Source organism: Opisthocomus hoazin, chromosome 33 (genome assembly GCF_030867145.1).
Source record: "Opisthocomus hoazin isolate bOpiHoa1 chromosome 33, bOpiHoa1.hap1, whole genome shotgun sequence".
NCBI classification, from domain to species: Eukaryota; Metazoa; Chordata; class Aves; order Opisthocomiformes; family Opisthocomidae; genus Opisthocomus; species Opisthocomus hoazin.
Window position 1 is genome coordinate 447,417 of NC_134446.1, and position 142,199 is coordinate 589,615.

The following is a 142,199-nucleotide window of genomic DNA, read 5'->3' on the forward strand; positions in this document are numbered from 1 at the left end:
CCACCTCAGATACGTTTGAAGTTGGAGGGTGCAAGACAAGCAAGCAGTCCCAGTCTCTGTGCCTCTGTGCGAGCAGTGCCATGGGCACATGAGACTGAGCAACAGCTTTCCGGGCTAGCTCTTTCTGGCTGCGAGCTATCTGCAGATGTTCGCATGTTCAGAGCAGGGCTGCTGGGGCCCCCCATCCAGAAATCCCAAAGATACTTTTGAACTTGGAGGTGGCAAGACAAGCAAGCACCCCCAGTCTTTCTGTCTCTGTGCGAGCAGTGCTACGGGCAGATGAGGCTGAGCAACAGCTTTCCAGGCTAGCTCTTTCTGCCTGCGAGGTCTCTGCAGACGTTCGCAGTTTCGGAGCAGAGCTGCCGGAGGCCCCCTACACGGACCACCAAATCTCCGTTTGAAGTTTGAGGTGCCAAGACAAGCAAGCAATCCCAGTCTCTGTGCCTATGTGCGAGCAGTGCCATGGGCAGATGAGGCTGAGCAACAGCTTTCCAGGCTAGCTTTTTCTGACTGCGAGCTATCTGCAGACGTTCGCATTTTGGGAGCAGGGCTGCTGTAGGCGCCAGCATGGACCACCAAATCTACGTTTGAAGTTTGAGGTGCCAAGACAAGCAAGCAACCCCAGTCTCTGTGCCACTGTGCGAGCAGTGCCATGGGCAGATGAGGCTGAGCAACAGCTTTCCAGGCTAGCTCTTTCTGCCTGCGAGCTATATGCAAATGTTTGAATTTTCAGAGCAGGGCTGTTACAGGACCCCTGCATGGACCACCTAAGATACGTTTGAAGTTTGAGGTGGCAAGACAAGCAAGCAGCCCCAGTCTCTGTGCCTCTGTGCGAGCAGTGCCATAGGCAGATGAGGCTAAGCAACAGCTTTCCAGGCTAGCTCTTTCTGCTTGCGAGCTATCTGCAGACGTTCGCATTTTCAGAGCAGGGCTGCCGGACGCCCCTTTAATGGACCCCCACTGCTACGTTTGAAGTTTGAGGTGGCAAGACAAGCAAGCAGCCCCAGTCTCTGTGCCTCTGTGTGAGCAGTGCCATGGGCAGATGAGGCTGAGTAACATCTTTCCAGTCTAGCTCTTTCTGGCTGCGATCTATCTGCAGATGTTTGAATTTTCAGAGCAGGGCTGTTAGAGGACCCCTGCATGGACCACATAAGATAAGTTTGAAGTTGGACGTGGCAAGACAAGCAAGCAGCCCCAGTCTCTGTGCCTCTGTGCGAGCAGTGCCATGGGCAGATGAGGCTGAGCAACAGTTTTCCAGGCTAGCTCTTTCTGGCTGCGAGCTATCTGCAGACGTTCGCATTTTGGGATCAGGGCTGTTGTAGGCGCCAGCATGGACCACCTAAGATACTTTTGAAGTTTGAGGTGGCAAGACAAGCAAGCAGCCCCAGTCTCTGTGCCTCTGTGCGAGCAGTGCCATGGGCAGATGAGGCTGAGCAACAGTTTTCCAGGCTAGCTCTTTCTGGCTGCGATCTATCTGCAGACGTTCGCATTTTGGGATCAGGGCTGCTGTAGGCGCCAGCACGGACCACCTAAGATACGTTTGAAGTTGGAGGGTGCAAGACAAGCAAGCAGCCCCAGTCTCTGTGCCTCTGTGCGAGCAGTGCCATGGGCACATGAGGCTGAGCAACAGCTTTCCAGGCTAGCTCTTTCTGCCTGCGAGCTATCTGCAGACGTTCGCATTTTGGGAGCAGGGCTGCTGTAGGAGCCAGCACGGTCCACCTAAGATACGTTTGAAGTTTGAGGGGGCAAAACAAGCAAGCAGCCCCAGTCTCTGTGCCTCTGTGCGAGCAGTGCCATGGGCACATGAGGCTGAGCAACAGCTTTCCAGGCTAGCACTTTCTGCCTGCGAGCTATCTGCACACGTTCGCATTTTCAGAGCAGGGCTTCTGGGGCCCCCATCAAGAAATTCCAAAGATACTTTTGAACTTGTAGGTGGCAAGACAAGCAAGCAACCCCAGTCTTTCTGTCTCTGTGCGAGCAGTGCTACGGGCAGATGAGGCTGAGCAACAGCTTTCCAGGCTAGCTCTTTCTGCCTGCGAGCTATCTGCAGACGTTCGCATTTTCAGAGCAGGGCTGCTGGGGCCCCCCATCAACAACTCCCAAAGATACTTTTGAACTTGGAGGAGGCAAGACAAGCAAGCACCCCCAGTGTTTCTGTCTCTGTGCGAGCATTGCTACGGGCAGATGAGGCTGAGCAACAGCTTTCCAGGCTAGCTCTTTCTGCCTGCGAGGTCTCTGCAGACGTTCGCATTTTGGGAGCAGGGCTGCCGGAGGCCCCCCACACGGACCACCAAATCTACGTTTGAAGTTTGAGGTGCCAAGACAAGCAAGCAATCCCAGTCTCTGTGCCTCTGTGCGAGCAGTGCCATGGGCAGATGAGGCTGAGCAACAGCTTTCCAGGCTAGCTTTTTCTGACTGCGAGCTATCTGCAGACGTTCGCATTTTGGGAGCAGGGCTGCTGTAGGCGCCAGCATGGACCACCAAATCTACGTTTGAAGTTTGAGGTGCCAAGACAAGCAAGCAACCCCAGTCTCTGTGCATCTGTGCGAGCAGTGCCATGGGCAGATGAGGCTGAGCAACAGTTTTCCATGCTAGCTCTTTCTGGCTGCGAGCTATCTGCAGATGTTTGAATTTTCAGAGCAGAGCTGTTAGAGGACCCCTGCATGGATCACATAAGCTAAGTTTGAAGTTGGACGTGGCAAGACAAGCAAGCAGCCCCAGTCTCTGTGCCTCTGTGCGAGCAGTGCCATGGGCAGATGAGGCTGAGCAACAGTTTTCCAGGATAGCTCTTTATGGCTGCGAGCTATCTGCAGACGTTCGCATTTTGGGATCAGGGCTGCTGTAGGCGCCAGCACGGACCACCTAAGATACGTTTGAAGTTGGAGGGTGCAAGACAAGCAAGCAGCCCCAGTCTCTGTGCCTCTGTGCGAGCAGTGCCATGGGCAGATGAGGCTGAGCAACAGCTTTCCAGGATAGCTTTTTCTGGCTGCGGTCTATATGCAGACGTTCGCATTTTCAGAGCAGGGCTGCTGGATGCGCCCGGCACGGACCACCTCAGATACGTTTGAAGTTTGAGGGGGCAAGACAAGCAAGCAGCCTCAGTCTCTGTGCCTCTGTGCGAGCAGTGCCATGGGCACATGAGGCTGAGCAACAGCTTTCCAGGCTAGCTCTTTCTGCCTGCGAGCTATCTGCAGACGTTGGCATTTTCAGAGCTGGGCTGATAGAGGCTCCCTGCATGGACCACCTAATATACGTTTGAAGTTTGAGGTGGCAAGACAAGCAAGCAGCCCCAGTCTCTGTGCCTCTGTGCGAGCAGAGCCATGGGCAGATGAGGCTTAGCAACAGCTTTCCAGGCTAGCTCTTTCTGGCTGCGAGCTATCTGCAGACGTTCGCATTTTCAGAGCAGGGCTGACGGACGTCCCTTGAACAGAAAGCCAAAGCTACGTTTCAAGTTTGAGGTGGCAAGACAAGCAAGCAGCCCCAGTCTCTGTGCCTCTGTGCGACCAGTGCCATCAGTAGATGAGGCTGAGCAACAGCTTTCCAGGCTAGCTCTTTCTGCCTGCGAGCTATCTGCAGACGTTCGAATTTTCAGAGCAGGGCTGCCGGACGCCCCTTGAACGGACCCCCTCAGCTACGTTTGAAGTTTGAGGTGGCAAGACAAGCAAGCAACCCCAGTCTCTGTGCCTCTGTGTGAGCAGTGCCATGGGCAGAGGAGGCTGAGCAACAGATTTCCGGGCTAGCTCTTTCTGGCTGCGAGCTATCTGCAGACGTTCGCATTTTGGGAGCAGGGCTGCTGTAGGCGCCAGCACGGACCACCTAAGATACGTTTGAAGTTTGAGGGGGCAAAACAAGCAAGCAACCCCAGTCTCTGTGCCTCTGTGCGAGCAGTGCCATGGGCAGATGAGGCTAGCTCTTTCTGCCTGCGAGCTATCTGCAGACGTTCGAATTTCGGAGCAGGGCTGCCGTAGGCCCCCTTCACAAAACCCGAAATTTAGGTTTGAAGTTTGAGGTGGCAAGACAAGCAAGCAGCCCCAGTCTCTGTGCCTCTGTGCGAGCAGTGCCATGGGCACATGAGGCTGAGCAACAGCTTTCCACTCTAGCTCTTTCTGCCTGCGAGCTATCTGCAGACGTTCGCATTTTGGGAGCAGGTCTGCTGGATGCGCACGGCACGGACCACCTCAGATACGTTTGAATTTTGAGGTGGCAAGACAAGCAAGCAGCCCCAGTCTCTGTGCCTCTGTGCGAGCAGTGCCATGGGCAGTTGAGGCTGAGCAACAGCTTTCCGTGCTAGCGCTTTCTGGCTGCGATCTATCTGCAGACGTTCGCATTTTGGGAGCAGGGCTGCCGGACGCCCCTTGAACGGACCCCCAAAACTACGTTTGAAGTTTGAGATGGCAAGACAAAAAAGCAGTCCCAGTCTCTGTGCCTCTGTGCGAGCAGTGCCATGGGCAGATGAGGCTGAGCAACAGCTTTCCACGCTAGCTCTTTCTGCCTGGAAGCTATCTGCAGATGTTTGAATTTTCAGAGCAGGGCTGTTAGAGGACCCCTGCATGGACCACCTAATATACGTTTGAAGTTTGAGGGGGCAGACAAGAGAGCAGTCCCAGTCTCTGTGCCTCTGTGCGAGCAGTGCCATGGGCAGATGAGGCTGAGCAACAGCTTTCCAGGATAGCTCTTTCTGCCTGCGAGCTATCTGCAGACGTTCGCATTTTAAGAGCAGGGCTGCTGGATGCGCCCGACACGGACCACCTAATATACGTTTGTAGTTTGAGGTGGCAAGACAAGCAAGCAGCCCCAGTCTCTGTGCCTCTGTGCAAGCAGTGCCATGGGCAGATGAGGCTAGCTCTTTCTGCCTGCGAGCTATCTGCAGACGTTCGAATTTCGGAGCAGGGCTGCCGTAAGCCCCCTTCACGGACCCCGAAATTTAGGTTTGAAGTTTGAGGTGGCAAGACAAGCAAGCAGCCCCAGTCTCTGTGCCTCTGTGCGAGCAGTGCCATGGACAGATGAGGCTGAGCAATAGCTTTCCAGGCTAGCTCTTTCTGGCGGCGAGCTATCTGCAGACGTTCGCATTTTCAGAGCAGCGCTGCCGGGGGCCCCCCATCAAGAAATCCCAAAGATACTTTTGAACTTGGAGGAGGCAAGACAAGCAAGCACCCCCAGTCTTTCTGTCTCTGTGCGAGCAGTGCTACGGGCAGATGAGGCTGAGCAACAGCTTTCCAGGCTAGCTCTTTCTGCCTGCGAGCTATCTGCAGACGTTCGCATTTTGGGAGCAGGGCTGCCGGAGGCCCCCTACACGGACCACCAAATCTACGTTTGAAGTTTGAGGTGCCAAGACAAGCAAGCAACCCCAGTCTCTGTGCCTCTGTGCGAGCAGTGCCATGGGCAGATGAGGCTGAGCAACAGCTTTCCAGGCTAGTTTTTCTGCCTGCGAGCTATCTGCAGACGTTCGCATTTTGGGAGCAGGGCTGCTGTAGGCGCCAGCACGGACCACCAAATCTACGTTTGAAGTTTGAGGTGCCAAGACAAGCAAGCAGCCCCAGTCTCTGTGCCTCTGTGCGAGCAGTGCCATGGGCAGATGAGGCTAGCTCTTCCTGCCTGCGAGCTATCTGCAGACGTTCGAATTTCGTAGCAGGGCTGCCGTAGGCCCCCTTCATAAACCCCCAAATTTAGCTTTCAAGTTTGAGGTGGCAAGACAAGTGAGCAGCCCCAGTCTCTGTGCCTCTGTGCGAGCAGTGCCAAGGGCACATGAGGCTGAGCAACAGCTTTCCAGGCTAGCTTTTTCTTTCTGCGGTCTATATGCAGACGTTCGCATTTTCAGAGCAGGGCTGCTGGATGTGCCCAGCACGGACCACCTCAGATACGTATGAAGTTGGAGGGTACAAGACAAGCAAGCAGCCCCAGTCTCTGTGCCTCTGTGCGAGCAGTGCCATGGGCAGATGAGGCTGAGCAACAGCTTTCCAGGCTAGCTCTTTCTGCCTGCGAGCTATCTGTAGACTTTGGCATTTTCAGAGCAGGGCTGCTAGAGGCCCCCTGCATGGACCACTTAATATACGTTTGAAGTTTGAAGTGGCAAGACAAGCAAGCAGCCCCAGTCTCTGTGCCTCTGTGCGAGCAGTGCCATGGGCAGTTGAGACTGAGCAACAGCTTTCCGGGCTAGCGCTTTCTGACTGCGAGCCATCTGCAGACGTTCGCATTTTGGGAGCAGGGCTGCCGGACGCCCCCTTCACAAACCCCGACATTTAGGTTTGAAGTTTGAGGTGGCAAGACAAGCAAGCAGCCCCAGTCTCTGTGCCTCTGTGCGAGCAGTGCCATGGGCAGATGAGGCTGAGCAACAGCTCTCCAGGATAGCTGTTTCTGGCTGCCAGCTATCTGCAGACCTTCGCCTTTTCACAGTCTGGCTGCCAGAGGAGCCCAGCACAGAACCCAAAGCTACGTTTGAAGTTTGAGGTGGCAAGACAAGCAAGCACATCCAGTATCTGTGCCTCTGTGCGAGCAGTGCCATGGCCAGATGAGGCTGAGCAACAGCTTTCCAGGCTAGCTGTTTCTGGCTGCCAGCTATCTGCACACGTTCTCATTTTCGCAACAGGGCTCACAAAGGCGCCTGGCACGGACCACCTAATCTAAGTGTGAAGTTTGATGTGGTAAGACAAGCAAGCAGCCCCAGTCTCTGTGCCTCTGTGCGAGCAGTGCCATAGGCAGATGAGGCTGAGCAACAGCTTTCCAGGCTAGCTCTTTCTGGCTGCCAGCTATCTGCAGACGTTCGCATTTTCAGAGCAGGGCTGCCGGAGGAGCCTGACACGGACCCCATAAGATACGTTTGAAGTTTGAGGTGGCAAGACAAGCAAGCAGCCCCAGTCTCTGTGCCTCTGTGCGAGCAGTGCCATGGGCAGATGAGGCTGAGCAACAGCTTTCCAGGATAGCTCTTTCTGGCTGCCAGCTATCTGCAGGCGTTCGCATTTTATCAACAAGGCTAACGGAAGCGCCTGGCACGGACCACCTAAGATACGTTTCAAGTCTGAGGGGGTAAGACAAGCAAGCAGCCCCAGTCTCTGTGCCTCTGTGCGAGCAGTGCCATGGGCACATGAGGCTGAGCAACAGCTTTCCAGGCTAGCTCTTTGTGCCTGCGAGCTATCTGCAGACGTTCTCATTTTCGCAACAGGGCTCACGGAGGCGCCTGGCACGGACCACCTAAGCTAAGTGTGAAGTTTGATGTGGCAAGACAAGCAAGCAGCCCCAGTCTCTGTGCCTCTGTGTGAGCAGTGCCATGGGCAGATGAGGCTGAGCAACAGCTTTCCAGGCTAGCTGTTTCTGGCTGCGAGCTATCTGCAGACGTTCGCATTTTCGGAGCAGGGCTGCCGGACGCCCCCTGGAAGGACCCCTCAATGATACGTTTGAATTTGAAGGGGGTAAGACAAGCAAGCAGCTCCAGTCTCTGTGCCTCTGTGCGAGCAGTGCCATGGGCAGATGAGGCTGGGCAACAGCTTTCCAGGATAGCTCTTTCTGCCTGAGAGCTATCTGCAGACGTTCGCATTTTCAAAGCAGGGCTGTTTGAGGCGCCCGGCACGGACCACCTAAGAAACGTTTGAAGTTTGAGGGGGCAAGACAAGCAAGCAGCCCCAGTCTCTGTGCCTCTGTGCGAGCAGTGCCATGGGCAGATGAGGCTGAGCAAGAGCTTTCCAGGCTGGCTCTTTCTGGCTGTAATCTATCTGGAGACATTCGCATTTTCAGAGTAGCGCTGTCGGAGGCCCCTGCACGGACACCAAACCTACGTTTGAAGTTTGAGGGGACAAGACAAGCAAGAAGCCCCAGAATCTGTGCCTCTGTGCGAGCAGTGCCATGGGCAGATGAGGCTGAGCAACAGCTTTCCAGGATAGCTCTTTCCGGCTGCGAGCCTTCTGCAGACGTTCGCATTTCAGAGCAGGGCTGCCGGAGGTGCCCGGCACGGACCACCTAATCTATCTTTTAAGTTTGAGATGGCAAGACAAGCAAGCATCCCCAGTCTCTGTGCCTCTGTACGAGCAGTGCCATGGGCAGATGAGGCTGAGGAACAGCTTCCCAGGGTAGCTGTTTCTGCCTGCAAGCTGTATGCACACGTTCGCATTTTCGGAGCAGGGCTCGCACGGGCCCTCTGCAGGGACCCACAAAGATACACTTGTAGTTTGAGGGGACAAGACAAGCAAGCAGTCCCAGTCTCTGTGCCTCTGTGCGAGCAGTGCCATGGGCAGATGAGGCTGAGCAACAGCTTTCCAAGCTAGCTCTTTCTGGCTGCGAGCTATCTGCAGACTTTGGCATTTTCAGAGCAGGGCTGCTAGAGGCCCCCTGCATGGACCACTTAATATACGTTTGAAGTTTGAGGTGGCAAGACAAGCAAGCAGCCCCAGTCTCTGTGCCTCTGTGCGAGCAGTGCCATGGGCAGTTGAGGCTGAGCAACAGCTTTCCGGGCTAGCGCTTTCTGACTGTGAGCCATCTGCAGACGTTCGCATTTTGGGAGCAGGGCTGCCGGACGCCCCTTGAACGGACTCCCAAAGCTACGTTTGAAGTTTGAGATGGCAAGACAAGCAAGCAGCCCCAGTCTCTGTGCCTCTTTGCGAGCAGTGCCATGGGCAGATGAGGCTGAGCAACAGCTTTCCGGGCTAGCTCTTTCTGCCTGTGATCTATCTGCAGACGTTCTCATTTTGGGAGCAGGGCTGCTGTAGGCGCCAGCACGGACCACCTAAGATACGTTTGAAGTTTGAGGGGGCAAAACAAGCAAGCAACCCCAGTCTCTGTGCCTCTGTGTGAGCAGTGCCATGGGCAGATGAGGCTAGCTCTTTCTGCCTGCGAGCTACCTGCAGACGTTCGAATTTCGGAGCAGGGCTGCCGTAGGCCCCCTTCACAAACCCCGACATTTAGGTTTGAAGTTTGAGGTGGCAAGACAAGCAAGCACACCCAGTCTCTGTGCCTCTGTGCGAGCAGTGCCATGGCCAGATGAGGCTGAGCAACAGCTTTCCAGGCTAGCTCTTTCTGGCTGCCAGCTATCTGCAGGCGTTCGCATTTTATCAACAGGGCTCACGGAGGCGCCTGGCACGGACCACCTAAGATACGTTTCAAGTCTGAGGGGGTAAGACAAGCAAGCAGCCCCAGTCTCTGTGCCTCTGTGCGAGCAGTGCCATGGGCAGATGAGGCTGAGCAACAGCTTTCCAGGCTAGCTCTTTCTGGCTGCGAGCTATCTGCAGACGTTCTCATTTTCGCAACAGGGCTCACGGAGGCGCCTGGCACGGACCACCTAAGCTAAGTGTGAAGTTTGATGTGGCAAGACAAGCAAGGAGCCCCAGTCTCTGTGCCTCTGTGTGAGCAGTGCCATGGGCAGATGAGGCTGAGCAACAGCTTTCCAGGCTAGCTGTTTCTGGCTGCGAGCTATCTGCAGACGTTCGCATTTTCGGAGCAGGGCTGCCGGACGCCCCCTGGAAGGACCCCTCAATGATACGTTTGAATTTGAAGGGGGTAAGACAAGCAAGCAGCTCCAGTCTCTGTGCCTCTGTGCGAGCAGTGCCATGGGCAGATGAGGCTGGGCAACAGCTTTCCAGGATAGCTCTTTCTGCCTGAGAGCTATCTGCAGACGTTCGCATTTTCAAAGCATAGCTGCTGGAGGCGCCCAGCACGGACCACCTAAGAAACGTTTGAAGTTTGAGGGGGCAAGACAAGCAAGAAGCCCCAGTCTCTGTGCCTCTGTGCGAGCAGTGCCATGGGCAGATGAGGCTGAGCAAGAGCTTTCCAGGCTGGCTCTTTCTGGCTGTAATCTATCTGGAGACATTCGCATTTTCAGAGTAGCGCTGTCGGAGGCCCCTGCACGGACACCAAACCTACGTTTGAAGTTTGAGGGGACAAGACAAGCAAGAAGCCCCAGAATCTGTGCCTCTGTGCGAGCAGTGCCATTGGCAAATGAGGCTGAGCAACATCTTTCCAGTCTAGCTCTTTCTGGCTGCGAGCTATCTGCAGACGTTCGCATTTTCGGAGCAGGGCTGTTGGAGGCGTCCGGTACGGACCACCTAAGCTATGTTTTATGTTTGAGGTGGCAAGACAAGCAAGCAGCCACAGTCTCTGTTCCTCTGTGCGAGCAGTGCCATGGGCATATGAGGATGAGCAACAGCTTCCCAGGCTAGCTCTTTCTGCCTGCGAGCTATATGCACACGTTCGCATTTTCACAGCAGGGCTGCTGGAGGCCACTGCGCGGACCCCCAAAGTTACGTTTGAAGTTTGAGGTGGCAAGACAAGCAAGCAGCCACAGTCTCTGTGCCTCTGTGCGAGCAGTGCCATGGGCAGATGAGGCTGAGCAACAGCTTTCCAGGATAGCTCTTTACGGCTGCGAGCCTTCTGCAGACGTTCGCATTTCAGAGCAGGGCTGCCGGAGGTGCCCGGCACGGACCACCTAATCTATCTTTTAAGTTTGAGATGGCAAGACAAGCAAGCATCCCCAGTCTCTGTGCCTCTGTACGAGCAGTGCCATGGGCAGATGAGGCTGAGCAACAGCTTCCCAGGGTAGCTGTTTCTGCCTGCAAGCTGTATGCACACGTTCGCATTTTCGGAGCAGGGCTTGCACGGGCCCCCTGCAGGGACCCACAAAGATACACTTGTAGTTTGAGGGGACAAGACAAGCAAGCAGCCCCAGTCTCTGTGCCTCTGTGCGAGCAGTACCATGGGCAGATGAGGCTGAGCAACAGCTTTCCGGGCTAGCGCTTTCTGACTGCGAGCCATCTGCAGACGTTCGCATTTTGGGAGCAGGGCTGCCGGACGCCCCTTGAACGGACTCCCAAAGCTACGTTTGAAGTTTGAGATGGCAAGACAAGCAAGCAGCCCCAGTCTCTGTGCCTCTTTGCGAGCAGTGCCATGGGCAGATGAGGCTGAGCAACAGCTTTCCAGGCTAGCTCTTTCTGCCTGCGAGCTATCTGCAGACGTTCGCATTTTGGGAGCAGGGCTACTGTAGGCGCCAGCACGGACCCCCTCAGATACGTTTGAAGTTTGAAGTGGCAAGACAAGCAAGCAGCCCCAGTCTCTGTGCCTCTGTGCGAGCAGTGCCATGGGCAGATGAGGCTGAGCAACAGCTTTCCAGGATAGCTGTTTCTGGCTGCCAGCTATCTGCAGACCTTCGCCTTTTCACAGTCTGGCTGCCAGAGGAGCCCAGCACAGAACCCAAAGCTACGTTTGAAGTTTGAGGTGGCAAGACAAGCAAGCAGCCCCAGTCTCTGTGCCTCTGTGCGAGCAGTGCCATGGGCAGATGAGGCTGAGCAACAGCTTTCCAGCCTAGCTCTTTCTGGCTGCGAGCTATCTGCACACGTTCTCATTTTCGCAACAGGGCTCACAAAGGCGCCTGGCACGGACCACCTAATCTAAGTGTGAAGTTTGATGTGGCAAGACAAGCAAGCAGCCCCAGTCTCTGTGCCTCTGTGCGAGCAGTGCCATAGGCAGATGAGGCTGAGCAACAGCTTTCCAGGCTAGCTGTTTCTGGCTGCCAGCTATCTGCAGACGTTCGCATTTTCAGAGCAGGGCTGCCGGAGGAGCCTGACACGGACCCCATAAGATACGTTTGAAGTTTGAGGTGGCAAGACAAGCAAGCATCCCCAGTCTCTGTGCCTCTGTGCGAGCAGTGCCATGGGCAGATGAGACTGAGCAACAGCTTTCCAGGATAGCTCTTTCTGGCTGCGAGATATCTGCAGACATTCGCATTTTCACAGTCTGGCTGCCGGAGGTGCCCAGCACAGAACCAAAAGCTACGTTTGAAGTTTGAGGGGGCAAGACAAGCAAGCAGCCCCTGTCTCTGTGCCTCTGTGCGAGTAGTGCCATGGGCAGATGAGGCAGAGCAAGAGCTTTCCAGGCTAGCTCTTTCTGGCTGCGAGCTATGTGCAGACGTTCGCGTTTTCAGAGCAGGGCTGCCAGACGCGCCCGGCACGGACCCCCTCAGCTACGTTTGAAGATTGAGGGGTCAAGACAAGCAAGCAGCCCCAGTCTCTGTGCCTCTGTGCGAGCAGTGCCATGGGCAGATGAGGCTGAGCAACAGCTTTCCAGGATAGCTCTTTCTGGCTGCCAGCTATCTGCAGGCGTTCGCATTTTATCAACAAGGCTAACGGAAGCGCCTGGCACAGACCACCTAAGATACGTTTCAAGTCTGAGGGGGTAAGACAAGCAAGCAGCCCCAGTCTCTGTGCCTCTGTGCGAGCAGTGCCATGGGCAGATGAGGCTGAGCAACAGCTTTCCAGGCTAGCTCTTTCTGGCTGCGAGCTATCTGCAGACGTTCTCATTTTCGCAACAGGGCTCACGGAGGCGCCTGGCACGGACCACCTAAGCTAAGTGTGAAGTTTGATGTGGCAAGACAAGCAAGGAGCCCCAGTCTCTGTGCCTCTGTGTGAGCAGTGCCATGGGCAGATGAGGCTGAGCAACAGCTTTCCAGGCTAGCTGTTTCTGGCTGCGAGCTATCTGCAGACGTTCGCATTTTCGGAGCAGGGCTGCCGGACGCCCCCTGGAAGGACCCCTCAATGATACGTTTGAATTTGAAGGGGGTAAGACAAGCAAGCAGCTCCAGTCTCTCTGCCTCTGTGCGAGCAGTGCCATGGGCAGATGAGGCTGGGCAACAGCTTTCCAGGATAGCTCTTTCTGCCTGAGAGCTATCTGCAGACGTTCGCATTTTCAAAGCAGGGCTGCTGGAGGCGCCCAGCACGGACCACCTAAGAAACGTTTGAAGTTTGAGGGGGCAAGACAAGCAAGAAGCCCCAGTCTCTGTGCCTCTGTGCGAGCAGTGCCATGGGCAGATGAGGCTGAGCAAGAGCTTTCCAGGCTGGCTCTTTCTGGCTGTAATCTATCTGGAGACATTCGCATTTTCAGAGTAGCGCTGTCGGAGGCCCCTGCACGGACACCAAACCTACGTTTGAAGTTTGAGGGGACAAGACAAGCAAGAAGCCCCAGAATCTGTGCCTCTGTGCGAGCAGTGCCATTGGCAAATGAGGCTGAGCAACATCTTTCCAGGCTAGCTCTTTCTGCCTGCGAGCTATCTGCAGACGTTCGCATTTTCGGAGCAGGGCTGTTGGAGGCGTCCGGTACGGACCACCTAAGCTATGTTTTATGTTTGAGGTGGCAAGACAAGCAAGCAGCCACAGTCTCTGTTCCTCTGTGCGAGCAGTGCCATGGGCATATGAGGATGAGCAACAGCTTCCCAGGCTAGCTCTTTCTGCCTGCGAGCTATATGCACACGTTCGCATTTTCACAGCAGGGCTGCTGGAGGCCACTGCGCGGACCCCCAAAGTTACGTTTGAAGTTTGAGGTGGCAAGACAAGCAAGCAGCCACAGTCTCTGTGCCTCTGTGCGAGCAGTGCCATGGGCAGATGAGGCTGAGCAACAGCTTTCCAGGATAGCTCTTTACGGCTGCGAGCCTTCTGCAGACGTTCGCATTTCAGAGCAGGGCTGCCGGAGGTGCCCGGCACGGACCACCTAATCTATCTTTTAAGTTTGAGATGGCAAGACAAGCAAGCATCCCCAGTCTCTGTGCCTCTGTACGAGCAGTGCCATGGGCAGATGAGGCTGAGCAACAGCTTCCCAGGGTAGCTGTTTCTGCCTGCAAGCTGTATGCACACGTTCGCATTTTCGGAGCAGGGCTTGCACGGGCCCCCTGCAGGGACCCACAAAGATACACTTGTAGTTTGAGGGGACAAGACAAGCAAGCAGCCCCAGTCTCTGTGCCTCTGTGCGAGCAGTACCATGGGCAGATGAGGCTGAGCAACAGCTTTCCGGGCTAGCGCTTTCTGACTGCGAGCCATCTGCAGACGTTCGCATTTTGGGAGCAGGGCTGCCGGACGCCCCTTGAACGGACTCCCAAAGCTACGTTTGAAGTTTGAGATGGCAAGACAAGCAAGCAGCCCCAGTCTCTGTGCCTCTTTGCGAGCAGTGCCATGGGCAGATGAGGCTGAGCAACAGCTTTCCAGGCTAGCTCTTTCTGCCTGCGAGCTATCTGCAGACGTTCGCATTTTGGGAGCAGGGCTACTGTAGGCGCCAGCACGGACCCCCTCAGATACGTTTGAAGTTTGAAGTGGCAAGACAAGCAAGCAGCCCCAGTCTCTGTGCCTCTGTGCGAGCAGTGCCATGGCCAGATGAGGCTGAGCAACAGCTTTCCAGGATAGCTGTTTCTGGCTGCCAGCTATCTGCAGACCTTCGCCTTTTCACAGTCTGGCTGCCAGAGGAGCCCAGCACAGAACCCAAAGCTACGTTTGAAGTTTGAGGTGGCAAGACAAGCAAGCACACCCAGTCTCTGTGCCTCTGTGCGAGCAGTGCCATGGGCAGATGAGGCTGAGCAACAGCTTTCCGGGCTAGCTCTTTCTGGCTGCGAGCTATCTGCCGATGTTCGCATGTTCAGAGCAGGGCTGCAGGGGCCCCTCATTAAGAAATCCCAAATATACCTTTGAACTTGGAGGTGGCAAGACAAGCAAGCACCCCCAGTCTTTCTGTCTCTGTGCGAGCAGTGCTACGGGCAGATGAGGCTGAGCAACAGCTTTCCAGGCTAGCTCTTTCTGGCGGCCTGCTATCTGCAGACGTTCGCATTTTCGGAGCACGGCTTCCGGAGGCCCCCTACACGGACCACGAAATCTACTTTTGAAGTTTGAGGTGCCAAGACAAGCAAGCAGCCCCAGTCTCTGTGCCTCTGTGCGAGCAGTGCCATGGGCAGATGAGGCTGAGCAACAGTTTTCCAGGCTAGCGCTTTCTGCCTGCGAGCTATCTGCAGACGTTCGCATTTTCGGAGCAGGGCTGCGGTAGGCGCCAGCATGGACCACCTAATATACGTTTAAGTCTGAGGGGGCAAAACAAGCAAGCAGCCCCAGTCTCTGTGCCTCTGTGCGAGCAGTGCCATGGGCAGATGAGGCTGAGCAACCGCTTTCCTGGCTAGCTTTTTCTGACTGCGATCTATCTGCAGACGTTCGCATTTTGGGAGCAGGGCTTCCGTAGGCCCCCTACACGGACCACCAAAGCTACGTTTGAAGTTTGAGGTGCCAAGACAAGCAAGCAACCCCAGTCTCTGTGCCTCTGTGTGAGCAGTGCCATGGGCAGATGAGGCTGAGTAACATATTTCCACTCTAGCACTTTCTGCCTGCGAGCTATCTGCAGATGTTTGAATATTCAGAGCAGGGTTGTTAGAGGACCCCTTCATGAACCACATAAGCTAAGTTTGAAGTTGGACGTGGCAAGAAAAGCAAGCAGCCCCAGTCTCTGTGCCTCTGTGCGAGCAGTGCCATGGGCAGATGAGGCTGAGCAACAGTTTTCCAGGCTAGCTCTTTCTGGCTGCGAGCTATCTGCAGACGTTCGCATTTTGGGATCAGGGCTGCTGTAGGCGCCAGCACGGACCACCTAAGATACGTTTGAAGTTTGAGGGGGCAAAACAAGCAAGCAGCCCCAGTCTCTGTGCCTCTGTGTGAGCAGTGCCATAGACAGATGAGACTGAGCAACAGCTTTCCAGGCTAGCTCTTTCTGCCTGCGAGCTATATGCAGACGTTCGCATTTTCAGAGCAGGGCTGCCGGACGCCCCTTGAACGGACCCCCTCAGCTACGTTTGAAGTTTGAGGTGGCAAGACAAGCAAGCAGCCCCAGTCTCTGTGCCTCTGTGCGAGCAGTGCCATGGGCACATGAGGCTGAGTAACAGCTTTCCACTCTAGCACTTTCTGCCTGCGAGCTATCTACGGATGTTTGAATTTTCAGAGCAGGGCTGCTAGAGGCCCCCTGCATGGACCACCTAAGCTACGTTTGAAGTTTGAGGTGGCAAGACAAGTAAGCAGCCCCAGTCTCTGTGCCTCTGTGCGAGCAGTGCCATGGGCACATGAGACTGAGCAACAGCTTTCCGGGCTAGCTCTTTCTGGCTGCGAGCTATCTGCAGACGATCGCATGTTCAGAGCAGGGCTGCTGGGGCCCCCCATTAAGAAATCCCAAATATACCTTTGAACTTGGAGGTGGCAAGACAAGCAAGCACCCCCAGTCTTTCCGTCTCTGTGCGAGCAGTGCTACGGGCAGATGAGGCTGAGCAACAGCTTTCCAGGCTAGCTCTTTCTGTCTGCCTGCTATCTGCAGACGTTCGCATTTTGGGAGCAGGGCTGCTTTAGGTGCCAGCACGGACTACCTAAGATACGTTTGAAGTTTGAGGGGGCAAAACAAGCAAGCAGCCCCAGTCTCTGTGCCTCTGTGCGAGCAGTGCCATGGGCAGATGAGGCTGAGCAACAGCTTTCCGGGCTAGCTCTTTCTGCCTGTGATCTATCTGCAGACGTTCTCATTTTGGGAGCAGGGCTGCTGTAGGCGCCAGCACGGACCACCTAAGATACGTTTGAAGTTTGAGGGGGCAAAACAAGCAAGCAACCCCAGTCTCTGTGCCTCTGTGTGAGCAGTGCCATGGGCAGATGAGGCTAGCTCTTTCTGCCTGCGAGCTACCTGCAGACGTTCGAATTTCGGAGCAGGGCTGCCGTAGGCCCCCTTCACAAACCCCGACATTTAGGTTTGAAGTTTGAGGTGGCAAGACAAGCAAGCACACCCAGTCTCTGTGCCTCTGTGCGAGCAGTGCCATGGCCAGATGAGGCTGAGCAACAGCTTTCCAGGCTAGCTCTTTCTGGCTGCCAGCTATCTGCAGGCGTTCGCATTTTATCAACAGGGCTCACGGAGGCGCCTGGCACGGACCACCTAAGATACGTTTCAAGTCTGAGGGGGTAAGACAAGCAAGCAGCCCCAGTCTCTGTGCCTCTGTGCGAGCAGTGCCATGGGCAGATGAGGCTGAGCAACAGCTTTCCAGGCTAGCTCTTTCTGGCTGCGAGCTATCTGCAGACGTTCTCATTTTCGCAACAGGGCTCACGGAGGCGCCTGGCACGGACCACCTAAGCTAAGTGTGAAGTTTGATGTGGCAAGACAAGCAAGGAGCCCCAGTCTCTGTGCCTCTGTGTGAGCAGTGCCATGGGCAGATGAGGCTGAGCAACAGCTTTCCAGGCTAGCTGTTTCTGGCTGCGAGCTATCTGCAGACGTTCGCATTTTCGGAGCAGGGCTGCCGGACGCCCCCTGGAAGGACCCCTCAATGATACGTTTGAATTTGAAGGGGGTAAGACAAGCAAGCAGCTCCAGTCTCTGTGCCTCTGTGCGAGCAGTGCCATGGGCAGATGAGGCTGGGCAACAGCTTTCCAGGATAGCTCTTTCTGCCTGAGAGCTATCTGCAGACGTTCGCATTTTCAAAGCATAGCTGCTGGAGGCGCCCAGCACGGACCACCTAAGAAACGTTTGAAGTTTGAGGGGGCAAGACAAGCAAGAAGCCCCAGTCTCTGTGCCTCTGTGCGAGCAGTGCCATGGGCAGATGAGGCTGAGCAAGAGCTTTCCAGGCTGGCTCTTTCTGGCTGTAATCTATCTGGAGACATTCGCATTTTCAGAGTAGCGCTGTCGGAGGCCCCTGCACGGACACCAAACCTACGTTTGAAGTTTGAGGGGACAAGACAAGCAAGAAGCCCCAGAATCTGTGCCTCTGTGCGAGCAGTGCCATTGGCAAATGAGGCTGAGCAACATCTTTCCAGGCTAGCTCTTTCTGGCTGCGAGCTATCTGCAGACGTTCGCATTTTCGGAGCAGGGCTGTTGGAGGCGTCCGGTACGGACCACCTAAGCTATGTTTTATGTTTGAGGTGGCAAGACAAGCAAGCAGCCACAGTCTCTGTTCCTCTGTGCGAGCAGTGCCATGGGCATATGAGGATGAGCAACAGCTTCCCAGGCTAGCTCTTTCTGCCTGCGAGCTACATGCACACGTTCGCATTTTCACAGCAGGGCTGCTGGAGGCCACTGCGCGGACCCCCAAAGTTACGTTTGAAGTTTGAGGTGGCAAGACAAGCAAGCAGCCACAGTCTCTGTGCCTCTGTGCGAGCAGTGCCATGGGCAGATGAGGCTGAGCAACAGCTTTCCAGGATAGCTCTTTACGGCTGCGAGCCTTCTGCAGACGTTCGCATTTCAGAGCAGGGCTGCCGGAGGTGCCCGGCACGGACCACCTAATCTATCTTTTAAGTTTGAGATGGCAAGACAAGCAAGCATCCCCAGTCTCTGTGCCTCTGTACGAGCAGTGCCATGGGCAGATGAGGCTGAGCAACAGCTTCCCAGGGTAGCTGTTTCTGCCTGCAAGCTGTATGCACACGTTCGCATTTTCGGAGCAGGGCTTGCACGGGCCCCCTGCAGGGACCCACAAAGATACACTTGTAGTTTGAGGGGACAAGACAAGCAAGCAGCCCCAGTCTCTGTGCCTCTGTGCGAGCAGTACCATGGGCAGATGAGGCTGAGCAACAGCTTTCCGGGCTAGCGCTTTCTGACTGCGAGCCATCTGCAGACGTTCGCATTTTGGGAGCAGGGCTGCCGGACGCCCCTTGAACGGACTCCCAAAGCTACGTTTGAAGTTTGAGATGGCAAGACAAGCAAGCAGCCCCAGTCTCTGTGCCTCTTTGCGAGCAGTGCCATGGGCAGATGAGGCTGAGCAACAGCTTTCCAGGCTAGCTCTTTCTGCCTGCGAGCTATCTGCAGACGTTCGCATTTTGGGAGCAGGGCTACTGTAGGCGCCAGCACGGACCCCCTCAGATACGTTTGAAGTTTGAAGTGGCAAGACAAGCAAGCAGCCCCAGTCTCTGTGCCTCTGTGCGAGCAGTGCCATGGGCAGATGAGGCTGAGCAACAGCTTTCCAGGATAGCTGTTTCTGGCTGCCAGCTATCTGCAGACCTTCGCCTTTTCACAGTCTGGCTGCCAGAGGAGCCCAGCACAGAACCCAAAGCTACGTTTGAAGTTTGAGGTGGCAAGACAAGCAAGCAGCCCCAGTCTCTGTGCCTCTGTGCGAGCAGTGCCATGGGCAGATGAGGCTGAGCAACAGCTTTCCAGCCTAGCTCTTTCTGGCTGCGAGCTATCTGCACACGTTCTCATTTTCGCAACAGGGCTCACAAAGGCGCCTGGCACGGACCACCTAATCTAAGTGTGAAGTTTGATGTGGCAAGACAAGCAAGCAGCCCCAGTCTCTGTGCCTCTGTGCGAGCAGTGCCATAGGCAGATGAGGCTGAGCAACAGCTTTCCAGGCTAGCTGTTTCTGGCTGCCAGCTATCTGCAGACGTTCGCATTTTCAGAGCAGGGCTGCCGGAGGAGCCTGACACGGACCCCATAAGATACGTTTGAAGTTTGAGGTGGCAAGACAAGCAAGCATCCCCAGTCTCTGTGCCTCTGTGCGAGCAGTGCCATGGGCAGATGAGACTGAGCAACAGCTTTCCAGGATAGCTCTTTCTGGCTGCGAGATATCTGCAGACATTCGCATTTTCACAGTCTGGCTGCCGGAGGTGCCCAGCACAGAACCAAAAGCTACGTTTGAAGTTTGAGGGGGCAAGACAAGCAAGCAGCCCCTGTCTCTGTGCCTCTGTGCGAGTAGTGCCATGGGCAGATGAGGCAGAGCAAGAGCTTTCCAGGCTAGCTCTTTCTGGCTGCGAGCTATGTGCAGACGTTCGCGTTTTCAGAGCAGGGCTGCCAGACGCGCCCGGCACGGACCCCCTCAGCTACGTTTGAAGATTGAGGGGTCAAGACAAGCAAGCAGCCCCAGTCTCTGTGCCTCTGTGCGAGCAGTGCCATGGGCAGATGAGGCTGAGCAACAGCTTTCCAGGATAGCTCTTTCTGGCTGCCAGCTATCTGCAGGCGTTCGCATTTTATCAACAAGGCTAACGGAAGCGCCTGGCACAGACCACCTAAGATACGTTTCAAGTCTGAGGGGGTAAGACAAGCAAGCAGCCCCAGTCTCTGTGCCTCTGTGCGAGCAGTGCCATGGGCAGATGAGGCTGAGCAACAGCTTTCCAGGCTAGCTCTTTCTGGCTGCGAGCTATCTGCAGACGTTCTCATTTTCGCAACAGGGCTCACGGAGGCGCCTGGCACGGACCACCTAAGCTAAGTGTGAAGTTTGATGTGGCAAGACAAGCAAGGAGCCCCAGTCTCTGTGCCTCTGTGTGAGCAGTGCCATGGGCAGATGAGGCTGAGCAACAGCTTTCCAGGCTAGCTGTTTCTGGCTGCGAGCTATCTGCAGACGTTCGCATTTTCGGAGCAGGGCTGCCGGACGCCCCCTGGAAGGACCCCTCAATGATACGTTTGAATTTGAAGGGGGTAAGACAAGCAAGCAGCTCCAGTCTCTCTGCCTCTGTGCGAGCAGTGCCATGGGCAGATGAGGCTGGGCAACAGCTTTCCAGGATAGCTCTTTCTGCCTGAGAGCTATCTGCAGACGTTCGCATTTTCAAAGCAGGGCTGCTGGAGGCGCCCAGCACGGACCACCTAAGAAACGTTTGAAGTTTGAGGGGGCAAGACAAGCAAGAAGCCCCAGTCTCTGTGCCTCTGTGCGAGCAGTGCCATGGGCAGATGAGGCTGAGCAAGAGCTTTCCAGGCTGGCTCTTTCTGGCTGTAATCTATCTGGAGACATTCGCATTTTCAGAGTAGCGCTGTCGGAGGCCCCTGCACGGACACCAAACCTACGTTTGAAGTTTGAGGGGACAAGACAAGCAAGAAGCCCCAGAATCTGTGCCTCTGTGCGAGCAGTGCCATTGGCAAATGAGGCTGAGCAACATCTTTCCAGGCTAGCTCTTTCTGCCTGCGAGCTATCTGCAGACGTTCGCATTTTCGGAGCAGGGCTGTTGGAGGCGTCCGGTACGGACCACCTAAGCTATGTTTTATGTTTGAGGTGGCAAGACAAGCAAGCAGCCACAGTCTCTGTTCCTCTGTGCGAGCAGTGCCATGGGCATATGAGGATGAGCAACAGCTTCCCAGGCTAGCTCTTTCTGCCTGCGAGCTATATGCACACGTTCGCATTTTCACAGCAGGGCTGCTGGAGGCCACTGCGCGGACCCCCAAAGTTACGTTTGAAGTTTGAGGTGGCAAGACAAGCAAGCAGCCACAGTCTCTGTGCCTCTGTGCGAGCAGTGCCATGGGCAGATGAGGCTGAGCAACAGCTTTCCAGGATAGCTCTTTACGGCTGCGAGCCTTCTGCAGACGTTCGCATTTCAGAGCAGGGCTGCCGGAGGTGCCCGGCACGGACCACCTAATCTATCTTTTAAGTTTGAGATGGCAAGACAAGCAAGCATCCCCAGTCTCTGTGCCTCTGTACGAGCAGTGCCATGGGCAGATGAGGCTGAGCAACAGCTTCCCAGGGTAGCTGTTTCTGCCTGCAAGCTGTATGCACACGTTCGCATTTTCGGAGCAGGGCTTGCACGGGCCCCCTGCAGGGACCCACAAAGATACACTTGTAGTTTGAGGGGACAAGACAAGCAAGCAGCCCCAGTCTCTGTGCCTCTGTGCGAGCAGTACCATGGGCAGATGAGGCTGAGCAACAGCTTTCCGGGCTAGCGCTTTCTGACTGCGAGCCATCTGCAGACGTTCGCATTTTGGGAGCAGGGCTGCCGGACGCCCCTTGAACGGACTCCCAAAGCTACGTTTCAAGTTTGAGATGGCAAGACAAGCAAGCAGCCCCAGTCTCTGTGCCTCTTTGCGAGCAGTGCCATGGGCAGATGAGGCTGAGCAACAGCTTTCCAGGCTAGCTCTTTCTGCCTGCGAGCTATCTGCAGACGTTCGCATTTTGGGAGCAGGGCTACTGTAGGCGCCAGCACGGACCCCCTCAGATACGTTTGAAGTTTGAAGTGGCAAGACAAGCAAGCAGCCCCAGTCTCTGTGCCTCTGTGCGAGCAGTGCCATGGCCAGATGAGGCTGAGCAACAGCTTTCCAGGATAGCTGTTTCTGGCTGCCAGCTATCTGCAGACCTTCGCCTTTTCACAGTCTGGCTGCCAGAGGAGCCCAGCACAGAACCCAAAGCTACGTTTGAAGTTTGAGGTGGCAAGACAAGCAAGCACACCCAGTCTCTGTGCCTCTGTGCGAGCAGTGCCATGGGCAGATGAGGCTGAGCAACAGCTTTCCGGGCTAGCTCTTTCTGGCTGCGAGCTATCTGCCGATGTTCGCATGTTCAGAGCAGGGCTGCAGGGGCCCCTCATTAAGAAATCCCAAATATACCTTTGAACTTGGAGGTGGCAAGACAAGCAAGCACCCCCAGTCTTTCTGTCTCTGTGCGAGCAGTGCTACGGGCAGATGAGGCTGAGCAACAGCTTTCCAGGCTAGCTCTTTCTGGCGGCCTGCTATCTGCAGACGTTCGCATTTTCGGAGCACGGCTTCCGGAGGCCCCCTACACGGACCACGAAATCTACTTTTGAAGTTTGAGGTGCCAAGACAAGCAAGCAGCCCCAGTCTCTGTGCCTCTGTGCGAGCAGTGCCATGGGCAGATGAGGCTGAGCAACAGTTTTCCAGGCTAGCGCTTTCTGCCTGCGAGCTATCTGCAGACGTTCGCATTTTCGGAGCAGGGCTGCGGTAGGCGCCAGCATGGACCACCTAATATACGTTTAAGTCTGAGGGGGCAAAACAAGCAAGCAGCCCCAGTCTCTGTGCCTCTGTGCGAGCAGTGCCATGGGCAGATGAGGCTGAGCAACCGCTTTCCTGGCTAGCTTTTTCTGACTGCGATCTATCTGCAGACGTTCGCATTTTGGGAGCAGGGCTTCCGTAGGCCCCCTACACGGACCACCAAAGCTACGTTTGAAGTTTGAGGTGCCAAGACAAGCAAGCAACCCCAGTCTCTGTGCCTCTGTGTGAGCAGTGCCATGGGCAGATGAGGCTGAGTAACATATTTCCACTCTAGCACTTTCTGCCTGCGAGCTATCTGCAGATGTTTGAATATTCAGAGCAGGGTTGTTAGAGGACCCCTTCATGAACCACATAAGCTAAGTTTGAAGTTGGACGTGGCAAGAAAAGCAAGCAGCCCCAGTCTCTGTGCCTCTGTGCGAGCAGTGCCATGGGCAGATGAGGCTGAGCAACAGTTTTCCAGGCTAGCTCTTTCTGGCTGCGAGCTATCTGCAGACGTTCGCATTTTGGGATCAGGGCTGCTGTAGGCGCCAGCACGGACCACCTAAGATACGTTTGAAGTTTGAGGGGGCAAAACAAGCAAGCAGCCCCAGTCTCTGTGCCTCTGTGTGAGCAGTGCCATAGACAGATGAGACTGAGCAACAGCTTTCCAGGCTAGCTCTTTCTGCCTGCGAGCTATATGCAGACGTTCGCATTTTCAGAGCAGGGCTGCCGGACGCCCCTTGAACGGACCCCCTCAGCTACGTTTGAAGTTTGAGGTGGCAAGACAAGCAAGCAGCCCCAGTCTCTGTGCCTCTGTGCGAGCAGTGCCATGGGCACATGAGGCTGAGTAACAGCTTTCCACTCTAGCACTTTCTGCCTGCGAGCTATCTACGGATGTTTGAATTTTCAGAGCAGGGCTGCTAGAGGCCCCCTGCATGGACCACCTAAGCTACGTTTGAAGTTTGAGGTGGCAAGACAAGTAAGCAGCCCCAGTCTCTGTGCCTCTGTGCGAGCAGTGCCATGGGCACATGAGACTGAGCAACAGCTTTCCGGGCTAGCTCTTTCTGGCTGCGAGCTATCTGCAGACGATCGCATGTTCAGAGCAGGGCTGCTGGGGCCCCCCATTAAGAAATCCCAAATATACCTTTGAACTTGGAGGTGGCAAGACAAGCAAGCACCCCCAGTCTTTCCGTCTCTGTGCGAGCAGTGCTACGGGCAGATGAGGCTGAGCAACAGCTTTCCAGGCTAGCTCTTTCTGTCTGCCTGCTATCTGCAGACGTTCGCATTTTGGGAGCAGGGCTGCTGTAGGTGCCAGCACGGACTACCTAAGATACGTTTGAAGTTTGAGGGGGCAAAACAAGCAAGCAGCCCCAGTCTCTGTGCCTCTGTGCGAGCAGTGCCATGGGCAGATGAGGCTAGCTCTTTCTGCCTGCGAGCTATCTGCAGATGTTCGAATTTCGGAGCAGGGCTGCTGTAGGCCCCCTTCACGGACCCCGAAATTTAGGTTTGAAGTTTGAGGTGGCAAGAAAAGCAAGCAGACCCAGTCTCTGTGCCTCTGTGCGAGCAGTGCCATGGGCAGATGAGGCTGAGCAACAGCTTTCCAGGCTAGCTCTTTCTGCCTGCGAGCTATCTGCAGACGTTCGCATTTTCAGAGCAGGGCTGCCAGATTCGCCCGGCACGGACCACCTCAGATACATTTGAATTTTGAGGTGGCAAGACAAGCAAGCAGCCCCAGTCTCTGTGCCTCTCTGCGAGCAGTGCCATGGGCAGATGAGGCTGAGCAACAGCTTTCCAGGCTAGCTCTTTCTGGCTGCGAGCTATCTGCAGACGTTGGCATTTTCAGAGCAGTTCTGCCGGTGGCCCCCTTCGTGGACCACCTAAGCTACGTTTGAAGTTTGAGGTGGCAAGACAAGCAAGCAGTCCCAGTCTCTGTGCCTCTGTGCGAGCAGTGCCATAGGCAGATGAGGCTGAGCAACAGCGTTCCAGGCTAGCTCTTTCTGCCTGCGAGCTATCTGCAGACGTTTGCATATTCAGAGCAGGGCTGCCGGAAGCCCCTTGAACGGACCCCCACAGCTACGTTTGAAGTTTGAGGTGGCAAGACAAGCAAGTAGCCCCAGTCTCTGTGCCTCTGTGCGAGCAGTGCCATCGGTAGATGAGGCTGAGCAACAGCTTTCCAGGCTAGCTCTTTCTGCCTGCGAGCTATCTGCAGACGTTCGCATTTTGGGAGCAGGGCTGCTGTAGGCGCCAGCACGAACCACCTAAGATACGTTTGAAGTTTGAGGGGGCAAAACAAGCAAGCAACCCAGTCTCTGTGCCTCTGTGCGAGCAGTGCCATGGGCAGTTGAGGCTGAGCAACAGCTTTCCAGGCTAGATCTTTCTGGCTGCGAGCTATCTGCAGACGTTCGCATTTTCAGAGCAGGGCTGCCGGACGCCCCTTGAACAGAAATCCAAAGCTACGTTTGAAGTTTGAGGTGGCAAGACAAGCAAGCAGCCCCAGTCTCTGTGCCTCTGTGCGAGCAGTGCCATGGGCACATGAGGCTGAGTAACAGCTTTCCACTCTAGCACTTTCTGCCTGCGAGCTATCTGCAGATGTTTGAATTTTCAGAGCAGGGCTGCTAGAGGCCCCCTGCATGGACCACCTAAGCTACGTTTGAAGTTTGAGGTGGCAAGACAAGCAAGCAGCCCCAGTCTCTGTGCCTCTGTGCGAGCAATGCCATGGGCAGATGAGGCTGAGCAACAGCTTTCCGGGCTAGCTCTTTCTGGCTGCGAGCTATCTGCAGACGATCGCATGTTCAGAGCAGGGCTGCAGGGGCCCCCCATTAAGAAATCCCAAATATACCTTTGAACTTGGAGGTGGCAAGACAAGCAAGCACCCCCAGTCTTTCCGTCTCTGTGCGAGCAGTGCTACGGGCAGATGAGGCTGAGCAACAGCTTTCCAGGCTAGCTCTTTCTCTCTGCCTGCTATCTGCAGACGTTCGCATTTTGGAAGCAGGGCTGCTGTAGGCGCCAGCACGGACTACCTAAGATACGTTTGAAGTTTGAGGGGGCAAAACAAGCAAGCAGCCCCAGTCTCTGTGCCTTTGTGCGAGCAGTGCCATGGGCAGATGAGGCTGAGCAACAGCTTTCCAGGCTAGCTCATTCTGGCTGCGAGCTATCTGCAGATGTTCGAATTTCGGAGCAGGGCTGCTGTAGGCCCCCTTCACGGACTCCGAAATATAGGTTTGAAGTTTGAGGTGGCAAGAAAAGCAAGCAGACCCAGTCTCTGTGCCTCTGTGCGAGCAGTGCCATGGGCACATGAGGCTGAGCAACAGCTTTCCAGGCTAGCTCTTTCTGCCTGCGAGCTATCTGCAGACGTTCGCATTTTCAGAGCAGGGCTGCCAGATGCGCCCGGCACGGACCACCTCAGATACATTTGAATTTTGAGGTGGCAAGACAAGCAAGCAGCCCCAGTCTCTGTGCCTCTGTGCGAGCAGTGCCATGGGCAGATGAGGCTGAGCAACAGCTTTCCAGGCTAGCTCTTTCTGGCTGCGAGCTATCTGCAGACGTTGGCATTTTCAGAGCAGTTCTGCCGGAGGCCCCCTTCGTGGACCACCTAAGCTAAGTTTGAAGTTTGAGGGGGCAAGACAAGCAAGCAGCCCCAGTCTCTGTGTCTCTGTGCGAGCAGTGCCATAGGCAGATGAGGCTGAGCAACAGCTTTCCAGGATAGCTCTTTCTGCCTGCGAGCTATCTGCAGACGTTTGCATATTCAGAGCAGGGCTGCCGGAAGCCTCTTGAACGGACCCCCACAGCTACTTTTGAAGTTTGAGGGGGCAAGACAAGCAAGCAGCCCCAGTCTCTGTGCCTCTGTGCGAGCAGTGCCATGGGCACATGAGGCTGAGCAACAGCTTTCCAGGCTAGCTCTTTCTGCCTGCGAGCTATCTGCAGACGTTCGAATTTCGGAGCAGGGCTGCGTAGGCCCCTTTCACAAACCCCGACATTTAGGTTTGAAGTTTCAGGTGGCAAGACAAGCAAGCAGCCCCAGTCTCTGTGCCTCTGTGCGAGCAGTGTCATGGGCAGATGAGGCTGAGCAACAGCTTTCCGGGCTAGCTCTTTCTGCCTGCGAGCTATCTGCAGACGTTCGCATTTTGGGAGCAGGGCTACTGTAGGCGCCAGCACGGACCCCCTCAGATACGTTTGAAGTTTGAAGTGGCAAGACAAGCAAGCAGCCCCAGTCTCTGTGCCTCTGTGCGAGCAGTGCCATGGGCAGATGAGGCTGAGCAACAGCTTTCCAGGATAGCTGTTTCTGGCTGCCAGCTATCTGCAGACCTTCGCCTTTTCACAGTCTGGCTGCCAGAGGAGCCCAGCACAGAACCCAAAGCTACGTTTGAAGTTTGAGGTGGCAAGACAAGCAAGCAGCCCCAGTCTCTGTGCCTCTGTGCGAGCAGTGCCATGGGCAGATGAGGCTGAGCAACAGCTTTCCAGGCTAGCTCTTTCTGGCTGCCAGCTATCTGCAGGCGTTCGCATTTTATCAACAGGGCTAACGGAGGCGCCCGTCACGGACCACCTAAGAAACGTTTGAATTTTGAGGGGGCAAGACAAGCAAGCAGCCCCTGTCTCTGTGCCTCTGTGCGAGCAGTGCCATGGGCAGATGAGGCTGAGCAACAGCTTTCCAGCCTAGCTCTTTCTGGCTGCGAGCTATCTGCACACGTTCTCGTTTTCGCAACAGGGCTCACAAAGGCGCCTGGCACGGACCACCTAATCTAAGTGTGAAGTTTGATGTGGCAAGACAAGCAAGCAGCCCCAGTCTCTGTGCCTCTGTGCGAGCAGTGCCATAGGCAGATGAGGCTGAGCAACAGCTTTCCAGGCTAGCTGTTTCTGGCTGCCAGCTATCTGCAGACGTTCGCATTTTCAGAGCAGGGCTGCCAGACGCGCCCGGCACGGACCCCCTCAGATACGTTTGAAGATTGAGGGGTCAAGACAAGCAAGCAGCCCCAGTCTCTGTGCCTCTGTGCGAGCAGTGCCATGGGCAGATGAGGCTGAGCAACAGCTTTCCAGGATAGCTCTTTCTGGCTGCCAGCTATCTGCAGGCGTTCGCGTTTTCAGAGCAGGGCTGCCAGACGCGCCCGGCACGGACCCCCTCAGCTACGTTTGAAGATTGAGGGGTCAAGACAAGCAAGCAGCCCCAGTCTCTGTGCCTCTGTGCGAGCAGTGCCATGGGCAGATGAGGCTGAGCAACAGCTTTCCAGGCTAGCTGTTTCTGGCTGCGAGCTATCTGCAGACGTTCGCATTTTCAAAGCAGGGCTGCTGGAGGCGCCCAGCACGGACCACCTAAGAAACGTTTGAAGTTTGAGGGGGCAAGACAAGCAAGAAGCCCCAGTCTCTGTGCCTCTGTGCGAGCAGTGCCATGGGCAAATGAGGCTGAGCAACATCTTTCCAGGCTAGGTCTTTCTGCCTGCGAGCTATCTGCAGACGTTCGCATTTTCGAAGCAGGGCTGTTGGAGGCGTCCGGTACGGACCACCTAAGCTATGTTTTATGTTTGAGGTGGCAAGACAAGCAAGCAGCCCCAGTCTCTGTTCCTCTGTGCGAGCAGTGCCATGGGCATATGAGGCTGAGCAACAGCTTCCCAGGCTAGCTCTTTCTGCCTGCGAGCTATATGCACACGTTCGCATTTTCACAGCAGGGCTGCTGGAGGCCACTGCGCGGACCCCCAAAGTTACGTTTGAAGTTTGAGGTGGCAAGACAAGCAAGCAGCCACAGTCTCTGTGCCTCTGTGCGAGCAGTGCCATGGGCAGATGAGGCTGAGCAACAGCTTTCCAGGATAGCTCTTTCCGGCTGCGAGCCTTCTGCAGACGTTCGCATTTCAGAGCAGGGCTGCCGGAGGTGCCCGGCACGGACCACCTAATCTATCTTTTAAGTTTGAGATGGCAAGACAAGCAAGCAGCCCCAGTCTCTGTGCCTCTGTGCGAGCAGTACCATGGGCAGATGAGGCTGAGCAACAACTTTCCAGGCTAGCTCTTTCTGGCTGCCAGCTATCTGCAGACGTTCGCATTTTCGGAGCACACCTGCATGAGGCCCCGGGCACGTACCCCAAAGATATGTTTGAAGTTTGAGGTGGCAAGACAAGCAAGCAGCCCCAGTCTCTGTGCCTCTGTGTGAGCAGTGCCATGGGCAGATGGGGCTGAGCAACAGCTTTCCAGGGTAGCTCTTTCTGGCTGCCAGCTATCTGCAGACTTTCGCATTTTCAGAGCAGGGCTACTAGAGGCCCCCTGCATGGACCACCTAATATACGTTTGAAGTTTGAGGTGGCAAGAGAAGCAAGCAGCCCCAGTCTCTGTGCCTCTGTGCGAGCAGTGCCATGGCCAGTTGAGGCTGAGCAACAGCTTTCCGGGCTAGCGCTTTCTGACTGCGAGCCATCTGCAGACGTTCGCATTTTGGGAGCAGGGCTGCCGGACGCCCCTTGAACGGACTCCCAAAGCTACGTTTGAAGTTTGAGATGGCAAGACAAGCAAGCAGCCCCAGTCTCTGTGCCTCTTTGCGAGCAGTGCCATGGGCAGATGAGGCTGAGCAACAGCTTTCCGGGCTAGCTCTTTCTGCCTGCGAGCTATCTGCAGACGTTCGCATTTTGGGAGCAGGGCTACTGTAGGCGCCAGCACGGACCCCCTCAGATACGTTTGATGTTTGAAGTGGCAAGACAAGCAAGCAGCCCCAGTCTCTGTGCCTCTGTGCGAGCAGTGCCATGGCCAGATGAGGCTGAGCAACAGCTTTCCAGGATAGCTGTTTCTGGCTGCCAGCTATCTGCAGACCTTCGCCTTTTCACAGTCTGGCTGCCAGAGGAGCCCAGCACAGAACCCAAAGCTACGTTTGAAGTTTGAGGTTGCAAGACAAGCAAGCACACCCAGTCTCTGTGCCTCTGTGCGAGCAGTGCCATGGCCAGATGAGGCTGAGCAACAGCTTTCCAGGCTAGCTCTTTCTGGCTGCGAGCTATCTGCAGGCGTTCGCATTTTATCAACAGGGTTAACGGAGGCGCCCGTCACGGACCACCTAAGAAACGTTTGAAGTTTGAGGGGGCAAGACAAGCAAGCAGCCCCTGTCTCTGTGCCTCTGTGCGATCAGTGCCATGGGCAGATGAGGCTGAGCAAAAGCTTTCCAGCCTAGCTCTTTCTGGCTGCGAGCTATCTGCACACGTTCTCATTTTCGCAACAGGGCTCACAAAGGCGCCTGGCACGAACCACCTAATTTAAGTGTGAAGTTTTATGTGGCAAGACAAGCAAGCAGCCCCAGTCTCTGTGCCTCTGTGCGAGCAGTGCCATAGGCAGATGAGGCTGAGCAACAGCTTTCCAGGCTAGCTGTTTCTGGCTGCCAGCTATCTGCAGACGTTCGCATTTTCAGAGCAGGGCTGCCGGAGGAGCCTGACACGGACCCCATAAGATACGTTTGAAGTTTGAGGGGGCAAGACAAGCAAGCAGCCCCAGTCTCTGTGCCTCTGTGCGAGCAGTGCCATGGGCAGATGAGGCTGAGCAACAACTTTCCAGGATAGCTCTTTCTGGCTGCGAGATATCTGCAGACATTCGCATTTTCACAGTCTGGCTGCCGGAGGTGCCCAGCACAGAACCAAAAGCTACGTTTGAAGTTTGAGGGGGCAAGACAAGCAAGCAGCCCCAGTCTCTGTGCCTCTGTGCGAGTAGTGCCATGGGCAGATGAGGCAGAGCAAGAGCTTTCCAGGCTAGCTCTTTCTGGCTGCGAGCTATCTGCAGACGTTCGCGTTTTCAGAGCAGGGCTGCCAGACGCGCCCGGCACGGACCCCCTCAGCTACGTTTGAAGATTGAGGGGTCAAGACAAGCAAGCAGCCCCAGTCTCTGTGCCTCTGTGCGAGCAGTGCCATGGGCAGATGAGGCTGAGCAACAGCTTTCCGGATAGCTCTTTCTGGCTGCCATCTATCTGCAGGCGTTCGCATTTTATCAACAAGGCTAACGGAAGCGCCTGGCACGGACCACCTAAGATACGTTTCAAGTCTGAGGGGGTAAGACAAGCAAGCAGCCCCAGTCTCTGTGCCTCTGTGCGAGCAGTGCCATGGGCAGATGAGGCTGAGCAACAGCTTTCCAGGCTAGCTCTTTCTGGCTGCGATCTATCTGCAGACGTTCTCATTTTCGCAACAGGGCTCACGGAGGCGCCTGGCACGGACCACCTAAGCTAAGTGTGAAGTTTGATGTGGCAAGACAAGCAAGCAGCCCCAGTCTCTGTGCCTCTGTGTGAGCAGTGCCATGGGCAGATGAGGCTGAGCAACAGCTTTCCAGGCTAGCTGTTTCTGGCTGCGAGCTATCTGCAGACGTTCGCATTTTCGGAGCAGGGCTGCCGGACGCCCCCTGGAAGGACCCCTCAATGATACGTTTGAATTTGAAGGGGGTAAGACAAGCAAGCAGCTCCAGTCTCTGTGCCTCTGTGCGAGAAGTGCCATGGGCAGATGAGGCTGGGCAACAGCTTTCCAGGATAGCTCTTTCTGCCTGAGAGCTATCTGCAGACGTTCGCATTTTCAAATCAGGGCTGCTGGAGGCGCCCAGCACGGACCACCTAAGAAACGTTTGAAGTTTGAGGGGGCAAGACAAGCAAGCAGCCCCAGTCTCTGTGCCTCTGTGCGAGCAGTGCCATGGGCAGATGAGGCTGAGCAAGAGCTTTCCAGGCTGGCTCTTTCTGGCTGTAATCTATCTGGAGACATTCGCATTTTCAGAGTAGAGCTGTCGGAGGCCCCTGCACGGACACCAAACCTACGTTTGAAGTTTGAGGGGACAAGACAAGCAAGAAGCCCCAGAATCTGTGCCTCTGTGCGAGCAGTGCCATGGGCAAATGAGGCTGAGCAACATCTTTCCAGGCTAGCTCTTTCTGCCTGCGAGCTATCTGCAGACGTTCGCATTTTCGGAGCAGGGCTGTTGGAGGCGTCCGGTACGGACCACCTAAGCTATGTTTTATGTTTGAGGTGGCAAGACAAGCAAGCAGCCCCAGTCTCTGTTCCTCTGTGTGAGCAGTGCCATGGGCATATGAGGCTGAGCAACAGCTTCCCAGGCTAGCTCTTTCTGCCTGCGAGCTATATGCACACGTTCGCATTTTCACAGCAGGGCTGCTGGAGGCCACTGCGCGGACCCCCAAAGTTACGTTTGAAGTTTGAGGTGGCAAGACAAGCAAGCAGCCACAGTCTCTGTGCCTCTGTGCGAGCAGTGCCATGGGCAGATGACGCTGAGCAACAGCTTTCCAGGATAGCTCTTTCCGGCTGCGAGCCTTCTGCAGACGTTCGCATTTCAGAGCAGGGCTGCCGGAGGTGCCCGGCACGGACCACCTAATCTATCTTTTAAGTTTGAGATGGCAAGACAAGCAAGCATCCCCAGTCTCTGTGCCTCTGTACGAGCAGTGCCATGGGCAGATGAGGCTGAGCAACAGCTTCCCAGGGTAGCTGTTTCTGCCTGCAAGCTGTATGCACACGTTCGCATTTTCGGAGCAGGGCTCGCACAGGCCCCCTGCAGGGACCCACAAAGATACACTTGAAGTTTGAGGGGACAAGACAAGCAAGCAGCCCCAGTCTCTGTGCCTCTGTGCGAGCAGTACCATGGGCAGATGAGGCTGAGCAACAACTTTCCAGGCTAGCTCTTTCTGGCTGCCAGCTATCTGCAGACGTTCGCATTTTCGGAGCACACCTGCATGAGGCCCCGGGCACGTACCCAAAAAATATGTTTGAAGTTTGCGGTGGCAAGACAAGCAAGCAGCCCCAGTCTCTCTGCCTCTGTGTGAGCAGTGCCATGGGCAGATGGGGCTGAGCAACAGCTTTCCAGGGTAGCTCTTTCTGGCTGCCAGCTATCTGCAGACTTTCGCATTTTCAGAGCAGGGCTAATAGAGGCGCCCGGCACGGACCACCAAAGATACATCTGAAGTTTGAGGGGGCAAGACAAGCAAGCAGCCCCAGTCTCTGTGCCTCTGTGTGAGCAGTGCCATGGGCAGATGAGGCTGAGCAACAGCTTTCCAGGATAGCTTTTTCTGGCTGCGATCTATCTGCAGACGTTCGCATTTTCGGAGCAGGGCTGCCGGACGCCCCCTGCAAGGACACCGCAATGATACGTTTGAATTTGAAGGGGTTAAGACAAGCAAGCAGCTCCCGTATCTGTGCCTCTGTGCGAGCAGTGCCATGGGCACATGAGGCTGAGAAAAAGCTTTCCAGGCTAGCTCTGTCTGGCTGCATGCTATCTGCAGACGTTCGCATTTTCGGAGCAGGGCTGCTGGAGGCCCCTGCACGCACCCCCAAAACTACGTTTCAACTTTGAGGGGGCAAGACAAGCAAGCAGCCCCAGTCTCTGTGCCTCTGTGCGAGCAGTGCCATGGGCAGATGAGTCTGAGCAACAGCTTTCCAGGATAGCTCTTTCTGGCTGCGAGCCTTCTGCAGACGTTCGCATTTCAGAGCAAGGCTGCCGAAGGTGCTCGGCACGGACCACCTAAGCTATCTTTTAAGTTTGAGATGGCAAGACAAGTTAGCAGCCCCAGTCTCTGTGCCTCTGTGCGAGCAGTACCATGGGCAGATGAGGCTGAGCAACAACTTTCCAGGCTAGCTCTTTCTGGCTGCGAGTTATCTGCAGACGTTTGCATTTGCGGAGCACACCTGCATGAGGCCCCGGGCACGTACCGCAAAGATATGTTTGAAGTTTGCGGTGGCAAGACAAGCAAGCAGCCCCAGTCTCTGTGCCTCTGTGCGAGCAGTGCCATGGGCAGATGAGGCTGAGCAACAGCTTTCCAGGCTAGCTATTTCTGACTGCAAGTTATCTGCAGATGTTCGTATTTTGGGAGCTGGGCTTCAGGAAGTGCCCGGCATGGACCCCCAAAGATACGTTTGAAGTTTGAGGGGGCAAGACAAGCAAGTAGCCCCAGTCTCTGTGCCTCTGTGCGAGCAGTGCCATGGGCAGATGAGGCTGAGCAACAGCTTTCGAGACTAGCTCTTTCTGCCTGCGAGCTATCCGCAGACGTTCGCATTTTCGCAACAGGGCTGCCGAATGCGCCCGGAATGGACCCCCAAAGCTACGTTTGAAGTTTGAGGTGGCAAGACAAGCAAGCAGCCCCAGTCTCTATGACTCTGTGCGAGCAGTGCCATGGGCAGGAGAGGCTGAGCAACAGCTTTCCAGGCAGGCCCCTTCTTGCTGCGAAGTAGCTGGAGACGTTCGCGTTTTGGGAGCAGGGCTGAGAAAAGGGGCCAGCAGGGACCCCTTAAGATACGTTTGAAGTTTGAGGAGGCAAGGCAAGAAAGCAGCCCCAGTCTTTGTGCCTCTGTGCGAGGAGTGCCATGGGCACATGAGGCTGAGCAACAGCTTTCCAGGCTAGCCTTTTCTGGCTGCGAGCTACATGCTCTAATACTAGAAGCATATGTGGTTAGCACACAATAAAGTTTGTTTAGGGATAACTTCTGAAGAAGGAAACATCAGATATACATTTTCTGTAATGTCATGTCACACTGTTTGAATTAATTTTTTGTTTGAACATAGGAAAATTTTACATAGCTAAGAACCTATTCCTCAGGGAATATGAATATATATATTTTTTTTCAACCTGTCTAAGCAATTAATTCTGTTTTCTTTGTTTCTTCTGTTCTGTTGTATTCACATGTAGTATTCTCTTGCGTTTTGTGATATTTTGTGGTGTTCTCCTGCGTTTTGATGTGTACTCATGTTTAGTGTTCCGTTGTTTTTTGTTGTGTTCTGTTGTGTTCTGTTGTGTTCTGATGTGTTCTCATGTGTAGTATTGTGTTGTGTTCTGGTTTGTTCTGATGTGTTCTCATGTGTAGTGTTCTTTTGTCTTCTGTTGTGATCTGTTGTGTTCTGATGTGTTCTCAGGTGTAGTGTTCTCTTTTGTTGTGTTCTGTTGTGTTCTGTTGTGTCCTGATGTGTATTGTTCTGTTGTGTTCTGTTGTGTTCTCTTGTGCTCTGTGGTGTTATGATGTGTACGGTTCTGTTGCGTTCTGTTGTGTTCTGATGTCTTCACGTGTGTAGTGTTCTGTTGTATTCTGTATTCTGTATTCTCTCAAGTGTAGTGTTCTCCTGTGTTCTCTTGTGTTCTCACGTGTAGTGTTCTGTTGTGTTCTGTTGTGTTCAAATGTGTAGTGTTCTTTTGTGTTCTGTTGTGTTCTGTTGTGTTCTCACGTGTACTGTTCTTTTGTGTTCTGTTGTGTTCTATTGTGTTCTCTTGTGTTCTCATGTGTTCTCATGCGTACTCATGTATAGTGTTCTGTTGTGTTCTGTTGTGTTCTGAGGTGTTCAAGAGTAGCGTTTTGTAGTGTTCTGTAGTGTTCTGTTGTGTTCGAATGTGTAGTGTTCTGTTCTGTTCTGTTCTGTTCACATGTGTAGTGTTTTTTTTTGTTCTGTTGTGTTCTCAGGTGTAGTTGTGTCAGGTCCGTTGTGTTCTGTTGTGTTCTCATGTGTTCTCTTTTGTTCTGATGTTTAGTATTCTGTTGCGTTCTGTTGTGTTCTGATGTGTTCACATGTGAGGTGTTCTGTTGTGTTCTGTTGTGTTCTCACCTGTAGTGTTCTGTTGTGTTCTGTTGTATTCGGTTGTGTTCACATGTGTGGTGTTCTGCTGTGTTCTGTTGTGTTCTGTTGCGTTCTCAAGTGTAGGGTTCTCTTGTGTTCTCTTGTGTTCTCACGTGTAGTGTTCTGTTGTGTTCTGTTGTCTTCTGTTGTGTTCTCTTGTGTTCTGATGTGTTCTGCTGTGTACTCATGTATAGTGTTCTGTTGTGTTCTCATGTGTTCTCATCTGCAGTGTTCTGTTCTGTTCTGCATTTTTCTGATGTGCAGAGTTCTGTTGTGTTCTCTTGTGTTCACGTGTAGTGTTCTGTTGTGTTTGGTTGTGTTCTGTTGAGTTCTGTTGTGTTCTCATGTGTTCTCTTGTGTTCTGTGTAGTATTCTCTTGTGTTCAGTGTTCGGTTGTGTTCTGTTCTGTTCTCTTGTGTTCTGATGTGTTCTCATATGTAGTGTTCTGTTATGTTCTGATGTGTTCTGTTGTATTCTGTTGTGTTCTCATGTGTAGTGTTCTGTTGTATTCAGATGTGTTCTGTTGTTTTCTGATGTGTTGTGTTCTGTCGTATTCTTTTGTGTTCTCTTGTGTTCTGATGTGTTCTCATGTGTAGTGTTCTGTTGTGTTCTGATGTGTTCTGTTGTATTCTGTTGTGTTTACATGTGTAGTGTTCTGTTGTATTCTGATGTGTTCTGTTGTGTTCACGTGTAGTATTCTCTTGTATTCTGTAATATTGGGTTGTGTTCTGCTGTGTTCTGATGTATACTCATGTTTTGTGTTCTGTTTTTTGTTCTGTTCTGTTGTGTTTTGTTGTGTTCTGATGCGCAGTGTTCTGTTGTGTTCTCTTGTGTTCACATATAGTTTTCTGTTGTGTTCTGTTGTGTTCTGTTGTTTTCTGTTGTGTTCTGCTGTGTTTTGATGTGTTGAGTTGTGTTATGATGTATTGTGTTCTGTTCTGTTGTGTTCTGCTTTTTTCTGATGTGTTCTGTTGTGTTCTGATATGTTTTCTTGTGTTCTCATTTATAGTGTTCTCCTGTGTTCTGGTGTGTTCTGTTGTGTTCTCTGGTGTTCTGATGTGTTCTCATGTGTAGTGTGGTGTTCTGTTGTGTTCTGTTGTGTTCTGTTGTGTTCTCATGTGTTCTCATGTGTAGTGTTCTGTTCTGTTGTGTTCTGTTGTGTTCTGTTGTGTTCTCTTGTGTTCTGTGGTGTTCTGAAGTGTAGTGTTCTGTTGCGTTCTGTTGTGTTCTGATGTGTTCACATGTGAAGTGTTCTGGTTTGTTCTGTTCTGTTCTAATGTGTAGTGTTCTGTTGTGTTCTGATGTGTAGTGTTCTGTTCTGTTCTGTAGTGTTCTGTTGTGTTCTGTTGCGTTCTGTTGTGTCTTGAAGTGTTCTCATGTGTAGTGTTCACTTGTGTTCAGTGGTGTTCTGTTGTGTTCTCTTCTGTTCAGTGTAGTGTTCTTTTGTATTCTGCTGTGTTCTGTTGTGTTCTGTTGTGTTCTGTTTTGTTCTGTTGTGTTCTCATGTGTAGTGTTCTGTTCTGTTCTGTTGTGTTCTGTTGTGTTCTGTTGTGTTCTTTTGTGTTCTTCTGTGTTCTGTTGTGTTCTGATGTGTTCTCATGTGTAGTATTGTGTTGTGCTCTGTTGTGTTCTTTTGTGTTCTGTTCTCTTCATATGTGCAGTGTTCTGCTGTGTTCTGTTTTGTTCTGATGTTTTCTGATGTGTTCTCATTTTTAGTTTTCTGTTGTTATTTTTTGTGTTCTGTTGTGTTCTGATGTGCAGTGATCTGTTGTGTTCTCTTGTGTTCTCTTGTGTTCTCTTGTGTTCTCATGTGTAGTGTTCTGTTGTGTTGACCTAACTTCAGCAAGGCTTTCGACACTGTCTCCCATAATATCCTCCTAGGGATGCTCAGGCAGTGTGGGCTGGATGAGTGGTCGGTGAAGTGGATTGAGAACTGGCTGAATGGCAGAACTCAGAGAGTTGTCATCAGTGGCGCTGAGTCTAGTTGGAGGCTGGTAACTAGTGGTGTCCCTCAGGGGTCAGTGCTGGGCCCAGTCTTGTTTAGCTTCTTCATCAACGACCTGGATGAAGAGTTAGAATGTACCCTCAGCAACTTTGCTGATGACACCAAACTGGGAGGTGTGGTGGACACAGCGGAAGGCTGTGCTGCCATTCAGCGTGACCTGGATAGGCTGGAAAGCTGGGCAGAGAGGAACCTGATGAGGTTTAACAAAGGCAAATGCAGGGTCCTGCACCTGGGGAGGAACAACCCCATGCATCAGTACAGGCTTGGGGTGGACCTGCTGGAGAGCAGCTCTGCGGAGAGGGACCTGGGTGTCCTGGTGGACGACAGGTTAACCATGAGCCAGCAGTGTGCCCTGGCTGCCAAGAAAGCCAATGGGATCCTGGGGTGCATCAAGAAGCGTGTGGCCAGCAGGACGAGGGAGGTTCTGCTCCCCCTCTACACTGCCCTGGTGAGGCCTCAAATGGAGTACGCTGTCCAGTTCTGGGCTCTCCAGTTCAAGAAAGATGAGGAGCTACTGGAAAGAGTCCAGCGGAGGGCTACAAGGATGGTGAGGGGACTGGAACATGTTCCCTACGAGGAGAGGCTGAGGGAGCTGGGCTTGTTCAGCCTGAAGAAGAGAAGGCTGAGAGGGGACCTAATAAATGCTGATAAATATCTGAAGGGTGGGTGTCAGGAGGATGGGGGCAAGCTCTTTTCAGTGGTGCCCAGTGACAGGACAAGGGGCAATGGGCACAAACTGAGGCACAGGAAGTTCCACCTGAACATGAGGAAGAACTTCTTCCCTCTGAGGGTGACGGAGCCCCGGAACAGGCTGCCCAGGGAGGTTGTGGAGTCTCCTTCTCTGGAGATATTGAAGATCCGCCTGGACAAGTTCCTGTGAAGCCTGCTGTAGGTGTCCCGATGTCCTGGGTTTAGCCAGGACAGGGTTAATTTTCACTGGACTCCAGGAAGGGGCACAGCCGGGGGGTGGGGGCTGACCCCACCTGGCCAAACAGAGCCCGATATTCCGTACCATGTGACGTCATGCTGGGTTCCGGTGGGGGGGGGCTGCGCAGCGGATAGGGACTCACGGCTTGGGGGGGCGCGGCGCCGATGCTGTTCGGGAGAGCGGCTGTCTGGGTCGTGTGGTTCGTTGTTGTGTTTTCTCCTTATTTGTACCGTAGTTGTTCCTGTTTCCCTCTGTTTGCTGTTCTGTTAAACTGCCCTTATCCCGACCCACCAGTTTCTGCCTTTTTCTTTTCATTCTCCTCCGCACGCTGGCGGGGGGTGGGGCGGCCGCGTGGCGCTTCTGTTGCCGGCGGCAGCCGAAACCAGGACATTTGAAATTGGCGCCCAGACGTGGGGCACAGATAACGACAGGGCTGAGCAGCGGCTGTTAAAACTGCTTTCTTACATTTTGTTAAATTTTCTTATACGCATTTTTCTGTGTTAAACAGTCGCCGGTAAAATTGTTTCTGTCTTTGATCACATGGTTGTGGTTTTTGAATCCGTATTTGCTGTACTTGTTTCCTGTGGTGATGTTCATTACCTCTGGGAAAAGGATCAGGATTATGATTTTACTGTATTGTACGATGTCGACTTATGACATGATAACATCACTGTGCATGAAATTAGGCTTGTATTTGCATGCGGCACTGAGGTCATTTCCGTACCTCGGATCCTATGTCTTAGAACTTGTTAATAATCGAACCCAGCCTGTAGGGAAAACCGGAGGGGATACCTTCCCCCACTCTTTCGCCCCCCCTCTCTCCCTCAGGCTGGTCCTAACTGCTTTTGAGAATTTTGAGTACCCGTGGGATGCCCAGGGCAGCACTCTCCTTTTGTTATGTCTCCTGAATGGGTTGCAGGTTTTGTTTAGGGCTAAACAAGTCGTTAAGAACATCGTGCAGAGAACTGCCCCGGGGCCGGATAGCTGTGAGTGGCTGGGTGTGTGGGACAGCATGTGCAGGTGTCTAGAGCAGTGGGCACCCCCAGTGTGTTTTAAACTCACCCCTGAACAAATACAGAATCCCGAAAATCTGGTAAAATATCTGCAAAAAGTGTGCTGTCACCCTGGGAACTCGAGAGAGACACAGATCACCGCAATGTGCTGGGGTCTGGCCCACGCCTACCGAGCCCTGTTCAACCTGATTCAGTGCCCTAAAGGAGAAAGTGAGGGGGAATGAAGCAGCAGGCACTGCGGCTGGTGCTGCCCCCCCAGCCGGCCCTTCAGCCCCTCCAGCCCCAGCTCCAGCCGCAGGCATCGCGGCTGAGCCCAGTGACCAACCTGTGCCGGTAGCATTCGCGCCCGTAAAACTAAAGAAAGACGCAAAGAGAGCAGATCGCTCCGGGAGGGATGACAATGAGCCAGGGTCATCGCAGGAGATAGAGACAGAGATCATCACCCGGTCCCTGTCCCTGGACGAGCTGCGAGGCATGCGGAAAGATTTCAGCCACCACCCAGGCGACCACATTGTCACCTGGCTGCTGCGGTGCTGGGATAACGGGGCCAGCAGCTTGGAGTTAGAGGGCAAGGAAGCCAAGCAGCTGGGATCCCTGGCCAAGGACGGGGGCATTGACAAGGCCATTGGGATGAAGGAACAAGTCCTCAGCCTCTGGAGGAGACTTCTGTCAGGCATGAGGGAGAGGTACCCCTTCAGTGACTATTTTGTGTGCTACCCTGGCAAGTGGACCAGTATGGAGAGGGGTATTCAGTACATGAGGGAATTAGCTGTGCGGGAGCTGGTTTATAATGTACCAGATGATGACCAGTTACCCACAGACCCAGATGAAGTCCAGTGCACACCATCTATGTGGAGAAAGTTTGTGCGGAGCGCACCCTCCTCATATGCCAACTCACTGGCAGTAGTAAACTGGAAAGGTAAAGAGGCACCAACGGTGGATGAGGTGGCTGTCAGACTCCGGCAATATGAGGAAAGTCTCTCTTCCTCCCTTGTCTCAGCTGTGGAGAAACTGGCCCGGGAGGTGTGGCAAATCAAAGAGAACATGTCCTACTCCCCACCTGTACGGGCCAGTGTCTCAGCTATTAGGGGCAAGCGTTTCTCTGCTCAGGAGAGGGAATAGAGAGACTACACACCAAGGGGCACCCTGTGGTTCTGCTTGACCACGGAGAGGACATGAGGAAGTGGGATGGAAAACCCACCTCAAGTCTACAGGCAAGAGTGCGTGAGTTGCGAGGTAAAACAGTCACGAAAGGGGATTTTGTTAGGAAAAATGCTGCTCCAATTTCCAGCAGTCAGCTCTCCAGACCAGACAGGCAGTTTGATTTTGATTCCAATTCTCTGGAGGGGACCTCCAAGTCATTTTTACAGCAGGTGAGCAGCAAATTCTCTGACGAGGATTAGAGGGGCCCTGCCTCCAGCCAGGTGGAGGAAAGGGACAACCGTGTTTATTGGACGGTGTGGATTCGGTGGCCTGGCACATCAGATCCACAAGAGTATAAAGCTCTAGTGGACACTGTTGCACAGTGTACTTTAATGCCATCAGAGTTCAAAGGGTCAGAGTCCATTTGCATTTCGGGAGTGACAGGGGGGTCCCAAGAACTGAGTGTACTGGAGGCTGAAGTGAGCCTCACTGGGCAGGAGTGGCAGAAGCACCCCATTGTAACTGGCCCCGAGGCTCCGTGCATCCTTGGGATAGACTATCTTAGGAGAGGGTATTTCAAGGACCCAAGGGGTTATTGGTGGGCTTTTGGCATAGCTGCTGTGGAGACGGAAGAAATTAAACAGCTGTCCATTTTGCCTGGTCTCTCAGAGGATCCTTCCGTTGTGGGGTTGCTGAGGGTTGAAGAACAACAGTTACCCATCGCAACCACAACGGTGCACCGGCGACAGTATCGTACCAACCAAGACTCCCTTCTCCCCATTCATCAGCTGATCCGTCAACTGGAGAGTCAAGGAGTGATCAGCAAAACTCGCTCACCCTTTAATAGTCCCATATGGCCAGTGAGAAAATCTACTGGAGAGTGGAGACTGACAATAGACTACCGTGGCCTGAATGAAGTCACACCACCACTGAGTACTGCCGTGCCAGACACGCTGGAACTTCAATATCAGCTGAAGTCAAAGGCAGCCAAGTGGTACGCTACAATTGACATTGCTAATGCATTCTTCTCCATCCCTTTGGAAGCAGAGTGCAGGCCACAGTTTGCTTTCACCTGGAGGGGCATCCAGTACACCTGGAATCGACTGCCCCAGGGGTGGAAACACAGTCCCACCATTTGCCATGGACTAATCCAGACTGCACTGGAAAAGGGTGAAGCTCCAGAACATCTGCAGTACATCGACGACATCATTATATGGGGCGACACAGCGGAGGAGGTTTTTGAGAAAGGGGAGAAAATAGTTCAGATCCTTCTGAAAGCCGGTTTTGCCATTAAGCGAAGTAAAGTCAAGGGACCTGCGCAAGAGATCCAGTTTTTGGGAATAAAATGGCAGGATGGGCGCCGTCAAATCCCAATGGATGTCATCAACAAAATAGCAGCTATGTCTCCACCAACCAGCAAAAAGGAAGCACAGGCCTTCCTGGGTGTTGTGGGTTTTTGGAGGATGCACATCCCAAATTACAGCCAAATAGTGAGTCGTCTGTACCACGTGACCCGGAACAAGAATGATTTTGAATGGGGCCCTGAGCAACGACAGGCATTTGAACAAATTAAACAGGAGATAGTTCATGCCGTACCCCTTGGTCCAGTCCGGTCAGGGCAAGATGTTAAAAACGTGCTCTACACCGCAGCCGGGGAGAATGGCCCAACCTGGCGTCTCTGGCAGAAAGCACCAGGGGAGACTCGAGGTCGACCCCTGGGGTTTTGGAGCCGGGGATACAAAGGATCCGAGGCCCGCTATACTCCCACTGAAAAAGAGATTCTGGCAGCATATGAAGGCGTTCGAGGTGCTTCAGAAGTGGTGGGCACTGAAGCACAGCTCCTCCTAGTACCACGGTTGCCGGTCTTGGGCTGGATGTCAAAGAGAGGGTCCCCTCTACGCATCATGCCACTGATGCTACTTGGAGTAAGTGGGTCGCGCTGATCACCCATCGCCCCCAAATGGGAAACTCCAGTTGCCCAGGAATTCTGGAGGTAATCATGGACTGGCCAGAAGGTAAAGATTTTGGAGCATCGCCAGAGGAGGAGGTGACACGTGCTGAAGAGGCCTCACTGTATAACCAGCTGCCAGAAGATGAGAAACAGTATGCCCTGTTCACGGATGGGTCCTGTCGCATTGTGGGGAAGCAGCGGAGGTGGAAGGCTGCTGTATAGAGCCCTACACAACAAGTCGCGGAAACTGCTGAGGGAGAAGGTGAGTCCAGCCAGTTTGCAGAGGTGAAAGCCATCCAGCTGGCTTTAGACATTGCCAGTCGAGAGAAGTGGCCAGTGCTCTGTCTTTACACCAACTCTTGGATGGTGGCCAATGCCTTGTGGGGGTGGCTGCAGCAATGGAACAAGAACAACTGGCAGCGCAGAGGCAAACCTATCTGGGCTGCCCCATTGTGGCAAGATATTGCTGCCCGGCTGGAGCAGTTGGTTGTAAAAGTCCGTCACGTGGACGCTCACATCCCTAAGAGTCTGGCCACTGAGGAACATCAAAACAACCACCAGGTAGATCAGGCTGCTAAGATTGAAGTGGCTCAGGTGGATCTGGACTGGCAACATAAGGGTGAACTCTTTATAGCTCGGTGGGCCCATGACACCTCGGGCCACCAAGGAAGAGACGCGACATACCGATGGGCTCGTGACCGAGGGGTGGACTTGGCCATGGATACCATCGCACAGGTTATCCATGAATGTGAAACATGTGCTGCAATCAAGCAAACCAAGCGGGTAAAGCCTCAGTGGTATGGAGGACGATGGCTAAAATATAAATATGGAGAGGCTTGACAGATTGACTACATCACACTGCCACAAACCCGCCAAGGCAAGCGCTATGTGTTCACAATGTTGGAGGCCACCACCGGATGGCTGGAAACCTACCCTGTGCCCCATGCCACCGCCCGGAATACCATCCTGGGCCTTGAAAAACAAGTACTGTGGTGACATGGCACCCCCAAAAGAACTGAGTCAGAAAACGGGACTCATTTTCGTAACAGCCTCATAGACACCTGGGCCAAAGAACACGGTATTGAGTGGGTGTATCACATCCCCTACCATGCACCAGCCTCTGGAAAGATCAAGCGGTACAGGGCTGCTAAAAAACCTATCTGAGGGCAATGGGGGGTGGGACTTTCAAAAATTGGGATCCCCATTTAGCAAAGGTCACCTGGTTGGTTAACAACCGGGGATCCACCAACCAGCCTGGTCCTGCCCAGTCAAAACCTCAGTGCCCCGTAGAAGGAGATAAAGTCCCTGTAGTGCACGTGCGGAACATGTTAGGGAAGACGGTTTGGGTTAGTCCTGCCTCGGGCAAAGGCAAGCCCGTCCGCCGGATTGCCTTTGCTCAAGGACCTGGGTGTACCTGGTGGGTAATGCGGAAGGATGGGGAAGTCCGATGTGTACCTCATGGGGATTTGATTTTGGGCGAAAATAGTCCATAAATAAATTGTATAAAGTTAATTGTTAAATAACCCTGTCACTGTCTGTTATCACTGTTATAATTGTTATATTTTGTACCAGTAGTAGCATAGTAAGAATCATCCTGATTAAAGAAGGATGGACTTTTTCGATGAAAACCTAGGAGAGCACAGCGATGATGGAATTGGACCTGGTTTTCAACAACTGGCATCCAGCAACTTCATCAAGATCAACATCTCCTGCAGACTGTGGGCACAGGCCGCACCAGATACATCAGCCGTGAGCTCCGGATGCAGCAAGTGACCGCCCACCACCACACATCACCTCTCCTGCCACAGAAGACCATTACGACAGATGGAGCCCAAAGTCATGGATTAAATGAACTCAATGGACACTTTAGAGTGATGATCCATAGACTAAGGGAATGATATCTGGAGACAGGAGAAATGGTGGTGATCAACTGGACAACGGGGGACCTGGGCATGACGTAGATGGTATGGAATAAGGGGTGGATAATGTCCTGGGTTTGGCCAGAACAGGGTTAATTTTCACTGGACTCCAGGAAGGGGCACAGCCGGGGGGTGGGGGCTGACCCCACCTGGCCAAACAGAGCCCGGTATTCCATACCCTGTGACATCACGCTGGGTTCCGGTGGGGGGGGGGGCGGGGCGGCGGGAAGGCACTCGCGGCTTGGGGGGACGCAGCGTCGGTCCTGTTTCGGGAGAGCGGCTGTCTGGGTTGTACGGTTCGTTGTTGTGTTTTCTCCTTATTTGTATTGTTGTTGTTCCTGTTTTCCCTCTGTTTGCTGTTCTGTTAAACTGCCCTTATCCCGACCCACCAGTTTCTGCCTCTTTCTTTTCATTCTCCTCCGCACGCCGGTGGGGGGAGGGGCGGCCGCGTGGCGCTTTTGTTGCCGGCGGCAGCCGAAACCGAAACAGTTTTTCAGCAATTTAAGTCACAGATATGATCTGTAATGGGACAGATGACACTAGCTGCTTCTGACCATCCTAATATACTCCAGATGTTTATCTTTGCAAATATTGTTAGCTTGCAGTAGATTTTGTGCAAAGGTAGCAAGAGGAAGAGAAGTCTGTCTTTGAATTTTAAAGCTTTCTTTGCATGTGTCATTTTGTGTCCTTCTGTCTACGTGACTCGCAGCACTACACTGCACGTTCTGCGGAGCCCCTGATCTGCTAGTGACATTAACGGCTAGCTGTGTTGTGGTGGAAGGGTGCCAGTTCTCGCAGTGTGATTTCAGTAAGGAATTTCAAACTAGTTAGACTTCCCTAAAATCCAGAAACTCATTTACCAGTTCAGGAAGAGGTGGTGGTGTTGCCTTGTCCTGCCAGTGCTGAGTGCTGTATGTCCTGGGTTCGGCCAGGACAGGGTTAATTTTCACCGGACTCCAGGAAGGGGCACAGCCGGGGGGTGGGGGCTAACCCCACCTGGCCAAACAGAGCCCGGTGTTCCATACCCTGTGACGTCACACTGGGTTCCGGTGGGGGGGGCGGCTTGGTGAGAACCCTCTCGCGGCTCGGGAGCGTGCGGCGCCGGTGCGGTCCAAGAGAGCGGGTCTGTTGTTTGTCGTGTTTTCTCCTTATCTGTATCCTTGTTGTTCCTGTTTCCCTCTGTTTGCTGTTCTGTTAAACTGCCCTTATCCCGACCCACCGGTTTTCTGCCTGTTTTCTTTCCATTCTCCTCCGCACCGCGGCGGGGGGGAGGGAGGGCCCCGTGGCGCTTTTGTTGCCGGCAGCAGCCGAAACCAAAACACTGTAGCTGTCACAAGAACATGTGCAGATGTTGCAAACCTGCCTGACAATAAGAGAAGCAACTGTTTTGCTACCGTTTTCCTTTAGAACAGCGTCTTTCCCAGGCAGGTGTTTGACCTGTTCGTGGAATAACAACTGCCATTAGAACTGGGCTGCATGGGAAGAGCATGCTGTTCTCCTGGAAGTCAGAAGACTGGCTTCCGTTCCTGCTTTACGACCTGCGAGTCCTCTCCCGCTATGTTTGCTTTACTTGTTTTCTCGATGGCGATCTGTTCAGCAGAGGAAATGCCTTTTACTTCTGTGCAAGATCTGGGCTCAAGTTGCTTGGGGGGGAAATTGCAGCTGGTTGAGAAGTCAGTCACTAATTTTTGCTAACCAAATTGTAGCTGAGATAAATTTGCCTGAAAAGTACTTTCCTTTATTGGAAAGGACTCATATATAGCTTTACACGCAATGAATTTAAAACCCTGTAGAAACTTCAAAGTGCTTATGCCAGCTGAGCTTTTTGTATTTTAAATGTGTTTGAAGCTGCTTCAGATCAGAAGCTTTTGCTGCTCTAGGGAAAAAAGCTTTAATTCTAGATACTGCATCAATTTACCAGCGACTGTCAGACTTTCCTTGACCTGTCTCTGTAACGTAGTTTGTAATGGAGAGATCCTTCAGTTAATTGATGGAATAATCTTGTACCTCCAGCTTTAGGCTATTGCTAAGGACGGTTTGCTTGCTTGGATGCGCTGTTTGCCGTAGCCCCTGGCTGGAGTTGATACAGCATTTGAATTCGGGCTGGGAAGGTTTTGTTTCTACTGGTAGTGGAATTGAGACTGAAATAAAGCAGGTGAAATTACGACCTTACTGAAGTCATTAGCAAAGCTGCCATTGACTGAAGTAAGGCTAGGATCTCAGCCAAGGGTTTTGGTTGTTTAATTTATGGTAACATATTCATTGAGTTGTATTAAAACAAGGTTTTGAAAAAGTTAATCTTTACCTTCGTGATACAATCTCCATTCCATAAATATTGTACATAGTGTTACTAAGAGTTTACCTTTGTTGGGCAGGTTGATAGAGGCAGATTTTAATTTATTTTTATAATCTGTGTGTTTGCACTCCTAGGAAAGAACTAAAGTATGCAGATGTCATTATTTCTGTAAATGAAAAGGACTTAATCCTAAATCTTCTAATTCTTTTATAGTATATGGCAGCAGAGCTATCTAACACTCTGTCCTGCAGGAAATATTTGGCATACTTGTAAGCTCCAGGGAGAGGAGAACTAGGATGATAACATCCATTAGCATTGCTTTTGAATGAGAACTTGCATAAAGACTTTCTCGAGGAAAAAAAAAAATCACTATTAGATTTAAAGGCTTTTTAGCAAAAGGAACGTATTGCAAGCTTTCGACCTTCCTGTGCTGTATGAAGCTTTACTGGTGCGTATGCCAGAAAATCCTGTTGATTACTGGACTCTTCCAATGTGTGCTGCCCTTCTAGAAAGTCGACATCTGGACTGTATTTATTCTACTATTTTCTCGTCACTGGATGTGTCAGAGTAGATTTTCCTCCTTTAAATTTTGATAAACTTTGTTTCTATGATTTGGCAGAAAAGATTTTGTGCAATTTTAAAGGCAAAACTAATAATGCGTTCCCAAGCTCTGATGACAGTTAGAACAAACGGTATTGTTTTAAAACATAAATGTCTATTTTGCTGTACTACTCTTCTTGCTTCTCTTATCTGCTAGAATAGTTTTAGCATTAAGCATATTTTAATACACATCTAGAAACAGGCAAGACTGCTTTTATTATATTATTATATTGCTTGAAGTCATGAATTATGTTAAAGTAAACACTGTAGTAAAAGGGAGACTGTATTGGCACCTGAGGTCTTTTATTCCTGCTTGTCAGTCTTCACATTTGTCTTGTATGTGGAGACTCTGGCCTGGGTAGAAATGGGATTGTTCATTAAGAGTCAAAGTGTGTTCTTCCACTTGTAGCGGTCCCAAAGTACACCCAGTTTGTGTTGCACATCGATGGTATCTTGGCAAAAAGGAAACCGAGTTATCCATTAGCTAATTCTCAGAGTAATCTTCTTTGTAACCAGCTCTTCAAGTAATACCTTCCAAGTTTTCCCATGCAATGAGTAAAGCTAGCATAGTCAACAAGTTTCAAGGAACTACTCTCTCAATCACTGGAAAGTTTTGACTAATTGAGCACAGTGATTTTTAATCTCTGGTATTCTGTATTATTTTTCAGTGATGTTTGTCTTATGAGGAACAATGGAACAAAATGGTTTTGGACAGGTTGATGTAGTTGCTTCTGAGAATTCGGGAGCGTGCGGCGCCCGTGCGGTCCGAGAGAGCGGGTCTGTTTTATTGATGTATGCCATCAATAAAATCAGGTGCCTTGATTAACCCTCTAGTATTGCAGGCCACAACTTGGTAACTGAGGCTGTGATAAATATCCCATAGCTTGTCTGCAGAATCAACTTTTTTTTTTAGTGTTCTCAGTTAAAAGTTTTCTCCTGCAAAACCTAGGGACTGATACTGTTCTGTCAGGTCAAACAGATAAGCTGTTTCACCTGAAGTTTGTACCTAGCTCTTGTAGGCTACTTTTCCGTGATGGGTTTGCTAAGCTGCTGTGAGTGCACTCCCTCAGTCTCCATTGCTGCTTGCTCATGGGTGGAGGGGTGCACATATGGCCACCTCATAGCGAGAGGTCACCTCTGCTAGCGCAGCTGTCCCGTGGGCTTTCCATCATTTGAGAGGGTTGGAAGGTAAGAAGAAATGAGATTGTTTTAGAGTCCATTCTCTTTGAACATCTGGGGTGATATCCTTTCTGGGGTGATATCCTTTCTGTATATGCAAAGTTAAAATTTCAAGTGCTATATTGTCTCATTTTTGCAGAGGTTAAGTGTAATGTGAGAATAGGGATGCTTCTAAGCTGCCTATCTGATCAAGAAGTGCAGGTCTGAAGGTACTAAATACCCAAGTGAATGCAGACTAGCTGCAAAACTGACGTATGCAGCATGGTAGAGGAAGATGAAGACTGTAAGAATGTGCTTAAACTCCCCCTGCTAAATTAACATTGCTGTTCTGAGTATCTTAGCTGAGAAATATGCAAGCATGCAAAATGTACACTTGTCATTCTTAAAGTAGTTGGTTTCCAACCTTTAATTTCGGAAGGACTGTTGAATGACGGAACTACTTTGACTTTTTCCACACAAATCCCTCTAATGAAATGCGTTTCTGCTTCACACCCATCAGAGTTGCTAGTGGCAGTCACTGTCTCGCTTGAAATGGGATCTTTCTCCAGTAACCTACTGCCAGTTAATCATGGCTAAGTGAGACCTGGTAATCCCATTGATGTGCCTGGACTTATCTGAAGACAAGACCTAATTTTTATTTTTTTAAAAAGAGCTGTAGTAACATCATTTGTAATTATAGTGATATGAACTTGGTCACGCTTCCTGCCTACAATATCATGTATGTAAACACTACAATAAATTCTGTCTAAACACGTTCTGCTTTAACTCTGCCTCTGTCTTAAGAAGTAAATGTGCATTTGCTGTCTTTATTTATCTCTGTACTGTACCACTCTGCACTAATAAATTCATTTCTTAATGAATTCATGTAGCCGTATGGCCAGAAATATATTTTTAACTAGTTAAGAGTGTGTGATAAGCAGTGCAAAGAATCTGTTTCTTTAAAATATGTTTTACTGTACTTTGAAACTGGCTTCTAAAGATACTGAATGTTTCCATCAACTTGGTAATACTCATAACCAGCTCCTGGTATATACAATATATTAAAATGATGCTAAATATAAAAGTGTGTGTGTATAATGATTTTAAGAAAACTAATATATATGTCTCTGCACTCTGAATAAATCTGTCTCTGGACTTGTGATCAAGGCAGAGGACAGGGCTGTTTCTTGTTACTTAAGGTAACACAGGAATTCAGGCACATAGCAAAAAGCTTTTAATCACACTAATGTGATGCATTGTATCAACTTCTTAATGCTAAGATGATCTTTAGGATGAAGAAAGTATTTTAAACAAACACCATGTAGTTCCCTGCAACATCAGTGCTTTTTGTTCTAGACAGTGAAGGTCTGTTGTGTAGTCAAAGCCGTAAATGGAATGAAATCAGGTTGCTTTAAACAAAGGTTTCATAAGTTGTTGAAAATCAGTTTTGAGGAAAATGTCTGAAATGTTTTGCAGAGGTGAATCTGGTGCTGGGAAGACTGAAAACACAAAGAAGGTTATTCAATACCTTGCTCATATTGCTTCCTCCCATAAAGGAAGAAAGGACCATAATATTCCCGTAAGTTGGGATATTTTATCATTTGTTTATTGTTCTTTTTGAAAACCACCATCTTTGCATTTAAAAAAACCATAACTTTTTTATTAAAGATAAGCTGGAATGTAATCCACATAATTTTCTCAACCATTATTTTCTCTTTAGTAGGGGCTGAAATGAGCAGTTACATTAAAATTTCCAGTTCATGTTAGCTGTTTAACTTCTCTTCTGAAATTAAAGGTTTTATGCAACCATTGTAACTAGGAAAGGTATCAAAGCTTTCTGATGCAGTGTATGCCAGTTTTCCAAAAATTTAATTAACTTGGGCAAGTCTTAGTAAATTTAGTTCCCACAGATGCAGTTTTCAGTACTATATTTGTGAACAAGCTTTCTGTTCTTTCAAAAATTATCTTGTAGATAAGAAGAATCATCAAGCTTCAAAACTGCTGTAAACTTGATACGTCTACAAGCGAGCAGCTAATAAAAAGCTCTAGTTTTAGTACATTACAGACAAAAGCATATGCACTTATGTCAGAGTCTTGGGTTTTTTCGTAACTTGTCACTAACTGATTTATGTAGAACTTTCTTCAGATTTACTGCTAGACTTCAAAATTCACAATGAGTTTTTATCAATATTTTGCTTTACAAGATATGGATGGGTTTGAATATCTGTTGCTATGAGCACTTGGATCTCTTTGCAGTGGAATATTAATTCAACTTGCTAGAAGCAAGTGGCTTGCTATATTCGATACTGGCGTATGTGGTTGGAAGTTTTCAAGCTATATCAGAATCAGAAGCATCAGCTTCTGTAATTTCTAGTGTATAACACTTAATATTAAGATATTCTGGAATGTGTCAAGACTCAAACTCCTAGAAAACCAGGAGAGGACTTTTGACCAGTCTGTGAAGAAAAAAAAGCAAGAATTTGAAGCTGGAGAGAGGGGAAGATTGCTCTGCAGATAGATTTGGAGGCCTTAGGAGGATGCTGTGACTGGAGTGTCGGCAGCATTAGCATTGTCATGTGCTAGGGGAATACATGGCTCTGCAGAATGCTATTTAGAAAGTCATCCTTCAGAACTTGTTTTCTGTGTGGGTTTTGATTTATAAATATTCTTGGATTTATGGCTGTGCAGCCTTGAACAAAACTAGTGTTTTTAAAATTTCTACAGGAGTATAATTGCCTACAAATTTGGGGGGGGGGGGGGAAGGGAATTATGCAGAGAATGGAACTGCACAGAGTTTGTATACCAAGTACTTCTAAACACACTATTGACAGCTTGGAATGCACCAGGTTGAAGAGACTTCTGTGAGCCTCTTGTCGAGCCTCCTTTCAAAATATGCTTCCCTTTAAAGCTGAGTTTTGAAAACCTTGTGTGATGAAGATTATACAACCTTTCTGCAAAACTTTTCCTGTGCTTAACCACTTAAACAGCCAAAAATAGGGGTTTAAAAAGTACTCCTTGTTTGTTTGGATGTGTTTCCATAAGCACTTTGTGCCAGTACCTGTGCTAAAAGTAGTCCCCTTTTTGAGTTTTGTCATCGTAGCAATTCCTGTGGCCACTCACTGGGCTTGGAGAGTGCAGGCTCAAACTACTGTTCTGAAAGTCATAGAATCATAGAATGGTTTGGGTTGGAAAGGACCTTAAAGATCATCTGGTTCCAACCCCCCTGCCATCAGCAGGGACATCTTCCACCAGACCAGGTTGCTCACAGCTCCATCCAACCTGGCCTTGAACCCTGCCAGGGAGGGGGCAGCCACAGCTTCTCTGGGCAACCTGGACCAGTGTTTCATCACCCTCATGGGGAAGAAATGAAGTCCATCTGGCTTTAGATGAAACAAGTTTCCTCTGTTTGTTGCGTGGCTGCATAACTGATAGGAAGTGAAGGCACAGAAAAAAGCTGGGGTGGAAGATGTTGGTGAAGGGAAGGATGAGTTGCTCAGTCTAATGCAGTGCTGGCTAATTCTGTTTAAGTTGCTGGTTGAACTGGAATCTAATTCTCTACTTAGCAGCGTGATCAAATGGGACAGGAGTTTAAGATGGTGGGTGTAATCAGCTGCTTCGTGAGCCATCGAAGACTGTCACGATGAAGACTGGAAAAGTTTTTATTCTTTGTAAAACATAGTTCAGACACAGTAAAAAGAATAGGGTAGTGTCCTGAATAGAAGTTTGATACTTTGATTGTGCGCTTCATTCAATGCACTGCTATAGTAAGCACTGAATTAAGTATATGTTTATGAAAAATGCAAAATGTTCACATAACCTAAACCGTTTTGAAAATACAAATGAGTCTCGCTTCTGTAACAATTAATTTTTATTTATATACTGCAGATGAAGAATGTCTAATCTACACACCTAACACTCAAAAGTTAGGAAGTGTCAGAATTGGTTATATTTAAGCAGCCCTAACTTGTTCCTGTTCACATATACATTAGAAAACTGTAGAGGGCTGGTGGTGATCCGTAGTATCCATCTGTACAGCCTTTGCACTGACCTGTGCACAAAGATGATGCTAAACAGGCTTGTTAAATAGACAGCAAGTCATGGGTTTACTTTTATCCATCCTGTAACGAATAATTATCAGTGCTATGCATATTACTGAGACTTATGAAAGTTGCATGGATTTTTTTTTATGAACAATTTGTATGCTGATGAATGAATAATTATCTTCCCGACACCATTCTGAAGTGTAGGGTTGACTTTGTCTCTTTTGCCTGACAGGCAAACCTTTACAGGGTGCTGTAGAAGTATTACAAACAAACGCAGCCCCCAGTTTGACACCTCAGGCCATGGCCAGAGTAACAGTAATGGTCTGCCATGCCACAAATGCTCACCATGTACGTTCTCCAGCGGCACTGGCTGTGAAATGTTTGGCTTACGCAAGGAGCATCACATAGGAGCTCTACTCATCCCTTCAACAGCCTTCTTGTGTCTGGCATTCAGCTGTTTGTCTGTGACACTTTTCTTTCCCAGCCGCCCTGTTTCATCACAGCTGGTGGCTGTGTGCCTGCAGAGGAGTCCTGCGTAGCCCTTGGCACGTCATCCCCACGCAGGGGTCCTGTGGGGAACGGAGCCAGTAACACAGTGTAACCACGGAGGGTGGAATTACAGCGCCGAACAGCCTGAATACTAACGTTTCCTAGTTTTTGAGTGTTTGAATCTGTAGCCACACTGTCTCATTTCTGTTTAATCACAAAGAATGTTAAAGGTATTGTCTTGGGCACAGTGCTAGGAAGCGTGGGTGGGTGGTGGTGGTAAAAAGGTAGAAGAGAAGCTTTAGTGCTTGTGGGACTTGGCAGAGCTAGGTGAGACTAGGGTAGTCCCTTCAATTAGGAATTGAGTCTGGGCTTTCTAGAGCCAGGTGATGGAGAGCAGAGAGAAGCGCATGGCAGTGAGTTATGAACAGGCTCATCTATAGATTGAAGGTGGAATGAAAGTGAGCCTGAATCCTTGTCTGCAGTGTGCTTGGTTGAGCATCAGAACTACCACGTGTACAGTTCTAGTTGGTGAGTAGCAAGGGAGAAAAGATGGAAGATATCTGTTGTAAATAACTGGAAGCTTTAGCTTCACATCCAACACATCTGCGCTCTAATGAATTTGGGGGGAGTGGGGTGGTAGTGTTAAGAACTTTACCAGTAAATCTGAATATTTTATCTGCACCAGGCATATTGTGGTTTATTCGGTTGTTAACCAGGTCATACATGGACCAGCTTTCTAAAGGCAACCATTGTGCTTTAGCCTGGGCATCTCAGACCAAAGGGGACCCACACTGGTGTCTGTTGGTCTGGTCAGCTATCCCATGCTCCTAGGCCAGCATAGGAGCCTCTCTTGCCTTTGCTCTCAATTATTCCTCTGTAGACTCAGGTGGTGTGGAGAAAAGGTTATTTAGAATGAAAGGGTGAGGAAGAGAACAAGGACAGGTAACTGGTGAGTGGAGGGGGAGGCTCATGTGTCCAGAGAGGGTTTTTGACAGATTAAGCAAGGAGGGTAGGGAGTAAACAGAGTCTTCTAAACTACTTGGCTTTGTGGCTCATCAATCCTGTGTGCACTAAGTGGCATGGGAAAGAGAGAAAAGAATGAAATCGTGTTAATGCATGTGTTAGAGCTGCTTTAATATGGTTAAGTAATGAGTCCTAATTCTGACTCTTGGGCTCTGCTTTAGTTTAGAAACTTTGTGTTTTTGAATGGGGAGGGAAGTCAGTGCAAAATGTAGAAATAACTAAAAAAAAGTTTGCATACACAGCTTTCCAAAAGAAGGAAAAGTGCTGGTTGTCACTCACTGCCTGGGGGCTGCCATGAATCTGCAGGTTCTCCAGGCTGCGTGAGGTTAAGGGGGTACTCTAAGCTGGACTGTGGCCATACCTGGACCCTATTCATGGTCAGATACCTGAAATGGGCAGGTGTGTTCCATCGTGGTAGTGTGTGAAGTAAAGTTCTATAAATAACTGCATCCATCTACCACCGCTGTATCCAGTTCTAGGCATTCTGGTACTGTGTACCTCTGGTTCAGGTGAATGGAATTAGACTTTTGTTCACTTCCCTGCTCCTCAAAGCCTTCACATCCCAAACCCACTCTTATTGTCACTAAAATTCAGGTTTCTAGGTGGTGCCGTTTTAAGCTTCAGAAATAGAAGCATAGAATCACTTAAGCTGGAAAAGACCTTTAAGGTCATCGAGTTCAACCGTAACATAATTACTGGTACTTGCAGGTTAATGATGGCTTTCAGTGACTGCATTTGCCTTTGTAGCTGAAATACTAAATTGTTTAATCTGTTTTATGAATTTCAGAAGAAATATAATTGGCTTTGAAGTACAGGATCATGGGTAGGCTCATTCAGACTGAAGCTCCCCTTGGTGAGGATTTCCCAGATGAGCTTTAACTGCCCTAATTGAAACACAGAAGTTAAGTGTGTGTCTGATTATGTTCCGTTCTGTTTCTAAGTGAGGACAGAAATGGACACCCTCAGGAAGCAGTCTATCCTGTCTGAAGATAAGCAAAAGAAATGCCTCTTAAGTTCCCAGGTGTACCTATCCTTCTCCAGTGATTTCGGAAGGAGCGGTAGCTTCATACTGAAACATCTAACCTTATTTTTAGATCCTGAGTTGTTTTCTGAGCAGGTATGATGCAGCTTTGCAAAATTCACATCACTTAGCTGAGTAAACTAAACCTTTGCTAGCTGCTTTACAGAACTCTGTCAAAACCTGTTATTCTTCACTAAAACAGTGCTAGTTGCTAGTTATTTAAATTAGTAGACATAAACGGAAGAAGTGTGCATCTGTCTTGGTGTGAAAATTTCTTGTGGTCTGAGTTTCACCACCGCGTTTTCTCCCTAGGCTCTCCGGTGTGAAGCTCAAGATTGTTAAATTTGCTGACTGAGACAAGGGAATAGGGGAATTGAAAATTTCTGCGTTTCTGCAGAAACTGCAAATTTGGATTTTGGGGATTTTTTTGTTTTGCTTTATTACACTCGTGTTCCATTTACCCTTTTTTCTGGCAAAAGTTAAAGGTATTCCAGTTTTTTAAGACTTTGCTTCTCATGTGGACGGTAATTCTTGAAAGCAAGCTTCTGTCTCGATTGTAGGATTGCCTTTCTTAAGTACTTGAAGTGCAGGGCAAAAACAAAGCCACAGGCTCTGTAAGTATTGCTTTCCTCTTGGTTCTTTCATAACCTTTTTGATTTTTGAAAAATAGTGATGATCTTATCCATACAAAAACACCTTGCAGTGACTAAGGCTGTCGAGACAGTTACTTGGTGTTGTGGGTTTATTTTTGTTGTTGTTTGTCAAAACTGTGGAAAGCAGGGCTGCCGGAGGCCCGGCCAGTCTGACTAACTGAAGTCTTGCTTGTCTTGCAATCCCCCCTTTCTGTTTGTTGGAGGACCAAAATTCCAAATTTCTGAAGGTGAGACCAGTATGCATGGTGGAGATTCTGCTCTTAAGTGATGGTAGTACCAAGTGATAGCTCTCAAAGCATTTCAGGCTGCTGTTGCGTTATCTATAGAGTTTGCGCCTGAAGACTTGTGGGGTTTGACCAAGTGGAAGCTGAGACACTGAGAGCTTTAAAAGGGAGATATTTGCCATGCATTCTTTCCAATTCCATGGGTCTTCCAAACCTAAGAGCTGGAAACAGTGTTTATCATAGCTACTGTTGTTCATTGCAAACAGAGTTCCAAAAGTGTAAAACAAATGCTGTGCTAAAACCAGACCTCCTGTGTGTTCAATTCCAAGTCTCGCTTTCTTGGAAAACAAGTGTTCATGTCTCTGTACGGTTCCAGTTGATCCGTAGTATTGACAGGTCAGTCACTTGAAATGAAATCTGTATTATATCTGGTGTACGAGACCTCTGTATGGATTTTGTATATTCAGTTATTTGTGTTGCTTAGAGACTATTGTTGCGGAGTCTCCTTCTCTGGAGATATTCAAGACCTGCCTAGACGTGGTCCTGTGCAGCCTGGTCTGGGTGACCCTGCTTCGGCAGGGTTGTTGGACTGGGTGACCCACAGAGGTCCCTTCTAACCCCTACAATTCTGTGATTCTGTGATTCAAATTCTATTGTAGAAGTTATTCGTTCTCCCCTTTCTCATGGCTAGGAAAAGAAGCTGATGGAGGATCCAATTGCTGAATGTACTTCTCAGCTGGCTGAAGAAGAAGAAAAGGCCAAAAACTTGGCCAAACTCAAGAACAAGCAGGAAATGATGATCACTGATTTGGAAGGTTTGTTCTTGCTACATTTGCCTGTTAACAGGTTGTACATCATGCGAGAAAGGAGTGGATCACTTATTACAGTGTATGCAGTATCTGGTCCAGTCTGCTAAGTGTAACCTTCTATGTAGATACCTTAATAGCTGTTGCTTTTATCTAAATCTTGAAAGAATAATTTATTGCTTGCAAGCCTTGTTGCATTTGGCTGCTCAGTCTTTCTCGTGTTTAATTTGTTAGCTTTTCATTTTTGAGAATCCATTTTATTTAATGATACGCTCCAGAAATTCATGTTGTTGCATGCATCCCTTAGTAACAAGGTAAAACACCTGTCTCTTGGGAAGGCGCTACACTTTTCTATAATAACACATTAGAACAACATATTTCTGGAAAAATGTTAGTAGGCATTCATTAGTCTTCTAATATTTTTTGAATAAGCAAATCCGAATTGTTCTGCCTTTCTTGATGCCTTGTTTATCTAAAATGGTTCAATTTCTTTGGCCATTTATTTCTGATTGTTTTGCCTGTGTTGTCACGACTGAATTAGCCCTATATGTAACCTTTCATGATGTTATGGTGGGTTTTTTAATTACTTATGGTTGTAAATAGGTATTGTGCAACATTAATAAACTGCCAAGCCAAAGTTGCAAAATATAAGGCAATGTTGCTATCTGCCCTAATTTGGAAATATTTTTTTCACTTACTGTTATGGGCTGTCTTGCTACATATTTTAATAATGATGCGCTTATGGAAAAATACCAAAGTTTAGTCTTATCTGTGTAGGAAGGTATTGAAGTAATATGAATAATAGATGATTGATGTACCTTTTATTTAAAAAGCCTATTCAGGGACTTTAAGATGGGCATAAGTAAGCTGTACTCATTGGAAAATAATGCTTGAGTAGTTGTGTACTTAAATTGGGACTAGTGTTTCTGAAGATACTTGACAGATGTGGTTGGTTATGGTGCTGTTCCCAGACTGATGACCTTAGAAATGGAAATTAAAGCTTAAATATAAGGCATGCAGCTGCTTGGCTAGTAAAGCACAGTAAAATGATACTCTTTGAGACAATTCAAGAAGCCATGAAGGTCACTCTGCTAGGGTCTTGACACTGGTAAGTACTGAAATTTGGGGGGGGGGGGCAACAAAAACCCACAAAACCCAAAAAAACCCCCACTAATTCAGTTTACTGTGAGTTTTCCCCATTGCGAAATTGTGTCTTATGACACTCTTCTGTCACCTGCCAGAAATAGAATGTAAAAACAGAGAAAAGTGCTATTTTTTTTTTTGAATGAGGAGCTGTTTAGAGAAAAACAATGTTACTTTAGATTGTCTGGAAAATCCCAAATACCCCTCGGTAGCTCTAAGATATGATTCTTGAATATGGCTCCGTTTCCATGTAGAAGATGTCCTGATCTTGTAGCAGGCTTAGGAGGGGTGTGAGAAACCCCTGCACTGAGAACCCACAAAGTATTGAACAAGTCTAACAACTTACATTTATTCTATTAGATGTTGAATTGTGCTAATGCTATGCTAAGCAAAACCTTCCTGTGACTTCAATATATTACATACCTGGTCATTAGCTACCTGTAGACAATGCAGCCAATAACTATCTTAATCAGACCACAGGCAGATCATCTAAATGTATTTTATTGCTAGGGCACTGATAACTGGATGGTTTTCACAAAGAAATACCTTAGGGCAGGAGTATCTTGGCTACACAAGGAAATTACTGGAGGCTATCAGGGTTGCAAAGTCTTGCTAAATATCAATGGGATGTGAGTTAGTGGTACAGATACTTGCAAAAATTGTTTATCCAAGTTTTCTTTAAGTTACACTATTTTCCAGTAGACCTTTTGGAGTCTAGCCTAGCCCTTCCACAACTACGCAAGCCATAATTTTTTCCAGTCTGTAGTTCTTCATTTTTGAATCCTGATGTCTGCGATCACCTGGCCGAGCAGCTCAAACTGCTCTTCTGTTAGATTCTATTCCTTATTTTTCTGTCAACATGGGATTATGTTTGTTACCTTACTTCAAACTTTTTTCTCCAGTCATTGACTTTTTCTTGACTTTCTATCTGAATCATGCAGTTCTACTTTGCTATTTCATCTTTCCCAGTCACCCTTCCAGCTGCAGTCTGGAGAAAGAATTGACACAGTGTATATTAAACTTCCCACCCTTCTTGCTGTCCCATCGCCCTGCCCCTGAACCTTCTGAGGATAACAACAGGAAAAAATTGCTTATAAATATAATCCTTTACTTCCGTAGAGTGCTTAAAAAAGGAGGAGAAGACAAAAAAAAGAAGACAAAAAAAAAGGAGAAGACAAAAAAAGGAGGAGAAGACATCTCGCATCAAGGCGGAAAAGCAGAAAAGAGATTTAAGTGAAGAGCTGGAGGCTTTAAAAACTGAACAAGAAGATACCTTGGATACCACTGCAGCACAGCAAGAGCTGAGGTAGGATCATGTGTCTGTATAAGCAGGCACCATTAAAATTCACCTTGAATTTACAAAAGACTAAAATGTTGATTTTTGATAACTATTGATGCTTCCTCTAGGACAAAGCGAGAGCAGGAGGTGGCTGAACTGAAGAAAGCAATTGAAGAGGAAACCAAAAACCATGAAGCACAGATCCAGGAAATCAGGCAGAGGCATGCTACTGCCCTGGAAGAGCTCTCTGAACAACTGGAACAGGCCAAAAGGGTGAGCAGAAAATTAATTACAGAAATACATTTTTCAGCTTCAGGACTTTTATAAGTAACATAAGTGGCGTGGTCACTTCCAGTGATATCTGCAGATCTAAATTGTCCTCTGTACATACTTAACTACTGCAGTTGAATCAAATATATCCTGCTGGTTTGAAGATATAGCAACTTTTCAGATAGATGCCAAGACTATCTAAAAGTGTTTGTTAGACCTGGAAACAGTGCACCTAGAGATAAATTGATGTAGTACTTTTGTGGGAATTCTCGAGCAGCCTATGTGCTTATTTGGTGAAAAGCAGTTCTCTGCCTAAGCGAACTGCGGAATGGTTCCAAATAAGGTAATTGTAATGTCGACACTCACAAATAACAAACTGTGAGTACCGGTAGCGTAAAAGTTCTTCCAGCCACTCTTCACTTTGTGCTTGTACCGTGACCTCCAGTGCTAGATATCTGTGGAGTATCTTGCTGATTTGCAGAGTTATATTGTGTCTCTGGTAACCCCTGCCAGAGCAGAGGAAGCGGCACACCTGGACAACGTGGTTCCTACCAGTGCAGCTTCAGTGTCTTTGTTCAGAAGTAGAATTAATCCAACACTGCCAAAAAAAAAAAAAAAAAAGTATCTCTAGCTTGTAAAATTTTATTTCTAGTCATTCACAGATATAGGTGTGGACAGTTCATATACTGTAGTAATATTTTTGTGTAGGAATATTTCAGAAGCCTCCTTAGTTTAAAATACTACGTGAGAAATATAGTAGTTAAACCTGATGGAAATTATAGTTTATTCACCTGAAAATCTTACGTGTTTCCTGTGCTCCTTATTCATTAAATATTCTCAATAAGAGCATAAAAAGACAGAAAAATACCCTACAATCTTAAACAAAGGTCCTGTGATAAGATTGTCAGTTCTGGCAATATAGTAAGAATGGCACTTAAACATCCCTTATGGCAATTACTACCTTTTTAAAAAGGTTTTTGACAAATGTCAGTGCAGTGGTGAAAAGTGCTTTATTATGCACTTCCAGGCTGCTATGCCTACTAAAATCAGGGCAGCTGTAGCTGATATCTTTCCTTTTATTTCTGTGAGATGAGCCATGCTGATCTGTTAATGGGCACATTCCTTCCTGCTCAGTGCTACTCACATGGTCCTTTTACAGCACTGACATCCCAGATCTTACTGAATTCATAGAAATATCTTCTGGTCCTCGCTGTTACCTGTGATATCTGAGAGTGGATTAACTTGCATTACCTTAATTTTTTTGGCTAACATATGCAAAATGTTACACAGCAGGATTTTAAATGCTCCCTACTTACAACTTGCTGAGCAGTGGTTTTATCTTTGAGCTTATAATCCTGATTTGCTGGACTGAATATTTTTAGCAGAAAACTTTATTGATATGTAAAAAAGTGTTGAAGTTCTTCCCTTTTGTTTTTCCTAGTTCAAAGCAAATCTTGAAAAAAACAAGCAAGGCCTAGAGTCCGACAACAAGGAGTTGGCCTGTGAAGTGAAGGTACTGCAGCAGGTCAAGGCAGAGTCTGAACATAAGAGGAAGAAGCTCGATGCTCAGGTGCAAGAGCTAACTGCTAGGGTCACAGAAGGAGAAAGAGTGAGGGTAGAGCTGGCGGAGAAAGCTAACAAGCTGCAGGTAAGGCTGTATGGAATTCCTAAACTGCTGAACTATACACAAGAAAGTAAAAGCTTTAACCATATACAGAAGTGGCTAGGAGGAATGACTATCAAAGATGCAGCTAGGTCTACAGGAACGGGGACTGTAGTTGATGTGGGAGGCGATCTCAGTCATGTACTCGTGTACTTGAGGGGCTTGAAAGTGGTGACACACCTCAGATAGCTGGAGAGCCATGACATGAATCCTGAACTTTTTGGACTATGTAAGAATCACAGTGGCTTTGAAGTAGATGGCTTCCCATTTTAGAGACCAAATCCTGTAGGAGGCTCTGCTGACAGCTGGCCTACAGGTTTTTGGCTTGGATGTGGAGTTGAGTAGAGTGGGCTGAGCTCATTTGTAGGCTTGAGCAAAAATGTACTGATTGATGATGGCCACACGTTTCCTTTTGTGCTTCAAAAGGAACTTGACAGATAGGGATTGCAAGTAAAGGGCTGTTCCTCTGCGAAATGGAGAAAACAGACAAAATGCAGTCAGAGCTGACTTCTTAGCCACAGCAAAGAGTATTATGAGTAAATCAAGCTAAAGTGCTTGAAAAAGGGAATGGCCCCATTCTTTTGGGGGGAAGCGTTTTGGCAGTCTCTCACTGTATATACAAGTAGCATAGGCTAAAATAGCAAGAATTAGCACCTGGCATTGACCTTTTCTCTTGCAGTGATGCTTTAAACCCAGCTGCCACCCTGATAATCCTTGAATTAATGGTACTGTAAAATACACGGTCCTATAAAATACATGATCCTATAATGAAAAATAGCTTTAAATATGATTGTAGATGTTGGAATGACATGCTCTGCTAAATATCATGGCTAACTCTTATTATGTTCTGTCTTAAGTTCAGGACTGACACGTTTCTAACCAAACTTCAGTATTCTTAGCTTGTTGTACCTGGGATGTGTTGTTGTCTTGCCTTCCACGGAATTTGTTGAGGTTTTGTGTTCCGTGTCAGATGTAGGCTTTGCCATGGATCTGCTGCGCGTTATTACCTTTAGACTGCTTGCTTTGCAGAACGAGTTGGATAATGTCTCAAGTCTCCTGGAGGAAGCAGAGAAGAAAGGCATTAAGTTTGCCAAGGATGCGGCTAGTTTGGAATCTCAGCTTCAGGATACACAGGTGTGTGTGCAGTGAAGCTTGAACTTAGCGCTGAAGCTTTGTTCCTCATTGAAATGCTAACTGCATAACAGAAAATACATTTTCATTCATGGTTTGGAAAGCCCCACGGGTAGAAGCTGTATTTCCTATTGAAGTCTAGTGAAATGCGATGTATGATGATTGCTCAGCTACATGTGGAGCCAGTTTTTCATTATCTAAGATTTACTGCTTGATAGACTGTAGCCTTTCAGTTTCTCTTTTTTATTTCTTAGTCTCTGTGGGAGATAAGTATTAAGTCAAAAAAACCTTTCCAAGTAGGATGTTAATGCAAATAAGGTCCTTGGGGTGTGTGAAAGGCACGAGGGACAATACCCTGTCTTTTACTGACTTAGGCTGAAGTTCTTTACTGACTTCAGCTTAAGTTGTTGAAACTGCCAGTGTTTGCTTTTTGGGTTAAATAATGCAGCTTGATACATGTATTCATCACTTAAATATACTCTTTTTTTTTTCCCATGTATAAAAATGCTAATGGTGACTATTTGAGTAATGTTCATTACAGTTGGAGAGTTCTGTGAGGAACAGGGTGGGGGAAGAGAGGGCTGGTGGTTACACTTTTCATTAGTCTTGGTTATGACAGAAGTTTCCACTGCCAAATTACAGCTGTCTTTAAACTGACCTTTACATTTAAGCTATGCAGTGAATCTTGAAAGCATGCTGTCATTGCAGGATTTGTTGCCATATATTCGTCTCAGGTGGTTTAAAATAGGGACTCTATATGCTTGTCGGAAAAGAAAGATATATTTTGAAGGCAACTGCTGTGCTTGTCCCTTTGAAGATAGAAAAGTATCATCCATTGGCTTCTATGAACAGACAGTGGCATGGATTCTCTGAGAAATACGCTTCATAAAGGCTTAAGTGTGCCCCAAATGACTGAGCAGTACCTTTTTGAAAACCCAAATTACGGATGGCTTCATAAGCATGTCGTTGTACAAAACTGCTGAGAGAAAAATAATCAAACCTGAACCTCCAAGTAGAGTAATGGAGGGTGGTGGGCCAAGGCCACACTTAACACGCTATGAACCAAACTGAACTTTGAATATGCCTGTTTGTGTAACAGGAGCTGCTTCAGGAAGAAACCCGCCAGAAACTCAACCTGAGCAGTAGGATTAGGCAGCTGGAAGAGGAGAAGAACAACCTGCAAGAGCAGCAGGAAGAGGAAGAGGAGGCCAGAAAGAATTTGGAGAAACAGATGCTTGCCTTACAATCACAGGTAAGCTGTTGCACATGGCAAGACTTCTGTAAGGGCTGCACGTTCCAGGTGAGATGAATTGGTGTCCTAAACCTCTTGGAAAAATGTCATGTAACTTGCACGTATGCTCGACCACACTTTGGAATAAAGTTTTCCATGGACTTTCTCAATTGCCATAGTGACCAGTACAACTAACTGCAGTGGACAGGACTTTCCCCTACTTGGACTCCTGTTAGCTCATAATTTTTGTGTTACTCTAGCTAGCAATAACACCTAGTTTTGTATTTTTGACTTGTTGCCTTTCTTTCCTTTTCATGATGTACCAAGGAACATTATTTTCTTTTATTTAATTTCAGTTGGCTGATGCTAAGAAAAAGGTAGATGATGACTTGGGAACCATTGAAGGCTTGGAGGAAAACAAAAAGAAATTACTGAAGGACGCGGAGTCCTTAAGCCAACGCCTAGAGGAGAAGGCAATGGCTTATGACAAACTGGAAAAGACAAAGAATCGCCTGCAGCAAGAGCTGGATGACTTGATGGTAGACCTAGATCATCAGCGCCAGATTGTTTCTAACCTGGAGAAAAAGCAGAAGTTGTTTGATCAGGTAGTCTAGTTTCCTGTCATCTTGCTGATTTCTATGATTTTTAAATGGCATCTTGTTTGTGTTGATTGATAAATCTTTTGGAAGCAGCTTGGCCTTTGTTAGGAGTAACTTGTTGCTTCTAATTTCAGTGAGCTAAATGCCATCTTGGAGTCTTGTTAGATCAAGTAATAAGCTCTTTATATACAAAAAAGAAATTCTGTTGGAACAAAAACTTCAGACTATTATTGTAATCCCTCAGGATAGACTAAGAAAGGGTGTGAAGACTGAACGATGGAAATAATAGGAAAATTATTTCATCTTTATTAGCAGCTTGCTTTCCTCACCTCATTCCAGAGTAGCTGTAGCTGTTTTCTTACTAGCCTTTGGATCAAGACTGAGAGACTAGACAGCTTCTGAATGCCAGTTAAACTCAGAGCATTAACCACTTCTGTGACTAAAACACCTCTGAGGCAGGAAGGACCTGATTATAGAACTGATGAGATGGATTAATTATTTCTTATATTCAGATGCTGGCAGAAGAAAAGAACATTTCTGCCAGATATGCAGAGGAAAGAGATCGTGCTGAAGCAGAGGCAAGGGAGAAGGAAACCAAAGCACTGTCTCTGGCTCGGGCTTTGGAAGAAGCCCTGGAAGCTAAGGAAGAGTTTGAAAGGCAGAACAAACAGTTGCGGGCAGATATGGAAGACTTAATGAGCTCGAAAGATGATGTGGGCAAAAATGTAAGTAACTTTCCACACCCTATTTTGTTATGAACTGCACAGGGAACAACACAGGAAAATTCCCTGGTTGGAGAAGTGTTTTTGACACAAATATGGAACGTTTTGAGGCTGACTTGTAACCCAAAGTTCTGGAGGAATTAATGCTCAGAACAAGAGGGTGGTCTCTATTAAGATGAGGCCTGTTCAAAAGATGTGAAGACTTGGAGAGCAGCAGTTGCTGGCCAAATGCCTAATGGCACTTGTGCTGGATTTAAGAGCTTGTCTTACTACTACTACTTTTTCTCTGTGAATATTGCACAGCTCATCTCTCCATTCATCTGCACGGATGTTTGTTTGGTTCTCTAATCTGTATCTTAGAGATGCTGCTCTCCCTGTTCTGATTGTCCAGTTTGGAGCATCACAAAGTGTAGTGTACTGAGTTCATATAATGTCTACTTTTGCTGTTAACTGCTGATTTTGAGAGGGTCTAATTAATGTTTGTGGCTTAGGTCCATGAACTGGAGAAATCAAAAAGAACTTTAGAGCAACAGGTTGAAGAGATGAGGACTCAGCTTGAGGAACTGGAAGATGAACTGCAGGCCACAGAAGATGCTAAACTTCGCTTGGAGGTGAACATGCAAGCTATGAAAGCCCAGTTTGAGAGAGATCTGCAAGCCAGAGATGAACAGAATGAAGAGAAAAAGAGGATGTTGGTTAAACAAGTATGTATCTTACTGTGCTTCATAGTGGGAAGGGCGTGATGATCTTTTGACAAAGCTCTATGGCTTTGAGAACTTGCTACCAGGAAAATAAAACTCTGTGCTTAAAGATCCCATCCTATAGAAGTCCCAAGCACGGATCTTTACCAACAAGACAATAGGTCTTGTTGTGGATTAGCCACTGTTAATGTTAGTGTGCCAGTGATGGTCCTCCAATTCAACTGTACCTTGCCTCCAAAGCACTCAACATGCAAGTAGATTTGGCTGTTGCTGCATGGGTGTCCTTCAAGCCCGTCCTGTTTGCTGTACAGCAACAAATCCATGGATGCCGACATAGACTGAAAGACTGCAATCACAGAATCACAGAATCACAGAATAGTAGGTGTTGGAAGGGACCTCTGTGGGTCATCTAGTCCAACCCCCCATGCCGAAGCAGGGTCACCTACAGTAGGCTGCACAGGATCTTGTCCAGGCGGGTCTTGAATATCTCCAGAGAAGGAGACTCCACAACCTTCCTGGGCAGCCTGTTCCAGTGCTCCGTCACCCTCAGAGGGAAGAAGTTCTTCCTCATGTTCAGACGGAACTTCCTGTGCCTCAGTTTGTGCCCATTGCCCCTTGTCCTGTCACTGGGCACCATTGAAAAGAGCTTGGCCCCATCCTCCTGACACCCACCCTTCAGATATTTGTAGGCATTTATAAGGTCCCCTCGCAGCCTTCTCTTCTTCAGGCTGATCAAGCCCAGCTCCCTCAGCCTCTCCTCGTAGGGGAGATGCTCCAGTCCCCTCACCATCCTTGTAGCCCTCCGCTGGACTCTCTCCAGTAGCTCTTCACCTTTCTTGAACTGGGGAGCCCAGAACTGGACACAGTACTCCAGATGAGGCCTCACCAGGGCAGTGTAGAGGGGAAGGAGAACCTCCCTCATCTTGCTGGCCACTCTCTTCTTGATGCACCCCAGGATCCCATTGGCTTTCTTGGCAGCCAGGGCACACTGCTGGCTCATGGTTAACCTGTCGTCCACCAGGACACCCAGGTCCCTCTCCGCAGAGCTGCTCTCCAGCAGGTCCACCCCAAGCCTGTACTGATGCATGGGGTTGTTCCTCCCCAGGTGCAGGACCCTGCACTTGCCCTTGTTGAACCTCATCAGGTTCCTCTCTGCCCAGCTTTCCAGCCTATCCAGGTCACGCTGAATGGCAGCACAGCCTTCAGGTGTATCTACCACACCTCCCAGTTTGGTGTCGCCAGCAAACTTGCTGAGGGTACATTCTAACTCTTCATCCAGGTCGTTGATGAAGAAGTTAAACAAGACTGAATTAAGTGAACAGTTTCTTAAATGAAAAACTTAGCAAAGATTCCAGATTTGCCAGACTTGAGTCTCTTCAGATCTGCTTTATGATACTACAATTCTAAAGAAATGCCTTTAAAATTTCATGCTTGTAGGAGAAGATAGATCTAAATTAACATTTCTAAAGCTTTAAGGAAAAAGCACCTAATATTTCAAGATTTATCACAAGAAAACAAAAACTTACTGAGAATCACCTGTATAGAGATCTCCTAGAAATAAATAAAAGCATTAACCTGGAAGGCTTTTGAAGTTCCCTGCAATGCTGAATTGCTATTGTCTTGCACTGGACAAGAGCTCCTGACCTGGCATGAGGAGGGAGGCTTGATTCAAAAGAAACGTATTCCTTCATGTTGGTAACCTGTGGCACTTCTGGCTCACTTTTATTGTTGTATGAGTTCATCTTAGTTCTTGTTAGTTGCTTTCTTAGATACTTTGCTTCTCTGTTTTCTTTTGAAAAAAAGAAAAGTTGTTGGTGTATACATTCTAGTAGCACATCTGTTTCAAAGAGAATTATTTCTTTTTTTTTTCCTTGAGAATGTCTGGTGATTCTATGTCGTATTTTCCTCTTAGTGGTTTGATCAGAATTAGCAACATCTGCCCCCAAGTCATACCTAAATGTAGACAGATGTACTGGGCCAGAAGCTGATCATGAAGTAGCTGAACAGATGAAATGGAAATACTTCATACGCTGAGCTCTTTTCTTTATTTTCCTTTTGTCAGTTCAGAGATCTCTGCTTCCAGTTTGTGGATTTTTTTGCCGTCTGCAGTGTCTTCCCATGTAGCTTGAGTTCTGTAGGCTCTTCGAATCGAGTAATGCTAATTCTGATCTGCAAAGGCCTTTCGGATTCATCAGCCATTTTGTTAGGATTTTGTGTTTGCTCTGTTCCTGGAGCTTGAGCCTGTTAAATCCCTTGATTTCACAGGTGCGAGAGCTGGAGGCAGAACTGGAAGATGAGCGCAAACAGAGGGCTCTTGCTGTGGCAGCCAAGAAGAAAATGGAGATGGATATGAAAGACCTGGAAGGTCAGATAGAAGCTGCAAACAAGGCTCGAGAAGAAGCAATCAAACAGCTGCGTAAGCTCCAGGTAGGCACAGCAAATCAGCTGAGCTGCTTTCCCTCCTGCTGACAGTCTGTCAAGGGTGCTGCTTTTCGTTACATGCATTTGTAGTGTGAAGGCAAGAAGGAGTATCAGACTCAGCTATGCTGGCACACGTCACAGTATCTGGCCTGAACTTATCAGCCGCTCAAAACTCCTCTCATCCTTTTGTTGCTAAGGAGTTAAGATTGTCCCCCACGTACTTCTATTCAATAGTCATCATTTTCAACGCTTTGCATAAGGATTTACTGAGGATTGCTTTTGAGGCTGAATCTTTAAAATTTATGGTTGTTTGTATCTTTGAATTTACTGATTTCAGCTCAGCTCTTGCTGATTGCTACTTCCTCTAGTTGAGGAAGCCAAAAATGCTCCAGAGAAATAGGAGGAGAAAATTTTAGTTGCTTTGAAAAAGCTCCAAGATGCCTATTCTTTTTAGATTGGCAAGAAGAATCCAGTACTTGTGTCAAGGATTTATTTCCCATTCCCAGAGAAATACTCCGTCTTTAGTAGAGGTCAGTTTTCCCAAGGCTTTCAGTGCCATGGCCCAAAGCTGCAGGAGTATGAGGCCGTGGCAAGACCATGTAAAGCACAGAGCAAACTGCATTGCCTTTCTGCCCTGTCCACTCTATTCCTTGGCAATCCTACTTCAACTGAATGAGGGCAATTTTGGAACTTGGTCCAGGCGCTGGATGAGAAGGGAATGGAGATTAAAGCAAGAAATGCTGGTACCTAGCAGTAGCGGCTTCTCTATTCCCAGAGGCTGAGTCAGTTACAGAGTTCATACCTGATCTCTGTACACTTTCATGCAAGCACCTGAAATAAGTGGTCTCATGACTAGTGGTATTGTGAAGATGCAGGTACAACTTCAATGCAGTTTCTCCAGCTTTATTCTTTTAGCATCTGAAGTCAAACTTGTGTGAATTAAGATATCAGTCTGTGTTAAGTGTCTTACGGGAAGGATATGTGCTTCTACGTTATATGTGCAAAATGGTGAATTGTGGTACTTCTACACTGAGAAGTTTCTTACCTTGAGTACTTGTAATAGGTTTTATCAGTCAATTTAAGTAAATAGGTTTGTTTTTTTTCCAAGACAATTGCAAGAGCATTACCTATCTACTACAAAGGTATCTCTACTACCTCTACTAGAGGTTTTTTCCTACAAGAAATATACTAATAAATGAAGTGAAGTCTTCTAATGGGATATTTCTGATGAGGAGTGAGTGATGGAAAGATGAGAAAATGAAGGGTTTAGACTGAAAGAGGGTAGCTTTAAATTGGATATAAGAAAGAAATTCTTCACTCTGAGGGTGATGAGGCACTGGCCCATGTTGCCCAGAGAAGCTGTGGCTGCCCCCTCCCTGGCAGTGTTCAAGGCCAGGTTGGATGGGGCTTTGAGCAGCCTGGAAGGTGTCTCTGCCCGTGGCAGAGGGATAGAACTCTGATCTTTAAAGGTCCTGTCCAACCCAAACCATTCTATAATTCTATGAAAATAAGAACTGAAAATAAATATATTTAAGTGGAATGAAGCCACTTTAGGAGGAAGGTCTTGCCTCCTAAGGGCAAAAAAGCTTCAGAGCTACTAATAAATCTTGTGGTTGTCCTGCAGTATCATGGCTTATTCTTTCCTCTGCTCTCCAACTACAGGCTCAAATGAAAGACTACCAGCGGGAGCTAGAAGAAGCCCGTGCATCCAGAGATGAGATCTTTGCACAGTCCAAAGAAAGTGAAAAGAAGCTCAAAGGTCTTGAAGCAGAAATACTCCAGCTCCAAGAGGTGAGATTGAAATCCAAGAAATCTGGTTTTCTTTCTAGAGAAAAGGGGAAGGCCAGAGTCTGTTTGTTTTTAAAAAAAAAAAAAAAAAAGTAAAAAGCCATCCAGTGAGTTGAACAGAAAAGTGGGAGCCTGGAGATGTTTCTCTTCCTCACTGCCCCAGGTCATTAGTGAGCTTCTTATAGCTTTGTAGGAATCCTTCTAGTAGTCTGGACTTCCTTTCCCTGCCTGGGTAGCAGGGAAGCCTTACTACTGCTTAAACAGATTTCAAGCCTCACTAAAATTTGCAAGGTGGTTTGAGAGTCTCTGGAAGCTGTGGTGCACAGTGTCAGTACTAAAACTGGTCACTGGAAGTATATAAAAACCTAACAATCTCTCCAGTACCTCAGTGGACCATTTAAGTCTGTGGAGGTTTATCTCTCTGCTATCTGAGGTCCTCATCCCTTTCTTTTACGGGCATCTGTTCCCTCATTGTTGGCAATTCATGTAAGAGCTCCGAGTCGTGCTACGTATCGCTGTCACTTATCTCCGATTATCTCCGTTGTCTGCCACAAGGTTAAACGTTTGAGGTTTGAAGGCAACAGAATTGCCTTGTGTGAGAGACGGCCTCTTTTTGCCCTGTTAGCTGCAAAGGTTGAAGCAATCACTCAGCTTACACTGCACTTAATGTTTGAGACTTTTATCTACAACTTACTAGAGCTTCTCCATGTCATTCTTTCACAGACTTCAAACTTGTCAGTCTTGCACTTGCAGTGCATTAGATTGTGTCTTTCTTGGTGAATGTCTGGGTGTTTCTACCACTCAATACAATTTCACAATACAAGATTCAGCGCTGTTATACTTTTGTGCTAAAAATTCATTTTCTATATTTTGCTTTCAGTCATGCTACGTACTCTGTAGGAACCTAAAAAATTTGCTGAATTTAGTGCCCACGTTATACTTAATGAATTAGAGCATGTGACAGAACGGTTTTCTCCTCCTGCTTAGGGCTTGAATGTTACTGGCCTTTTCAGGGGACGGGGAGAAGTAAATTCATAGTAGTCATGTGGCAGTTACGGGAGGGAAAGATCAAGGTGATGCGTCCTCCTAGCTTTTACAGCTGTTGGTTCTGTTTATCCATTAAAAGACCTCGGCGATATCACACTTCACAGAATCTCCCAGAAGTTATTAGAAGGCACAATTGTTTGCAGAAGTTTTGAGATTCCTAATGCTGTAATGAATATTTCCTAAACCTTCACAGGAGTTTGCTTCGTCTGAAAGAGCTCGTCGTCATGCTGAGCAAGAAAGGGATGAGTTGGCTGATGAGACTGCAAACAGCGCTTCGGGAAAGTGAGTCATCAAATGTATTAATTGTGCATCTGAAGAACTTCAGGCACCAGCAGCTGCAGTTCTTGGTAGCCTGCTTGCAATTTCTGTATTGACCTGTTGTCCCGATAAAAATTCCTTCTTGTTACGAAGAGAATTGCTTACACAGTAGCTTCTCGTTACAGTTTGGAATGTCTAAAGTATCAAAAGCAAAATAGCCAGTTGCTTTGTATCAGATCTGAGTGTGTCTTGACCCAAAATACTTCTTTTCTAGGTCAGCGCTGCTGGATGAGAAGCGCCGGCTGGAAGCTCAGATTGCACAGTTGGAGGAAGAGCTCGAGGAAGAGCAGAGCAACATGGATCTTCTCAATGAGCGGTTCCGAAAGACCACATTGCAGGTGAGTCCATTGGTGGCAATGCTGTAGGGGCAATCTATGTTTCAGTGTGCAGATAAGTGGAGGATCTGAATAGCACCAAATGATCTTCTATCCTTCTCCTCTGAAAGGTTGACACGCTGAATTCTGAGCTAGCTGGGGAGCGGAGTGCTGCCCAGAAGAGTGAAAATGCACGGCAGCAGCTAGAAAGGCAGAACAAAGAGCTGAAAGCCAAGTTGCGGGAACTGGAGGGATCTGTGAAGTCGAAGTTCAAGGCAACAATTTCTACTCTAGAAGCCAAGATTGTGCAGCTAGAAGAACAGCTTGAGCAGGAAGTCAAGTAAGGAGAAAAAGAAAAAAAAAAATCTGTTTGCTTGTGTTTGCCATGTCTGAAACCTCTGTGCCTTAGGTTTTTGTAGGGCTGAGATACGAGCTTCCGGCAAAGGCATTGGGGTTTCTGATCAGGAAACCTACTGTTTGGGGGACACATTTTGACAAGACAGCTGCAAAGTAACTGGGGTTGAAATTTTCAGAAACTATTTGCTCCGTAACTAAAGCTGCTGAATTAACTCTGGACATTAACCAGGTGAATATGTTGACTGGTAGTCCCAGGATGCACAAGGTGATGCAGAAGTTTCTTGAGACAAGATGAAACATCGCCTTGAGACACCTGGTCTCTTTGGTTAGAGGAAGCCAGTTGAAGAGCTTAGGTGTGACAGCTTTAGTTGGTTGAGATGAATTCTGTACTCTGCAGAAGTCTTTCTGCAGTGAGCTCTTCCTGTCTATCCTTGTCATCTTGGTGCTCCAAATATATGTATTTTTTTTAAGCTAGTTCCTCCCAGAATCTGAAGGTCTTATAACAATCTTTGTTCTTTTTGTGCTTTTGGCTCTATGAGAGGAACATGTTACTGGTTAGCAATAACTCTGTAAGAAGCACCTTTATATCCCTCTTTTGAGCCTGCATACCATACTGGTATTGCTCCAGTGCTAAGGCTTCATGTTTTCAAAGCTGCATCCCAGCCAACCACCAGCACGCTAAAACTGTTGCTGCTGTTGATGGTGGCAGGCGTGTTAGGAGAACTCAAGTATCAGTTACACCATGAGGTGAGAGCCTTTCAGAAGGAACAGATTTTGTCTTCCTGGCCTTCAAGTACTGGGACAAATGACGGCTTTTGATTATTCTAGGGAAAGAGCAGCTGCTAACAAACTGGTCCGTCGTACGGAGAAGAAATTGAAGGAAGTCTTCATGCAGGTGGAGGATGAGCGTCGACACGCAGACCAGTACAAGGAGCAGGTAGGTGGAAGGGCTTAGCTTTTGAGGCCTATTTCTCAGAAAAGGTAAATAAAACCATACTTTAAGTAGAAAGGGCTTGCTAAGAAGCATGTTAATGAAAAGATGTTGGGGAATCTATCTTGATGACTAAACCACTAGAGTAGTTCCCAGTGGTCAAAACCTCCCCGTGATAGCTCTGATGTGATGGTCCGTTACGCACCCTGGTCTCCCAGACCCAGGAGCTCTGCAGTGTTTCCAGGAGCCCGGGCTGCAGTCTGCAGTGAGGCTGTGTTGGTTCATCTCCAGCTGGAGTGGCTGGGTGGACAGGACGTTGGCTAACTCCTGGTCGTGGCGTTGCAGCTGTCTAGTTTGATCCTGAGTCCCTGGGTTTATATTTCAGATGGAAAAGGCAAATGCCAGAATGAAGCAGCTCAAACGCCAGCTGGAGGAGGCTGAAGAGGAAGCCACACGTGCAAATGCTTCCCGACGTAAACTTCAGCGTGAGCTGGACGATGCCACAGAGGCTAACGAGGGCCTGAGCCGGGAGGTCAGCACCCTGAAGAACAGGCTAAGGTAGGTGGTGCCAGTGGCGGTGGGCAGGGTTTGTCTGAGCCCTCGTGTGCCCACAGACTCTCCACAGTGCATCCTTGGTGAGTATGCAGCTGTGGCGCTGCTGGTGTTAGGGATGTTCTGCTCAGGAAGTGTGGGCTGGATGAGTGCTCGGTGCGGTGGATTGAGAACTGGCTGAATGGCAGAGCTCAGAAGGCTGTCATCAGCGGCGCCGAGTCTGGTTGGAGGCCGGTAACTAGTGGTGTCCCCCAGGGGTCAGTACTGGGCCCAGTCTTGTTTAACTTCATCAGTGACCTGGATGAAGAGATGGAGTGTACCCTCAGCAAGTTTGCTGATGACACCAAACTGGGAGGAGTGGTAGATACACCGGCAGGCTGTGCTGCCATTCAGAGAGACCTGGACAGGCTGGAGAGTTGGGCAGAGAAGAACCTGATGAGGTTCAACAAGGGCAAGTGCAGGGTCCTGCACCTGGGGAGGAACAACCCCACGCACCAGTACAGGCTGGGGCGGACCTGCTGGAGAGCAGCTCTGCAGAGAGGGTCCTGGGTGTTCTGGCGGACGACAGGTTAACCATGAGCCAGCAGCGGTGCCCTGGGTGCCAAGAAGGCCAATGGGATCCTGGGGTGCATTAGGAGGAGTGTGGGCCAGCAGGTCGAGGGAGGTTCTCCTTCCCCTCTACACGGCCCTGGTGAGGCCCCATCTGGAGTGCAGTGTCCAGTGCTGGGCTCCCCAGTTCAAGAAAGATGAGGAGCTACTGGAGAGAGTCCAGCGGAGGGCTACGAGGATGGTGAGGGGACTGGAGCATCTCTCCTACGAGGAGAGGCTGAGGGAGCTTGTCTTGTTCAGCCTGGAGAAGAGAAGGGTTCGAGGGGACCTTAGAAATGCTTATAAATACCTGCAGGGTGGGTGTCAGGAGGACGGGGCCAGACTCTTTCCAGTGGTGCCCAACGACAGGACAAGGGGCAATGGGCACAAACTGAAGCAGAGGAAGTTCCAGCTGAACACGAGCAAGAACTTCTTCCCTCTGAGGGTGACGGAGCCCTGGCCCAGGCTGCCCAGGGAGGCTGTGGAGTCTCCTTCTCTCTCCTTCTCTGGAGATATTCCAGCCCCGCCTGGACGCGGTGCTGTGCAGCCTGCTCTGGGTGACCCTGCTTGGGCAGCGGGTTGGGCTGGGTGACCCACAGAGGTCCCTTCCAACCCCCACCATTCTGTGATTCTGTGATTTTTCCAGTGGCTGGTACCAATCCCTTTTTTTCCCATACCCACTCCAGTGGGAATGTCTCAGCATTTTCCTTGAGAGCAGCTCTTGGAGATCAAGGTCTCTACCGAATACAGATGGGAGACAGCAGTGGTGAGGTTGCTGCAGAACAAAACCATCTCGGGGGTAGAGAGAGGCTTATAGGAGCGGCAGGAGGGGTGCAGCGCAGCGCTGCACAAACGAGTAGTTGGTATTATTTTAGAGACCCTGCTCTGTTTAGGACTTGGTCTGTGCTCGGTGCTTGTACAGAGGCAATATTTTAGGTTGCTTGGGACTTGCAAAATTAAGATGATGGTACGCGCTAAGCAGGAATACCAGAATACCGGAATGTTTGCGCACAGCCTGTCTTCTCCTTGGTCAGAGAAGGGGTTTCAAGACCCTGTGTGTGAAATTTGCCCCGTGGCTGGGGGCAAACTCTTCCCCCATGGTTCAGTGCAGAGGTCTTCCCAGAGCAGCCACCAGCATGGGGCCGTGGGCTGTGGGCGAGCCACGACCCTTCATGGATTGTCTGGTTGCTGTTCGCAGGAGGGGGGGCCCCATCACCTTCTCCTCGAGCCGATCCGGGAGACGCCAGCTGCACATCGAAGGGGCCTCGCTGGAGCTCTCGGACGATGACGCGGAGAGCAAAGGCAGCGACGTGAACGAAGCGCAGCCGGCGCCCGCCGAGTAGAGCCCCGTCACACCGTTTGCATGCAGAGACCTTTGACACAACAGTCGGCAGGAGGAGGAGGACTTTCCTGACCACCCAACTGCCTTGTGGCCATCAATCTGCCTTACGAGATGTCGGCATGCTACAATGTTACTTATCCTAGGTCAACTATGTCTTAAGGCTCTCCAGCCTCACCATACTGTACCCTGCTTCAGATATAGTTACAACTGCTTTTTTTCTGTAGTAAATAAAATGGAGTTGTCTCTGTTCAGTGCATCTATTTTCCAGATACTCATTGTATAGCCATTTTATAAAGCATCATGTGAAGGATCGAACTTTTTTTTTTATCAACACGGAAACTTCATTTCCAGAGGGTAGGTGGTTGGGGCAGACCCGTCGTCATGACTATGCATGCTTTGTTGTACAGACAGCATCCTTCCGTTTCTCCTGTGCTCAGGCGGCCCGTGGCTGTATCGAGTCTGGTGGATCATTGAAGACTAAACTGCACCTGTATTATTTTTTCTTTTCTCCTAATTGTTGTGATCAGCACACAATCAGCGAGTGAACTGTGAAAAGGCCTTGGGAAGTGTTAGAGGGAGATGTAGGGATGAACGAATAGCGTCCATTTTTAACCTGCAATACCCTTTTGAAGTGTTCTCAGCACCTGCTTCATCAGTTAGTGTTCCTGCAGTACGGGCAAACTGAAACAGCGTCGCCGTTCCTCATCTGTACAGTACTTCTGCGTTTGTAGAGACCCGCTATCACCACACCCGACAGATCTGTGTATATATTAAGGCTACTATAATGTGAACACCAGTGGAAAATAAACAGACAATGCAGGCGAAATTAATTTATTAATTTAGGGCCGAGTGAGTTAGCCTTCAAGCCGCAGAGCCGAGCGGCTACACGGTGCATGGAGGCCGAGGCGGTGCGGTGGCTCCGGCGGGAGCGGCTCCGGGGCCGCGCGGGGCGGGTGCGGAGCCAGTGGTGACAGGGGTTCAGCGACGGATGTTGCCTGCCTAGGAGTTGACATGCCAGTGGATGTGAATCCTTTTTGTTGTTGTTGTGTTTTGTTTTTTTTTTTTATTTTGAACAGTATTACAGCGAGTAGTTAGCATTCTTTTTGTTTAAATAGCTGAAAAACTGACATTACCGAAAGTGCCTTAGACACTACAGTACTAAGACAATGTTACATATATAATTTGCCTATATAACAATGATTTCATGTATTCATTTTGACTGTGCTTCATATCACGTACCTCTCTAGTCCAAGTGGTGTTATTGATATTAGTGACAATGAATCAGTGTTAACTAGGAACCTTCCTCTGCCACATACTCAAAAACCGTGGATTTCCTTTTTTGGTTAAAAGCTTTAACATCTGTCACAAAGGTTTTGTTGTGTGTGTTTGGATACTTTTAATCAAACTGGCTGTTGACCACCAGGCATCTGACTGCAAATATCTTGTTTTCTTGTATACCCATATTTCTAGACAATGATTTTTGTAAGACAATAAATTTATTCATTATAGATGTGACCGCCTGCTCTGTTTACTTACAGGAAGAGCTATCTCCTGAGGCTGGCGTAGACCTTAATAAAGAAGAATATGACTGGAAGCTGCATTTACCCTTCTTCCTCTTTTGTTTGCTCAGGGTTTTTTATCTCTTTTGACCTAAACACAGTGTAAATGGCCTGGTCAGGGCTGAGCCTTTGTGTTGCCATTAGAGTCCAAAGTCCCCTCCTGCTGACCTGCAGGGCTGGGACCCAGGCAGAGGCCCCATGGCTGCCTTCAGCGGGGTCTGGGCTTTCTGCTGGGCGGTGGAATCTCCTGTTTCGGAGGTCCCAGTGTGCAGTACCTGCTCCCCTGGCCCAAGGCAGTGATGGCGTTGGGTAAGGCCATTTATACCAATCTGATAGCTTTCTACGATGACATGACTGGCTGGGTAGGCGAAGGGAGAGCCGTGGATGTTATCTACCTTGACTTCAGCAAGGCTTTCGACACAGTCTCCCATGATATCCTTCTGGGGAAGCTGAGGAAGTGTGGGCTGGATGAGTGCTCGGTGCGGTGGATTGAGAACTGACTGAATGGCAGAACTCAGAGGGTTGTCATCAGCGGCGCTGAGTCTAGTTGGAGGCTGGTGACAAGTGGTGTCCCTCAGGGGTCAGTACTGGGCCCAGTCTTGTTTAACTTCTTCATCAACGACCTGGATGAAGAGTTAGAATGTACCCTCAGCAAGTTTGCTGACGACAACAAACTGGGAGGTGTGGTAGATACACCAGAAGGCTGTGCTGCCATTCAGCGTGACCTGGATAGGCTGGAAAGCTGGGCAGAGAGGAACCTGATGAGGTTCAACAAGGGCAAGAGCAGGGTCCTGCACCTGGGGAGGAACAACTTCATGCACCAGTACAGGCTTGGGGTGGACCTGCTGGAGAGCAGCTCTGCGGAGAGGGACCTGGGTGTCCTGATGGACGACAGGTTAACCATGAGGCAGCAGTGTGCCCTGGCTGCCAAGAAAGCCAATGGGATCCTGGGGTGCATCAAGAAGAGCGTGGCCAGCAGGACAAGGGAGGTTCTCCTTCCCCTCTACACTGCCCTGGTGAGGCCTCATCTGGAGTACTGTGTCCAGTTCTGGGCTCCCCAGTTCAAGAAGGATTAAGAGCTACTGGAGAGAGTCCAGCGGAGGGCTACAAGGATGGTGAGGGGACTGGAGCATCTCCCCTACGAGGAGAGGTTGAGGGAACTGGGCTTGTTCAGCCTGAAGAAGAGAAGGCTGCGAGGGGACCTTATAAATGCCTACAAATATCTGAAGGGTGGGTGTCAGGAGGATGGGGCCAAGCTCTTTTCAGTGGTGCCCAGTGACAGGACAAGGGGCAATGGGCACAAACTGAGGCACAGGAAGTTCCGTCTGAACATGAGTAGGAACTTCTTCCCTCTGAGGGTGACGGAGCACTGGAACAGGCTGCCCAGGAAGGTTGTGGAGTCTCCTTCTCTGGAGATATTCAAGACCCGCCTGGACAAGATCCTGTGCAGCCTACTGTAGGTGACCCTGCTTCGGCATGGGGGGTTGGACTAGATGACCCACAGAGGTCCCTTCCAACCCCTACTATTCTGTGATTCAGTGATTCTGTGAAGGCCAAGGCTGGCACTGGTGCCCTGGGGCTGGTCCCTGCACAGAGAAGGTGGACCAGCGTGGGGAGCTGATAGGAGCAGGGAGATGGTGGGCTTAAAACTGGAGTGAGAGGAGAGGGGTGGGGGAGAGCAGGAAGCCCCTGCCTGGGCTCTACAGTCCAGGGCTGCTGTCAGTGGTCCCTCTGGTCCCAGCAAGCCTGGGCTGAGGGATCCTCCAGCACCGAAGGGCTGCTGGGGACCAGAGCTGATCCCAGGCACCCGCTCCTGGAACCCAGTTCAGTCAGGGGTACCGTTACCTCAGGTGTCTCCTTCAAGGCAGTGGCTGCTGCTCCTCCTGCTGTGAGGACCATACTGGGGAGGGGGCAGGGGCTGCTGAAGGGCTTTTCCCTGCCTCTCTCATGGCTTCCATACCTCAGGGCAGGGGTTGGGCCACTACCAGGCACAAACACAGGCTGGGCAGAGAATGGGAGCGAGAGCAGCCCTGAGGAGAAAGGCTTGGGGTGCTGCTGGGTGAGAAGCTGGACACGACCCAGCCGTGTGTGCTCACAGGGCAAGGGGGGGATTCTGCCTCTCTGCCCCACGCTGGTGAGACCCCCCAGGGGTATGGGGCTTGGGAATGTGAGGGCCCGGCTGATGAGGACGCGGGTGAAGCTCCAACCAGGAGGTTGCCCAGCATGAGTCGGTCAGCCCCATGCATTACGGCTGCCTCAGCTAAGAAAAAAATGGAGGGTAACTGTCACAGGCGATTCCCTGCGGAGGGGAACAGAGGGCCCGATCTGCTGACAGGACCCATCCCAAGGGAAGTCTGCTGCCTCCCTGGGGCCCGAGTCAGGGATGTTGCTTGGAAACTCCCTGGTCTGGTGTGGTCCTCTGACTGTTACCCCCTCTTGGTAATGCAGGTTGGCGGGGAAAAGATCGCGGAGAGAAGTCCCAAGGCCATCAAAGGGGACTTCAGGGCACTGGTCGAGGGATCGGGGGCACAGGTGGTGTTTTCCTCCATCCCATCAGTGGCAGGGAACAGCACTGAAAGGGGAGGAAAGCTCACCCGGTTAACAGGTGGCTCAGGGACTGGTGCCATCGGTTGAATTTTGGCTTCTTTGATCATGGGGAGGTGCACACAGCACCGGGACAGACGAAGTACAGCTGTCTCAAAGGGGAAAAAGGATTCACTGAGAGGGCTTTAAACAAGGTTCCAAGGGGGATCACATCACTAGGGATGAGCTCAGGTGTGTCATGGCAGGGTCAGGGGGAGATCGACAGCCCAGCTCAAGCGCATCTACACTAATGCACGTAGCATGGGCAATAAACAGGAGGAGCTGGAAGCCATTGTACAGCAGGACAGCTAGGTCGTCATCACAGAAATGTGGTGGGACAGCTCGCATGACTGGCATGCTGTCATGGATGGCTACAGACCCTGCTTTGGCGGGGGGGGGGGGGGGTTGGACCAGATGACCCACAGAGGTCCCTTCCAACCCCGACCACTCTGTGATTCCGTGGGAGCCCTGCATCCAGCTCTGGAGCCCTCGGCACAGGACAGACCTGGAGCTGGTGGAGCGGGGCCAGAGGAGGCCCCAGCAATGATCTGAGGGCTGGAACCCCTCTGCTGGGAGGAAAGGCTGGGAGAGCTGGGGCTGTTTAGCCTGGGGAAGGGAAGGCTCCGGGGACACCTTAGAGCCGCCTGAAGGGACCTGCGAGAGAGCTGGAGAGGGTCTTGTGACAAGGGCATGGAGTGATAGGTCAAGGAGTGATGGCTTCAAGCTGCAAGAAGGGAGGGTTTGATTGAACGTGAGAAAGAAATTCTCCACTCTGTGGGTTGTGAGGCCCTGGCCCAGGCTGCCCAGAGAAGCTGTGGCTGCCTCCTCCCTGGCAGGGTTCAAGGCCAGGTTGGAGGGGGCTTGGAGCACCCCAGGCTGGTGCAAGGGACCCCTGCCCATGACATGGGGGGCTGGACCTGGATGACCTGTAAGGTCCCTTCCAACCCAGACCATCCTATGGTTCCATGAACATGCAGAAGGCCCAGGCTCTGTGCAAGAACAGCATCCTCTTACTGGGGATTTTTTAAGGGGAGGGTGTTCCTGCTCCCCCAAGGAGGGAGCTGGTCCCAGGGTGGGGGGAGCTGTGTGGCCTCCCCCTGCATGGCACTGGGGCTCTGGCGGGAGCTGGAGGCCTCCGTCGCTTTGCAGGCTCTTCCCAAAAATCACATCTTGAGGTCCAAGACAGTCGGTGCCATGGAGGGAAGGCACTTGCTCAGCCGCCGCTCCCCTCTCTGCGCAGAGGGAAGGGGGAGGTAACACTGCAAGGGAAAGGCAGCAAGCGCTTCGCAGCGACGCACAGCAGCATCGCTACGTGACAAAACCACGGCCACTGCCACCAGTTCTGCAAAATCCACTGATTTCACATTAAAAGACCTTTATTTTTGGAAGATGGCGGTAATTTGGGTTTGGGTTTTTTTTGAAAACCCCTTCACGATCTGTGTCACCACGGTGGTATGGTACACTGTCCTACTGCAACATGCCATATAGATTTCGAATAAATAAAGCTACAAAGCCCAAGTTATGTACAAAGATCTTCGGCAAAGATAATTATGTTTACAAACCTATGTACAATAAAACAAATGTAAACAGTCAAATGCAGCAGAGGATGCACAGGAAAGGACGACCATACAAACCCTGACGGCGAGGGGGGGGCTTCCCGCCTCCCCTCTGCTGGGGCCGATGGTTTTTTTCTCAGCACTTGTAAATAAACCAGCTTGGAGCTGCAGAGCCAAGTGAACGCAACGGCCCCGAGCGGGAATGAAGATTTCTAAACCCACAGATCAAACCCCGGCTGGGTTTGCTGGTTCTTTGTATAAAATCCACCGACTCCGAGGCACACGGACAGAGAACTCTCACAAACACGTTGCTCGAAAGACCCACGAGGTACACGCAGTCGCCCAACACTGTCGCAGAAGCGCGCAGGTGACGCTGTGAGATCCAGTCCTATATTACACGGATCGGAACAGGGGTGGGGTGGTGGCGGAGTCCCAGGAGCGGGCTTTGTGGATTTGTGGCTTCCTAATGCTCCGGCGGAGTTCCCGGTGTGGCGGTGCGTGGATGTTTGCCTGACGAAGGCACCGGGAGCACGCTCCAGCCGCTCGCTGCGTTGCTGCACAGGTGGGGGAGCGCCGAGGGGCCGCTTCAGCACGGCTCAGCCACGCCAGCACCCAGCAAGGCAGGCGATGTTCTGACTGACGAGTGCTGAGCACGGGACCGTCACCCCCGTGCCCCCAGCCCCTCCGTCCCTCCCCCCCGTAGGGCCGCGCAGCTCAGCCTCCCATGCCCACTCCAACACACGGCCACGCACTGGCCCCGCAGTGATTTATTAAGCTGCGGTAACTGAGTCATGGACCTGATTCCTGTCCAAAGAGCCGCGGCGCAGCCTCAGCCAGGGGTCTGAGGTCTGAGCCTTACCGGGAGGGCAGCAGCTGCCTGTCCTGAGCAGCAGGATGCTGGAGCAGGCAGGGAGAAACGCTGCCAAACCTAAGTTAGAGAAGAGATACGGTGAGGGGCTGAGGACCGCCAGGCCGAGAAAGACTCCTGCAGCCCGTGAAACAGAGCACTGCAGGTGGCAGCTTGAGCAGCGCGGGGTGTGGGGCCAAGGCAGAGAACGTCCGCTACAGCGACAGGAGAAAACAAACTGTATTAATGTGACATGGAGGGCCATGAGCTCAGGGTCTCCTCGGGCAGCAGGGTGCAGGTCATGTTCCAGCGGGGCAGGAATGGGCAGAAATCGGGAGCAGTTCTTCTCGTGGTGGGCTGAGAAAAGCATCCGCAAGTCCGAACACGACCTCCTGTGGGCTCATATGCTCAGGGGGAGCATGCCAGGCGCCGAGGACGGTCGAGAGGCTCCCAGTCCGAGGGGACCTTGATCAAAGCCGTTTACTGCCCTGAGGAGCAAGAAGAGACAGGCCGGTAAGTGATGAGCCCCAGGAGATGGCACCGCTCACCCCTCCCGGCCCCAGCAGCTGGAGAACAGACCCCTCTCCTCCTCTCTCACCTCACCCTGGCTGTACGATGGCTGCAAGGCCACTGTGACCACAACAGGGCTCCCATGGTTGCGCCCACCCGCAGCCAGGGACAGGCGCAGGTGGGTGCTCACCCCGCTGCCTGGAGGTGGTGGGTGCTGCCTGATGACCAACCCAGGAGGACAAAGAGCTCCTGCGCAGACCCCAGGCCCCCACGCCAGGCTCTGGGCAGCTGAGGGGCCAGGCACAGCAGCGCTGCAGGCTCGCTCCCCACGGCCAGCTCCCCTCCCCTCTTCACGGGTGCTGGTGGGCTGCGAGAGGAGAACATGGGTCTGACAGCTTTTCCATCTCTACTCTGTTCTGGCTTTGGCAGATCTTCTGTGATCAGGCTCAACACACAGCGTCTGCCCAGGCTCACCATCTGCTGATCATCACCACCACCACAGCCTTGACAACCAGAAGCGATGGCATCCCCATATCAGGACAACACGTCCACCCCCACTGTTGTCCCAGAACCAGCACCCTGCCCTCACAGTCGGGTTTGTAATAACAAAGGCGAGGGAGAACTCCCCCAGCCCTGCAAGGTCCCTACCTCGACGTCTGCTGGGTCCCAAGTGCTGCCTCTGCAGCCCTTCACCAGCTTCGCCCGAACCACCGGCACCCCAGAAGATGCCATTGAGATCCCTCCTGGCAGAGCTACGTTTGGGAGAGGGGACACCTGAGGAGACAGCCTCTGCTGCCCACAGCTGCGGTGAGTAGAAGCAAGAAGGAAGAGAAGCCGAGGGCTCTCCTGACGAGCTCGTAGCCAAGCCAGGAACCGGCAGCTCCGGGGTCCCAGGCTGCGCCCACTCCGCGGAGCACATCCCGCTCGCTGCCGTCACTGCCCACGGGACCGAGATGCCACCAGCCCACGCGCGGTGGCTCACGACTGCATCCCCGGGCAGAGCAGCGCAGTTTCCGCACTCCCGTTCCTGTGCTGCGCACATTCACCGGTGACCTTGCAGCTCCTGCGTCAGGGATGAAAAAACCCCGCCAGCAACCCCAGAGGCTGCTGCCGTTGCACTGGGCAGTCACAAGCTCCTTCCATGAAGAGCTAAAATCCCGACAGTCGCTAGCAAGAACAGATTCCCATGGTAACGCAGCTCACTGCAGCAGGGAGTCAGGCTGTTTTCTTTCCCCATAGAATCTCAGAATGGTGGGGGTTGGAAGGGACCTCTGTGGGCCACCCAGCCCAACCCCCTACCCAAGCAGGGTCACCCAGAGCAGGCTACAGAGCACCGCGTCCAGGCGGGGCTGGAATATCTCCGGAGAAGGAGACTCTACAGCCTCCCTGTGCAGCCTGGGCCAGGGCTCCGTCACCCTCAGAGGGAAGAAGTTCTTCCTCGTGTTCAGCTGGAACTTCCTCTGCTTCAGTTTGTGCCCGTTGCCCCTTGTCCTGTCGCTGGGCACCACTGGAAAGAGTCTGGCCCCGTCCTCCTGACACCCACCCTGCAGATATTTGTAGGCATTTATAAGGTCCCCTCGCAGCCTTCTCTTCTTCAGGCTGAACAAGACAAGCTCCCTCAGCCTCTCCTCGTAGGAGAGAGGCTCCAGTCCCCTCACCATCCTCGTAGCCCTGCACTGGACTCTCTCCAGTAGCTCTTCATCTTTCTTGAACTGGGGTGCTCAGAACTGGACACAGTACTCCAGATGGGGCCTCACCAGGACAGAGTAGAGGGGAAGGAGAACTTCCCTCGCCCTGCTGCCCACACTCCTCTTGATGCACCCCAGGATCCCATTGGCCTTCTTGGCACCCAGGGCACACTGCTGGCTCATGGTCACCCTGTCATCCACCAGGACACCCAGGTCCCTCTCTGCAGAGCTGCTCTCCAGCAGGTCCGCCCCAGCCTGTACTGGTGCCTGGGGTTGTTCCTCCCCAGGTGCAGGACCCTGCACTTGCCCTTGTTGAACCTCATCAGGTTCCTCTCTGCCCAGCTCTCCAGCCTGTCCAGGTCACACTGAATGGCAGCACAGCCTTCCGGTGTGTCTATCACACCTCCCAGTTTGTTGTCATCAGCAAACTTGCTGAGGGCACACTCTGTCTCTTCATACAGGTCATTGATGAAGAAGTTGAACAAGGCTGGGCCCAGTACTGACCCCTGGGGGACACCACTAGTTACCGGCCTCCAACTAGACTCAGCACCACTGATGACAACCCGCTGAGCTCTGCCATTCAGTCAGTTCTCAATCCACCGCACCGAGCACTCCTCCAGTCCACACTTCCTGAGCTTCCCTAGAAGGATGTTATGGGAAACCGTGTCGAAAGCCTCGCTGTTAAACACCCACACTAGCACAGCCTGGCTCAGAGCAGGGAGAAACCACCTTTCCCACCTCCTCCCCATTGAGCTGGAAACTTCAACTCCCATTTGAACATTGCCTTGATACAGGGAGGTACCTCCCTGGCTGCACGCAGTAAAAAGCTGCTGGAAGAAGCTCAGGGGCAGACGTATCTCACTGTCTCCATTTGGATGATGGGCCATGAAGCCAACCTGATCCTGACACGACTCTGCAAATTAGTTAACAGCTCGGAAGCACCTCTGACAAGTAGGACGGGGGGGGAAAAAAAACCAAACAACAACAAAAAAAAACCAACCCAAACTGGATTAAAACGTGGTACTTTGCTCCCTTCTGAAAGGATCAGAGAAAAGTGGCATTGCACGTCAGCAGCCTGGGTGTGCTCAGGTCTGATGAGCTGCGTTCAAGCCCAGCTCTACAGCTCTGTCACGTTTCCTGCACTAAACTCCGGGCTGCTCTTTCACAGAATGGTTTGGGTTGGAAGGGACCTTCAGAGGCCATCTAGCCCAACCCCCTGCAGTAAGTAGGTGCCCAGCGACAGGACAAGGGGCAACGGGCACAGACTGAAGCAGAGGAAGCTCCAGCTGAACACGAGGACGAACTTCTTCCCTCTGAGGGTGACGGAGCCCTGGCCCAGGCTGCCCAGGGAGGCTGTGGAGTCTCCTTCTCTGGAGATATTCCAGACCCGCCTGGATGCGGTGCTGTGCAGCCTGCTCTGGGTGACCCTGCTTGGGCAGGGGGTTGGGCTGGAGACCCACAGAGGTCCCTTGCAACCCCTACCATTCTGTGATTCTGTGAAATTAAAATACATTAAACAGAGGAACTGAGAAAAATAACAAATAAAGTATGCTGGATGACTCCTGGCTAACCTCCCAGAGGAGAGCGGGGAAGAGAAGTCCTTGCGCCCGGTCTCCAAGGTCTCCGACAGTGCCGGGAGGAGCACACGCATCGCTCCAGCCTTCAACCGCTCTGCCCAGGCCTGACACAGGTGCGGGGCTCCTGCACGGAGCTGACGCTGCCCAACAGCCTGGAGACCTGCCCACAGCCATTAATCCCAGCCAGATCACTTGCCTGCTGCTTCTGCCTCATTTCGCCATCCCTCAGACCCGACCCACTCTGTGGGGCCCGCGCTGCGCCCTTGCTCTGGGCTTCCTAAGAAACTGGGCTCAGGGGTGCTTCACAGGGAGCCGAAGCCCCAGTCCCTGCTGGGAACAGCCCCAGCAGTGGTTTCTGATGGATGCTCCTGACTGCCTGCCCCTGCAGTGGCGTGGACCTTGTGCCCGTTTCCAACTGCTCTCTCTGCCCTGTGATTGCTAAAGACAGATTTTTACATATTAATCTTTATTCCAAGCTGTATTTTGTGCTTGGCACCTTATCTCCAAGACTCTCTCAAGTCTAAGTATCCAACAAAGCCTCAGCAGAATATTCTCCTGTTGTTGAATAGCCCAGGCTGAGGAGTAAATGGATGGGCTCAAAGCATGCTTGGAGAGCAGCCCCCCAATAAAACAAGAGGAAAAGGGAGTTTTCAGGCAGGGCAGTGCTTTGAAACACACCCAAGCAGCAGTAACAGCACAAGGAGGCAGAGGAACGCCCAGCACGGAGATGCAAGGAGGAAGATGGGGACAAGGCTGTGGCAGATGAAGCTGACAGGGACCTGCACCTTTCGACAGCACAGGGAACCCTCCGCGCTCCCTCGAGAGGCAGATGAGGGAGACGAGCCAGACCCTTGCATGCTGGAGGTGGTGCCTGCACCGAGCCCCTGTGCCCAGGATCCCCCCACAGAGCCCGGGACCCCGGGGTCTGCGCAGGCTGCTTCCAGCTGGCATGGCTGTGGCGGGCAGGGACGGTGGCACCGAGCTGGAGCACTGCTGTCTCGACGCGCACGCTGATGATCACACCGTCCTCCGCCTCTGCTCTGCAACCCTGGCCGGCTCCCAGCACATTTGTGCCTTTGTTGGCTTTCCCATCGGCCAGAACCACGGCAACCGAGCAACTACAAGACGACAGCAACGAAACGTCTCAGGAAAAACACAACCAAAGGGCAAACTAACTTTCAAAATTCACTAAATTAACAGCAGGGATACTTCATCCTGTATCTCTGATGTGACTGATTCAATCAGAACCATGCATGTATTTGAAGAACTATTGATTAGATCAAGAAAGCAAGCAGCACTCAATCTTATGTTTGCAACAGGTCACAGCAGCAGAGGAGTTTATCTAAAGTAAGGAGAAAGAGAGGGATTGCGGCCTCAGGCTTTGATCATGGACCATTAGTTTGTAACACTGAGAGAACTACCCCATGCAGTTAGCACAACCACCGACTCGGCACCTCCAAGCACCGAGTTAAAAGGCATGCAGCTTATCATTGCAAATGAATTCATTTACCCATGACCAAGGTGGGGAATACGACCTTTTCACGCCTAGTGGAGAAAAATTGAAACAGTTTATGCACACGATAAAGACGTTCTTGGCCATAACCCTGGACGCAAGGAATGGGGCAAAGCAAAGGTGTTCAGCTGAACCTCACCAGACCTCTCCCCTTCCACCTCTGCCCGGGCAGACGAGGGGTCCTATTTCAGCGACAACCAGCACTCCCACCATACTCCACGGCCGCAAGCGCGTGACCCAGATAAAACCCTGGAGCATTGCAAAGCACGTTACAGGACATGGGATTACTCACCTGCATCCGAGGTACCCACACGTCCCTCTTTCCAGGAAAACTTTTTCATAAGGAGGACTAGGGAACGGGAAGACCGCCCTGCTTTCACTGCCTGATGTATTATGATCAGGGTTGGGGTAACTGTGTGCACTGTGTAAATATCCCTACGTGCTTCACGGGACTGCTACAAGTGTGCAAGCAGAGGTGTTTCTCACATTCAAATCTGAGCTTGTTTGAATAAAACAAAGCCCAGCAGATTGACCAAAATAACCTAAGCATAAACACCATCTACAAGGACTTTGATAAGAGTGCAGGCAGGGGAGTGGGGGAGCAGTGAACACGGAGTTCATGCCTCAAGCAACAAACACTACTTGCTGGCTCACATGCTGCCTCAGCTCTGCTGCTCAAGTGCCAAGGCTCTGCAGAGCCCATCAAAGTCAGAGCCATTTTGTTCCCCAACTGGATCGAAGTTAATAACCAATTAAGAAATATTACAACACCAAAAAAAACAAGTATCTATTCGAGAACATCCTCAGGTGCTGTTCTGCCATGCCTGGGCATCCGAACAGTAACAGCACATTCCTGAAGGAACAAGTCTGCAGGAATCTAATCTCACAGCAGACACTGAGTTTTGAAAAAGTAGGCAAGTCCTGACTCTTCCAATTCCCCAGCAAAGCCTCGCTGCGGGCCCAGCTGTCCTCCAGGCCTCTGCTAAAGTGACGCTCCCCTATGTCAGCTCCTGCCCATCGCTGTCTTTGGCTGCCTGCTCAGCTCCGCTCAGCAAGCAAAGAGCAGATGTTTGACAGGAGATGGGGACTGGCCAAACACTTTAACCAACAAAATGGCAGAGGAAGGAAAGTAAGTGGAAATGTAATGCTGCAGCTGAGTTACCTCTGTCCCATTCCCACCACCCAACAACGGGCTGCTCTTTAGGCAGCGGCTGCAGATGGGATGGCATCTACAATCACATGTGGCTGTTTCAGGCTCCAGCAACAATGAGGGGCAGGGAGGAGAGTACAGGGGCTGGGGAGAGAGGAGGAGAGGGGATAAGCAAGGCATGCCTTGCCTCAGCCCCTCGTACCCAGCCACCGCCGCATGCTCCAAGTCCGACTCCTGCCAGCGCGGCTGGAGCTGGGCGGCTGCTGCAGCGTGCGGGCGTGATGGGGCTGACCACATTGCGGTTCAGAGCTCGGTTCAGCTTACACGTGCAAAGTTGTACAGGTTTTACACGGCAGCCACGGAGACGCGTGCCCAGCACAGACACTGCGATCAGCCCCAGCACTCAGAGACCTCCACAGGGGCAGCAAGATTGAGCAGGAGCCGATGCGGGGAAGAGGCACGGGCCATCCGCTGTCAACAGAATGTGGGCGCGCAGAGGAGGAGGACAGGGCAGCAGGGATCTCTAACAACCTGCCGATAAGGACGTCAGTCATTTCCACCCCCTTTTCTAGCCCACTAACATCCTCCAGCTCTGCTGTAGATGTTAGTTTTCAGGAGGGTGGGTTTCTAAACCTTTTTCAGCTACAACCTGCTGGTAACTACAGGCAGCCAGCCCAGATAGCAAGTGTGATGACAATCCAGATAATTAAAAGTGACCCCACCCCACACAGCAATCAGCTTATTTGTCACACCACAACTCGATATAGCCATGCTGCCTCCTAAGAACAGCTATAATCTCTCCCTAGCAACTACCCTGACAGCTTGTACCTCAAATATCGCCCGTGCCCTGCAAGTGTGAGCTGCCGTGGTGATGCACAGACCCCAGCCAGCCTTGCAGTGCCCAGACGACCCAAAAGTCTGTCCGATTTGCACAGGACACTGACTTTGTTATGTCTCCAAACTCTTCTTTTCCAAAACCAGCAAACAACAGTGACTCTAAAAAAACTCTGAATACCAGTTTCTAAGATGCAACTTGTCCCGCTACCCACGTAGCAACACAATTCAGCTCAAACGAGGATGATTGTAGGAAGCTCAGCTTGTCTGCTCTGTATACGGCACTCTTCAGGTCGGCAACTGCTCATTTACTTCTCCAAAATAAATTCTGTATTGAGGATGTGCGGAAAGCCCTGACCACGGGCGAGTCACGGGAGACACACGGGGTCGTTTCTCCTGTGAAAGCAGTTTCTGGCTTCACGGCTGACGCACAGCACAGACAGCACGGAAGCAGTTGCTCCCTCGATCAGCCAGAACTATGCCCTTAATGACGTTTTCTTTTTCCCCTCATAGAGGGGGAAGTACAGCAAACAGGGCACCACCCTCCAAGCGAGCATTTGCTGCCTGCACTCAGCTGTTCTCACCAAGGGAACCTCCAGATTTGCCATCACGTACTTCCCCCGTGTGAGCACACCAGTAGCTATGGCAACTCCACCGCTACTTACTTGAGATCCTTTCAAAGGGCACGTTCACTTCACCAGCAGGTTTGCTGCCTCGGTTGATTTTTTTATTACCTGAGATGCAGCTGCCAAGAGATTCGGCAGCAGAGGGACAGGACAGGCAATGACACCCTGCCAGCTACGAGAATATCACGCTTGCTTTGCTCTTTGCTTTACAGAAATCAGCACTGTCACCCTCCCCATCCCCTTGAGACTGGCTCCACAATTTATTTGTCCTATAGGATGAAAGCTGTGGTGGGCTAAAGACAAACCAAGAATAACTTCTGCTCCAAGTAGCATCCTGAAACACACTCCCTTTCAGGATAAAAGCATATCGTTACTTACCCTTTGTCAAAGAAAGAAGTATGTCCCGGATGAGGGTACTTCGTGCCATTGCTGTTCATCACGCCGCTGTTAACATTCCCTGAAATGTAGGATTTCCGTGATGCCTGGTCCTTTGCAAAATTTCTGCAAGCAGCTAATTTGGATTCTAAGGCCTGTGAAAGGGGAAAAAAAAAATGACGTCAAAAAAGTAATACCATTAAGAGGAAGTATTTTGCTGCTCAAGTTCAGGCTTTGTCATGACCCCAAGATCACCACGATCAGGAACCCAGTGTGATCACCTTTGGCGAAAGCTGAACTGAATGGGAACAAAGCTGTCATTTTCTCTGTCATCCAACCACAAAGGAAACCCACACAACGAGACGCTGACGCAGACTGCCACGCGTGACTCAGTTCCATCAGGGCTCAGATTTTACAACATATCAACACTCAATTAATTACCTAAAATAAGGAAGCCAATTCCTAGCAGAAGTTACCAAAACTTCCTGCTTCAGCAGCTGCAGTAAGGCTGGCATAAGCTAATCAGAAGTCTAAGACAGAGCCTAAAGCAGAATCCTCAAGTTTTGCCAGGGACTTTATTTGGGACTTCGTATTTGGAAATTCGAATTTTTTTCTCCAGGGCAATGCCTTCTAGCATTTCTTTCTTAATCTTGGCCTGCAAAACAAAGCCAGTTTCTTAAGTGCCATTGGTATGCTTCAGAACAAGAAGTGCTACAGCATCAGATGAGGAACCCAAGGCAGCAACTAAGCCTGTCTCTGTGGTCTGTACCTCATCTGTACTACTGCGCAGCAAGCCTGGTGAGATCTTGTTCCCCTGTACAAGGTGACAGTCTCTGCCTCATCTGCTGACTCTTGCCAGAAGGGAGGCCAAAATCCTGATTCTCTCCTTCACTGCAGCACACCCCCTGCCCTTTCTGCTGTCTGTCACAAACTGAGGCTTTGCTTCAATGGCAGTCCGGTCTAGCAGAAAGTCCTTGCAACAATTTATTACATCCACCCTGCGCATGGGAGCATTCATACACTTGCAAATGCATACAGCGGAGACAAAACCTCATCTCCCCAAACACGGGGCTTGGTCCCATTCCACGTAGAAAAATATTCCACTGATAAGACACTGGCATGCTATCACAAGTAAGTGAACACTACACAGTGTTCTAGAAATCCATGCAAGCTTACTCGGTGGCTATATAGGCAGATATATTGTGGTCAGCAAGTCGAGGGAGGTTCTCCTTCCCCTCTACTTGGTCCTAGTGAGGCCCCATCTGCAGTACTCTGTCCAGTTCTGGGCTCCCCAGTTCAAGAAAGATGAGGAGCTACTGGAGAGAGTCCAGCGGAGGGCTGCAAAGATGGTGAGGGGACTGGAGCATCTCTCCTACGAGGAAAGGCTAAGGGAGCTGGGCTTGTTCAGCCTGGAGAAGAGAAGGCAGAGAGGGGACCTTATAACTGCCTAGAAACATCTTCAGGGTCGGTGTCAAGAGGATGGGGCCAGATTCTTTTCAGTGGTGCCCAGCGACAAGGGGCAACAGGCACAAATTGAAGAATACAAAGTTCCAGCTGAACATGAAGAACAACTTCTTCACTCTGAGGGTGACAGAGCACTAGAACAGGCTACCCAGAGAGGCTGTGGAGTCTCCTTCTCTAGAGATACTCAAACCCTCCTGGACAAGGTCCTGTGCAGCCTGCTCTGGGTGACCCTGCTTCGGCAGGGGGCTGGACCGGGTGACCCACAGAGGTCCCTTCCAACCCCCACCATTCTGTGACCCTGTGAGATATAGATAACTACCTACCTCTTGGTCTCAAAGCACCTATCAGCTGGAAATAGCCTGTGTGATCTGTGCCAAGTGACTCTATCTCAGCTGCATGCAAGAAAGCTGAGGGGAAACTTCTTGCAGAGAAATGGAGTCTGAGGCTCAGGATGAGGCATCTTATGAGTAGCCAAAGCCACAGAAATCCTAAACATCCTCTAATCATTAATGAACAAATGCATGAGCTGGAATTTTGTACCAGTGGCAGAGCGTGTGTCTCGGAGCAGGCTGGGAACAAGCATGCTTATTTGGCATTTCCTGTCCTTGCAGAGTAATCACACGGGATTGTGCTTAAGCTCTCAAAATCCCCTGCAGACTCTTACTCACAATGATCCCATTTTAAACATGTCACTCCATAACCCCGAGTTATCCTGCTGCCCTTTCAAACCAGCTACGAGCTCACCGACTCCAAACATGAACAATGAGTTAATTTTTAATTTCAAACTTTGCTAAAACAACTGTCTGTACTGCAGCTATTGCTGTTCTCAGTGCTAACCACAAGAGACAGAGGAAAGCCAGCACCGGCGGCGAGACACGGAGGCTACCCATGCTTCCACTCAGAACAGCAGCCACTGAGGCACGTCAACAAGCTTCTCATAACTCAAGAGTCGCCTTCATTCAACTGGAAAGCCATGCATCCTAAACAACACTGTAACAGATGTTTAAACCACTTCTTCCTTGCTTATTGTGGTAATCCCTTTAAAGGCTCACGCATTTCACTTCCCCATCAACTACAGATGGGAACATTTGGCTTTCTCCTGATTTATTTTCTCACTTTCTTATCACAGGCTTCTACTTTTTTTTCTGTTTTCAGCACCTGTTGCAGATCTCCCCAGGCATGATCTCAGCTCCCCTCCCATGACACACAGTTACTGTGCAGCAGGCACCCAGAGTCTGAGTGCCAGTTCTGCATCTGGGTCTCACTAGAGAGGAAGCCACAGGCCACACCTGAGGTAAGAACAAGTGGCTGACAGTGTCTAACCCCATACACCAAAGTGCTTGAGAAACTTCTTACTCCAAATATGAATTTCATCACCCAAAGCTGGAATCAGAACCTTAGTAATATGCTTTACAAATCAAGATCATTAAAAAAAATACATTATCACATACTAAACACTGAATATGGATGCTTTGGAAACTACAGCACAGGCCAAGACCTTGTGATTGTGCACAAGGATGAAAGCTCAGTGACAACCCCACCGAGACAGGAATACTTCAGTTCAGAGCACTCACCCCCACTTTCCGCAACAGATCTCCCACAATGTTGAGCGCAGATATTCTAGCCGAAGGAGTAAGGGGGCTGGTACCAATTCCATTTGGTATAGCTGCAAACACAGACACATTTTATTACCTGCTGCACTTCTCCACAGGTTTTTTTATTTGGTTTTTTTTTTGTTTGTTTCAATTTCAATAAATCAACTCCAACGTAAAAAAGTAAATCTAAAATCCTACTGCAGGCTATTCACAAAATTACCCCACAATAACACGCAGACTACATGATCACTAGCCATGGAAAAACGAAAAAGCTTAATTCCTGTCCACTGCCCTCTTTCCCATTAGAACTACACACAGAGTTCTCGCACTCTCCATCTGCAAGGCTATTGCCCGCAATCCATCTAATCCAGCCAGAGCTTCCCATGGAATCTATTCTTTCTAATTTGAAAAATAACGTATTAATCCTTGCAGTTGTCCAGAGCCTTCCAGACAGGGAAGCGGACTGGACTAACACCCTGCTGCCTCATAGAGAAAACAAGACCCCCAAAAAGTATGTGTTGTAACAGGGGCAGTCTAGACTGTTTGAATTACTGCCCACCATTTACTCACCACTGCTGCTCCACATTTAAGCAGAAATATCAGCCACTGCACTTCCCTGCGATCTCAAAGGTCTTCAGAGCTCTGCTGCAGGCATCCACTGCAGAGCACAAACCCTTGCCCCGGTAAAAGCAGTATCTAAGCTTCACCGTCCTGCTTCTCCATGCTCTTTACTGATTATACTCCTTAAATGCACCTGATGCTGCCCCAGGATTTAAACACACCTGATCCAATGCAGGTGGGATCCACACCTACCTACACTTACTTCAAGTTCACCAACAAGCACCTGGCCTGAAATTGTTTGTTAACAAGCTGCAGGTACTGCCTAACAACTAGACACAGTTTCTACAAATTATACCTTTTGGGGAAGGAAAACTATTTTCCAATCCTTTTCCAACAGGTGTAGCTGACAAGGAGAGAGATGCCTGGACAGCCGAATCCATCTTTTCACAGTCTACAGTCGGCGAACTGGGCGCTGAATTTAGGGTGACTTCTTGTTGCCTCTCCCGTACTGCTAGCTCTTGCCGTAAGTCTGAGGGTTGAAAGAATAAAAAACCCACACGTCTTGGTGACCGAGTTCCCTAATAAACACTGTCTCTATTCATTTGAGAGGGATGAGGAGGAAACACTTTGCAACAACTCTGTATTAACTGCCTGCTGCTGGCTTTCTGCAGCAGCGAGGACCGCCACCTCAGGGCTGTCACAGCCCCAGACCATCACTGCCTGTCACGTGTAAGCACAGCAGGTGACGTTTCCGCAGTATCTTCCCCATCTGTGGTGCGAGTCCCATGGAAAGTGCGTTAAGCGAACGGCAGCTGGTCACAAATGCCTGCGGAAATACACTCCGCTCCTGCTCAAAAAACGGTGGGGAAAAGGAAGGAATGACTCATTCTTACGTTTCCAACTCCCTACATCATTCTTCCTGTTAAGCTGTGAGCTATCTGCAGACGTTCGCATATTCAGAGCAGGGCTGCCGGAGGCCCCCGGCACGGACCACTTAAGCTACGTTTGAAGTTTGAGGTGGCAAGACAAGCAAGCAGCCCCAGTCTCTGTGCCTCTGTGCGAGCAGTGCCATGGGCAGATGAGGCTGAACAACAGCTTTCCAGGCTAGCTCTTTCTGGTTGCGAGCTATCTGCAGACGTTTGCACTTTCAGAGCAGGGCTGCGGAATGTGCCCTGCATGGACCACCTAAGATACGTTTGAAGTTTGAGGGGGCAAGACAAGCAAGCAGCCCCAGTCTCTGTGCCTCTGTGCGAGCAGTGCCATGGGCAGATGAGGCTGAGCAACAGCTTTCCAGGATAGATCTTTCTGCCTGCGAGCTATCTGCAGAAGTTCGCATTTTCGGATCAGGGCTGCTGGAGGCGCCCGGCACGGACCCTGAAGGCTACGTTTGAAGTTTGAGGGGTCAAGACAAGCAAGCAGCCCCAGTCTCTGTGCCTCTGTGCGAGCAGTGCCATGGGCAGATGAGGCTGAGCAACAGCTTTCCAGGCTAGCTCTTTCTGGCTGCGAGCTATCTGCAGACGTTCGCGTTTTCGGATCTGGGCTGCTGGAGGCGCCCGGCACGGAACGCGAATGTTACGTTTGAAGCTTTAGGGGACAAGACAAGCAAGCAGGCCCAGTCTCTGTGCCTCTGTGTGAGAAGTGCCATGGGCAGATGAGGCTGAGCAACAGCTTTCCAGCCTAGCTCTTTCTGGCTGCGAGCTATCTGCAGACATTCGCATTTTCACAGTCTGGCTGCCAAAGGAGCCCAGTACAGAACCCAAAGCTACGTTTGAAGTTTGAGGTGGCCAGACAAGCAAGCAGCCCTATTGTCTGTGCCTCTGTGCGAGCAGTGCCATGGGCACATGAGGCTGAGCAACAGCTTTCCAGCCTAGCTCTTTCTGGCTGCGACCTATCTGCAGACGTTCTCATTTTCGCAACAGGGCTCACGAAGGCGCCTGGCACGGACCACCTAAGCTAAGTGTGAAGTTTGATGTGGCAAGACAAGCAAGCAGCCCCAGTCTCTGTGCCTCTGTGCGAGCAGTGCCATGGGCAGATGAGTCTGAGCAACAGCTTTCCAGGATAGCTGTTTCTGGCTGCCAGCTATCTGCAGACCTTCGCATTTTCATAGCAGGGCTACCAGAGGCACCCGGCACGAACCACCTAAGCTACATTTGAAGTTTGAGGTGGCAAGACAAGCAAGCAGCCCCAGTCTCTGTGCCTCTGTGCGAGCAGTGCCATGGGCAGATGAGGCTGAGCAACAGCTTTCCAGGATAGCTCTTTCTGGCTGCGAGCTATCTGCAGACGTTCGCATTTTCTCAGCAAGGCTGCCGGATGCGCCCGTCACGGACCACGTAAGAAACGTTTCAAGTTTGAGAGGGCAAGACAAGCAACCAGCCCCTGTCTCTGTGCCTCTGTGCGAGCAGTGCCATGGGCAGATGAGGCTGAGCAACAGCTTTCCAGGCTAGCTCTTTCTGGCTGCGAGCTATCTGCAGACGTTCTCATTTTCGCAACAGGGCTCACGGAGGCGCGTGGCAAGGACCACCTAATATAAGTGTGAAGTTTGATGTGGCAAGACAAGCAAGCAGCCCCAGTCTCTGTGCCTCTGTGCGAGCAGTGCCATGGGCAGATGAGGCTGAGCAACAGCTTTCCAGGATAGCTGTTTCTGGCTGATAGCTATCTGCAGACGTTCGCATTTTCACAGCAGGGCTGCCGGAGGAGACTGACACGGACCCCATAAGATACGTTTGAAGTTTGAGGTGGCAAGACAAGCAAGCAGCCCCAGTCTCTGTGCCTCTGTGCGAGCAGTGCCATGGGCAGATGAGGCTGAGCAACAGCTTTCCAGGCTAGCTCTTTCTGGCTGCGAGATATCTGCAGACATTCGCATTTTCACAGTCAGGCTGCCGGAGGAGCCCAGCACAGAACCCAAAGCTACGTTTGAAGTTTGAGATGGCAAGACAAGCAAGCAGCCCCAGACTCTGTGCCTCTGTGCGAGTAGTGCCATGGGCAGATGAGGCAGAGCAAGAGCTTTCCAGGCTAGCTCTTTCTGGCTGCGAGCTATCTGCAGACGTTCGCATTTTCAGAGCAAGGCTGCCGGAGGAGCCTGGCATGGACCCCATAAGATACGTTTGAATTTTGAAGTGGCAAAACAAGCAAGCAGCCCCAGTCTCTGTGCCTCTGTGCGAGCAGTGCCATGGGCAGATGAGGCTGAGCATCAGCTTTTCAGGATAGCTCTTTCTGCCTGCAGGTTATCTGCAGACGTGCGCATTTTCAGAGCAGGGCTGGCGGAGGCGCCTGCCACGGACCCCCTCAGCTACGTTTGAAGTTTGAGTTGGGAAAACAGGCAAGCAGCCCCAGTCTCTGTGCCTCTGTGCGAGCAGTGCCATGGGCAGATCAGGATGAGCAACAGCTTTCCAGCCTAGCTCTTTCTGGCTGCGAGCTATCTGCAGACGTTCTCATTTTCGCAACAGGGCTCACGGAGGCGCCTGTCACGGACCACCTAAGCTACATTTGAAGTTTGATGTGGCAAGACAAGCAAGCAGCCCCAGTCTCTGTGCCTCTGTGCGAGCAGTGCCATGGGCAGATGAGGCTGAGCAACAGCTTTCCAGCATAGCTGTTTCTGGCTGCCAGCTATCTGCAGACCTTCGCATTTTCATAGCAGGGCTACCAGAGGCACCCGGCACGAACCACCTAAGCTACATTTGAAGTTTGAGGTGGCAAGACAAGCAAGCAGCCCCAGTCTCTGTGCCTCTGTGCGAGCAGTGCCATGGGCAGATGAGGCTGAGCAACAGCTTTCCAGGATAGCTCTTTCTGCCTGCGAGCTATCTGCAGACGTTCGCATTTTCTCAGCAAGTCTGCCGGATGCGCCCGTCACGGACCACGTAAGAAACGTTTCAAGTTTGAGAGGGCAAGACAAGCAACCAGCCCCTGTCTCTGTGCCTCTGTGCGAGCAGTGCCATGGGCAGATGAGGCTGAGCAACAGCTTTCCAGGCTAGCTCTTTCTGGCTGCGAGATATCTGCAGACATTCGCATTTTCACAGTCGGGCTGCCGGAGGAGCCCAGCACAGAACCCAAAGCTACGTTTGAAGTTTGAGATGGCAAGACAAGCAAGCAGCCCCAGACTCTGTGCCTCTGTGTGAGTAGTGCCATGGGCAGATGAGGCAGAGCAAGAGCTTTCCAGGCTAGCTCTTTCTGGCTGCGATCTATCTGCAGACGTTCGCATTTTCAGAGCAGGGCTGCCGGAGGCGCCTGGCACGGACCCCCTCAGCTACGTTTGAAGATTGAGGGGTCAAGACAAGCAAGCAGCCCCAGTCTCTGTGCCTCTGTGCGAGCAGTGCCATGGGCAGATGGGGCTGAGTAACAGCTTTCGAGGCTAGCTCTTTCTGGCTGCGAGCTATCTGCAGACGTTCGCATTTTCAGAGCAGCGCTGCTGGAGGCATCCGTCACGGACCCCCTCAGCTACGTTTGAAGTTTGAGGTAGCCAGACAAGCAAGCAGCCTCAGTCTCTGTGCCTCTGTGCGAGCAGTGCCATGGGCAGATGAGGCTGAGCAACAGCTTTCCAGGATAGCTCTTTCTGGCTGCCAGCTATCTGCAGGCGTTCGCATTTTATCAACAGGGCTAACGGAGGCGCCTGGCACGGACCACCTAAGATACGTTTCAAGTTTGAGGGGGCAAGACAAGCAACCAGCCCCTGTCTCTGTGCCTCTGTGCGAGCAGTGCCATGGGCAGATGAGGCTGAGCAACAGCTTTCCAGCCTAGCTCTTTCTGGCTACGGCCTATCTGCAGACGTTCCCATTTTCGCAACAGGGCTCACGGAGGCGCCTGGCACGGACCACCTAAGCTAAGTGTGAAGTTTGATGTGGCAAGACAAGCAAGCAGCCCCAGTCTCTGTGCCTCTGTGTGAGCAGTGCCATGAGCAGATGAGGCTGAGCAACAGCTTTCCAGGATAGCTGTTTCTGGCTGCCAGATATCTGCAGACGTTCGCATTTTCAGAGCAGGGCTGCCGGAGGAGCCTGGAACGGACCCCATAAGATACGTTTGAAGTTTGAGGTGGCAAGACAAGCAAGCAGCCCCAGTCTCTGTGCCTCTGTGCGAGCAGTGCCATGGGCAGATGAGGCTGAGCATCAGCTTTCCAGGATAGCTATTTCTGCCTGCAGGTTATCTGCAGACGTGCGCATTTTCAGAGCAGGGCTGGCGGAGGCGCCTGCCACGGACCCCCTCAGCTACGTTTGAAGTTTGAGTTGGGAAAACAGGCAAGCAGCCCCAGTCTCTGTGCCTCTGTGCAAGTAGTGCCATGGGCAGATGAGGCTGAGTAACAGCTTTCCAGGATAGCTCTTTCTGCCTGCAGGTTATCTGCAGACGTGCGCATTTTCAGAGCAGGGCTGGCGGAGGCGCCTGCCACGGACCCCCTCAGCTACGTTTGAAGTTTGAGTTGGGAAAACAGGCAAGCAGCCCCAGTCTCTGTGCCTCTGTGCGAGCAGTGCCATGGGCAGATGAGGCTGAGCAACAGCTTTCCAGGATAGATCTTTCTGGCTGCGAGATATCTGCAGACATTCGCATTTTCACAGTCGGGCTGCCGGAGGAGCCCAGCACAGAACCCAAAGCTACGTTTGAAGTTTGAGATGGCAAGACAAGCAAGCAGCCCCAGTCTCTGTGCCTCTGTGCGAGCAGTGCCATGGGCAGATGAGGCTGAGCAACAGCTTTCCAGCATAGCTGTTTCTGGCTGCCAGCTATCTGCAGACCTTCGCATTTTCATAGCAGGGCTACCAGAGGCACCCGGCACGAACCACCTAAGCTACATTTGAAGTTTGAGGTGGCAAGACAAGCAAGCAGCCCCAGTCTCTGTGCCTCTGTGCGAGCAGTGCCATGGGCAGATGAGGCTGAGCAACAGCTTTCCAGGATAGCTCTTTCTGCCTGCGAGCTATCTGCAGACGTTCGCATTTTCTCAGCAAGTCTGCCGGATGCGCCCGTCACGGACCACGTAAGAAACGTTTCAAGTTTGAGAGGGCAAGACAAGCAACCAGCCCCTGTCTCTGTGCCTCTGTGCGAGCAGTGCCATGGGCAGATGAGGCTGAGCAACAGCTTTCCAGGCTAGCTCTTTCTGGCTGCGAGCTATCTGCAGACGTTCTCATTTTCAACAACAGGGCTCACGGAGGCGCCTGGCACGGACGACCTAATCTAAGTGTGAAGTTTGATGCGGCAAGACAAGCAAGCAGCCCCAGTCTCTGTGCCTCTGTGCGAGCAGTGCCATGGGCAGATGAGGCTGAGCAACAGCTTTCCAGCATAGCTGTTTCTGGCTGCCAGCTATCTGCAGATCTTCGCATTTTCATAGCAGGGCTACCAGAGGCACCCGGCACGAACCACCTAAGCTACATTTGAAGTTTGAGGTGGCAAGACAAGCAAGCAGCCCCAGTCTTTGTGCCTCTGTGCGAGCAGTGCCATGGGCAGATGAGGCTGAGCAACAGCTTTCCAGGATAGCTCTTTCTGCCTGCGAGCTATCTGCAGACGTTCGCATTTTCTGAGCAAGTCTGCCGGATGCGCCCGTCACGGACCACGTAAGAAACGTTTCAAGTTTGAGAGGGCAAGACAAGCAACCAGCCCCTGTCTCTGTGCCTCTGTGCGAGCAGTGCCATGGGCAGATGAGGCTGAGCAACAGCTTTCCAGGCTAGCTCTTTCTGGCTGCGAGCTATCTGCAGACGTTCTCATTTTCAACAACAGGGCTCACGGAGGCGCCTGGCAAGGACGACCTAATCTAAGTGTGAAGTTTGATGCGGCAAGACAAGCAAGCAGCCCCAGTCTCTGTGCCTCTGTGCGAGCAGTGCCATGGGCAGATGAGGCTGAGCAACAGCTTTCCAGGATAGCTGTTTCTGGCTGCCAGCTATCTGCAGACATTCGCATTTTCAGAGCAGGGCTGGCGGAGGAGACTGACACGGACCCCATAAGATACGTTTGAAGTTTGAGGTGGCAAGACAAGCAAGCAGCCCCAGTCTCTGTGCCTCTGTGCGAGCAGTGCCATGGGCAGATGAGGCTGAGCAACAGCTTTCCAGGCTAGCTCTTTCTGGCTGCGAGATATCTGCAGACATTCGCATTTTCACAGTCGGGCTGCCGGAGGAGCCCAGCACAGAACCCAAAGATACGTTTGAAGTTTGAGATGGCAAGACAAGCAAGCAGCCCCAGACTCTGTGCCTCTGTGCGAGTAGTGCCATGGGCAGATGAGGCAGAGCAAGAGCTTTCCAGGCTAGCTCTTTCTGGCTGCGATCTATCTGCAGACGTTCGCATTTTCAGAGCAGGGCTGCCGGAGGCGCCCGGCACGGACCCCCTCAGCTACGTTTGAAGATTGAGGGGTCAAGACAAGCAAGCAGCCCCAGTCTCTGTGCCTCTGTGCGAGCAGTGCCATGGGCAGATGGGGCTGAGTAACAGCTTTCGAGGCTAGCTCTTTCTGGCTGCGAGCTATCTGCAGACGTTCGCATTTTCAGAGCAGCGCTGCTGGAGGCATCCGTCACGGACCCCCTCAGCTACGTTTGAAGTTTGAGGTAGCCAGACAAGCAAGCAGCCTCAGTCTCTGTGCCTCTGTGCGAGCAGTGCCATGGGCAGATGAGGCTGAGCAACAGCTTTCCAGGATAGCTCTTTCTGGCTGCCAGCTATCTGCAGGCGTTCGCATTTTATCAACAGGGCTAACGGAGGCGCCTGGCACGGACCACCTAAGATACGTTTCAAGTTTGAGGGGGCAAGACAAGCAAGCAGCCCCAGTCTCTGTGCCTCTGTGCGAGCAGTGCCATGGGCAGATGAGGCTGAGCAACAGCTTTCCAGCCTAGCTCTTTCTGGCTACGGCCTATCTGCAGACGTTCCCATTTTCGCAACAGGGCTCACGGAGGCGCCTGGCACGGACCACCTAAGCTAAGTGTGAAGTTTGATGTGGCAAGACAAGCAAGCAGCCCCAGTCTCTGTGCCTCTGTGTGAGCAGTGCCATGAGCAGATGAGGCTGAGCAACAGCTTTCCAGGATAGCTGTTTCTGGCTGCCAGATATCTGCAGACGTTCGCATTTTCAGAGCAGGGCTGCCGGAGGAGCCTGGCACGGACCCCATAAGATGCGTTTGAAGTTTGAGGTGGCAAGACAAGCAAGCAGCCCCAGTCTCTGTGCCTCTGTGCGAGCAGTGCCATGGGCAGATGAGGCTGAGCATCAGCTTTCCAGGATAGCTCTTTCTGCCTGCAGGTTATCTGCAGACGTGCGCATTTTCAGAGCAGGGCTGCCGGAGGCGCCTGCCACGGACCCCCTCAGCTACGTTTGAAGTTTGAGTTGGGAAAACAGGCAAGCAGCCCCAGTCTCTGTGCCTCTGTGTGAGCAGTGCCATGAGCAGATGAGGCTGAGCAACAGCTTTCCAGGCTAGCTCTTTCTGGCTGCCAGATATCTGCAGACGTTCGCATTTTCAGAGCAGGGCTGCCGGAGGAGCCTGGCACGGACCCCATAAGATACGTTTGAAGTTTGAGGTGGCAAGACAAGCAAGCAGCCCCAGTCTCTGTGCCTCTGTGCGAGCAGTGCCATGGGCAGATGAGGCTGAGCAACAGCTTTCCAGGATAGCTCTTTCTGCCTCCAGGTTATCTGCAGACGTGCGCATTTTTAGAGCAGGGCTGGCGGAGGCGCCTGCCACGGACCCCCTCAGCTACGTTTGAAGTTTGAGTTGGGAAAACAGGCAAGCAGCCCCAGTCTCTGTGCCTCTGTGCAAGTAGTGCCATGGGCAGATGAGGCTGAGTAACAGCTTTCCAGGATAGCTCTTTCTGCCTGCAGGTTATCTGCAGATGTGCGCATTTTCAGAGCAGGGCTGGCGGAGGCGCCTGCCACGGACCCCCTCAGCTACGTTTGAAGTTTGAGTTGGGAAAACAGGCAAGCAGCCCCAGTCTCTTTGCCTCTGTGCGAGCAGTGCCATGGGCAGATGAGGCTGAGCAACAGCTTTCCAGCCTAGCTCTTTCTGGCTGCGAGCTATCTGCAGACGTTCTCATTTTCGCAACAGGGCTCACGGAGTCGCTTGGCACGGACCACCTAAGCTACATTTGAAATTTGATGTGGCAAGACAAGCAAGCAGCCCCAGTCTCTGTGCCTCTGTGCGTGCAGTGCCATGGGCAGATGAGGCTGAGCAACAGCTTTCCAGGATAGCTGTTTCTGGCTGCCAGCTATCTGCAGACCTTCGCATTTTCAGAGCAGGGCTACCAGAGGCACCCGGCACGAACCACCTAAGCTACATTTGAAGTTTGAGGTGGCAAGACAAGCAAGCAGCCCCAGTCTCTGTGCCTCTGTGCGAGCAGTGCAATGGGCAGATGAGGCTGAGCAACAGCTTTCCAGGATAGCTGTTTCTGGCTGCCAGCTATCTGCAGACGTTCGCATTTTCACAGCAGGGCTGCCGGAGGAGACTGACACGGACCCCATAAGATACGTTTGAAGTTTGAGATGGCAAGACAAGTTAGCAGCCCCAGTCTCTGTGCCTCTGTGCGAGTAGTACCATGGGCAGATGAGGCTGAGCAACAGCTTTCCAGGCAAGCGCTTTCTGGCCACCAGCTATCTGCAGACGTTCGCATTTTCAGAGAAGGGCTGCCAGAAGGGCCTGGCACAGACCCCCAAAGCTACGTTTGAAGTTTGAGGTGGCAAGACAAGCAAGCAGCCCCAGTCTCCGTGCCTCTGTGCGAGTAGTGCCATAGGGAGATAAGGCTGAGCAACAGCTTTCTAGGCTAGGTCTTTCTGGCTGCGAGCTATCTGCAGATGTTCACGTTTTCGGAGCAGGGCTCGCACAGGCCCCCTGCAGGGACTCACAAAGATACATTTGAAGTTTGAGGGGACAAGACAAGCAAGCAGCCCCAGTCTCTGTGCCTCTGTGCGAGCAGTACCATGGGCAGATGAGGCTGAGCAACAACTTTCCAGGCTAGCTCTTTCTGGCTGCGAGTTATCTGCAGACGTTTGCATTTTCGGAGCACACCTGCATGAAGCCCCGGGCACGTACCGCAAAGATATGTTTGAAGTTTGCGGTGGCAAGACAAGCAAGCAGCCCCAGTCTCTGTGCCTCTGTGCGAGCAGTGCCATGGGCAGATGAGGCTGAGCAACAGCTTTCCAGGCTAGCTATTTCTGACTGCAAGTTATCTGCAGATGTTCGTATTTTGGGAGCTGGGCTTCAGGAAGTGCCCGGCATGGACCCCCAAAGATACGTTTGAAGTTTGAGGGGGCAAGACAAGCAAGCAGCCCCAGTCTCTGTGCCTCTGTGCGAGCAGTGCCATGGGCAGATGAGGCTGAGCAACAGCTTTCCAGGCTAGCTATTTCTGACTGCAAGTTATCTGCAGATGTTCGTATTTTGGGAGATGGGCTTCAGGAAGTGCCCGGCATGGACCCCCTCAGATACGTTTGAAGTTTGAAGTGGCAAGACAAGCAAGCAGCCCCAGTCTCTGTGCCTCTGTGCAAGCAGTGCCATGGGCACATGAGGCTGAGCAACAGTTTTCCAGGCTAGATCTTTCTGCCTGCGAGATATCTGCAGACATTCGCTTTTTCACAGTCTGGCTGCCGGAGGAGCCCAGCACAGAACCCAAAGCTACGTTTGAAGTTTGAGGTGGCAAGACAAGCAAGCAGCCCCAGTCTCTGTGCCTCTGTGCGAGCAGTGCCATGGGCAGATGAGGCTGAGCAACAGCTTTCCAGCCTAGCTGTTTCTGGCTGCCAGCTATCTGCAGACGTTCTCATTTTCGCAACAGGGCTCACGGAGGCGCCTGGCACGGACCACCTAAGCTAAGTGTGAAGTTTGATGTGGCAAGACAAGCAAGCAGCCCCAGTCTCTGTGCCTCTGTGCGAGCAGTGTCATGGGCAGATAAGGCTGAGCAACAGTTTTCCGGGCTAGCTATTTCTGGCTGCGTGCTATCTGCAGACGTTCGCATTTTCAGAGCAGGACTGCTGGAGGCATCAGACACGGACCACCTAAACTACGTTTCAAGATTGAGGTTGCAAGACAAGAAAGCAGCCCCAGCCTCTGTGCCTCTGTGCGAGTAGTGCCATGGGCAGATGAGGCTGAGCAACAGCTTTGCAGGGTAGCTCTTTCTGCCTGCAGGCTATCTGCAGACGTTCGCATTTTCAGAGCAGGGCTGTCGTAGCCGCCTGGCACGGACCCCCTCAGCTACGTTTGAAGTTTGAGGTTGGAAGACAGGCAAGCAGCCCCAGTCTCTGTGCCTCTGTGCGAGCAGTGCCATGGGCAGATGAGGCTGAGCAACAGCTTTCCAGGCTAGCTCTTTCTGGCTGCGAGCTATCTGCAGACATTCACATTTCATCAAAAGGGCTGACGGACGTGCCTGGCACGGACCACCTAAGATACGTTTGAAGTTTGAGGGGGCAAGACAAGCAAGCAGCCGCAGTCTCTGTGCCTCTGTGCGAGCAGTGCCATGGGCACATGAGGCTGAGCAACAGCTTTCCAGGCTAGTTATTTCTGGCTGCGAGATATCTGCAGACATTCGCATTTTCACAGTCTGGCTGCCGAAGGAGCCCAGCACAGAACCCAAAGCTGCGTTTGAAGTTTGAGGTGGCCAGACAAGCAAGCAGCCCCATTGTCTGTGCCTCTGTGCGAGCAGTGCCGTGGGCAGATGACCCTGAGCAACAGCTTTCCAGCCTAGCTCTTTCTGGCTGCGACCTATCTGCAGACGTTCGCATTTTCAGAGCAGGGCTACCAGAGGCGCCCGGCACGATCCACCTAAACTACATTTGAAGTTTGAGGTGGCAGGACAAGCAAGCAGCCGAAGTCTCTGTGCCTCTGTGCGAGCAGTGCCATGGGCAGCTGAGGCTGAGGAACAGCTTTCCGGGGTAGCTCTTTCTGGCTGCCAGCTATCTGCAGACGTTCGCATTTTAAGAGCAGTGCTGTCGGACGCCCCTGCACGGACCCCCAAATATACTTTTGAAGTTTGAGGTGACCAGACAGACAAGCAGTCCCACTTTCTGTGCTTCTGTGCGAGCAGTGCCATGGGCAGATGAGTCTGAGCAACAACTTTCCAGGATAGATTTTTCTGCCTGTAGGCTATCTGCATACGTTCGCATTTTCAGAGCAAGGCTGCCGGAGGAGCCTGGCATGGACCCCCTCAGATACGTTTGAAGTTTGAAGTGGCAAAACAAGCAAGCAGCCCCAGTCTCTGTGCCTCTGTGCGAGCAGTGCCATGGGCAGATGAGGCTGAGCAACAGCTTTCCAGGATAGCTCTTTCTGCCTCCAGGTTATCTGCAGACGTGCGCATTTTCAGAGCAGGGCTGGCGGATGCGCCTGCCACGGACCCCCTCAGCTACGTTTGAAGTTTGAGTTGGGAAAACAGGCAAGCAGCCCCAGTCTCTGTGCCTCTGTGCGAGCAGTGCCATGGGCAGATGAGGCTGAGCAACAGCTTTCCAGCCTAGCTCTTTCTGGCTGCGAGCTATCTGCAGACGTTCTCATTTTCACAACAGGGCTCACGGAGGTGCCTGGCACGGACCACCTAAGCTACATTTGAAGTTTGATGTGGCAAGACAAGCAAGCAGCCCCAGTCTCTGTGCCTCTGTGCGAGCAGTGCCATGGGCAGATGAGGCTGAGCAACAGCTTTCCAGGATAGCTGTTTCTGGCTGCCAGCTATCTGCAGACCTTCGCATTTTCAGAGCAGGGCTACCAGAGGCACCCGGCACGAACCACCTAAGCTACATTTGAAGTTTGAGGTGGCAAGACAAGCAAGCAGCCCCAGTCTCTGTGCCTCTGTGCGAGCAGTGCCATGGGCAGATGAGGCTGAGCAACAGCTTTCCAGGATAGCTCTTTCTGGCTGCGAGCCTTCTGCAGACGTTCGCATTTTAGAGCAGGGCTGCCGGAGGTGCCCGGCACGGACCACCTAAGTTATCTTTTAAGTTTGAGATGGCAAGACAAGTTAGCAGCCCCAGTCTCTGTGCCTCTGTGCGAGTAGTGCCATGGGCAGATGAGGCTGAGCAACAGCTTTCCAGGCAAGCGCTTTCTGGCCACCAGCTATCTGCAGACGTTCGCATTTTCAGAGAAGGGCTGCCGGAAGGGCCTGGCACAGACCCCCAAAGCTACGTTTGAAGTTTGAGGTGGCAAGACAAGCAAGCAGCCCCAGTCTCCGTGCCTCTGTGCGAGTAGTGCCATAGGGAGATAAGGCTGAGCAACAGCTTTCTAGGCTAGGTCTTTCTGGCTGCGAGCTATCTGCAGATGTTCACGTTTTCGGAGCAGGGCTCGCACAGGCCCCCTGCAGGGACTCACAAAGATACATTTGAAGTTTGAGGGGACAAGACAAGCAAGCAGCCCCAGTCTCTGTGCCTCTGTGCGAGCAGTACCATGGGCAGATGAGGCTGAGCAACAACTTTCCAGGCTAGCTCTTTCTGGCTGCGAGTTATCTGCAGACGTTTGCATTTTCGGAGCACACCTGCATGAAGCCCCGGGCATGTACCGCAAAGATATGTTTGAAGTTTGCGGTGGCAAGACAAGCAAGCAGCCCCAGTCTCTGTGCCTCTGTGCGAGCAGTGCCATGGGCAGATGAGGCTGAGCAACAGCTTTCCAGGCTAGCTATTTCTGATTGCAAGTTATCTGCAGATGTTCGTATTTTGGGAGCTGGGCTTCAGGAAGTGCCCGGCATGGACCCCCAAAGATACGTTTGAAGTTTGAGGGGGCAAGACAAGCAAGCAGCCCCAGTCTCTGTGCCTCTGTGCGAGCAGTGCCATGGGCAGATGAGGCTGAGCAACAGCTTTCCAGGCTAGCTCTTTCTGGCTGCGAGCTATCTGCAGACATTCACATTTCATCAAAAGGGCTGACGGACGTGCCTGGCACGGACCACCTAAGATACGTTTGAAGTTTGAGGGGGCAAGACAAGCAAGCAGCCCCAGTCTCTGTGCCTCTGTGCGAGCAGTGCCATGGGCACATGAGGCTGAGCAACAGCTTTCCAGGCTAGTTATTTCTGGCTGCGAGATATCTGCAGACATTCGCATTTTCACAGTCTGGCTGCCGAAGGAGCCCAGCACAGAACCCAAAGCTACGTTTGAAGTTTGAGGTGGCCAGACAAGCAAGCAGCCCCATTGTCTGTGCCTCTGTGCGAGCAGTGCCGTGGGCAGATGACCCTGAGCAACAGCTTTCCAGCCTAGCTCTTTCTGGCTGCGACCTATCTGCAGACGTTCGCATTTTCAGAGCAGGGCTACCAGAGGCGCCCGGCACGATCCACCTAAACTACATTTGAAGTTTGAGGTGGCAAGACAAGCAAGCAGCCGAAGTCTCTGTGCCTCTGTGCGAGCAGTGCCATGGGCAGCTGAGGCTGAGGAACAGCTTTCCGGGGTAGCTCTTTCTGGCTGCCAGCTATCTGCAGACGTTCGCATTTTAAGAGCAGTGCTGTCGGACGCCCCTGCACGGACCCCCAAATATACTTTTGAAGTTTGAGGTGACCAGACAGACAAGCAGTCCCACTTTCTGTGCTTCTGTGCGAGCAGTGCCATGGGCAGATGAGTCTGAGCAACAACTTTCCAGGATAGATTTTTCTGCCTGTAGGCTATCTGCATACGTTCGCATTTTCAGAGCAAGGCTGCCGGAGGAGCCTGGCATGGACCCCCTCAGATACGTTTGAAGTTTGAAGTGGCAAAACAAGCCAGCAGCCCCAGTCTCTGTGCCTCTGTGCGAGCAGTGCCATGGGCAGATGAGGCTGAGCAACAGCTTTCCAGGATAGCTCTTTCTGCCTGCAGCTTATCTGCAGACGTGCGCATTTTCAGAGCAGGGCTGGCGGAGGCGCCTGCCACGGACCCCCTCAGCTACGTTTGAAGTTTGAGTTGGGAAAACAGGCAAGCAGCCCCAGTCTCTGTGCCTCTGTGCGAGCAGTGCCATGGGCAGATGAGGCTGAGCAACAGCTTTCCAGCCTAGCTCTTTCTGGCTGCGAGCTATCTGCAGACGTTCTCATTTTCACAACAGGGCTCACGGAGGTGCCTGGCACGGACCACCTAAGCTACATTTGAAGTTTGATGTGGCAAGACAAGCAAGCAGCCCCAGTCTCTGTGCCTCTGTGCGAGCAGTGCCATGGGCAGATGAGGCTGAGCAACAGCTTTCCAGGATAGCTGTTTCTGGCTGCCAGCTATCTGCAGACCTTCGCATTTTCAGAGCAGGGCTACCAGAGGCACCCGGCACGAACCACCTAAGCTACATTTGAAGTTTGAGGTGGCAAGACAAGCAAGCAGCCCCAGTCTCTGTGCCTCTGTGCGAGCAGTGCCATGGGCAGATGAGGCTGAGTAACAGCTTTCCAGGATAGCTCTTTCTGCCTGCAGGTTATCTGCAGACGTGCGCATTTTAAGAGCAGGGCTGGCGGAGGCGCCTGCCACGGACCCCCTCAGCTACGTTTGAAGTTTCAGTTGGGAAAACAGGCAAGCAGCCCCAGTCTCTGTGCCTCTGTGCGAGCAGTGCCATGGGCAGATGAGGCTGAGCAACAGCTTTCCAGCCTAGCTCTTTCTGGCTGCGAGCTATCTGCAGACGTTCTCATTTTCGCAACAGGGCTCACGGAGTCGCTTGGCATGGACCACCTAAGCTACATTTGAAGTTTGATGTGGCAAGACAAGCAAGCAGCCCCAGTCTCTGTGCCTCTGTGCGAGCAGTGCCATGGGCAGATGAGGCTGAGCAACAGCTTTCCAGGATAGCTGTTTCTGGCTGCCAGCTATCTGCAGACCTTCGCATTTTCAGAGCAGGGCTACCAGAGGCACCCGGCACGAACCACCTAAGCTACATTTGAAGTTTGAGGTGGCAAGACAAGCAAGCAGCCCCAGTCTCTGTGCCTCTGTGCGAGCAGTGCCATGGGAAGATGAGGCTGAGCAACAGCTTTCCAGGCAAGCGCTTTCTGGCCACCAGCTATCTGCAGACGTTCGCATTTTCAGAGCAGGGCTGCCGGAAGGGCCTGGCACAGACCCCCAAAGCTACTTTTGAAGTTTGAGGTGGCAAGACAAGCAAGCAGCCCCAGTCTCCGTGCCTCTGTGCGAGTAGTGCCATAGGGAGATAAGTCTGAGCAACAGCTTTCTAGGCTAGGTCTTTCTGGCTGCGAGCTATCTGCAGATGTTCACGTTTTCGGAGCAGGGCTCGCACAGGCCCCCTGCAGGGACTCACAAAGATACATTTGAAGTTTGAGGGGACAAGACAAGCAAGCAGCCCCAGTCTCTGTGCCTCTGTGCGAGCAGTACCATGGGCAGATGAGGCTGAGCAACAACTTTCCAGGCTAGCTCTTTCTGGCTGCGAGTTATCTGCAGACGTTTGCATTTTCGGAGCACACCTGCATGAAGCCCCGGGCACGTACCGCAAAGATATGTTTGAAGTTTGCGGTGGCAAGACAAGCAAGCAGCCCCAGTCTCTGTGCCTCTGTGCGAGCAGTGCCATGGGCAGATGAGGCTGAGCAACAGCTTTCCAGGCTAGCTATTTCTGACTGCAAGTTATCTGCAGATGTTCGTATTTTGGGAGCTGGGCTTCAGGAAGTGCCCGGCATGGACCCCCAAAGATACGTTTGAAGTTTGAGGGGGCAAGACAAGCAAGCAGCCCCAGTCTCTGTGCCTCTGTGCGAGCAGTGCCATGGGCAGATGAGGCTGAGCAACAGCTTTCCAGGCTAGCTCTTTCTGGCTGCGAGCTATCTGCAGACATTCACATTTCATCAAAAGGGCTGACGGACGTGCCTGGCACGGACCACCTAAGATACGTTTGAAGTTTGAGGGGGCAAGACAAGCAAGCAGCCCCAGTCTCTGTGCCTCTGTGCGAGCAGTGCCATGGGCACATGAGGCTGAGCAACAGCTTTCCAGGCTAGTTATTTCTGGCTGCGAGATATCTGCAGACATTCGCATTTTCACAGTCTGGCTGCCGAAGGAGCCCAGCACAGAACCCAAAGCTACGTTTGAAGTTTGAGGTGGCCAGACAAGCAAGCAGCCCCATTGTCTGTGCCTCTGTGCGAGCAGTGCCGTGGGCAGATGACCCTGAGCAACAGCTTCCCAGCCTAGCTCTTTCTGGCTGCGACCTATCTGCAGACGTTCGCATTTTCAGAGCAGGGCTACCAGAGGCGCCCGGCACGATCCACCTAAACTACATTTGAAGTTTGAGGTGGCAAGACAAGCAAGCAGCCGAAGTCTCTGTGCCTCTGTGCGAGCAGTGCCATGGGCAGCTGAGGCTGAGGAACAGCTTTCCGGGGTAGCTCTTTCTGGCTGCCAGCTATCTGCAGACGTTCGCATTTTAAGAGCAGTGCTGTCGGACGCCCCTGCACGGACCCCCAAATATACTTTTGAAGTTTGAGGTGACCAGACAGACAAGCAGTCCCACTTTCTGTGCTTCTGTGCGAGCAGTGCCATGGGCAGATGAGTCTGAGCAACAACTTTCCAGGATAGATTTTTCTGCCTGTAGGCTATCTGCATACGTTCGCATTTTCAGAGCAAGGCTGCCGGAGGAGCCTGGCATGGACCCCCTCAGATACGTTTGAAGTTTGAAGTGGCAAAACAAGCCAGCAGCCCCAGTCTCTGTGCCTCTGTGCGAGCAGTGCCATGGGCAGATGAGGCTGAGCAACAGCTTTCCAGGATAGCTCTTTCTGCCTGCAGGTTATCTGCAGACGTGCGCATTTTCAGAGCAGGGCTGGCGGAGGCGCCTGCCACGGACCCCCTCAGCTACGTTTGAAGTTTGAGTTGGGAAAACAGGCAAGCAGCCCCAGTCTCTGTGCCTCTGTGCGAGCAGTGCCATGGGCAGATGAGGCTGAGCAACAGCTTTCCAGCCTAGCTCTTTCTGGCTGCGAGCTATCTGCAGACGTTCTCATTTTCACAACAGGGCTCACGGAGGTGCCTGGCACGGACCACCTAAGCTACATTTGAAGTTTGATGTGGCAAGACAAGCAAGCAGCCCCAGTCTCTGTGCCTCTGTGCGAGCAGTGCCATGGGCAGATGAGGCTGAGCAACAGCTTTCCAGGATAGCTGTTTCTGGCTGCCAGCTATCTCCAGACCTTCGCATTTTCAGAGCAGGGCTACCAGAGGCACCCGGCACGAACCACCTAAGCTACATTTGAAGTTTGAGGTGGCAAGACAAGCAAGCAGCCCCAGTCTCTGTGCCTCTGTGCGAGCAGTGCCATGGGCAGATGAGGCTGAGCAACAGCTTTCCAGGATAGCTCTTTCTGCCTGCGAGCTATCTGCAGACGTTCGCATTTTCTCAGCAAGGCTGCCGGATGCGCTCGTCACGGACCACGTAAGAAACGTTTAAAGTTTGAGGGGGCAAGACAAGCAAGAAGCCCCAGTCTCTGTGCCTCTGTGCGAGCAGTGCCATGGGCAGATAAGGCTGAGCAACAGCTTTCCGGGCTAGCTATTTCTGGCTGCGTGCTATCTGCAGACGTTCGCATTTTCAGAGCAGTGCTGTCGGAGGAACCTGCACGGACCCCCAAATATACTTTTGAAGTTTGAGGTGACCACACAGGCAAGCAGTCACACTTTCTGTGCCTCTGTGCGAGTAGTGCCATGAACAGATGAGTCTGAGCAACAGCTTTCCAGGATAGCTATTTCTGTCTGTAGGCTATCTGCATACGTTCGCATTTTCAGAGCAAGGCTGCCGGAGGAGCCTGGCACGGACCTCCTCAGATACGTTTGAAGTTTGAAGTGGCAAGACAAGCAAGCAGCCCCAGTCTCTGTGCCTCTGTGCGAGCAGTGCCATGGGCAGATGAGTCTGAGCAACAGCTTTCCAGGATAGATCTTTCTGGCTGCGAGCTATCTGCAGGCGTTCGCATTTTCAGAGCAGCGCTGCTGGAGGCATCCGTCACGGACCCCCTCAGCTACGTTTGAAGTTTGAGGTGGCCAGACAAGCAAGCAGCCCCAGTCTCTGTGCCTCTGTGCGAGCAGTGCCATGGGCAGATGAGGCTGAGCAACAGCTTTCCAGGCTAGCTCTTTCTGGCTGCCAGCTATCTGCAGACCTTCGCATTTTATCAACAGGGCTCACGGAGGCGCCTGGCACGGACCACCTAAGCTAAGTGTGAAGTTTGATGTGGCAAGACAAGCAAGCAGCCCCAGTCTCTGTGCCTCTGTGCGAGCAGTGCCATGGGCAGATGAGGCTGAGCAACAGCTTTCCAGGATAGCTCTTTCTGCCTGCAGGTTATCTGCAGACGTGCGCATTTTCAGAGCAGGGCTGGCGGAGGCGCCTGCCACGGACCCCCTCAGCTACGTTTGAAGTTTGAGTTGGGAAAACAGGCAAGCAGCCCCAGTCTCTGTGCCTCTGTGCAAGTAGTGCCATGGGCAGATGAGGCTGAGTAACAGCTTTCCAGGCTAGCTCTTTCTGCCTGCAAGTTATCTGCAGACGTGCGCATTTTCAGAGCTGGGCTGGCGGAGGCGCCTGCCACGGACCCCCTCATCTACATTTGAAGTTTGAGTTGGGAAAACAGGCAAGCAGCCCCAGTCTCTGTGCCTCTGTGCGAGCAGTGCCATGGGCAGATGAGGCTGAGCAACAGCTTTCCAGCCTAGCTCTTTCTGGCTGCGAGCTATCTGCAGACGTTCTCATTTCGGCAACAGGGCTCACGGAGTCGCTTGGCACGGACCACCTAAGCTACATTTGAAGTTTGATGTGGCAAGACAAGCAAGCAGCCCCAGTCTCTGTGCCTCTGTGCGAGCAGTGCCATGGGCAGATGAGGCTGAGCAACAGCTTTCCAGGATAGCTCTTTCTGGCTGCCAGCTATCTGCAGACCTTCGCATTTTCAGAGCAGGGCTACCAGAGGCACCCGGCACGAACCACCTAAGCTACATTTGAAGTTTGAGGTGGCAAGACAAGCAAGCAGCCCCAGTCTCTGTGCCTCTGTGCGAGTAGTGCCATGGGCAGATGAGGCTGAGCAACAGCTTTCCAGGCAAGCGCTTTCTGGCCACCAGCTATCTGCAGACGTTCGCATTTTCAGAGAAGGGCTGCCGGAAGGGCCTGGCACAGACCCCCAAAGCTACGTTTGAAGTTTGAGGTGGCAAGACAAGCAAGCAGCCCCAGTCTCCGTGCCTCTGTGCGAGTAGTGCCATAGGGAGATAAGGCTGAGCAACAGCTTTCTAGGCTGGGTCTTTCTGGCTGCGAGCTATCTGCAGATGTTCACGTTTTCGGAGCAGGGCTCGCACAGGCCCCCTGCAGGGACTCACAAAGATACATTTGAAGTTTGAGGGGACAAGACAAGCAAGCAGCCCCAGTCTCTGTGCCTCTGTGCGAGCAGTACCATGGGCAGATGAGGCTGAGCAACAACTTTCCAGGCTAGCTCTTTCTGGCTGCGAGTTATCTGCAGACGTTTGCATTTTCGGAGCACACCTGCATGAGGCCCCGGGCACGTACCGCAAAGATATGTTTGAAGTTTGCGGTGGCAAGACAAGCAAGCAGCCCCAGTCTCTGTGCCTCTGTGTGAGCAGTGCCATGGGCAGATGAGGCTGAGCAACAGCTTTCCAGGCTAGCTATTTCTGACTGCAAGTTATCTGCAGATGTTCGTATTTTGGGAGCTGGGCTTCAGGAAGTGCCCGGCATGGACCCCCAAAGATACGTTTGAAGTTTGAGGGGGCAAGACAAGCAAGCAGCCCCAGTCTCTGTGCCTCTGTGCGAGCAGTGCCATGGGCAGATGAGGCTGAGCAACAGCTTTCCAGGCTAGCTATTTCTGACTGCAAGTTATCTGCAGATGTTCGTATTTTGGGAGCTGGGCTTCAGGAAGTGCCCGGCATGGACCCCCAAAGATACGTTTGAAGTTTGAGGGGGCAAGACAAGCAAGTAGCCCCAGTCTCTGTGCCTCTGTGCGAGCAGTGCCATGGGCAGATGAGGCTGAGCAACAGCTTTTCAGGATAGCTCTTTCTGTCTGCGAACTATCTGCAGACGTTCGCATTTTCGGAGCAAGGCTGCCGGATGCGCCTGTCACGGACAACCTAAGAAACGTTTGAAGTTTGAGGTGGCAAGACAAGCAAGCAGCCCCAGTCTCTGTGCCTCTGTGTGAGCAGTGCCATGGGCAGATGAGCTGAGCAACAGCTTTCCGGGCTAGCTATTTCTGGCTGCGTGCTATCTGCAGACGTTCGCATTTTCAGAGCTGTGCTGTCGGAGGCGCCTGCACGGACCCCCAAATATACTTTTGAAGTTTGACGTGACCAGACAGGCAAGCAGTCCCACTTTCTGTGCTTCTGTGCGAGCAGTGCCATGGGCAGATGAGTCTGAGCAACAGCTTTCCAGGATAGCTCTTTCTGCCTGTAGGCTATATGCATACGTTCGCATTTTCAGAGCAGGGCTGTCGTAGCCGCCTGGCACGGACCCCCTCAGCTACGTTTGAAGTTTGAGGTTGGAAGACAGGCAAGCAGCCCCAGTCTCTGTGCCTCTGTGCGAGCAGTGCCATGGGCAGATGAGGCTGAGCAACAGCTTTCCAGGCTAGCTCTTTCTGGCTGCGAGCTATCTGCAGACATTCACATTTCATCAAAAGGGCTGACGGACGTGCCTGGCACGGACCACCTAAGATACGTTTGAAGTTTGAGGGGGCAAGACAAGCAAGCAGCCCCAGTCTCTGTGCCTCTGTGCGAGCAGTGCCATGGGCACATGAGGCTGAGCAACAGCTTTCCAGGCTAGTTGTTTCTGGCTGCGAGATATCTGCAGACATTCGCATTTTCACAGTCTGGCTGCCGAAGGAGCCCAGCACAGAACCCAAAGCTACGTTTGAAGTTTGAGGTGGCCAGACAAGCAAGCAGCCCCATTGTCTGTGCCTCTGTGCGAGCAGTGCCGTGGGCAGATGACCCTGAGCAACAGCTTTCCAGCCTAGCTCTTTCTGGCTGCGACCTATCTGCAGACGTTCGCATTTTCAGAGCAGGGCTGCCGGAGGAGCCTGACACGGACCCCATAAGATACGTTTCAAGTTTGAGGTGTCAAGACAAGCAAGCAGCCCCTGTCTCTGTGCCTCTGTGCGAGCAGTGCCATGGGCAGATGAGGCTGAGCAACAGCTTTCCAGGCTAGCTCTTTCTGGCTGCGAGATATCTGCAGACATTCGCATTTTCGCAACAGGGCTCACGGAGGCGCCTGGCACGGACCACCTAAGCTACGTTTGAAGTTTGACGGGGCAAGACAAGCAAGCAGCCCCAGTCTCTGTGCCTCTGTGCGAGCTGTGTCATGGGCAGATAAGGCTGAGCAACAGTTTTCCGGGCTAGCTCTTTCTGCCTGCGTGCTATCTGCAGACGTTCGCATTTTCAGAGCAGGACTGCCGGAGGCATCAGACACGGACCACCTAAACTACGTTTCAAGATTGAGGTTGCAAGACAAGAAAGCAGCCCCAGCCTCTGTGCCTCTGTGCGAGTAGTGCCATGGGCAGATGAGGCTGAGCAACAGCTTTGCAGGGTAGCTCTTTCTGCCTGCAGGCTATCTGCAGACGTTCGCATTTTCAGAGCAGGGCTGTGGTAGCCGCCTGGCATGGACCCCCTCAGCTACGTTTGAAGTTTGAGGTTGGAAGACAGGCAAGCAGCCCCAGTCTCTGTGCCTCTGTGCGAGCAGTGCCATGGGCAGATGAGGCTGAGCAACAGCTTTCCAGGCTAGCTCTTTCTGGCTGCGAGCTATCTGCAGACATTCACATTTCATCAAAAGGGCTGACGGACGTGCCTGGCACGGACCACCTAAGATAAGTTTGAAGTTTGAGGTGGCAAGACAAGCAAGCAGCCCCAGTCTCTGTGCCTCTGTGCGAGCAGTGCCATGGGCACATGAGGCTGAGCAACAGCTTTCCAGGCTAGTTATTTCTGGCTGCGAGATATCTGCAGACATTCGCATTTTCACAGTCTGGCTGCCGAAGGAGCCCAGCACAGAACCCAAAGCTACGTTTGAAGTTTGAGGTGGCCAGACAAGCAAGCAGCCCCATTGTCTGTGCCTCTGTGCGAGCAGTGCCGTGGGCAGATGACCCTGAGCAACAGCTTTCCAGCCTAGCTCTTTCTGGCTGCGACCTATCTGCAGACGTTCGCATTTTCAGAGCAGGGCTACCAGAGGCGCCCGGCACGATCCACCTAAACTACATTTGAAGTTTGAGGTGGCAAGACAAGCAAGCAGCCGAAGTCTCTGTGCCTCTGTGCGAGCAGTGCCATGGGCAGCTGAGGCTGAGGAACAGCTTTCCGGGGTAGCTCTTTCTGGCTCCCAGCTATCTGCAGACGTTCGCATTTTAAGAGCAGTGCTGTCGGACACCCCTGCACGGACCCCCAAATATACTTTTGAAGTTTGAGGTGACCAGACAGACAAGCAGTCCCACTTTCTGTGCTTCTGTGCGAGCAGTGCCATGGGCAGATGAGTCTGAGCAACAACTTTCCAGGATAGATTTTTCTGCCTGTAGGCTATCTGCATACGTTCGCATTTTCAGAGCACGGCTGCCGGAGGAGCCTGGCATGGACCCCCTCAGATACGTTTGAAGTTTGAAGTGGCAAAACAAGCAAGCAGCCCCAGTCTCTGTGCCTCTGTGCGAGCAGTGCCATGGGCAGATGAGGCTGAGCAACAGCTTTCCAGGATAGCTCTTTCTGCCTGCAGGTTATCTGCAGACGTGCGCATTTTCAGAGCAGGGCTGGCGGATGCGCCTGCCACGGACCCCCTCAGCTACGTTTGAAGTTTGAGTTGGGAAAACAGGCAAGCAGCCCCAGTCTCTGTGCCTCTGTGCGAGCAGAGCCATGGGCAGATGAGGCTGAGCAACAGCTTTCCAGCCTAGCTCTTTCTGGCTGCGAGCTATCTGCAGACGTTCTCATTTTCACAACAGGGCTCACGGAGGTGCCTGGCACGGACCACCTAAGCTACATTTGAAGTTTGATGTGGCAAGACAAGCAAGCAGCCCCAGTCTCTGTGCCTCTGTGCGAGCAGTGCCATGGGCAGATGAGGCTGAGCAACAGCTTTCCAGGATAGCTGTTTCTGGCTGCCAGCTATCTGCAGACCTTCGCATTTTCAGAGCAGGGCTACCAGAGGCACCCGGCACGAACCACCTAAGCTACATTTGAAGTTTGAGGTGGCAAGACAAGCAAGCAGCCCCAGTCTCTGTGCCTCTGTGCGAGCAGTGCCATGGGCAGATGAGGCTGAGCAACAGCTTTCCAGGATAGCTCTTTCTGCCTGCGAGCTATCTGCAGACGTTCGCATTTTCTCAGCAAGGCTGCCGGATGCGCTCGTCACGGACCACGTAAGAAACGTTTAAAGTTTGAGGGGGCAAGACAAGCAAGAAGCCCCAGTCTCTGTGCCTCTGTGCGAGCAGTGCCATGGGCAGATAAGGCTGAGCAACAGCTTTCTGGGCTAGCTCTTTCTGGCTGCGATCTATCTGCATACGTTCGCATTTTTGAAGCAGGGCTGCCGGAACCCCCTTCACGGACCCCCAAAGATATGTTTCAAGTTTGAGGGGGCAAGACAAGCAAGCAGCCCCAGTCTCTATGACTCTGTGCGAGCAGTGCCATGGGCAGGAGAGGCTGAGCAACAGCTTTCCAGGCAGGCCCCTTCTTGCTGCGAAGTAGCTGGAGACGTTCGCGTTTTGGGAGCAGGGCTGAGAAAAGGGGCCAGCAGGGACCCCTTAAGATACGTTTGAAGTTTGAGGAGGCAAGGCAAGAAAGCAGCCCCAGTCTTTGTGCCTCTGTGCGAGCAGTGCCATGGGCAGACGGGGCTGAGCAACAGCTTTCCAGGCTAGCCTTTTCTGGCTGCGAGCTACATGCTCTAATACTAGAAGCATATGTGGTTAGCACACAATAAAGTTTGTTTAGGGATAACTTCTGAAGAAGGAAACATCAGATATACATTTTCTGTAATGTCATGTCACACTGTTTGAATTAATTTTTTGTTTGAACATAGGAAAATTTTACATAGCCAAGAACCTATTCCTCAGGCAATATGAATATATATATTTTTTTTCAACCTGTCTAAGCAATTAATTCTGTTTTCTTTGTTTCTTCTGTTCTGTTGTATTCACATGTAGTATTCTCTTGCGTTTTGTGATATTTTGTGGTTTTCTCCTGCGTTCTGATGTGTACTCATGTTTAGTGTTCCGTTGTTTTTTGTTGTGTTCTGTTGTGTTCTGTTGTGTTCTGATGTGTTCTCATGTGTAGTATTGTGTTGTGTTCTGGTTTGTTCTGATGTGTTCTCATGTGTAGTGTTCTTTTGTCTTCTGTTGTGATCTGTTGTGTTCTGATGTGTTCTCAGGTGTAGTGTTCTCTTTTGTTGTGTTCTGTTGTGTTCTGTTGTGTCCTGATGTGTATTGTTCTGTTGTGTTCTGTTGTGTTCTCTTGTGCTCTGTGGTGTTATGATGTGTACGGTTCTGTTGCGTTCTGTTGTGTTCTGATGTCTTCACGTGTGTAGTGTTCTGTTGTATTCTGTATTCTGTATTCTCTCAAGTGTAGTGTTCTCCTGTGTTCTCTTGTGTTCTCACGTGTAGTGTTCTGTTGTGTTCTGTTGTGTTCAAATGTGTAGTGTTCTTTTGTGTTCTGTTGTGTTCTGTTGTGTTCTCACGTGTACTGTTCTTTTGTGTTCTGTTGTGTTCTATTGTGTTCTCTTGTGTTCTCATGTGTTCTCATGCGTACTCATGTATAGTGTTCTGTTGTGTTCTGTTGTGTTCTGAGGTGTTCAAGAGTAGCGTTTTGTAGTGTTCTGTAGTGTTCTGTTGTGTTCGAATGTGTAGTGTTCTGTTCTGTTCTGTTCTGTTCACATGTGTAGTGTTCTTTTTTGTTCTGTTGTGTTCTCAGGTGTAGTTGTGTCAGGTCCGTTGTGTTCTGTTGTGTTCTCATGTGTTCTCTTTTGTTCTGATGTTTAGTATTCTGTTGCGTTCTGTTGTGTTCTGATGTGTTCACATGTGAGGTGTTCTGTTGTGTTCTGTTGTGTTCTCACCTGTAGTGTTCTGTTGTGTTCTGTTGTATTCGGTTGTGTTCACATGTGTGGTGTTCTGCTGTGTTCTGTTGTGTTCTGTTGCGTTCTCAAGTGTAGGGTTCTCTTGTGTTCTCTTGTGTTCTCACGTGTAGTGTTCTGTTGTGTTCTGTTGTCTTCTGTTGTGTTCTCTTGTGTTCTGATGTGTTCTGCTGTGTACTCATGTATAGTGTTCTGTTGTGTTCTCATGTGTTCTCATCTGCAGTGTTCTGTTCTGTTCTGCATTTTTCTGATGTGCAGAGTTCTGTTGTGTTCTCTTGTGTTCACGTGTAGTGTTCTGTTGTGTTTGGTTGTGTTCTGTTGAGTTCTGTTGTGTTCTCATGTGTTCTCTTGTGTTCTGTGTAGTATTCTCTTGTGTTCAGTGTTCGGTTGTGTTCTGTTCTGTTCTCTTGTGTTCTGATGTGTTCTCATATGTAGTGTTCTGTTATGTTCTGATGTGTTCTGTTGTATTCTGTTGTGTTCTCATGTGTAGTGTTCTGTTGTATTCAGATGTGTTCTGTTGTTTTCTGATGTGTTGTGTTCTGTCGTATTCTTTTGTGTTCTCTTGTGTTCTGATGTGTTCTCATGTGTAGTGTTCTGTTGTGTTCTGATGTGTTCTGTTGTATTCTGTTGTGTTTACATGTGTAGTGTTCTGTTGTATTCTGATGTGTTCTGTTGTGTTCACGTGTAGTATTCTCTTGTATTCTGTAATATTGGGTTGTGTTCTGCTGTGTTCTGATGTATACTCATGTTTTGTGTTCTGTTTTTTGTTCTGTTCTGTTGTGTTTTGTTGTGTTCTGATGCGCAGTGTTCTGTTGTGTTCTCTTGTGTTCACATATAGTTTTCTGTTGTGTTCTGTTGTGTTCTGTTGTTTTCTGTTGTGTTCTGCTGTGTTTTGATGTGTTGAGTTGTGTTATGATGTATTGTGTTCTGTTCTGTTGTGTTCTGCTTTTTTCTGATGTGTTCTGTTGTGTTCTGATATGTTTTCTTGTGTTCTCATTTATAGTGTTCTCCTGTGTTCTGGTGTGTTCTGTTGTGTTCTCTGGTGTTCTGATGTGTTCTCATGTGTAGTGTGGTGTTCTGTTGTGTTCTGTTGTGTTCTGTTGTGTTCTCATGTGTTCTCATGTGTAGTGTTCTGTTCTGTTGTGTTCTGTTGTGTTCTGTTGTGTTCTCTTGTGTTCTGTGGTGTTCTGAAGTGTAGTGTTCTGTTGCGTTCTGTTGTGTTCTGATGTGTTCACATGTGAAGTGTTCTGGTTTGTTCTGTTCTGTTCTAATGTGTAGTGTTCTGTTGTGTTCTGATGTGTAGTGTTCTGTTCTGTTCTGTAGTGTTCTGTTGTGTTCTGTTGCGTTCTGTTGTGTCTTGAAGTGTTCTCATGTGTAGTGTTCACTTGTGTTCAGTGGTGTTCTGTTGTGTTCTCTTCTGTTCAGTGTAGTGTTCTTTTGTATTCTGCTGTGTTCTGTTGTGTTCTGTTGTGTTCTGTTTTGTTCTGTTGTGTTCTCATGTGTAGTGTTCTGTTCTGTTCTGTTGTGTTCTGTTGTGTTCTGTTGTGTTCTTTTGTGTTCTTCTGTGTTCTGTTGTGTTCTGATGTGTTCTCATGTGTAGTATTGTGTTGTGCTCTGTTGTGTTCTTTTGTGTTCTGTTCTCTTCATATGTGCAGTGTTCTGCTGTGTTCTGTTTTGTTCTGATGTTTTCTGATGTGTTCTCATTTTTAGTTTTCTGTTGTTATTTTTTGTGTTCTGTTGTGTTCTGATGTGCAGTGATCTGTTGTGTTCTCTTGTGTTCTCTTGTGTTCTCTTGTGTTCTCATGTGTAGTGTTCTGTTGTGTTGACCTAACTTCAGCAAGGCTTTCGACACTGTCTCCCATAATATCCTCCTAGGGATGCTCAGGCAGTGTGGGCTGGATGAGTGGTTGGTGAAGTGGATTGAGAACTGGCTGAATGGCAGAACTCAGAGAGTTGTCATCAGTGGCGCTGAGTCTAGTTGGAGGCTGGTAACTAGTGGTGTCCCTCAGGGGTCAGTGCTGGGCCCAGTCTTGTTTAGCTTCTTCATCAACGACCTGGATGAAGAGTTAGAATGTACCCTCAGCAACTTTGCTGATGACACCAAACTGGGAGGTGTGGTGGACACAGCGGAAGGCTGTGCTGCCATTCAGCGTGACCTGGATAGGCTGGAAAGCTGGGCAGAGAGGAACCTGATGAGGTTTAACAAAGGCAAATGCAGGGTCCTGCACCTGGGGAGGAACAACCCCATGCATCAGTACAGGCTTGGGGTGGACCTGCTGGAGAGCAGCTCTGCGGAGAGGGACCTGGGTGTCCTGGTGGACGACAGGTTAACCATGAGGCAGCAGTGTGCCCTGGCTGCCAAGAAAGCCAATGGGATCCTGGGGTGCATCAAGAAGCGTGTGGCCAGCAGGACGAGGGAGGTTCTGCTCCCCCTCTACACTGCCCTGGTGAGGCCTCAAATGGAGTACGCTGTCCAGTTCTGGGCTCCCCAGTTCAAGAAAGATGAGGAGCTACTGGAAAGAGTCCAGCGGAGGGCTACAAGGATGGTGAGGGGACTGGAACATGTTCCCTACGAGGAGAGGCTGAGGGAGCTGGGCTTGTTCAGCCTGAAGAAGAGAAGGCTGAGAGGGGACCTAATAAATGCTGATAAATATCTGAAGGGTGGGTGTCAGGAGGATGGGGGCAAGCTCTTTTCAGTGGTGCCCAGTGACAGGACAAGGGGCAATGGGCACAAACTGAGGCACAGGAAGTTCCACCTGAACATGAGGAAGAACTTCTTCCCTCTGAGGGTGACGGAGCCCCGGAACAGGCTGCCCAGGGAGGTTGTGGAGTCTCCTTCTCTGGAGATATTGAAGATCCGCCTGGACAAGTTCCTGTGAAGCCTGCTGTAGGTGTCCCGATGTCCTGGGTTTAGCCAGGACAGGGTTAATTTTCACTGGACTCCAGGAAGGGGCACAGCCGGGGGGTGGGGGCTGACCCCACCTGGCCAAACAGAGCCCGATATTCCGTACCATGTGACGTCATGCTGGGTTCCGGTGGGGGGGGCTGCGCAGCGGATAGGGACTCACGGCTTGGGGGGGCGCGGCGCCGGTGCTGTTCGGGAGAGCGGCTGTCTGGGTCGTGTGGTTCGTTGTTGTGTTTTCTCCTTATTTGTACCGTAGTTGTTCCTGTTTCCCTCTGTTTGCTGTTCTGTTAAACTGCCCTTATCCCGACCCACCAGTTTCTGCCTTTTTCTTTTCATTCTCCTCCGCACGCTGGCGGGGGGTGGGGCGGCCGCGTGGCGCTTCTGTTGCCGGCGGCAGCCGAAACCAGGACATTTGAAATTGGCGCCCAGACGTGGGGCACAGATAACGACAGGGCTGAGCAGCGGCTGTTAAAACTGCTTTCTTACATTTTGTTAAATTTTCTTATACGCATTTTTCTGTGTTAAACAGTCGCCGGTAAAATTGTTTCTGTCTTTGATCACATGGTTGTGGTTTTTGAATCCGTATTTGCTGTACTTGTTTCCTGTGGTGATGTTCATTACCTCTGGGAAAAGGATCAGGATTATGATTTTACTGTATTGTACGATGTCGACTTATGACATGATAACATCACTGTGCATGAAATTAGGCTTGTATTTGCATGCGGCACTGAGGTCATTTCCGTACCTCGGATCCTATGTCTTAGAACTTGTTAATAATCGAACCCAGCCTGTAGGGAAAACCGGAGGGGATACCTTCCCCCACTCTTTCGCCCCCCCTCTCTCCCTCAGGCTGGTCCTAACTGCTTTTGAGAATTTTGAGTACCCGTGGGATGCCCAGGGCAGCACTCTCCTTTTGTTATGTCTCCTGAATGGGTTGCAGGTTTTGTTTAGGGCTAAACAAGTCGTTAAGAACATCGTGCAGAGAACTGCCCCGGGGCCGGATAGCTGTGAGTGGCTGGGTGTGTGGGACAGCATGTGCAGGTGTCTAGAGCAGTGGGCACCCCCAGTGTGTTTTAAACTCACCCCTGAACAAATACAGAATCCCGAAAATCTGGTAAAATATCTGCAAAAAGTGTGCTGTCACCCTGGGAACTCGAGAGAGACACAGATCACCGCAATGTGCTGGGGTCTGGCCCACGCCTACCGAGCCCTGTTCAACCTGATTCAGTGCCCTAAAGGAGAAAGTGAGGGGGAATGAAGCAGCAGGCACTGCGGCTGGTGCTGCCCCCCCAGCCGGCCCTTCAGCCCCTCCAGCCCCAGCTCCAGCCGCAGGCATCGCGGCTGAGCCCAGTGACCAACCTGTGCCGGTAGCATTCGCGCCCGTAAAACTAAAGAAAGACGCAAAGAGAGCAGATCGCTCCGGGAGGGATGACAATGAGCCAGGGTCATCGCAGGAGATAGAGACAGAGATCATCACCCGGTCCCTGTCCCTGGACGAGCTGCGAGGCATGCGGAAAGATTTCAGCCACCACCCAGGCGACCACATTGTCACCTGGCTGCTGCGGTGCTGGGATAACGGGGCCAGCAGCTTGGAGTTAGAGGGCAAGGAAGCCAAGCAGCTGGGATCCCTGGCCAAGGACGGGGGCATTGACAAGGCCATTGGGATGAAGGAACAAGTCCTCAGCCTCTGGAGGAGACTTCTGTCAGGCATGAGGGAGAGGTACCCCTTCAGTGACTATTTTGTGTGCTACCCTGGCAAGTGGACCAGTATGGAGAGGGGTATTCAGTACATGAGGGAATTAGCTGTGCGGGAGCTGGTTTATAATGTACCAGATGATGACCAGTTACCCACAGACCCAGATGAAGTCCAGTGCACACCATCTATGTGGAGAAAGTTTGTGCGGAGCGCACCCTCCTCATATGCCAACTCACTGGCAGTAGTAAACTGGAAAGGTAAAGAGGCACCAACGGTGGATGAGGTGGCTGTCAGACTCCGGCAATATGAGGAAAGTCTCTCTTCCTCCCTTGTCTCAGCTGTGGAGAAACTGGCCCGGGAGGTGCGGCAAATCAAAGAGAACATGTCCTACTCCCCACCTGTACGGGCCAGTGTCTCAGCTATTAGGGGCAAGCGTTTCTCTGCTCAGGAGAGGGAATAGAGAGACTACACACCAAGGGGCACCCTGTGGTTCTGCTTGACCACGGAGAGGACATGAGGAAGTGGGATGGAAAACCCACCTCAAGTCTACAGGCAAGAGTGCGTGAGTTGCGAGGTAAAACAGTCACGAAAGGGGATTCGGTTAGGAAAAATGCTGCTCCAATTTCCAGCAGTCAGCTCTCCAGACCAGGCAGGCAGTTTGATTTTGATTCCAATTCTCTGGAGGGGACCTCCAAGTCATTTTTACAGCAGGTGAGCAGCAAATTCTCTGACGAGGATTAGAGGGGCCCTGCCTCCAGCCAGGTGGAGGAAAGGGACAACCGTGTTTATTGGACGGTGTGGATTCGGTGGCCTGGCACATCAGATCCACAAGAGTATAAAGCTCTAGTGGACACTGTTGCACAGTGTACTTTAATGCCATCAGAGTTCAAAGGGTCAGAGTCCATTTGCATTTCGGGAGTGACAGGGGGGTCCCAAGAACTGAGTGTACTGGAGGCTGAAGTGAGCCTCACTGGGCAGGAGTGGCAGAAGCACCCCATTGTAACTGGCCCCGAGGCTCCGTGCATCCTTGGGATAGACTATCTTAGGAGAGGGTATTTCAAGGACCCAAGGGGTTATTGGTGGGCTTTTGGCATAGCTGCTTTGGAGACGGAAGAAATTAAACAGCTGTCCATTTTGCCTGGTCTCTCAGAGGATCCTTCCGTTGTGGGGTTGCTGAGGGTTGAAGAACAACAGGTGCCAATCGCAACCACAACGGTGCACCGGCGAAAGTATCGTACCAACCAAGACTCCCTTCTCCCCATTCATCAGCTGATCCGCCAGCTGGAGAGTCAAGGAGTGATCAGCAAAACTCACTCACCCTTTAATAGTCCCATATGGCCAGTGAGAAAATCTACTGGAGAGTGGAGACTGACAATAGACTACCGTGGCCTGAATGAAGTCACACCACCACTGAGTACTGCCGTGCCAGACACGCTGGAACTTCAATATCAGCTGGAGTCAAAGGCAGCCAAGTGGTATGCTACAATTGACATTGCTAATGCATTCTTCTCCATCCCTTTGGAAGCAGAGTGCAGGCCACAGTTTGCTTTCACCTGGAGGGACATCCAGTACACCTGGAATCGACTGCCCCAGGGGTGGAAACACAGTCCCACCATTTGCCATGGACTAATCCAGACTGCACTGGAAAAGGGTGAAGCTCCAGAACATCTGCAGTACATCGACGACATCATTATATGGGGCGACACAGCGGAGGAGGTTTTTGAGAAAGGGGAGAAAATAGTTCAGATCCTTCTGAAAGCCGGTTTTGCCATTAAGCGAAGTAAAGTCAAGGGACCTGCGCAAGAGATCCAGTTTTTGGGAATAAAATGGCAGGATGGGCGCCGTCAAATCCCAATGGATGTCATCAACAAAATAGCAGCTATGTCTCCACCAACCAGCAAAAAGGAAGCACAGGCCTTCCTGGGTGTTGTGGGTTTTTGGAGGATGCACATCCCAAATTACAGCCAAATAGTGAGTCGTCTGTACCACGTGACCCGGAACAAGAATGATTTTGAATGGGGCCCTGAGCAACGACAGGCATTTGAACAAATTAAACAGGAGATAGTTCATGCCGTAGCCCTTGGTCCAGTCCGGTCAGGGCAAGATGTTAAAAACGTGCTCTACACCGCAGCCGGGGAGAATGGCCCAACCTGGCGTCTCTGGCAGAAAGCACCAGGGGAGACTCGAGGTCGACCCCTGGGGTTTTGGAGCCGGGGATACAAAGGATCCGAGGCCCGCTATACTCCCACTGAAAAAGAGATTCTGGCAGCATATGAAGGCGTTCGAGGTGCTTCAGAAGTGGTGGGCACTGAAGCACAGCTCCTCCTAGTACCACGGTTGCCGGTCTTGGGCTGGATGTCAAAGAGAGGGTCCCCTCTACGCATCATGCCACTGATGCTACTTGGAGTAAGTGGGTCGCGCTGATCACCCATCGCCCCCAAATGGGAAACTCCAGTTGCCCAGGAATTCTGGAGGTAATCATGGACTGGCCAGAAGGTAAAGATTTTGGAGCATCGCCAGAGGAGGAGGTGACACGTGCTGAAGAGGCCTCACTGTATAACCAGCTGCCAGAAGATGAGAAACAGTATGCCCTGTTCACGGATGGGTCCTGTCGCATTGTGGGGAAGCAGCGGAGGTGGAAGGCTGCTGTATAGAGCCCTACACAACAAGTCGCGGAAACTGCTGAGGGAGAAGGTGAGTCCAGCCAGTTTGCAGAGGTGAAAGCCATCCAGCTGGCTTTAGACATTGCCAGTCGAGAGAAGTGGCCAGTGCTCTGTCTTTACACCAACTCTTGGATGGTGGCCAATGCCTTGTGGGGGTGGCTGCAGCAATGGAACAAGAACAACTGGCAGCGCAGAGGCAAACCTATCTGGGCTGCCCCATTGTGGCAAGATATTGCTGCCCGGCTGGAGCAGTTGGTTGTAAAAGTCCGTCACGTGGACGCTCACATCCCTAAGAGTCTGGCCACTGAGGAACATCAAAACAACCACCAGGTAGATCAGGCTGCTAAGATTGAAGTGGCTCAGGTGGATCTGGACTGGCAACATAAGGGTGAACTCTTTATAGCTCGGTGGGCCCATGACACCTCGGGCCACCAAGGAAGAGACGCGACATACCGATGGGCTCGTGACCGAGGGGTGGACTTGGCCATGGATACCATCGCACAGGTTATCCATGAATGTGAAACATGTGCTGCAATCAAGCAAACCAAGCGGGTAAAGCCTCAGTGGTATGGAGGACGATGGCTAAAATATAAATATGGAGAGGCTTGACAGATTGACTACATCACACTGCCACAAACCCGCCAAGGCAAGCGCTATGTGTTCACAATGTTGGAGGCCACCACCGGATGGCTGGAAACCTACCCTGTGCCCCATGCCACCGCCCGGAATACCATCCTGGGCCTTGAAAAACAAGTACTGTGGTGACATGGCACCCCCAAAAGAACTGAGTCAGAAAACGGGACTCATTTTCGTAACAGCCTCATAGACACCTGGGCCAAAGAACACGGTATTGAGTGGGTGTATCACATCCCCTACCATGCACCAGCCTCTGGAAAGATCAAGCGGTACAGGGCTGCTAAAAAACCTATCTGAGGGCAATGGGGGGTGGGACTTTCAAAAATTGGGATCCCCATTTAGCAAAGGTCACCTGGTTGGTTAACAACCGGGGATCCACCAACCAGCCTGGTCCTGCCCAGTCAAAACCTCAGTGCCCCGTAGAAGGAGATAAAGTCCCTGTAGTGCACGTGCGGAACATGTTAGGGAAGACGGTTTGGGTTAGTCCTGCCTCGGGCAAAGGCAAGCCCGTCCGCCGGATTGCCTTTGCTCAAGGACCTGGGTGTACCTGGTGGGTAATGCGGAAGGATGGGGAAGTCCGATGTGTACCTCATGGGGATTTGATTTTGGGCGAAAATAGTCCATAAATAAATTGTATAAAGTTAATTGTTAAATAACCCTGTCACTGTCTGTTATCACTGTTATAATTGTTATATTTTGTACCAGTAGTAGCATAGTAAGAATCATCCTGATTAAAGAAGGATGGACTTTTTCGATGAAAACCTAGGAGAGCACAGCGATGATGGAATTGGACCTGGTTTTCAACAACTGGCATCCAGCAACTTCATCAAGATCAACATCTCCTGCAGACTGTGGGCACGGGCCGCACCAGATACATCAGCCGTGAGCTCCGGATGCAGCAAGTGACCGCCCACCACCACACATCACCTCTCCTGCCACAGAAGACCATTACGACAGATGGAGCCCAAAGTCATGGATTAAATGAACTCAATGGACACTTTAGAGTGATGATCCATAGACTAAGGGAATGATATCTGGAGACAGGAGAAATGGTGGTGATCAACTGGACAACGGGGGACCTGGGCATGACGTAGATGGTATGGAATAAGGGGTGGATAATGTCCTGGGTTTGGCCAGAACAGGGTTAATTTTCACTGGACTCCAGGAAGGGGCACAGCCGGGGGGTGGGGGCTGACCCCACCTGGCCAAACAGAGCCCGGTGTTCCATACCCTGTGACGTCATGCTGGGTTCCGGTGGGGGGGGGCGGGGCGGCGGGAAGGCACTCGCGGCTTGGGGGGACACAGCGTCGGTCCTGTTTCGGGAGAGCGGCTGTCTGGGTTGTACGGTTCGTTGTTGTGTTTTCTCCTTATTTGTATCGTTGTTGTTCCTGTTTTCCCTCTGTTTGCTGTTCTGTTAAACTGCCCTTATCCCGACCCACCAGTTTCTGCCTCTTTCTTTTCATTCTCCTCCGCACGCCGGTGGGGGGAGGGGCGGCCGCGTGGCGCTTTTGTTGCCGGCGGCAGCCGAAACCGAAACAGTTTTTCAGCAATTTAAGTCACAGATATGATCTGTAATGGGACAGATGACACTAGCTGCTTCTGACCATCCTAATATACTCCAGATGTTTATCTTTGCAAATATTGTTAGCTTGCAGTAGATTTTGTGCAAAGGTAGCAAGAGGAAGAGAAGTCTGTCTTTGAATTTTAAAGCTTTCTTTGCATGTGTCATTTTGTGTCCTTCTGTCTACGTGACTCGCAGCACTACACTGCACGTTCTGCGGAGCCCCTGATCTGCTAGTGACATTAACGGCTAGCTGTGTTGTGGTGGAAGGGTGCCAGTTCTCGCAGTGCGATTTCAGTAAGGAATTTCAAACTAGTTAGACTTCCCTAAAATCCAGAAACTCATTTACCAGTTCAGGAAGAGGTGGTGGTGTTGCCTTGTCCTGCCAGTGCTGAGTGCTGTATGTCCTGGGTTCGGCCAGGACAGGGTTAATTTTCACCGGACTCCAGGAAGGGGCACAGCCGGGGGGTGGGGGCTAACCCCACCTGGCCAAACAGAGCCCGGTGTTCCATACCCTGTGACGTCACACTGGGTTCCGGTGGGGGGGGCGGCTCGGTGAGAACCCTCTCGCGGCTCGGGAGCGTGCGGCGCCGGTGCGGTCCAAGAGAGCGGGTCTGTTGTTTGTCGTGTTTTCTCCTTATCTGTATCCTTGTTGTTCCTGTTTCCCTCTGTTTGCTGTTCTGTTAAACTGCCCTTATCCCGACCCACCGGTTTTCTGCCTGTTTTCTTTCCATTCTCCTCCGCACCGCGGCGGGGGGGAGGGAGGGCCCCGTGGCGCTTTTGTTGCCGGCAGCAGCCGAAACCAAAACACTGTAGCTGTCACAAGAACATGTGCAGATGTTGCAAACCTGCCTGACAATAAGAGAAGCAACAGTTTTGCTACCGTTTTCCTTTAGAACAGCGTCTTTCCCAGGCAGGCGTTTGACCTGTTCGTGGAATAACAACTGCCATTAGAAGTGGGCCGCATGGGAAGAGCATGCTGTTCTCCTGGAAGTCAGAAGACTGGCTTCCGTTCCTGCTTTACGACCTGCGAGTCCTCTCCCGCTATGTTTGCTTTACTTGTTTTCTCGATGGCGATCTGTTCAGCAGAGGAAATGCCTTTTACTTCTGTGCAAGATCTGGGCTCAAGTTGCTTGGGGGGGAAATTGCAGCTGGTTGAGAAGTCAGTCACTAATTTTTGCTAACCAAATTGTAGCTGAGATAAATTTGCCTGAAAAGTACTTTCCTTTATTGGAAAGGACTCATATATAGCTTTACACGCAATGAATTTAAAACCCTGTAGAAACTTCAAAGTGCTTATGCCAGCTGAGCTTTTTGTATTTTAAATGTGTTTGAAGCTGCTTCAGATCAGAAGCTTTTGCTGCTCTAGGGAAAAAAGCTTTAATTCTAGATACTGCATCAATTTACCAGCGACTGTCAGACTTTCCTTGACCTGTCTCTGTAACGTAGTTTGTAATGGAGAGATCCTTCAGTTAATTGATGGAATAATCTTGTACCTCCAGCTTTAGGCTATTGCTAAGGACGGTTTGCTTGCTTGGATGCGCTGTTTGCCGTAGCCCCTGGCTGGAGTTGATACAGCATTTGAATTCGGGCTGGGAAGGTTTTGTTTCTACTGGTAGTGGAATTGAGACTGAAATAAAGCAGGTGAAATTACGACCTTACTGAAGTCATTAGCAAAGCTGCCATTGACTGAAGTAAGGCTAGGATCTCAGCCAAGGGTTTTGGTTGTTTAATTTATGGTAACATATTCATTGAGTTGTATTAAAACAAGGTTTTGAAAAAGTTAATCTTTACCTTCGTGATACAATCTCCATTCCATAAATATTGTACATAGTGTTACTAAGAGTTTACCTTTGTTGGGCAGGTTGATAGAGGCAGATTTTAATTTATTTTTATAATCTGTGTGTTTGCACTCCTAGGAAAGAACTAAAGTATGCAGATGTCATTATTTCTGTAAATGAAAAGGACTTAATCCTAAATCTTCTAATTCTTTTATAGTATATGGCAGCAGAGCTATCTAACACTCTGTCCTGCAGGAAATATTTGGCATACTTGTAAGCTCCAGGGAGAGGAGAACTAGGATGATAACATCCATTAGCATTGCTTTTGAATGAGAACTTGCATAAAGACTTTCTCGAGGAAAAAAAAAAAATCACTATTAGATTTAAAGGCTTTTTAGCAAAAGGAACGTATTGCAAGCTTTCGACCTTCCTGTGCTGTATGAAGCTTTACTGGTGCGTATGCCAGAAAATCCTGTTGATTACTGGACTCTTCCAATGTGTGCTGCCCTTCTAGAAAGTCGACATCTGGACTGTATTTATTCTACTATTTTCTCGTCACTGGATGTGTCAGAGTAGATTTTCCTCCTTTAAATTTTGATAAACTTTGTTTCTATGATTTGGCAGAAAAGATTTTGTGCAATTTTAAAGGCAAAACTAATAATGCGTTCCCAAGCTCTGATGACAGTTAGAACAAACGGTATTGTTTTAAAACATAAATGTCTATTTTGCTGTACTACTCTTCTTGCTTCTCTTATCTGCTAGAATAGTTTTAGCATTAAGCATATTTTAATACACATCTAGAAACAGGCAAGACTGCTTTTATTATATTATTATATTGCTTGAAGTCATGAATTATGTTAAAGTAAACACTGTAGTAAAAGGGAGACTGTATTGGCACCTGAGGTCTTTTATTCCTGCTTGTCAGTCTTCACATTTGTCTTGTATGTGGAGACTCTGGCCTGGGTAGAAATGGGATTGTTCATTAAGAGTCAAAGTGTGTTCTTCCACTTGTAGCGGTCCCAAAGTACACCCAGTTTGTGTTGCACATCGATGGTATCTTGGCAAAAAGGAAACCGAGTTATCCATTAGCTAATTCTCAGAGTAATCTTCTTTGTAACCAGCTCTTCAAGTAATACCTTCCAAGTTTTCCCATGCAATGAGTAAAGCTAGCATAGTCAACAAGTTTCAAGGAACTACTCTCTCAATCACTGGAAAGTTTTGACTAATTGAGCACAGTGATTTTTAATCTCTGGTATTCTGTATTATTTTTCAGTGATGTTTGTCTTATGAGGAACAATGGAACAAAATGGTTTTGGACAGGTTGATGTAGTTGCTTCTGAGAATTCGGGAGCGTGCGGCGCCCGTGCGGTCCGAGAGAGCGGGTCTGTTTTATTGATGTATGCCATCAATAAAATCAGGTGCCTTGATTAACCCTCTAGTATTGCAGGCCACAACTTGGTAACTGAGGCTGTGATAAATATCCCATAGCTTGTCTGCAGAATCAACTTTTTTTTTTAGTGTTCTCAGTTAAAAGTTTTCTCCTGCAAAACCTAGGGACTGATACTGTTCTGTCAGGTCAAACAGATAAGCTGTTTCACCTGAAGTTTGTACCTAGCTCTTGTAGGCTACTTTTCCGTGATGGGTTTGCTAAGCTGCTGTGAGTGCACTCCCTCAGTCTCCATTGCTGCTTGCTCATGGGTGGAGGGGTGCACATATGGCCACCTCATAGCGAGAGGTCACCTCTGCTAGCGCAGCTGTCCCGTGGGCTTTCCATCATTTGAGAGGGTTGGAAGGTAAGAAGAAATGAGATTGTTTTAGAGTCCATTCTCTTTGAACATCTGGGGTGATATCCTTTCTGGGGTGATATCCTTTCTGTATATGCAAAGTTAAAATTTCAAGTGCTATATTGTCTCATTTTTGCAGAGGTTAAGTGTAATGTGAGAATAGGGATGCTTCTAAGCTGCCTATCTGATCAAGAAGTGCAGGTCTGAAGGTACTAAATACCCAAGTGAATGCAGACTAGCTGCAAAACTGACGTATGCAGCATGGTAGAGGAAGATGAAGACTGTAAGAATGTGCTTAAACTCCCCCTGCTAAATTAACATTGCTGTTCTGAGTATCTTAGCTGAGAAATATGCAAGCATGCAAAATGTACACTTGTCATTCTTAAAGTAGTTGGTTTCCAACCTTTAATTTCGGAAGGACTGTTGAATGACGGAACTACTTTGACTTTTTCCACACAAATCCCTCTAATGAAATGCGTTTCTGCTTCACACCCGTCAGAGTTGCTAGTGGCAGTCACTGTCTCGCTTGAAATGGGATCTTTCTCCAGTAACCTACTGCCAGTTAATCATGGCTAAGTGAGACCTGGTAATCCCATTGATGTGCCTGGACTTATCTGAAGACAAGACCTAATTTTTATTTTTTTAAAAAGAGCTGTAGTAACATCATTTGTAATTATAGTGATATGAACTTGGTCACGCTTCCTGCCTACAATATCATGTATGTAAACACTACAATAAATTCTGTCTAAACACGTTCTGCTTTAACTCTGCCTCTGTCTTAAGAAGTAAATGTGCATTTGCTGTCTTTATTTATCTCTGTACTGTACCACTCTGCACTAATAAATTCATTTCTTAATGAATTCATGTAGCCGTATGGCCAGAAATATATTTTTAACTAGTTAAGAGTGTGTGATAAGCAGTGCAAAGAATCTGTTTCTTTAAAATATGTTTTACTGTACTTTGAAACTGGCTTCTAAAGATACTGAATGTTTCCATCAACTTGGTAATACTCATAACCAGCTCCTGGTATATACAATATATTAAAATGATGCTAAATATAAAAGTGTGTGTGTATAATGATTTTAAGAAAACTAATATATATGTCTCTGCACTCTGAATAAATCTGTCTCTGGACTTGTGATCAAGGCAGAGGACAGGGCTGTTTCTTGTTACTTAAGGTAACACAGGAATTCAGGCACATAGCAAAAAGCTTTTAATCACACTAATGTGATGCATTGTATCAACATCTTAATGCTAAGATGATCTTTAGGATGAAGAAAGTATTTTAAACAAACACCATGTAGTTCCCTGCAACATCAGTGCTTTTTGTTCTAGACAGTGAAGGTCTGTTGTGTAGTCAAAGCCGTAAATGGAATGAAATCAGGTTGCTTTAAACAAAGGTTTCATAAGTTGTTGAAAATCAGTTTTGAGGAAAATGTCTGAAATGTTTTGCAGAGGTGAATCTGGTGCTGGGAAGACTGAAAACACAAAGAAGGTTATTCAATACCTTGCTCATATTGCTTCCTCCCATAAAGGAAGAAAGGACCATAATATTCCCGTAAGTTGGGATATTTTATCATTTGTTTATTGTTCTTTTTGAAAACCACCATCTTTGCATTTAAAAAAACCATAACTTTTTTATTAAAGATAAGCTGGAATGTAATCCACATAATTTTCTCAACCATTATTTTCTCTTTAGTAGGGGCTGAAATGAGCAGTTACATTAAAATTTCCAGTTCATGTTAGCTGTTTAACTTCTCTTCTGAAATTAAAGGTTTTATGCAACCATTGTAACTAGGAAAGGTATCAAAGCTTTCTGATGCAGTGTATGCCAGTTTTCCAAAAATTTAATTAACTTGGGCAAGTCTTAGTAAATTTAGTTCCCACAGATGCAGTTTTCAGTACTATATTTGTGAACAAGCTTTCTGTTCTTTCAAAAATTATCTTGTAGATAAGAAGAATCATCAAGCTTCAAAACTGCTGTAAACTTGATACGTCTACAAGCGAGCAGCTAATAAAAAGCTCTAGTTTTAGTACATTACAGACAAAAGCATATGCACTTATGTCAGAGTCTTGGGTTTTTTCGTAACTTGTCACTTACTGATTTATGTAGAACTTTCTTCAGATTTACTGCTAGACTTCAAAATTCACAATGAGTTTTTATCAATATTTTGCTTTACAAGATATGGATGGGTTTGAATATCTGTTGCTATGAGCACTTGGATCTCTTTGCAGTGGAATATTAATTCAACTTGCTAGAAGCAAGTGGCTTGCTATATTCGATACTGGCGTATGTGGTTGGAAGTTTTCAAGCTATATCAGAATCAGAAGCATCAGCTTCTGTAATTTCTAGTGTATAACACTTAATATTAAGATATTCTGGAATGTGTCAAGACTCAAACTCCTAGAAAACCAGGAGAGGACTTTTGACCAGTCTGTGAAGAAAAAAAAGCAAGAATTTGAAGCTGGAGAGAGGGGAAGATTGCTCTGCAGATAGATTTGGAGGCCTTAGGAGGATGCTGTGACTGGAGTGTCGGCAGCATTAGCATTGTCATGTGCTAGGGGAATACATGGCTCTGCAGAATGCTATTTAGAAAGTCATCCTTCAGAACTTGTTTTCTGTGTGGGTTTTGATTTATAAATATTCTTGGATTTATGGTTGTGCAGCCTTGAACAAAACTAGTGTTTTTAAAATTTCTACAGGAGTATAATTGCCTACAAATTTTGGGGGGGGGGGAAGGGAATTATGCAGAGAATGGAACTACACAGAGTTTGTATACCAAGTACTTCTAAACACACTATTGACAGCTTGGAATGCACCAGGTTGAAGAGACTTCTGTGAGCCTCTTGTCGAGCCTCCTTTCAAAATATGCTTCCCTTTAAAGCTGAGTTTTGAAAACCTTGTGTGATGAAGATTATACAACCTTTCTGCAAAACTTTTCCTGTGCTTAACCACTTAAACAGCCAAAAATAGGGGTTTAAAAAGTACTCCTTGTTTGTTTGGATGTGTTTCCATAAGCACTTTGTGCCAGTACCTGTGCTAAAAGTAGTCCCCTTTTTGAGTTTTGTCATCGTAGCAATTCCTGTGGCCACTCACTGGGCTTGGAGAGTGCAGGCTCAAACTACTGTTCTGAAAGTCATAGAATCATAGAATGGTTTGGGTTGGAAAGGACCTTAAAGATCACCTGGTTCCAACCCCCCTGCCATCAGCAGGGACATCTTCCACCAGACCAGGTTGCTCACAGCTCCATCCAACCTGGCCTTGAACCCTGCCAGGGAGGGGGCAGCCACAGCTTCTCTGGGCAACCTGGACCAGTGTTTCATCACCCTCATGGGGAAGAAATGAAGTCCATCTGGCTTTAGATGAAACAAGTTTCCTCTGTTTGTTGCGTGGCTGCATAACTGATAGGAAGTGAAGGCACAGAAAAAAGCTGGGGTGGAAGATGTTGGTGAAGGGAAGGATGAGTTGCTCAGTCTAATGCAGTGCTGGCTAATTCTGTTTAAGTTGCTGGTTGAACTGGAATCTAATTCTCTACTTAGCAGCGTGATCAAATGGGACAGGAGTTTAAGATGGTGGGTGTAATCAGCTGCTTCGTGAGCCATCGAAGACTGTCACGATGAAGACTGGAAAAGTTTTTATTCTTTGTAAAACATAGTTCAGACACAGTAAAAAGAATAGGGTAGTGTCCTGAATAGAAGTTTGATACTTTGATTGTGCGCTTCATTCAATGCACTGCTATAGTAAGCACTGAATTAAGTATATGTTTATGAAAAATGCAAGATGTTCACATAACCTAAACCGTTTTGAAAATACAAATGAGTCTCGCTTCTGTAACAATTAATTTTTATTTATATACTGCAGATGAAGAATGTCTAATCTACACACCTAACACTCAAAAGTTAGGAAGTGTCAGAATTGGTTATATTTAAGCAGCCCTAACTTGTTCCTGTTCACATATACATTAGAAAACTGTAGAGGGCTGGTGGTGATCCGTAGTATCCATCTGTACAGCCTTTGCACTGACCTGTGCACAAAGATGATGCTAAACAGGCTTGTTAAATAGACAGCAAGTCATGGGTTTACTTTTATCCATCCTGTAACGAATAATTATCAGTGCTATGCATATTACTGAGACTTATGAAAGTTGCATGGATTTTTTTTTATGAACAATTTGTATGCTGATGAATGAATAATTATCTTCCCGACACCATTCTGAAGTGTAGGGTTGACTTTGTCTCTTTTGCCTGACAGGCAAACCTTTACAGGGTGCTGTAGAAGTATTACAAACAAACGCAGCCCCCAGTTTGACACCTCAGGCCATGGCCAGAGTAACAGTAATGGTCTGCCATGCCACAAATGCTCACCATGTACGTTCTCCAGCGGCACTGGCTGTGAAATGTTTGGCTTACGCAAGGAGCATCACATAGGAGCTCTACTCATCCCTTCAACAGCCTTCTTGTGTCTGGCATTCAGCTGTTTGTCTGTGACACTTTTCTTTCCCAGCCGCCCTGTTTCATCACAGCTGGTGGCTGTGTGCCTGCAGAGGAGTCCTGCGTAGCCCTTGGCACGTCATCCCCACGCAGGGGTCCTGTGGGGAACGGAGCCAGTAACACAGTGTAACCACGGAGGGTGGAATTACAGCGCCGAACAGCCTGAATACTAACGTTTCCTAGTTTTTGAGTGTTTGAATCTGTAGCCACACTGTCTCATTTCTGTTTAATCACAAAGAATGTTAAAGGTATTGTCTTGGGCACAGTGCTAGGAAGCGTGGGTGGGTGGTGGTGGTAAAAAGGTAGAAGAGAAGCTTTAGTGCTTGTGGGACTTGGCAGAGCTAGGTGAGACTAGGGTAGTCCCTTCAATTAGGAATTGAGTCTGGGCTTTCTAGAGCCAGGTGATGGAGAGCAGAGAGAAGCGCATGGCAGTGAGTTATGAACAGGCTCATCTATAGATTGAAGGTGGAATGAAAGTGAGCCTGAATCCTTGTCTGCAGTGTGCTTGGTTGAGCATCAGAACTACCACGTGTACAGTTCTAGTTGGTGCGTAGCAAGGGAGAAAAGATGGAAGATATCTGTTGTAAATAACTGGAAGCTTTAGCTTCACATCCAACACATCTGCGCTCTAATGAATTTGGGGGGAGTGGGGTGGTAGTGTTAAGAACTTTACCAGTAAATCTGAATATTTTATCTGCACCAGGCATATTGTGGTTTATTCGGTTGTTAACCAGGTCATACATGGACCAGCTTTCTAAAGGCAACCATTGTGCTTTAGCCTGGGCATCTCAGACCAAAGGGGACCCACACTGGTGTCTGTTGGTCTGGTCAGCTATCCCATGCTCCTAGGCCAGCATAGGAGCCTCTCTTGCCTTTGCTCTCAATTATTCCTCTGTAGACTCAGGTGGTGTGGAGAAAAGGTTATTTAGAATGAAAGGGTGAGGAAGAGAACAAGGACAGGTAACTGGTGAGTGGAGGGGGAGGCTCATGTGTCCAGAGAGGGTTTTTGACAGATTAAGCAAGGAGGGTAGGGAGTAAACAGAGTCTTCTAAACTACTTGGCTTTGTGGCTCATCAATCCTGTGTGCACTAAGTGGCATGGGAAAGAGAGAAAAGAATGAAATCGTGTTAATGCATGTGTTAGAGCTGCTTTAATATGGTTAAGTAATGAGTCCTAATTCTGACTCTTGGGCTCTGCTTTAGTTTAGAAACTTTGTGTTTTTGAATGGGGAGGGAAGTCAGTGCAAAATGTAGAAATAACTAAAAAAAAGTTTGCATACACAGCTTTCCAAAAGAAGGAAAAGTGCTGGTTGTCACTCACTGCCTGGGGGCTGCCATGAATCTGCAGGTTCTCCAGGCTGCGTGAGGTTAAGGGGGTACTCTAAGCTGGACTGTGGCCATACCTGGACCCTATTCATGGTCAGATACCTGAAATGGGCAGGTGTGTTCCATCGTGGTAGTGTGTGAAGTAAAGTTCTATAAATAACTGCATCCATCTACCACCGCTGTATCCAGTTCTAGGCATTCTGGTACTGTGTACCTCTGGTTCAGGTGAATGGAATTAGACTTTTGTTCACTTCCCTGCTCCTCAAAGCCTTCACATCCCAAACCCACTCTTATTGTCACTAAAATTCAGGTTTCTAGGTGGTGCCGTTTTAAGCTTCAGAAATAGAAGCATAGAATCACTTAAGCTGGAAAAGACCTTTAAGGTCATCGAGTTCAACCGTAACATAATTACTGGTACTTGCAGGTTAATGATGGCTTTCAGTGACTGCATTTGCCTTTGTAGCTGAAATACTAAATTGTTTAATCTGTTTTATGAATTTCAGAAGAAATATAATTGGCTTTGAAGTACAGGATCATGGGTAGGCTCATTCAGACTGAAGCTCCCCTTGGTGAGGATTTCCCAGATGAGCTTTAACTGCCCTAATTGAAACACAGAAGTTAAGTGTGTGTCTGATTATGTTCCGTTCTGTTTCTAAGTGAGGACAGAAATGGACACCCTCAGGAAGCAGTCTATCCTGTCTGAAGATAAGCAAAAGAAATGCCTCTTAAGTTCCCAGGTGTACCTATCCTTCTCCAGTGATTTCGGAAGGAGCGGTAGCTTCATACTGAAGCGTCTAACCTTATTTTTAGATCCTGAGTTGTTTTCTGAGCAGGTATGATGCAGCTTTGCAAAATTCACATCACTTAGCTGAGTAAACTAAACCTTTGCTAGCTGCTTTACAGAACTCTGTCAAAACCTGTTATTCTTCACTAAAACAGTGCTAGTTGCTAGTTATTTAAATTAGTAGACATAAACGGAAGAAGTGTGCATCTGTCTTGGTGTGAAAATTTCTTGTGGTCTGAGTTTCACCACCGCGTTTTCTCCCTAGGCTCTCCGGTGTGAAGCTCAAGATTGTTAAATTTGCTGACTGAGACAAGGGAATAGGGGAATTGAAAATTTCTGCGTTTCTGCAGAAACTGCAAATTTGGATTTTGGGGATTTTTCTGTTTTGCTTTATTACACTCATGTTCCATTTACCCTTTTTTCTGGCAAAAGTTAAAGGTATTCCAGTTTTTTAAGACTTTGCTTCTCATGTGGACGGTAATTCTTGAAAGCAAGCTTCTGTCTCGATTGTAGGATTGCCTTTCTTAAGTACTTGAAGTGCAGGGCAAAAACAAAGCCACAGGCTCTGTAAGTATTGCTTTCCTCTTGGTTCTTTCATAACCTTTTTGATTTTTGAAAAATAGTGATGACCTTATCCATACAAAAACACCTTGCAGTGACTAAGGCTGTCGAGACAGTTACTTGGTGTTGTGGGTTTATTTTTGTTGTTGTTTGTCAAAACTGTGGAAAGCAGGGCTGCCGGAGGCCCGGCCAGTCTGACTAACTGAAGTCTTGCTTGTCTTGCAATCCCCCCTTTCTGTTTGTTGGAGGACCAAAATTCCAAATTTCTGAAGGTGAGACCAGTATGCGTGGTGGAGATTCTGCTCTTAAGTGATGGTAGTACCAAGTGATAGCTCTCAAAGCATTTCAGGCTGCTGTTGCGTTATCTATAGAGTTTGCGCCTGAAGACTTGTGGGGTTTGACCAAGTGGAAGCTGAGACACTGAGAGCTTTAAAAGGGAGATATTTGCCATGCATTCTTTCCAATTCCATGGGTCTTCCAAACCTAAGAGCTGGAAACAGTGTTTATCATAGCTACTGTTGTTCATTGCAAACAGAGTTCCAAAAGTGTAAAACAAATGCTGTGCTAAAACCAGACCTCCTGTGTGTTCAATTCCAAGTCTCGCTTTCTTGGAAAACAAGTGTTCATGTCTCTGTACGGTTCCAGTTGATCCGTAGTATTGACAGGTCAGTCACTTGAAATGAAATCTGTATTATATCTGGTGTATGAGACCTCTGTATGGATTTTGTATATTCAGTTATTTGTGTTGCTTAGAGACTATTGTTGCGGAGTCTCCTTCTCTGGAGATATTCAAGACCTGCCTAGACGTGGTCCTGTGCAGCCTGGTCTGGGTGACCCTGCTTCGGCAGGGTTGTTGGACTGGGTGACCCACAGAGGTCCCTTCTAACCCCTACAATTCTGTGATTCTGTGATTCAAATTCTATTGTAGAAGTTATTCTTTCTCCCCTTTCTCATGGCTAGGAAAAGAAGCTGATGGAGGATCCAATTGCTGAATGTACTTCTCAGCTGGCTGAAGAAGAAGAAAAGGCCAAAAACTTGGCCAAACTCAAGAACAAGCAGGAAATGATGATCACTGATTTGGAAGGTTTGTTCTTGCTACATTTGCCTGTTAACAGGTTGTACATCATGCGAGAAAGGAGTGGATCACTTATTACAGTGTATGCAGTATCTGGTCCAGTCTGCTAAGTGTAACCTTCTATGTAGATACCTTAATAGCTGTTGCTTTTATCTAAATCTTGAAAGAATAATTTATTGCTTGCAAGCCTTGTTGCATTTGGCTGCTCAGTCTTTCTCGTGTTTAATTTGTTAGCTTTTCATTTTTGAGAATCCATTTTATTTAATGATACGCTCCAGAAATTCATGTTGTTGCATGCATCCCTTAGTAACAAGGTAAAACACCTGTCTCTTGGGAAGGCGCTACACTTTTCTATAATAACACATTAGAACAACATATTTCTGGAAAAATGTTAGTAGGCATTCATTAGTCTTCTAATATTTTTTGAATAAGCAAATCCGAATTGTTCTGCCTTTCTTGATGCTTTGTTTATCTAAAATGGTTCAATTTCTTTGGCCATTTATTTCTGATTGTTTTGCCTGTGTTGTCACGACTGAATTAGCCCTATATGTAACCTTTCATGATGTTATGGTGGGTTTTTTAATTACTTATGGTTGTAAATAGGTATTGTGCAACATTAATAAACTGCCAAGCCAAAGTTGCAAAATATAAGGCAATGTTGCTATCTGCCCTAATTTCGAAATATTTTTTTCACTTACTGTTATGGGCTGTCTTGCTACATATTTTAATAATGATGCGCTTATGGAAAAATACCAAAGTTTAGTCTTATCTGTGTAGGAAGGTATTGAAGTAATATGAATAATAGATGATTGATGTACCTTTTATTTAAAAAGCCTATTCAGGGACTTTAAGATGGGCATAAGTAAGCTGTACTCATTGGAAAATCATGCTTGAGTAGTTGTGTACTTAAATTGGGACTAGTGTTTCTGAAGATACTTGACAGATGTGGTTGGTTATGGTGCTGTTCCCAGACTGATGACCTTAGAAATGGAAATTAAAGCTTAAATATAAGGCATGCAACTGCTTGGCTAGTAAAGCACAGTAAAATGATACTCTTTGAGACAATTCAAGAAGCCATGAAGGTCACTCTGCTAGGGTCTTGACACTGGTAAGTACTGAAATTTGGGGGGGGGGGCAACAAAAACCCACAAAACCCAAAAAAACCCCCACTAATTCAGTTTACTGTGAGTTTTCCCCATTGCGAAATTGTGTCTTATGACACTCTTCTGTCACCTGCCAGAAATAGAATGTAAAAACAGAGAAAAGTGCTATTTTTTTTTTTTGAATGAGGAGCTGTTTAGAGAAAAACAATGTTACTTTAGATTGTCTGGAAAATCCCAAATACCCCTCGGTAGCTCTAAGATATGATTCTTGAATATGGCTCCGTTTCCATGTAGAAGATGTCCTGATCTTGTAGCAGGCTTAGGAGGGGTGTGAGAAACCCCTGCACTGAGAACCCACAAAGTATTGAACAAGTCTAACAACTTACATTTATTCTATTAGATGTTGAATTGTGCTAATGCTATGCTAAGCAAAACCTTCCTGTGACTTCAATATGTTACATACCTGGTCATTAGCTACCTGTAGACAATGCAGCCAATAACTATCTTAATCAGACCACAGGCAGATCATCTAAATGTATTTTATTGCTAGGGCACTGATAACTGGATGGTTTTCACAAAGAAATACCTTAGGGCAGGAGTATCTTGGCTACACAAGGAAATTACTGGAGGCTATCAGGGTTGCAAAGTCTTGCTAAATATCAATGGGATGTGAGTTAGTGGTACAGATACTTGCAAAAATTGTTTATCCAAGTTTTCTTTAAGTTACACTATTTTCCAGTAGACCTTTTGGAGTCTAGCCTAGCCCTTCCACAACTACGCAAGCCATAATTTTTTCCAGTCTGTAGTTCTTCATTTTTGAATCCTGATGTCTGCGATCACCTGGCCGAGCAGCTCAAACTGCTCTTCTGTTAGATTCTATTCCTTATTTTTCTGTCAACATGGGATTATGTTTGTTACCTTACTTCAAACTTTTTTCTCCAGTCATTGACTTTTTCTTGACTTTCTATCTGAATCATGCAGTTCTACTTTGCTATTTCATCTTTC